Source organism: Bufo bufo, chromosome 1 (assembly GCF_905171765.1).
Source record: "Bufo bufo chromosome 1, aBufBuf1.1, whole genome shotgun sequence".
NCBI lineage: Eukaryota > Metazoa > Chordata > Amphibia > Anura > Bufonidae > Bufo > Bufo bufo.
Genome location: NC_053389.1, coordinates 765855281 through 765999459, shown reverse-complemented (window position 1 = coordinate 765999459; position 144179 = coordinate 765855281). Strand labels below are relative to the sequence as shown.

Here is a 144179-nt window from a genome sequence, read left to right as displayed (position 1 = left end):
CTTTGTTAGGTAGTTTAGCGTCGGTTAGCGCCAAGCCCACCGCACCGCAGTCACTGATTCGCTGATTAGCGTATCGCTAATCATCATTGGTACTTTTATAGTATCTGTAAGTGATCAAAACTGATCACAGTCAGATCTATAATTGTATTAGTGTCACCTTAGTTCGCCCTCCACCCAAAATGCAGTGTTAGTCCGATCAGGCCTGATCGGTCGCCCACACGTGCGTTCACCCACACCCGCCCCGCCGCAGTGACAAAAATATATATATTTTTTTATCACTGCACAATCACTACACAAGCGCTGCGGCGATAAAAAAAAAATCAGTTTTGATATTTTTTATCAATCGCACCGGCCTCCGGTACTTCGTTAGCCTCCCATTTGTAAGACAGGCTTGCTTTTTTTCTTGGGTAGTCTCAGGGAATACCCCTAAATTTAGTTGACCAAATGGCAAATAAGGGATATTCTTCTGAAGAGGCCTACAGGATTCTGACCCAGTCGGATGAGGAATGGGAACCCTCATCTGACGAATCCAGCGGGTCAGAATACAAACCTGTAGAAAGCAGTGGCAGTCTGACCCAAAGTTCGGACGATGAGGTTGAGGTCCCAGATACCACCAGGCGTACCCGGCCCCGTGTTGCTAGACCACAGGTTGCACAGGATCCGCTTCAAGGGCAGCAGAGTGGGGCTGGCGCTGTCGGATTACGTGGTGAAGCATACACCAGCAGCGCAGCCCATCCTGGACCTAGTACCAGCACTGCCGTAGAACATGGTGAAGTGGCGAGCACCAGAAGGGCAGTTGAAGCTGGTACGGTGTCACGTGCAGTAGTTTCCCCGTCGCAGCCACCGCACAGACAGGCCCGTAGAGCCCCTAGAGTCCCTGAGGTGCTGGCAAACCCTGATTGGCAGCCCCCAACTTCAGCCGCACCTGTAGTTCCCCCTTTCACCGCCCAGTCTGGAGTTCGGGTTGAGACAGCTCAGATCGGATCGGTACTGGAGTTTTTTGAGCTGTTCTTGACTGCGGAGCTTTTGGACTTAGTCGTGGCAGAAACAAATCTGTATGCCACTCAATTTATAGCCACCAACCCGGGAAGCTTTTATGCCCAGCCTTTCCAGTGGAAACCCGTCCAAGTTTCTGAATTTAAAATTTTTCTGGGCCTTCTCCTCAACATGGGCCTGACAAAAAAGCATGAATTGCGGTCATATTGGTCCACGAACCCAATTCATCACATGCCCATGTTCTCTGCTGCCATGTCCAGGACACGATTTGAAACCATTCTGCGTTTCCTGCACTTTAGCGACAACAGCACCTCTCGTCCCAGAGGCCACCCAGCTTTTGACCGGCTCCACAAAATTCGGCCCCTCATAGACCACTTTAACACCAAATTTGCAGATTTGTATACCCCTGAGCAAAACATCTGCATAGACGAGTCCCTGATACATTTTACCGGGCGCCAAAGCTTCAAACAATACATCCCAAGCAAGCGCGCCCGGTATGGGGTCAAATTGTGGAAGCTCTGTGAAAGGGCCACAGGCTATACGCACAAATTTCGAGTCTGAGGGTAAAGATCAGACCCTGGAGCTGGTCTACCTGGGGAGCAGTGGGAAGACAGTCTGGGACTTGGTGTCACCCTTATTTGGCAAGGGGTACCATCTTTATGTGGACAATTTTTACACAAGTGTGCCCCTCTTCAGGCATTTGTTCCTAGAACAGATTGGCTGCTGTGGCACCGTGCGACCTAGTCGCCGGGGCTTCCGCCAACGGTTCGCTACCACCCGTCTTGCAAGGGGGGAGAGGGCTGCCTTGTGTAACGAAGAACTGCTCGCGGTGAAATGGAGAGACAAGCGTGACGTTTAAATGCTCTCCTCCATTCACGCAGACACGACAATCGAAATTGAACGAGCAACCAGTGTCATTAAAAAGCCCCTCTCAGTCCACGACTATAATTTGCTCATGGGATGGGTGGACTTCAATGACCAGATTTTGGCTCCTTATTTACTTTCCCGCAGGACCAGACGCTGGTATAAGAAGGTGTCTGTAATTAATATTTAATTCAATTGGCTGTATATAATAGTTTTGTTCTCTACAGTAAGGCTGGGAGAACAAGATCCTTCCTCAAATTTCAGGAAGAGATCATCGAGAACCTCCTGTATCCAGGAGGTTCCGTGGCCCCAACCACCAGTGTAGTGAGCCGTCTACACGAGCGACATTTCCCCAATGTCGTTGCTGGTACCTCAAACCAAGCGCCACCCCGAAAAAAATGTCGTGTCTGTAGCAGGAGTGGAATAAGGTGTGACACCCGCTATTTCTGTTCTGACTGCCCTGACCACCCTGCCCTATGCTTAGGGGAGTGTTTCCGGAAGTACCACACACAGGTACTCTTAGTATAGGGATTGCGTGACACAGGACAGACACACAGTGCGCTTAGGGCCCTTTCACTCACAGCTGCTGCAAACCTCTCCTTTCACCTGGGACAAAGCGCATAATGTACTTCGCCACATCTCTGGGCGATTTGCGCTTTGCACATTGTCCCATGGGGAAGGTTTGTCTTATAAAAGGTAAAAAAATAAAATAAAAAATCACAGGTATGCAAAAAAGTTAATGTTCCAAAAGTTAAATTTTTTTTTTAAAAGATAATGTTCTGTTCAAATGTTATAAAAAGTTAATGTTAATAAATTTATTGCGTTGCGGCCTGTTTTTTTTTTTTTACCTTCTAGGTGGACCAACCGATGAACGAGCTGCAGCACTGATGTGCATTCTGACAGAAGCAGACCACGCCGTTGCTATGGGGCCCGCGGCACAGGGGAGCCCGGAGCGCATGGAAGGCCCCGCCCCCTACTCTGCATAAGATAGTGACTGACAGTTTATTCATAGGAGGCGTCCCGTGGACCACCCACTTGTTTTTTTTTCTCCCTCCGGCTCCTACCCTGGGCCCCCCCTTGGTTGACGACACGCCACCCCTCCCTGTCTGACCTCCGGGCTGCGGGCTCCCTCCCTCCTCCAGGCTGAGCCTGCGCTCATCTGCATTTCACACTGGCCAATCAGCTTTTAGCAGCGCAAAGATCCTGCTGCTGATTGGCCAGTGTATAGCTGGCACAGCAGGAACAGCGCAGGCTCAAGCACGGAGTGCCCGCCATCTGACTGCCGCCCTCAAGAAAAATCATCAGTGTGCCAGTGAGTGCAGCCCCCCACCCCGGCCCATAATGAAGGAAGGACCGCTCCGGTCAGTGAACATAGAACCCAGGGGCTAGAATAAACAGACGTGTGTGCCACATACAGTAAGAGGTCTGACAATAAAAAGTTCATATATGTGTACCAGGATGGGTATTCTTGATGGGGGGAAGGCATTGGGATTTTTTTTTTGGGGGGGGGGGGAGGGCCTGTGGGCTCATAGAGGACAATGTGCTTTCCTCCTACTCACTGTACTCCTGAGTCCTCTATGAGCCTACAGGGCCCCCCAGCACATCAGCAGCAGTGAAAGTGGCTATATATAATGCCCCCCAAAATGCCCGGGGCCGGGCACCTTACTTATCTCATTCCCCAGCACCCGCATTGCTCCTGATGCCCGCAGTGTCGCCACTGCCTCCCGTCACGCAGATGAAAACATCCAGCGACATGGTGGGGCAGTCAATAGCAGGCCACGATGGGAACGAGCCTCCCTAGCATCGTGGGTGACTCTAGGGAGGCTCATTTCCGACGCGGCCTGCTATTGTCTGCACCCCCCCCCCATTGGGCATAAGTATTATCTGTATGCGGTGCCTGGGCATTTTGGGGGGCATAATAGGGGTTAGATAGCCCCCTTTAACCCTTAGGATACCGGAATTGGCAAATAGGGGTGTGGCAGGGGAGGAGCCAGGGCAGGAGGTGGGATGGGCTAGGGGTGGGTAGTCGGCAGGGTTAGGGGCCCAATTCAGATTCTTGCTATGGGGCCCAATAATTTTTATGTACGCCCCTGCTTATGAGCTGAGGGGTGGTGTTCATATGCTTTGGCAAACACTTTGTATAAAAAATAAAAATCCCGGCAATGATTTATTCATCCACATCGATTGATGTGAATGGAGAAATCGGGTTTGCCAGGGCATACGGGCTGAGTGGGTTTGGATGTTGGGCGGAACTCCTATGTCCTGGCAGACGCCTTTCCCCTTTTTTTTGGCAGAGATTTTTTCATCCACATTGATCGATGCGAATGAAGAAATCTGTGCCGTTCATTTTTTCTTTCAGCCCAGAGGCTCATATGGCCATACATGTAATGATTGTGGAGACCCTCAAATGCCAGGGCAGTACAAACACCCCACAAATGACCCCATTTTGGAAAGAAGACACCCCAAGGTATTCGCTGAGGGGCATATTGAGTCCATGAAAGATTGAACTTTTTGTCCCAAGTTAGCGGAAAGGGAGACTTTGTGAGAAAAAACAAAAAAAAAATCAATTTCCGCAAACTTGTGCCAAAAAAAAAAAATCTTCTATGAACTCACCATGCCCCTCATGGAATACCTTGGGGTGTCTTCTTTTCAAAATGGGGTCACATGTGGGGTATTTATACTGCCCTGGCATTTTAGGGACCCTAAAGCCTGAGAAGAAGTCTGGAATCCAAAAGTCTAAAAATGCCCTCCTAAAAGGAATTTGGGCCCCTTTGCGCACCTAGGCTGCAAAAAAGTGTCACACATGTGGTATCGCCGTATTCAGGAGAAGTTGGGCAATGTGTTTTGGGGTGTCTTTTTACATATACCCATGCTGGGTGAGAGAAATATCTCTCTAAAATGACAACTTTGTATAAAAAATGGGAAAAGTTGACTTTTAGAGAGATATTTCTCTCATCCAGCTTGGGTATATGTAAAAATACACCCCAAAACACATTGCCCTACTTCTTCTGAGTACGGCGATACCACATGTGTGACACTTTTTTGCAGCCTAGGTGCCCAAAGGGGCCCAAATTCTAAAGAGCACCTTTAGAATTTCACAGGGCATTTTTTAGATATTTATATTCCAGACTACTTCTCACGCTTTAGGTCCCCTAAAATGCCAGGGCAGTATAAATACCCCACAAGTGACCCCATTTTGGAAAGAAGACACCCCAAGGTATTTCGTGAGGGGCATGGCGAGTTCATGTAAAATTTTATTTTTTGTCACAAGTTAGTGGAATATGAGACTTTGTAACAAAAAAAAAAAGAAAAAGAAAAAATGTTTCCCGCTAACTTGTGCCAATTTTTTTTTTTATAGGAACTCACTATGCCCCTCACGGAATACTTTGGGGTGTCTTCTTTCCAAAATGGTGTCACTTGTGGGGCATTTATACTGCCCTGGCATTTTAGTGGACCTAAAGCGTGAGAAGTAATTTGGAATCCAAATGCGTAAAAAATGCCCTGTGAAATTCTAAAGGTGCGCTTTAGAATTTGGGCCCCTTTGCGCACCTAGGCTGCAAAAAAGTGTCACACATGTGGTATCGCCGTACTCAGGAGAAGTAGGGTAATGTGTTTTTGGGTGTCTTTTTACATATACCCATGCTGGGTGAGAGAAATATCTCTCTAAAATGACAACTTTGTATAAAAAAAATGGGAAAAGATGACTTTTAGAGAGATATTTCTCTCACCCAGCATGGGTATATGTAAAAAGACACCCCAAAACACATTGCCCAACTTCTCCTGAGTACGGCGATACCACATGTGTGACACTTTTTTGCAGTCTAGGTGCCCAAAGGGGCCCAAATTCTAAAGAGCACCTTTAGGATTTCACAGGGCATTTTTTAGGCATTTGGATTCCAGACTACTTCTCACGCTTTAGGTCCCCTAAAATGCCAGGGCAGTATAAATACCCCACAAGTGACCACATTTTGAAAAGAAGAAACCCCAAGGTATTTCGTGATGGGCATAGTGAGTTCATGGAAGTTTTTATTTTTTGTCACAAGTTAGTGGAATATGAGACTTTGTAAGAAAAAAATAGAAATTAAAAATAAAAATCATATTCCGCTAACTTGTGCCAAAAAAAAATATTCTAGGAACTCGCCATGCCCCTCACAGAATACCTTGGGGTGTCTTCTTTCCAAAATGGTGTCACTTGTGGGGTATTTATACTGCCCTGGCATTTTAGGGGACCTAAAGCGTGAGAAGTGATTTGGAATCCAAATGTGTAAAAAATGCTCTGTGAAATCCTAAAGGTGCTCTTTAGAATTTGGGCCCCTTTGCGCACCTAGGCTGCAAAAAAGTGTCACACATGTGGTATCTCCGTACTCAGGAGAAGTTGGGCAATGTGTTTTGGGGTGTCTTTTTACATATACCCATGCTGGGTGAGAGAAATATCTCTCTAAAATGACAACTTTGTATAAAAAAAATGGGAAAAGTTGACTTTTAGAGAGATATTTCTCTCACCCAGTATGGGTATATGTAAAAATACACCCCAAAACACATTGCCCTACTTCTTCTGAGTACGGCGATACCACATGTGTGACACTTTTTTGCAGCCTAGGTGCCCACAGGGGCCCAAATTCTAAAGAGCACCTTTAGGATTTCACAGGGCATTTGTTAGGCATTTGGATTCCAGACTTCTTCTCACGCTTTAGGTCCCCTAAAATGCCAGGGCAGTATAAATACTCCACAAGTGACCCTATTTTGGAAAGAAGACACCCCAAGGTATTTCGTGATGGGCATAGTGAGTTCATGGAAGTTTTTAATTTTTGTCCCAAGTTAGTGGAATTTGAGACTTTGTAAGAAAAAAAATATATAAATCATCATTTTCCGCTAACTTGTGACAAAAAATTAAAACTTCTATGAACTCACTATGCCCATCGGCGAATACCTTAGGGTGTCTACTTTCCGAAATGGGGTCATTTGTGGGGTGTTTCTACTGTCTGGGCATTGTAGAACCTCAGGAAACATGACAGGTGCTCAGAAAGTCAGAGCTGCTTCAAAATGAGGAAATTCACATTTTTGTACCATAGTTTGTAAACGCTATAACTTTTGTGCAAACCAATAAATATACACTTATTGCATTTTTTTTTAATCAAAGACATGTAGAACAATAAATTTTGAGAAAAATTTATATAGAAATGTAGTTTTATTTGAAAAATTTTACAACTGAAAGTGAAAAATGTTATTTTTTTGCAAACAATTTGGTAAATTTCGATTAATAACAAAAAAAAGTAAAAATGTCAGCAGCAATGAAATACCACCAAATGAAAGCTCTATTAGTGAGAAGAAAAGGAGGTAAAATTAATTTGGGTGGTAAGTTGTATGACCGAGCAATAAACGGTGAAAGTAGTGTAGTGCAGAAGTGTAAAAAGTGGTCTGGTCCTTAAGGGGGTTTAAGCTAAGGGAGCTGAGGTGGTTAAGGTGAGTTAAATTATATATATATATTTTTTTAACCCCTCCAGCGCTATTTTACTAAGCATTCTGTATTCAGAATGCTATTATTTTCCCTTATAACCATGTTATAAGGGAAAATTATAATGATCGGGTCCCCATCCCGATCGTCTCCTAGCAACCGTGCGTGAAAATCGCACCGCATCCGCACTTGCTTGCGATTTTAACGCAGCCCCATTCACTTCTATGGGGCCTGCGTTGCGTGTAAAACGCACAATATAGAGCATGCTGCGATTTTCACGCAACGCACAAGTGATGCATGAAAATCACTGCTCATGTGCACAGCCCCATAGAAATGAATGGGTCCGGATTCAGTGCGGGTGCAATGTGTTCACCTCACGCATTGCACCTGCGTGGAAAACTCGCCCGTGTGAAAGGGGCCTAAGAGTCCACTAGTCCCAAGAGACACCTCTCTGCTTCAGGGGCCATAGTTCTAGGCCTGTAAGGCCCCTTTCACACGGGCGAGTATTCCGCGCGGATGCGATGCGTGAGGTGAACACATTGCACCCGCACTGAATACCGACCCATTCATTTCTATGAGGCTGTTCACATGAGCGGTGATTTTCACGCATCACTTGTGCGTTGCGTGAAAATCGCAGCATGCTCTATATTCTGCGTTTTTCACGCAACGCAGGCTTCATAGAAGTGAATGGGGTTGCGTGAAAATCGCAAGCATCCGCAAGCAAGTGCGGATGTGGTGCGATTTTCACGCACGGTTGCTAGGAGACGATCGGGATGGAGACCCGATCATTATTATTTTCCCTTATAACATGGTTATAAGGGAAAATAATAGCATTCTGAATACAGAATGCAAAATAAAATAGCGCTGGAGGAGTTAAAAAAAATAATTTAACTCGCCTTAGTCCACTTGATCGCGTAGCCCGGCATCTCCTTCTGTCTCCTTTGTTGAACAGGACCTGTGGTGAGCATTCTTTACAGGTCAAGGACCTTTGATGACGTCACTCCGGTCATCACATGATCCATCACATTATCTTTTACCATGGTGATGGATCATGTGATGACCGGAGTGACGTCATCAAAGGTCCTTGACCTGTAATGGATGCTCACCACAGGTCCTGTTCAGCAAAGGAGACAGAAGGAGATGCCGGGCTACGCGATCAAATGGACTAAGGTGAGTTAAATAATTTTTTTTAACCCCTCCAGCGCTATTTTACTATGCATTCTGTATTCAGAATGCTATTATTTTCCCTTATAACCATGTTATAAGGGAAAATAATACAATCTACAGAACACCGATCCCAAGCCCGAACTTCTGTGAAGAAGTTCGGGTTTGGGTACCAAACATGCGCAATTTTTCTCACGCGAGTGCAAAACGCATTACAATGTTTTGCACTCACGCGGAAAAATCGCGGGTGTTCCCGCAACGTACCCGCACATTTTCCCGCAACGCCCGTGTGAAAGAGGCCTAAGTGCCTTATCTCAGGGTCTCCTCTCCTCTTGCAGCCTGTCACATTTGCCCGGGGTATTATCCTCCAACTGCTCTAGTGCTCAAAGGGGCTGATGCATGGACCAAGGCATTGACTCCTCTTCAGACCCAGCTGCAGTTTTTATCGTGGTTTTCTGAAATTGTGGCAAAATTTTGCGGTTGTGCTGCAATTGAAGAAAACTGTGGCAAAAAATAAAAAACCGCACCATGGCTTGCTCTTCAGTAACTGCTCTGCCACAGTGACCTACCTCCATCCCAAGCTTTCCATGCTCCGCGTGCCTGTCTTGTTGCTATCTTGGGTAAATTGTCTCAGGGTTAGCATATAGTCGCCATGTGATAACGCTGTGTTTGTCATCTCTCTTGCCTCCTAGGAGGAATTGCCTTCCTTTACTGCATTTGACACCCCCTCAATGCGTCCTTGCAAAAAATGTCTTGACCAGGACAAGGAATAGAGACCAGCGGGGACCTGTGTAAGGTCATAATGAGAGGACAGGTGATGGGAATTATTTTAATTTTTTAAGCAATCTTTTCCCCCCTATGTTTTTCTGTGCGATTGTTACCAGTTTTGTGCTTCCCTTTAGAGAGGTGATTTAAAGGGGTATTCCTATCACAGACAATGGGGGCATATCGCTAGGATATGCTACCATTGTCTGATAGGTGCGGGTACCACCTCTGTGACCCGAGAACGGAAAGGGGAGAGTGGTGGCTGGAGGACCCCGGGTTTCCCAGGGCCCAGTCACCTCCGATCGTTCGCCTCATACAAGTGAATGGGGGCGCACTGCGCTTGCAAGGCCACCGCTCCTATTAATTTCTATGGGGCCGACGGAAATAGCAGGGCCAGCGCTCTATCCCGCACCTATCAGACAATATCCTAGCGATATGCCCCCATTGTCTGTGATGGGAATACCCCTTTAAAGGACTTGTCTAGCATTTTGATATTGATGATCTATTCTGAGCATATGTCATAAATATGTTATCGGTTGGGTCTGGCTCTGGACACCCCTGTCAATGAGCTGTTTGGAGAGGCTCCAGTGAGAGCTGTGGTCTCTTCCTAGGCCAGTGATGTCACATGACCTATGTGCAGCTCAGTCGCATTCAAGTAAATAGGCCTGGGCTGCAATACCAATCACGGCCACTCTCCAATGTACGGCGCTGTGCTTGGCAAGCTGTGAGGAGGCCGCAGCACTCACCAGAGTACCATGGCCTCTTTATACAGATGATTGATGGCAGTACCGAGAGTCAGACCCCCACCGATCATATATTGATTCGAGTAATTAGACACAAAAAAATCCTTGATGAAAATTATTTCCATCGAAGATTCGTTTGTGTCATGTGACCACGGAGCGGGAGTGAAGCGCTTGCTATTACTTACTGCTCCGTGGTCACCCGCCGGCCGGTACCGCGCTGCACTGGATCCTGACACATCGTCAGGTCATATTGCACGTAAGCGCCCACCATGACCCGACGCTGTATGACTTCAGTGAAGCGCGCAGAGAAGATGATGAAGGAGCTGTGGAGTGGCGCCCCTACAGGAAAGGTAAGTACTGTCGCTGGGGACATGGTTAGGAGGGGGAGATGGTGGCACTTGAGGGCAGTTGGTGGCACTTGGGGGTAACTGGTGGCACTGGGGGGCAAGCTGGTGGAACTGGGGGGAAAGCTAATGGCACTGGGGGGCAGTTGGTTGCACTGGGGGGGCAAGCTGGTGGTACTGGGGGTAGTTGGTGGCACTGGTGGGCAAGCTGGTGGTACTGGGGGGGAAGCTGGTGGCACTGGGGGGACAAGCTGATGGCACTGGGGGGCAAGCTGATGGCACTGGGGGGGCAGCTGATGTCTCTGAAGGGGCACCTAATGGCATTAGGGGGGGCGGCTGATGGCACTAGGGGGACGGATCTGATGGCACAGGAGAGGGGAGCTGATGGCACGGGGGGGCAAGCTGGTGGCACTGGGGGGGGGCAAGCTGATGGTACTGGGGGGAGCCTGATGTCTCTAGGGGACAGCTGGCACTGGGGTGGCAGCTGGTGAGCAGCTGATGGCACTGAGGGAGCACCTAATGGCACTAGGGGGCAGCTGATGGCACTAGGGGAACAGAGCTGATGGCACAGGGGAGGGGAGCTGATGGCACTGGAGGGAACTGATGGCACTGGGGGATAGTGGAGCTGATGGCACAGGGGAGGGAGCTGATGGCACTTGGGGATAGTGGAGCTGATGGCACTGGAGGGAACTGAAGCACTTGGGCTGATCGCACAGGGGGGAACAAAGGGTGTTGGGGACTGATGGTAGGGGTTTTTCAAAAAGGAAAACAGTCTATTAATTCATTTTTTCTTATTAGATTACTTGATTAATCGTAAAAAATAATCAATAGAATACTCGATTACTGAAATAATCGTTTACTGCAGCCCTAGTTAGGAGGAGGTGTAACTAGTCTTTTACTCCACAAAAGTGGCATCAAAATGTCTCAAATTATGGAGCACACAATATTTGCTTTCTGACATTTTCCTAAAGTGGTGACATAAGGGGTAGTGTTAGCTCCCTGGATTTACTATAATTTACTCCAGAAAATGGCATTAGTTATAGCTCTAGTCTCTGCCAACCCCTGGCGTAGATTCCAGTTTCTGGCACATGCAAATTAGGTGCATCTTAGAAGAGATCAAGACGGGCGTAGGAATCGCCAGTGCTGATAAATCTCCTCTTTAGAGCTCATGCACGCGGCTCGGCACCCAATCCACGTTTTTTGCGGACAAGCATAGGACATTTCTGCAAATGAAAAAAAACATGGCAACAAGCATTCGGCCGGGATCCGTGCTTTGTGGACCGCAAAAATGTATACGGTCATTTGCAGGAGCCCTTAGAGTTTATGGTGGAGATTTATCAAACTGGTGTAAAGTAGAACTGGCTTAGTTGCCCATAGCAACCAATCAGATTCCACCTTTCATTTTCACAGCTCCTTTGGAAAATGAAAGGTGAAATCTGATTGGTTGCTATGGGCAACTAAGCCAGTTCTACTTTACACCAGTTTGATAAATCTCCCCCAATATTGTCATATCCATACACCATAAATCTGACCTATTTTTAATTTTTTTTGTTACCTCAGTCAGGGATTTTTGGTCGCCATTTTTGTACCTGTGCCAGATTCACATACGACTGCGTTCCACATTTGTAGGCACCATTTTTTATTAACCCAAAATTGGCAGCAAACCACAACTTTTTAGTACACGGGACTGGAACTACTTTAGTTTTCCCAAGGCCTCTTGCACACGAATGTATTTTTTTTCCGTTTTTGCGGTTTCCGTTTGCGGTCCGTATGCGGAACCATTCATTTTAATGGTTCCGCAAAAAAAAGGGAATGTACTTCGTGTGCATTCCGTATATCCGTTCCGCTAAGAGGTAGAACTTGTCCTATTATTGTCCGCAAATAACGTTCCGTCGCTCCATTCAAGTCAAGTCAAAATACAGAATGCATACGGAACACATCCTTATGTCATCCGTTTTTTGTGGATCCATGCCAACTTTGCCAATGTGTATAATGTTAAAACACATTACTGTACATGACATTAAAAATGTCATGTTTCTCTTTGCGATCCGCAAACAACGGATCGCATACGGAAACCATACAGAGATTTTTTGCAGAACTACGGAACGGAAACAAATAAAGGGACAACGGATCCGTTAAAAACGGACTGCAAAATACTGAAAAAGCCATACGGTCGTGTGCAAGAGGCCTAAAGAAATTGTTTTCTTGAGAGAAAATGCTCCATGTGCTCCGAGGAATCAGACGCTCCCGGGGGAGGTTTTGTCTTTTCCATGAAACTGGAATACGAGCCAGAGAACCAGCGATCATATATCTGGGAACCTCTTACAGGAAGAACTGTGGTGTAGGAGCTGTAGGTCAGGGGGCGTCCCGGAGATTTCATACAGCTTTAATCCAAGAAGAATAAAGATATTCTGGAGGGTCTCCAACAAAAACATAAGTCATCCCTAGCGGTAAATCAGAAAATTGCGCCTTGTGTTTTAGTTATATTTGGCATTATTCCCCCCCCCCCTTTCCCGTCAGCCTTCGGCTACATTCACACAACTGTATCCGTTTTGTCGTTTGCAAACCGCGGATCCGCAAAATATGGATGCGTTCCGTGTGCGTTCCTGCACTTTTCACAGCCCCACTGTAAAAATTCCTGTTCGTGTTCGCAAAATCGGACATGTTCTATAATTTGTGGTTGCAGACAGCACATTGACGACATCGGTGTGCTGTCCACATTTTTTGTGGCCCCATAGAAATAAACGGGATGCGGATTGGACGCAAACCAAAATACAGTTGTGTGAATATCGCCTAAGAATGGGAGACTTGGGACCTCTGGTCTAGTGGTTGATAGGGTCTGAGCAGTAGGGCCACCTGCAATTGAACACATCATCTCTAAACATGGACTAGAAACCCCCTTTAATGTACAGTCGTGGCCAAAAGTTTTGAGAATTACATAAATATTGGAAATTGGAAAAGTTGCTGCTTAAGTTTTTATAATAGCAATTTGCATATACTGCAGAATGTTATGAAGAGTGATCAGATGAATTGCATAGTCCTTCTTTGCCATGAAAATTAACTTAATCCCAAAAAAAACCTTTCCACTGCATTTCATTGCTGTCATTAAAGGACCTGCTGAGATCATTTCAGTAATCGTCTTGTTAACTCAGGTGAGAATGTTGACGAGCACAAGGCTGGAGATCATTATGTCAGGCTGATTGGGTTAAAATGGCAGACTTGACATGTTAAAAGGAGGGTGATGCTTGAAATCATTGTTCTTCCATTGTTAACCATGGTGACCTGCAAAGAAACGCGTGCAGCCATCATTGTGTTGCATAAAAATGGCTTCACAGGCAAGGATATTGTGGCTACTAAGATTGCACCTCAATCAACAATTTATAGGATCATCAAGAACTTCAAGGAAAGAGGTTCAATTCTTGTTAAGAAGGCTTCAGGGCGTCCAAGAAAGTCCAGCAAGCGCCAGGATAGTCTCCTAAAGAGGATTCAGCTGTGGGATCGGAGTGCCACCAGTGCAGAGCTTGCTCAGGAATGGCAGCAGGCAGGTGTGAGCGCATCTGCACGCACAGTGAGGCGAAGACTTTTGGAAGATGGCCTGGTGTCAAGAAGGCCAGCAAAGAAGCCACTTCTCTCCAAAAAAAACATCAGGGACAGATTGATCTTCTGCAGAAAGTATGGTGAATGGACTGCTGAGGACTGGGGCAAAGTCATATTCTCCGATGAAGCCTCTTTCCGATTGTTTGGGGCATCTGGAAAAAGGCTTGTCCGGAGAAGAAAAGGTGAGCGCTACCATCAGTCCTGTGTCATGCCAACAGTAAAGCATCCTGAGACCATTCATGTGTGGGGTTGCTTCTCATCCAAGGGAGTGGGCTCACTCACAATTTTGCCCAAAAACACAGCCATGAATAAAGAATGGTACCAAAACACCCTCCAACAGCAACTTATTCCAACAATCCAACAACAGTTTGGTGAAGAACAATGCATTTTCCAGCACGATGGAGCACCGTGCCATAAGGCAAAAGTGATAACTAAGTGGCTCGGGGACCAAAACGTTGACATTTTGGGTCCATGGCCTGGAAACTCCCCAGATCTTAATCCCATTGAGACCTTGTGGTCAATCCTCAAGAGGCGGGTGGACAAACAAAAACCCACTAATTCTGACAAACTCCAAGAAGTGATTATGAAAGAATGGGTTGCTATCAGTCAGGAATTGGCCCATAAGTTGATTGAGAGCATGCCCAGTCAAATTGCAGAGGTCCTGAAAAAGAAGGGCCAACACTGCAAATACTGACTCTTTGCATAAATGTCATGTAATTGTCGATAAAAGCCTTTGAAACGTATGAAGTGCGTGTAATTATATTTCACTACATCACAGAAACAACTGAAACAAAGATCTAACAGCAGTTTAGCAGCAAACTTTGTGAAAACTAATATTTGTGTCATTCTCAAAACTTTTGGCCACGACTGTACATTACACTTCTTTGAATGGAATTCAAAACAAAAATCAAGCAGCATTTTTCATGGTAGACACTAATTGCATTTTAAAGGGTGTCTGTCAGCAGTTTTGACCCTTCAAGTATTAGGGACAGTTCACAAAGAATTTTTTTTGGTGCTGATTTTGGAGCGTTTCTGCCTCAAAATCAGCTCCAAATCTGCTGTAAATATCTGCTTGGATTCAGCGCTGATTTTGTACACATGTATTTAGAAAATCAGCCGTGTGAACTGACCGAATCTATCATTCCCCCCCCCCCCCCCCCCAAGTAGTGATAAATACATTTTTAATATATATTTTTACAGAAAAATGCCTCTTTCTCTACATATCAGACATCTCTCCTCCTGCCTTTTGCACTAATTAAGGCTACTTTCACACTAGCGGTTTTTTTTCCGTCCTAGGGGCTCTATACTGGAAAAGAACTGATCAGTTTTAGGCCTAGTTCATGCGAACGTTTTTTTTGCGAGTGTACGGGCCGTTTTTTTGTGGTCCGTATACGGAACCATTCATTTCAATGGTTCCGCGTTAAAAACGCAATGTACTCCGTATGCATTCCGTTTCCGTATTTCCGTTCCGTTGACAGATAGAACATGTCCTATTATTGCCCGCAAATCACGTTCCGTGGCTCCATTCAAGTCAATGGGTCCACAAAAAAAAACGGAACACATACGGAAATGCATCCGTATGTCTTCCGTATCTGTTCCGTTTTTGCGGAACCATCTATTGAAAATGTTATGCCCAGCCCAATTTTTTAAATGTAATTACTGTATACTGTATATGCCATACGGAAAAACGGAACGGAAAAACAGAACGGAACTCAAAACTGGAACAACGGATCCGTGAAAAACGGACCGCAAAAAACTATAAAAGCCATACGTTCGTGTGAACTAGGCCTTATCCCCATGCATTCTGAATGGAGAGCAATCCATTCAGGATGCATCAGTTCAGTCTTTTTCACTGTTCAGGACGGAGATAAGGCAGATGACACCGGAAAGACGGATTCGGCATTTCAATGCATTTTTCTGACCGATCAGGCATTTTTAAGACTGATCAGTCTTACAAATGCCATCAGTTGGCATATATTTTCCGGTGACAGAACTGCTCTCCGGATCACTCTGCCGCAAGTGTGAAAGTACTCTAAGCCTCATTCACACGTCCGTGCTCAAATCAGTGAGCATGTGGTCAGTGATGCATCTGTGAAGGATCCGTGTTTGGTCCGTGTGTCGGTTTTTTTGCTGTCCGTGTTGCATCCGTGTTTCTCTGACACTGCACAGCTGAAAAATCATTTTCAAAGAATCTCTTTTTAATGATCCGTGAAACACTGCATGCAATAGGGACGGCATCCGTGGTTTTCACGGACCCATAGACTATAAATAATGGGTGTGATGGATTCGTGAACACGGACATAATAGAGCATGCACCTGTGCTAAAAAAACGGACCCACGGACCGTGCTAAAACACTGATGTGTGAATACACACATTAAGGCCTCCTGCACACGAACGTATTTGTTCAGTGCATTGGTTGTCCACAATGCACAGGCGACCTCCGTGCGGCCACCGGGACGGATCCAGACCCATTCAACCTGAATGGGTCGGTATCCGTCCGTTCCGCAAAAAGATAGAGCAAGTCCTATCTTTTTGCGGGATGGAAGTACGTAACGGAACCCCACAGAAGCACTCCGTAGTGCTTCTGTAGTGTTCCGTTCCGCCTCTCCGGACCCATTCAAGTCACTGGATCCACATCCGTGATGTGCAATGCACACGGAATGGCGCCCATGTATTGCGGATCCGCAATATGTAACAGGACACCTACGTTCGTGTGCAGGAGGCCTAAAATGAATAGGGACATGTGCTGTCCGTGGAGAACACGGACAGCACATGTCCGTGAAACACTGACGTGTGAATGAGGCTTTACTCACTCAGTTCACTAATGAAATCCTTACACAGGGAAACGAGTTACAGCTGTTGCCCATATGAGTCTATGGAGAGGGAAGGAGGAGGAAGCAGCTGCAGAGACAGAGGGAGAGGCACACACACACAGAGACACTGCTGCCAAGTCTAATCATTCTTTGTATTTCATCCTCTCTCACACAAGCTTGTCCCTTGTGGGAATCACGCTCCATTTCGGCCAGATATAGTGTTATTCCTCATGTACACTCACGAGCCTATTCTGAAATTTTAGGTACACTTTAAAGGAATCTGTCAGAGGTTTTAGGCCTACCAAGTGATAGGGTACTTAAAAACTTAACATATATATATGTGTGAATATATACAGGTGAAACTCGAAAACGTAGAATATTGTGCAAAAGTCCATTTATTTCAGTAATGCAGATTAAAAGGAATTGCAATAATGCAGCTTAAAATTTGAATTTTGTGAAAAGGTTCGTTATTCTAGGCTCAAAGTGTCACCCTCTAGTCAGCTAATTAATCCATACCCCCTGAGCAAAGGGGACCTGAGATTGTGACTTTGGGATTTCATAAACTGTAAGCCGTAATCATCCAAATTATAACAAATAAAGGCTTGAAATATCTTGCTTTGCATGTAATGAGTCTATCTCGTATATTAGTTTCTTCTTTTAAGTTGCATTACTGAAATAAATGAACGTTGCACGATATTCTAATTTTTTGAGTTTCACCTGTACTTTTGGGCTGTTTATCTCAGTTTTATAGCAGAAAAAAAAATGCAGATTTGTTTACAAGTTTACAACTAAGGGGTATCTCTGTGTTTACCTCGTTACTAATTCTGTTTGGATAACATTTGAATCTGGGCTTGATTATCATCAAGCTTTGTCTGGTTAATTAGGAAGGAGTTGCTAATTGTTGAGCCTTTATGTATGCAGGCCTTACTCCATTTTGGTTTTCAGGTCTAGCTTTTGCTAGGTGCATTCCCTTCCAGATATTTAGTACTTTGTTCTGTGTTTCCTGGGATGTGTAGTTCCAAGGTCTTTCTGGCTGTGTTAGGGATTTGATTCTTGCTGTGATGCTGTACTGTCCAAGCAGATTTGCCGTCTTGAATTCTGATAGGGTGAATTTTGCTCCATTTCAGTTCTTGTCATTCATCTGCTATCTTACTGTATGCCATCCTCTCCATTGCTGGATCATCTCCTTCTTCTGTAACCCTCAGCATCCATTTCCTGTCATCCAACTGGTGAGTTTGTTATAGTTTCTTGTTTTCTACTGGTACTGATACATGCTTCATATGTTTTTGGGACTGTCCAGTTGTTAGGCAGTGCATCCCTACTGTAAGTCCTTGGGGTATCTGAGTACTAAGATCCACCATTAAGACTTGAGAAAGGTGACTGCTATAGGTGAAGTCCAGCTCTGTGGTCTTGGGCACAACCTGCATCGTTACAACCATATGGATTATCCCAAACCCTGTCTAGCTTTCCCCCCTTTGCTCTGATTGACAGCCCCAGCCTTTCCCCATGTCATTGGTACCAAACATAAATCTTGCACATGCACAGTACCCTTTTTGTTGTGGGCAATGGCCTCATAGATGTAGTCTGCATGTCCTGGACCAAGAACGAATGGCGCATGTGTGCATACCAGTCTGTAAAAAAGGATAGGACTGTTAGGCCTCCTGCAATACGGCAATGGGACACCTACGGTCGTGTGCAGGAGGTCTTAATCAGGGCAAAGTCGAAGGAGCTGGGCAGGGTTTACAAACAAGACCTGGAGCACTTGCTGGGACTGGGGTTTCCCTCAGGTCTCTTGCCAATCTATTTGCATATCAGATAAAATGTATTTCTCTCTGCAATAAAACAATGATAAAGGTATGTGTTCCCTTGTTTCTAAGAGCCCGGCCAAGTACTAGGAGTCATTTGGTAGGCAGAAATCTTCTGACAGACTCCTTTAAAGAGCTGTTGTCAGCATAATCACCCCTCTTAAACAATGCATATTTCTTAGTAGGGTTGACCATAGTATCTAATTTACCTTTGTAGGTTGCAACTTTGTGGAGATATCAGGATTTTTATCTTTATGAAAATCAGGCAGTCGGAGCACCAAGGGATAGGCTGTAGGGCTTCAAGCACCGCTACCTAGTGTTTCGTACACTTGATTGATAGACCTAATAGCCCTATCTATTGGAGCCTGCGCTGCAACTCACTAATTATCATTGGTCCAGAGTAGTGTTGAGCGAACATTAATTTTAAATTCGACGTCCAAAGTTCGAGTTATCGAAGAATCCCGTAATAGATTCCGCTACCACGGACCATAACGGAATTTGGAATCCATAACGGGATTCTTCGATAATCTGAACCCGAAATTTGGATGATGAACTTAAAACACAAGTTCGCTCAATGCTATCGGAATCGTGCATTCCCCTAGGACTGTTCTGTGGCTTATACACTGCCTGTCCAAAACAAAAAAGTCGCCACCAAAAAATAAATAAAAAGGTCACACACTAATATTTCGTTGGACGGCCTTTAGCTTTGATTACGGCACATATTGTCGGTGGGTAATAATTCAATTATGAATTATTAATCATGGTCATAAAAATAATTAATCATAAAAAAATTAAATTTATAAAATTTGTCATAAATTCTTAAAATCATGACTTGGTGAATTGTAGACAACCTAATTGATACAATTCACATCTGAGTCCGACTATTTCCTCAGATAAATAAGTTCTTTTTGACGTGAGATGATGTTAATGATAAAATGTAGTTCTGCATTATACAATAATACACAGGTATTATAAAAATATGCAGATTTATTGGTTACAAGATTATAAACATATATAAGTAAATAAACACAATGATACATGCAAATGAATATATATAGCGTTAATATAAAGCATTACAAGCTTAACAATACATGTGAGTGGAAATAACTTGTCACATTATACACAAGCTATTATAAGGTTAGGATATCAAAATATGAACATAAGTTATATGTATTACTTCTGTTCAGAGAAAACCTCATGATATCAGGATGGGCATGTCTAATCCTAGACATCATTATAGAATGCTAAATACATTCCACCCCCCCCCCCCCCCCCCCCCCCCCCAACCAACTACACATCACATGACTTCAAGATGGGCAAATCCATTCAAGGATATAACTTAGAAGAGATAACTGTATCCTTCCGCCCCATCCTGGACTATTTTCACACATATAACTTTGGTAAGACTATTAAGACAAATAACAGGAATCTAGGATTTTGCAAGCCCATATCTTAAATGGGAAGGACTTGAAATAAGTCCTTCCTGTGGGAATCCATCACTTAGCTTGGCGAAGAATGTTCTATCAATAAATATATATATATATATAAGCAATTATTTAATGCTTTGCTAGATTATGAGTCTAGATTCTTCTGCAGGTAGAATGAAGCCTCACAATATCCTAAGACTACATCTCAATATGGAGATGATCAATTACTTTAATTATTTATTTATTCGCCAATCTAGATGGTATAATTTCACCCACACTATCAAATTAGTCTTAGGCCTCATGCACACGACCGTATTTTTTTGCGGTCCGCAAAACGGGGTTCCGTTTTTCCGTGATCCGTGACCGTTTTTTCGTCCGTGGGTCTTCCTTGATTTTTGGAGGATCCACGGACATGAAAAAAAAGTCGTTTTGATGTCCGCCTGGCCGCGCGGAGCCAAACGGATCCGTCCTGAATTACAATGCAAGTCAATAGGGACGGATCCGTTTGACGTTGACACAATATGGTGCAATTGCAAACGGATCCGTCCTCCATTGACTTTCAATGTAAAGTCAGGAGTTAATATACCATCGGATCAGAGTTTTCTCCAATCCGATGGTATATTTTAACTTGAAGCGTCCCCATCACCATGGGAACGCCTCTATGTTAGAATATACTGTCGGATTTGAGTTACATCGTGAAACTCAAATCCGACAGTATATTCTAACACAGAGGCGTTCCCATGGTGATGGGGACGCTTCAGGTTAGAATATACTAAAAGAACTGTGTACATGACTGCCCCCTGCTGCCTGGCAGGTGCTGCCAGGCAGCAGGGGGCAGCCCCCCCACCTGTAGTTAACACATTGGTGGCCAGTGTGGCCGCCCCCCCCCCCTCCCCTGTAGTTAACTCATTGGTGGCCAGTGGGCCCCCCCTCCCTCCCCTGTAGTTAACTTGTTGGTGGCCAGTGGGCCCTCCCTCCCCTGTAGTTACCTCGTTGGTGGCCAGTGGGCCTTCTCCTCTCCCTCCCCCTCCTAATTAAAATCTCCCCCCTATCATTGGTGGCAGCGGAGTGTACCAATCGGAGTCCCAGTTTAATCGCTGGGGCTCCGATCGGTAACCATGGCAACCAGGACGCTACTGCAGTCCCGGTTGCCATGGTTACTTAGCAATTTGTAGAACCATTATACTTACCTGTGAGCTGCGATGTCTGCGTCCGGTCGGGAGCTCCTCCTACTGGTAAGTGACAGGTCATGTCACTTACCAGTAGGAGGAGCTCCCGGCCGGACGCAGAGATCGCAGCTCGCAGGTAAGTATAATGGTTCTGCAAATTGCTAAGTAACCATGGCAACCAGGACTGCAGTAGCGTCCTGGTTGCCATGGTTACCGATCGGAGCCCCAGCGATTAAACTGGTACTCCGATCGGTACACTCCGCTGCCACCAATGATAGGGGGGAGATTTTAATTAGGAGGGGGAGGGAGGGGAGAAGGCCCACTGGCCACCAACGAGTTAACTACAGGGGAGGGAGGGGGGGCCCACTGGCCACCAACGAGTTAACTACAGGGGAGGGAGGGGGGCCGGTTGCACTGGCCACCAATGAGTTAACTACAGGGGAGGGGGGGGGGCCCACTGGCCACCAATGAGTTAACTACAGGGGAGGGGGGGGCGGCCACACTGGCCACCAATGCGTTAACTACAGGGGGGGGGCTGCCCCCTGCTGCCTGGCAGCAGGGGGCAGTCATGTACACAGATCTGTTAGTATATTCTAACCTGAAGCGTCCCCATCACCATGGGAGCGCCTCTGTGTTAAAATATACTGTCGGTTCTGCGTTTTCACGAAGTGAAAACTCAGCTATGAAAAAGCTTTTATGCAGACGGATCCGTCTGCATGAAAGTAACCTACGGCCACGGATCGCGGATGCCAATCTTGTGTGCATCCGTGTTCTTTCACGGACCCATTGACTTGAAAGGACAGGTCATATTTTTTTAACGGACAGGATACACGGATCACGGTCTCGGCTGCAAAACGGTGCATTTTCCGATTTTTCCACGGACCCATTGAAAGTCAATGGGTCCGCAAAAAAAAACGGAAAACGGCACAACGGCCACGGATGCACACAACGGTCGTGTGCATGAGGCCTTAATAAAATGAAATATCATTTTCTGTGTCTCTTACCAAGTCCTAGTAGGAATCTCACTTCTGCTCCTAGGAAAGCTGTTTGGTCCATCATAGCACATCTCATTATGGCTTTCATCTTGATAGACCCCTCTACTTCTCTTCTCCTCTCTCTTTCTTTTCTCCTTTCTTTCCTTCTTTTCTTTCTACCTCCTGTGTATCGCTTATGATCCCAAACTTATCAGTTAGACACACCTTCCTAGTTTGGAACTTTCCAATCATTGTCGGATGGGCGTGACCATTGATAAAAAATGTGACATCATAACCTTACCCAGAATGCACTTTTGCTACTGTTGTAATGTCACCTACTGATACCTAGGTGGCACTGCTGTATAAGCTATTTGCATCATAGTATAAAGGGTTAACTTATGTAAGTCTGAATATACATTTTGACCTTAGAAGCTTTAATTCAAAGCTATAGGGATTAATTCTGACACTTGTAGTAATTAGAGACAGACATCTAGGCGTCTCTCTGAACGTTTCTCACACTTAATTTATGGATGGTAAATGGCTTTGTTTTCTCCCAGAGATATCAGTACCTCCTCTGTCATACCAAAGATGTGATTAACGGTTACAAAACACACATCTTCACAGACATTCTTCTAATGAGAAATATATACAATATACTGGATACATGTTGTCTTCGTAACATATAACAATATAATATAAACAAATATATATATATCCTATTGATTGTCTTATGCTAAGGACTAAGGCTCATTAAATGAATACACACATATTATATATTTTGCTTCATTAATAAATGCCTAATTGTATAGGTAATTATCACCAGCTGCATAGAGCTCATCTTTATCTCCCGTCATAAATTTAAAAGTAGACAAGGAGGCATCTTCTCAGACTGGTACATTCATGAGAAAAATAACACTAAAGCTTTGTGTGACCTTAATTTGGCCTACTCAAGACATACAAAATTGCAACTATAGTCGAGCATGGCTCTTAAAGGCAATGAAGATCCATCTTGACAATAATTAATTGGATATCAATGTATTTACCTATGAAAAGGCACAACAACATTCGCTGTGGCATTGTTTTGATAAGCTTCTGCAATGTCACAAGATTTATTTCCATCCAGTGTTGCATTAATTTTTCACCAAGATCTTGCATTGATGATGGCAGAGTCTGACTGCTGCACAAAGCCTTCTCCAGAACATCCCAAAGATTCTCAATGGGGTTAAGGTCTGGACTCTGTGGTGGCCAATACATGTGTGAAAATGATGTCTCATGCTCCCTGAACCACTCTTTCACAATTTGAGCCCGATGAATCCTGGCATTGTCATCTTGGAATATGCCCGTGCCACCAGGGAAGAACAAATCCATTGATGGAATAACCTGGTCATTCAGTATGTTCAGGTAGTCGCTGACCTCATTCTTGGAGCACATACTGTTGCTGAACCTAGACCTGACCAACTGCAGCAACCCCAGATCATAGCACTGCCCCCACAGGCTTGTACAGGAGGCACTAGGCATGATGGGTGCATCACTTCATCTGCCTCTCTTCTTACCCTGATGCGCCCATCACTCTGGAACAGGGTAAATCTGGACTCATCAGACCACATCACCTTCTTCCATTGCTCCAGAGTCCAATCTTTATGCTCCCTAGCAAATTGAAGCCTTTTTTTCTGGTTTGCCTCACTGATTAGTGGCTTTCTTACGGATACACAGCTGTTCAGTCCCAATCCCTTGAGTTCCCTTCGCATTGTGTGTGTGTAAATGCTCTTACTTTCACTATTAAACATAGCCCTGAGTTCTACTGTTGTTTTTCTTCGATTTGACCAAACGTTTAAGTGATCGCTGATCACGATTATTCTGGATTTTTTTCCCGCCACATTTCTTCCTCGAATACAATGGGTCCCCACTATCCTTCCAGTTTTTAATAATACGTTGGACAGTTCTTAACCCAATTTTAATAGTTTCAACAATCTTCTTAGATGTTTTCTCTGCTTGATGCATGCCAATGATTTGACCCTTCTCAGACAGACTAACATCTTTTCCACGACCACGAGATGTGTCTTTCGACCTGGTTGTTCAAGAAATGAGAAGCAACTCATTGCACCAGTTGGGGTTAAATAACTTGTTGCCAGCTGAAAGATAATCGCCCATGCAGTAATTATCCAGTAGGAGGCTCAGAACTATTTGCTTAGTTAAATCCAGGTGGCGACTTTCTTTTTGGACAGGCAGTGTGTATATGCAGTCATTGGTGGCAGTGTGGAGTGAGCACTGTGCGGAGGAGAAGACGATACTTACCATTCCATCCTGCCGGCAGCCCTCCTCTGCTGTGTCTGAAGCTGCCGGCTCCTCCACTTCCGGGTGGAGGGACACACTGGTGGCTTCAGACAGTGGAGGAGCACAGCGGCCGGAAAGATGGTAAAGCTAAGTATTCTCTCTTCCCTTCACAGCGCTCTAGTAAAACACAACAACTATACAAAGTTGGTACAGTCCTGATCAAAAGTTTAAGACCACTTGAAAAATGGCAAAAAATCATATTTACATTGTTGGATCTTAACAAGGTTCCAAGTAGAGCTTCAACATGCAACAAGAAGAAACGAGAGTGAGACAAAACATTTTTTGAGCAATTAATTGAAAATAACGATTAAACTGAAACAGGCTGTTTTTCAGCTGATCCAAAGTTTAGGACCACATGCCTTTAAAAGGCCAAATCTGTGCAAAGATGTGGATTCATTGTGATTCTCTGTCAGGTAGTCACACGTTGTGGTGGCAAAGGCAAAAAAACTCTCCCTTTTTGAACGTGGTCGGGTTGTTAAACTGCATAAGCAGGTTCTCTCACAGCGCGCCATCGCTGCTGAGGTGGGACGCAGTAAGACAGTCATTTGGAATTTCTTAAATGATCCTGAGGGTTATGGAACAAAAAAGTCAAGGGGAAGACCCAAAAAAATTTCATCAGCACTGAGCCGGAGGATCCAATTGGCTGTCCGTCAAGACACTGGACGATCCTCGACCCAAATTAAGGCCCTTACTGGTGCTGACTGCAGCCCCATAACCATCAGACGGCATCTGAGACTGATGGGCTTCAAAAACAAAAAACGTCTTCAAAGACCTCGTCTCCTTGAACGCCACAGAACTGCTCGTTTGGACTTTGCAAGAGAGCACCAAACATGGGACATTCAAAGGTGGAAGAAAGTTTTATTCTCTGATGAGAAAAAATGTAAACTTGATGGTCCTGATGGTTTCCAACGTTACTGGCATGACAAGCAGATCCCACCTAAGATGTTTTCTACGCACCACAGTGGAGGGGGCGCCATAATGATCTGGGGTTCTTTTTCCTTCAGTGGAACAATGGAGCTTCAGGAAGTTCAGGGGCGTCAAACGGTCGCTGGCTATGTCCAGATGTTGCAGAGAGCATTCCTCATGACTGAGAGCCCTCGTCTTTGTGGTAACGACTGGGTTTTTCAACAGGACAATACTACAGTACACTATGCCCGCAGGACAAGGGACTTTTTCCAGGAGAATAAAATCACTCTTTTGGCCCATCCTGCGTGTTCCCCTGATCTAAATCCAATTGAGAACCTTTGGGGATGGATGGCAAGGGAAGTTTACAAAAATGGACAACAGTTCCAGACAGTAGATGGCCTTCGTACGGCCGCCTTCACCACTTGGAGAAATGTTCCCACTCACCTCATGGAAATGCTTGCATCAAGCATGCCGAAACAAATTTTTGAAGTGATAAACAATAACGGCGGAGCTACTCATTGCTGAGTTCATGATTGGAAGTTGGATTTCTGTTTTGGGGGGGTTCGTTTTTTTTGGAGGTGTGGTCCTAAACTTTTGATCAGCTGAAAAACAGCCTGTTTCAGTTTATTCGTTTTTTTCATTAAATTGAATGCTCAAAAAATGTTTTGTCTCACTCTCATTTCTTCTTGTTGCATGTTGAAGCTCTACTTGTAACCTTGTTAAGATCCAGCCATGCTAAGTATGACTTTTTTGCCATTTTTCAAGTGGTCTTAAACTTTTGATCAGGACTGTAATAGCATTCTGAATACAGAATGCATAGTACAATAGGGCTGGAGGGGTTAAAAAAAACCTCACCTTAATCCACTTGAGCAATAGGACCTTTGATGACGTCACTGCGCTCATCACATGGTCCATCACATGATCTTTGACCGTGGGATGGACCATGTGATGAGCGTAGTGACGTCATCAAAGGCCCTTTTCCTGTGCACAGCAAAGAAGAAGACAGAAGAGAAGCCAGGCTGCGCGATCAAGTGGATTAAGGTGAGTTATAATATTATTATTATTTTTTTTTTTTTTTACCCCTCCAGCCCTATTGTACTATGCATTCTGTATTAAGAATGCTATTATTTTCCCTTATAACCATGTTATAGGGAAAAATAATAATGATCGGGTCTCCATCCCGATCTTCTAGCAATCGTGCGTGAAAAATCGCACCGCATCCGCACTTGCTTGCGATTTTCACGCAGCCCCATTCACTTCTATGGGGCCTGCGTTGCGTGAAAAACGCAGAATATAGAACATGCTGCGATATTCACACAACGCACAAGTGATGCGTGAAAATCACCGTTTGTGTGCACAGACCCATAGAAATGAATGGGTCCGGATTCAGTGCGGGTGCAGCACCCGCGCAGAATACTCGCTCGTGTGAAATGGGCCTTAGGGTTCTTTCGCACACACCTTTTTATGCGCCATTTTTCTTTTGCATTTCCGGTGCTTTTTTTTTTTTGGCTGCCATTTTTTTTACAATTTTTTTTTTTTAAGGCAATGAACACTATCTTAGGGCTCTTTCACACCTGCGTTCTTTTCTTCCGGCATAGAGTTCCGTCGTCGGGCCTCTATGCCGGAAGAATCCTGATCAGTTTTATCCTAATGCATTCTGAATGGAGAGAAATCCGTTCAGGATGCCTTCAGTTCAGGACCGGAACGTTTTTTGGCCGGAGAAAATACCGCAGCATGTTGCGCTTTTTGCTCCGGCCAAAAATCCGGAACACTTGCCACAAGGCCGGATCCGGAATTAATGCCCATTGAGAGGCATTGATCCGGATCCGGCCTTAAGCTAAACGTCGTTTCGGCGCATTGCCGGATCCGACATTTAGCTTTTTCTGAATGGTTACCATGGCTGCCAAGACGCTAAAGTCCTGTTTGCCATGGTAAAGTGTAGTGGGGAGCGGGGGAGCAGTATACTTACCGTCCGTGCGGCTCCCCGGGCGCTCCAGAGTGACGCCAGGGCGCCCCACGCTCATGGATGACGTGATCGCATGGACACGTCATCCATGTGCATGGGGCGCTCTGACGTCATTCTGGAGCGCCCCGGGAGCCGCACGGACTGTAAGTATACTGCTCCCCCGCTCCCCACTACTACTATGGCAACCAGGACTTTAATAGCGTCCTGGGTGCCATAGTAACACTGAACGCGTTTTGAAGACGGATCCGTCTTCAAATGCTTTCAGTTCACTTGCGTTTTTCCGGATCCGGCGTGTAATTCCGGCAAATGGAGTACACGCCGGATCCGGACAACGCAAGTGTGAAAGAGCCCTAAGTCCAGATATTGTAGCCATTTTTAGGTCTTTTTTGCATGCCCTGCTTTAACCCCTTGAGTCACAGTGACGTACATTTTCGGTGGAAAGAACTGTTTTAAATATGGCTCAAGAGTGCAGATGGCACCATAGCCGGCGGGTCTCCGCTGTTCCAAACAGCAGAGACCTGGGGCAAATGTCTGCGACCTGCAAAACTGCCATTCACAGGCATATAACCCTTTAGATGCTAAACATGACCGTGGCATCTAAATGCTGAATAACCAGAAGCGCGCGCTTCTGGGTTAGAACCGGCTCCCCTATGCAGCGATTGGGGGGAGTCGATATAAGATAAACCGCAGTTCCTATGGAGGCCTGCAGGTGGCAGGCCTCCATAGGATAACCGCAAATGGAGCTTTAGGGCTCATGTACAAAAAACGGATCCGCAAAAACGATCATGAACATCGTCATATTCCAAAATGCCTGAACTATAAAAATATTCATCCCATAAGGCGAATGGTATAACGGAAAAAAAAAAAAATCGCCATTTTTTCATCACTTCACTTACCCCAAAGACGCCCCCTGGCTGTCTCCTCCTCCCTGTACCGATGCTATTGATTGGCATAAAGGGCGCCAAAAAAGGCCGGTGGGGGCGGCACAGCACCGCCATGGAGCAGCGGATCAGGAAACAAAATTGCGATATGACATCTCTTAAACATGCCCTACAGTGCCAGGTATTGAAAGGTGAAAGGTCATCTTTAAGTGAACATCTGGAATTGCCGTTTTTAGCTTAAAAAAACAAAACACACACACCAAAAGCTGTGCCTACAGAAAAAAAAACTACCAAAAATGCAACAGTGCCAATTGCCATGTGTGAACCTCAGGAAAACTGTCTTGTTGCCCATAGCAACCAATCACAGCACGCCTTTAATCCGTTACCCTGCCCTTAAAAGAATGAAAGCTGGGATGGGACTGGTTGCTACTGGAAACAAAGACGGGCCTTCTTTCGGACAATGGTCACACATCCCCCTGGTGTGCGGACTGCTCCCAGGAAGGAGGCGGAGACGACAGCGTCAATCCCTCCGGAAAGCCCGCGCATGCGCCGTAGCGGAGCTTGGTAGATGAGGCGGGTCCAGCACGACGTGGGTGTATGCGTGTGACGTCACGGAGCGTAGCGGCGGCGCTGTGTGAGGAAGGAGCAGTGGGAGTGCGCTCTCGGTGCGTCTCCATTAATCCCTGTCGGTGATCGCTCCGTTGTCCCGTTTTTGTGGTTGTCCGTGTTAACGACCTGGTCCTTGGCACTGTCGCTACGTCTCGCCGCCTCCCGGAGAGGCCCTGAAGGTGAGCGCAGGGCCGAAAGCCTGAGCTAGTCGCGGTTGCGGGATACGCCGGGGCCCGCATTGCATAATCAGGGCAGTTTGGTGGCTTGGGAGGAGGTGACGCCGGGCCGGCCGGTTCTCGCTGGTGTGGAGCCTGCGGGCAGTGCGGTCCTGGCGTAATGCTGGGGAAATCCCGTGGATACGTAGTTTGCGTAGCGGCCGGAGCGGTGTGCTGGCCCCCTGTGCCCGGGCGCCGTGACTCACCCTGGGCTCAGGCGGGCGCCGCTGGCTGCACACGAGCCGCCTGTTGGCGGGAGCTGTGCTGTTTACCACACTGCGGGCTGGAGTGCCTTCTAGGCGTGAGGCGGGGGGCCGGCTCTGAGGGATGGGCGGGTTACGAGGTTTCCGTCCGTCTGCGCAGGAAGGAGCTCGGAGACCCGTTACGCTTGTGGCGTAAGATCCCCCGGACGTTACGTAATGTGCGTACATAGGAGGTGGTGCTGGCAGCCCGGCCGGTCTGTGGTGGATTGTGCATTCTCATAATGGGGCCTTTTGGGGTGGAAATGTGTTTAGTTATTTTTTGCTGTTGCCCCTGGCGCCCCCTCCACCTCATCACTGTATCCGCTGTTACTTCTCTCTATTAAATGTGGCTGAAATAAAATTGGTGAAATTCTCCTCCTAGTATTCCTTATTTACTTTCATTTTGGGCACTGCCTGGGGAAGCCTCTGCCCTGTTCCTCAGTTGTGACTCCTGGCCGAATGGCTGACCCCGCTGTCTGAAGGGAAGGTTCCTCATCTCATCATTTTCTGAGCTTTTACCTGATGCGTGGGGGTCCGACACCTGGGAGCCCCCCCTTCCCCACCGATTAGCTGTTTGAGAAGGCACTCGCAGTAGTGCAGCTGTTCCTTTAGATTTCCCTACCCTCGTCACTTCCGGCCGCACCGGACATGACGTGGGGAGGTGTGCTGCGCCGCGCAGGCGCACAACGACGGGGTAGGGAAATGTCACAGCAGACTTAGCTGGACACCAGCCGACACTGCGCATTCGATGGGAGCCTCATCGGCGGTTAGGGTAGGGAAAAAGCACAGAATTTTTCCCTAACTGCTGATGAGGCTCCCAGCGCAGTCGGTCGGTGTCCAGCTGAGAACTTCCCCCCGATCACTGCGCCTGCACACTGGCCTGTAATTTTTCCCTAACCGCTGCTGAGGCTCCCGGAGCATGCGCAGTGTCGGCCGGTTTCCAGCTGTCTGCTGTGAAATTCCCCTACCCCGTCGTTGTGCGCCTGCGTGGCGCAGCACACCTCATCATGTCCGGTGTGGCCAGAAGTGACGAGCGTAGGGAAAACTAACGGAACACCGCCGCCTTCTCTAGACCAAGTGACGTCACGTTCGTTGGTCACGTGACCTAGGAGCAGCTCAGCCCCTTAGAAGGGAATGGGGCTGAGCGCAATACCAAGCGCGGCCACTGTACGATGGATGGCGCTGTGCTTGGCGAGGACTGCCGTGCCTTATCAAACAACCGACCGGCCTCTGATAAGATACTAAGGACTAGTGTTGAGCGAATCGAAGTCCACTAAGTGGACTTCGATCCGTATTTCAGGATAAATTAGATTTGCCGTGAAGCCGGATGTCCTCGTGCTTCGTGGTAGCGAATCGATTTAACCTGAAATTGTCTAAAAAAATAAATCGCACTTACCTGATCCATTTGCTCGTTAAGGGACAGCCGCTGTCCTCTTGCTTGAGGATCTCACACGTAATCCTGTGTGTGGTAACGTATGATGTCGCCACGGGCCGCGTGAGGTTTCTCGCCAGATCTTTAAGCAAGATAGCGGCGGTTGGCCCTTGGCGAGCAAATGGATCAGGTAAGTATGATTATTTTTTTATTATTATTATTATTATTATTATTTTTTTACATGGTTATTACTGTCAGATGCCGCCCTCATGTATGAACGCGGCATCTGAGGGGCACAATCACAGCTCCCTGTCATTGCACCTGCTATTTACAAAGAAATTCACTTCATCAAATCGATTTTTTTATTTTATTTTTCCAATTAACTCCTCTTTACTGATGACTAGGGATGAGCGAATGAAACATCCGAAGTCGATTTGCATAAAACTTTGTTCTAATACTGTACGGAGCTCCCGCTCCATACAGTATTGGGCTACTTTCACACTCGCGTCCGGTGCGGATCTGTCATGGATGGATCCGTTCAGATAATACAAACGGATCCGTTCTGAACGGATGCATTATCTGTAACATAGCCAAGACGGATCCGTCTTGAACACCACTGAAAGTCAATGGAGGACGGATCCGTTTTCTATTGTGCCAGATTGTGTCATAGAAAACGAATCCGTCCCGATTGACTTACATTGTGTTTGACTCAGTTTCGTCAGGCGGACACCAAAACGCTGCAAGCAGCCTCCAGAGCGGAATGGTGAAGGAACGGAGGCAAACTGATGCATTCTGATCGGATCCTTTTCCATTCAGAATACATTAGGGCAAAACTGATCCGTTTTGAACCACTTGTGAGAGCCCTGAACGGATCTCAGAAATGGAAAGCCAAAACGCCAGTGTGAAAGTAGCCTTATTTATGAAGTTAATACACAGTCTCGCGAGACTTCGCAAAGCAATAACTTCGGCTCATCAGAGCCAATACATTCTAATACTGTACGGAGCTCCTGCTCTGTACAGTATTGGAACTAAGTTTTATGCGAATTGACTTCAGATGTTTCATCTGAAGTTGATTCGCTCATCCCTACTGATGACCTATCCAGAGGATAGGACCTCAGTATCAAAATCTCGGAAAACGTTGGAAATATATGATCAAAGGTAGTGTCCCCAGCGGCGTCCCCATCCCCTTTGCATAGCTGTAATTCACCTGATGAAAACGCTTTTACTTTTGTGTCTATGAGGTGTCACCCCCGAGTTACGATGCTTTTTCCAAATATGCAAATTAGTTGTTTGGCGCAACGAAGTCGTCACTATTGCTCTTGTTGCACCGAAGCTTCCTTCTTTTCTGAGGCTAGCCACAGAAAGGGTACAAGAAGAGCATTGGTGGCGCCCTCGTTGCACCGAAGGCCAAATTTGCATATTTAGAAAAAGTGCCATAACTCAGAAACGGAGCCTCGGATCAACAAAAGGAAAACAGGTGAGTTACAGCTAGGTGTCTGTGCGGGATAAGGAGGACTCTGGTGACGGACTACATTAATATGTAAAGCAGTCACCGGCTGATAAAAAGAAAAAGCTCAGATCAGTATAAATTTATATTCCCCTTTCCTTGTAGTAATGGGGGAGTGGGAAGGTGAGTATTAAGCCTCATGCACACGTCCGTGGAACACCGGCCTGGATTTCTTCTGAGTGCAGGAGGGCACGGCGTCATTGGTTGCTATGATCTATACCAGTGTGTTACTGCACTGCAGCGGGAAGCGCACGGCGTCGTAGCAACCAATGACGCCGTGCGCTCTTGCACTTAGAAGAAATCCAGGCCGGTATCACACGGTCCGTGTTCCACGGACGTGTGCATGAGGCTTTACTTTATTATACTGCCGATCGTAGGCCGGACTTCCCATCTAGTCAGTGTACGGCTAGTTTCGCATCTCTGGCAGCCTGCTGGAGTTCTCCGGTCCTGGCACTGCCGGTTGCAAACAGAATGCCCACCGGCCACAGTAACTGTAATGGGATCCAGCGGAGATCCAGCTGCAAACCGGCAAATCTGCCGGCAATCGGCTGCACACTGCAGTTTGTGTCCAGCCAGAACTGGCGGCTGGATCACAGCGCCAGAGATGTGAAAAGTACATCAATGGGGACAAAACTGAACTGAAGGGAACGGAGTGCGCCAGAATGCCTTTCGTTTCATTCCCGTGGCAGACGCTGCAAACAACGTTTTTGTGTGCATCATGGGATTTTGTGGCAACTGGTCAGACGGATCCGGCATGACACACATTGTAAGTCAATGGTGCCAGATCCGTTTTTTCGGACACAAAAAAACGGGTTTGGCGCCCATTGACTTACAGTGGTTTTAGTGCAGAATCCGTCTTGCTCATTTTAGAGCTAATACAACCGGATCCGTTCTTAATGTATGCATACGGAATAACGGAAGCGTTTTTGCCGATCCATATTCAGCAAAACGCTAGCCATGATTTGTGTTTTCAGTCCACCGTTTTCAAGATATCTGCTTGCTTCCATCCAGTGACTAAAAAGCTATACAGGCCCTCAACAGCCAGACTGATAAGTGCTCACACACATGACCACATCCGTTCTGCCGTCCGCAAATCATGGATTTGCAAAACACGGATCCCGGCCGAGTGCATGCCTCCATATTTATTTATTTATTTTCACACTTTTCTCGAAATGTCCTAACCCTGTCCACAAAATGGACAAGAATAGAACACGTCCTCCTTTTCTTCTCAGTTTTTTGCGGGGCCACGGAACGGACATACGGATGTCAACAGGAGACATTTGGGGGTCATTTATCAAACTGGTGTAACGTAGAAGTGGATTAGTTGCCCATAGCAACCAATCAGATTCCACCTTTCATTTTTGACATCTCCTTTGGAAACTGAAAGGAGGAATCTGATTGGTTGCTGTGGTCAACTAAGCCAGTTCTACTTTACACCAGTTTTGATGAACTGAAAAATACTACAAAAAGTGTCAAAAAACGCAGGTGGCTAAAAAGATGCCGGGGACTTTAGCTGATACATTCTAGAGAAGTAATTTGTGCTGCTGATTAGTGTTGAGCGAACCTGTGTTCGGGTTATCGAAGAATCCCGTTATAGATTCCAAATTCCGTTATGATCCGGGGTAGCGGAATCCATAATGGGATTCTTTGATAACCCGAACTTTGGATGCAGAACTTAAAACACAAGTTCGGTTAACACTACTGCTGATGTCTATTCACTGGCTGTAAACAGAGATATTGGATGTCAGTTACAATGTTGCATAACTTCATCATCACCACATGAGGTGGGTGATATTAAATGTCTTGAGGAACACGGTAAAATCAGATATCTAGTATTATGGCTTCCTGGGGATTGTAGTCCGCTATTAGATGGTCTATAGATCCTGGAGGCGGGGCCTGCATAGCGAGGTCATGCAAAGTTAGGGGGTCATTTATTAAGACCGGCGGTTTAGACACTGGTCTTAATAAAGAAAAAAATAGGGGGTTGGGTCAGCACAACCTGTATGTGGTGCAGATCACTATGGCGAAATACATATACAAACGGAAAATGCAAATGTGATCGCACACTACATCCAGCACTCTGCCCTCCATGCTGGATGAGACATTGGTTTATATTTTGGCCAAAGCATAGTAAGCCACTCACCGCGTCAAGGTCGTCTCATGAGTGGTGGTGGATGTAGTGTGCGATCACATTTGCATTTTCTGGTCTTAATAAAGGCCTGCACTGACGGTGGAGCCGCCGGAGTTATGAAGAGGCGCCGGACTGTACATCAGTTCCGCGGATCCTCTGCCAGTTCTAAATGTAAGACCGCTTCCAATCTGTCTCACATTCAGACCCTTTTCTACGCCTAAAACAGGTGTAGAAAATGGTACATGAGACGGACCTACTGGGCCGCCCCTGCCACTTCCACTTTTATTTTTTGACCTGGCGTGAGTGGGGCGAAGACGCAGATTGCGGCACAAAGGAACTGCTCCTAATTTAGGTGTATTTCTGTTTAATAAGTGACCCCTTAGTCTGTATTTGTGTGTCCACCTTGGACTGGTCTGTGCGTGCCTTCAGTTTTCATCAGATATTCGTGCCACACCTAAAGGGGTCATATTGTCAGTCTGCAAGGTATAGCGCAGTCGGAGAAGCTTCCGTGGAACCTGAAGTGTTTTATTTCAAGCTTCTGCGTGTTCTCGGCTTCGGAGTCCAGTGGGCGGTCCGATCAGTGGTTGACAGTCATCTCTGTGGGTACTAGGAATGCTGGCGACCCCTGAGCAAAGCTTTAAATGGATAAATGACATGTTTTCCTGAATCTTTTCCTAAAAACCATACATCAGTCTGCTCTGCTCCTCCCGCTCTCTAACCCGCAGACTGCACTGCATTTTCCTGCTGCCCGGCAGGGGAAAGGTTTGGATCTTCTCTTCTGACCAGGACATCCCTTCTTGGGGCTGTGTACTGTGTGATTGTCTGCGATTTGCTGTCGTGCAGTTATTTTATGGTGTGAGTTGCATGTGACTTGGGATTTGTGCATTACTTACTCCGGCTTGTGGCGGTGCACGTGGAAGGGATGCCTTCCCAGTCTTTTGAAAGCAGATGATCCTGGCCCTATAGCTGACGAGCCAAAACGCATCCTATGTATCAACTAATAAAAGCACATTGAAGAAAGAGAGTGCCGGGATCAGAGTGCCTGGATCATCTGCTTTACTCGCATTGAAGTCCATGCTGGAAAACTTGTTTGCAGCCAATAATCTCGCAGGTTGTGTTTGCAACTGTGTTTTACTTATTTTTTCCGCAGTGTCACAAAGCAACCATAGTCACGACCAATACCTGAGATGTCACAATGCGGGGCACTAGAAGGGGTAGTTACTGACGCATCTAGTTGCATCACTGCTGCACTAATACAATGAAAGCCTAGGCTCTGTTGGTCTGAAAATGCAAAATGTAGAGGAAGGCTGGAGGTCTCGTGATGTAGAAGACCGCCCAGAGCAGCTTAGTGCCCTGCTGTAGGCTAATAGCTATAGGTTGTCTGGGCATGCTGGGAATTGTAGTTTTACAACAGCTGGAGAGCCGCAGGTTGGCAAGCCCTGCCCTATGGGGAGGCATCGTTTTGGTTGCGTCTGACTTGGTGGGATCCCTCTCTCACGGGTATCTTCCGTCAGCCTGGCAGATCCTGCTCCGCTGTTTGCTTTCAGTTTTGGTTTCCTCTCCCTGTAAGCTGGGGGTAGCGCTATTGCCAAGAAGCAGAGGTACTATAAAGTTATCCAGCACACAGTTCCAGGCTGCTGACTGCATCTCTACCCACATCCCAAGTGGCTTTAGCAATGGCCGCGGTGAGATCCACGCGTTGTCCCTGCGAGCGGCAGACCTCAGGTCTGTTATTTTCAAGCTCCAAGGTTTCAGCATAAGTACCTTTTTTTTTTTTTTTTTTACATTTTCATTTTGCGTGTTTTTGTGTATATTAAAGGATATTTTATGTATCCGTTCTGGTAGTTTATCTTAAAGGGGTTGTCGAGAATAAGTAATTTCTACCTAAGGTCGGCAGCTGCAAGATTCATACTTTCCTGCGCCGGTGTGACCAACTTCCGGTCCCCAGCTTGTTTTGTTGCGGCACAGCACAGACATGGTCAAATGCTCTGCTGCAGCCAACGACTGGCTACAGCGGTGACCTGTCCAGAAGCGGCAAGTTCCTGCTATAGCTAGTCATTGGCTCAGCGGAGCATGTGACCGTGCCCATGCTTGGCCGGAAGATGGAGGACCAGAGAGTTGTGGAGCAGGTAAGCTTTTGATTACAGGGGCAGGCTGCTGGCATTGGGTAAGACTACTTATTCATCTATAAATCCATATCAATTGCCTATCCTGGTGTGTGACCAGGGGGGAGTCTGACCCATGGTGCCCCCCACATCACCAGGATGTTATCTAGGTACAGCAGCTAGTCTCTATGAACTGTCTGGCCTCCAGTGATGTCATGAATATGATGCGACCACATCATGATGATGTCACTGGTGCCAGGTCCAGAATAAGTCCTGGTTCACGTGGTTGTAATCTCTGGCCAGGCCCCTTTTTGTAGAAATTTGTTGCCAAAAACTGGACTGGGCTCCTTCAGAGAGAAATAGAAACCTCTTCCCCAATTGAAGTTTTTCCTACATTGCTTGGGGTCCTTTCCCCTGTTTTTATTACATAGGTAGGCAGGACACTGACTAAATATACCGCTAGGTGAACCACGCCGTGGCTGGCACCGATGTGATGTGTAATCTGTAGTCAGGAAGACAACCTCCCGTGGTGTGCATTCTAATAGAGATGGTCTCCGATGGGACAGCCCCTTTAGTTTGGGAAAGACCTCCTTCTAACGGCATGTGGCCGTTCCACAAATTATAGAACGTCCTATTCTTGTCTGTTTTGCTGAAATGATAAGGCATTTCTATAACAAGGACCCAGGAAAGTGCAGGATGCCGTGCCCATGAGGCCTTAGGATGTGACCTAAGGTGGCCTATACATCTGGTGAATTCCTGATGAGAACTTTCAGATTCTCCAGACAAAACTTTTGGCATGTGAGAAGAAAGGTTTCCGGCACTGATACTTTTCAGTAGAAACCTCCTCTTTATTAATGTAAGGCCCCCTGCAGACGAGCGTGTCCGGATGCATTGCAGCAAACCCGCGCGAGTAGGTACGCGATTTCAGTCAGTTTTGACTGCGATTGCGTTCCGGTGTTCAGTTTTTATCGCGCGGGTGCAATGTGTTTTGCACGCTCGTGATAAAAAACTGAATGTGGTACCCAGACCCGAACTTCTTCACTGAAATTCATGTTTGGGTTCGGTGTTGTGTAGATATAATTATTTTCCCTTATAACATGGTTATAAGGGAAAATAATAGCATTCTTTAATACAGAATGCTTAGTACAAGGTCAATTGAGGGTTAAAAAAATTAATAAAATTAACTCGCCTCCTCCAATTGATCGCGTAGCTGCCAGTCTCCTGTTCTTTCTTCAGGACCTGTGGTGACGTCCCTAAGCTCATCACATGGTCCATCACCACGGTGATGGACCATGTGATGTGACGTCACCACAGGTCCTTTAGCTGGCAGCTCATGATTAAAGGGGTATTCTCATCTTGCAAATTCGTCCTCACCTGCAGTCACTCTGCTGTTCACTTCCTGGTTTTTCTGCAGCTAAGGCTTGGCGGGCTTAGGCAGCTAGAGTGAAGGCTGGCCACGCCTCCTTATGACATCACACTGAGAACTCAGTCCTTGCGTGCAAGTTCATGTGAAGACTATGAGTCATCAGTCTGGCAGCCTACAGTGTGTGTGAGTCCCCTCCCCCTGCTGGGGAATCAGAGAGCTGTGATAAGTGAGCTCAGTGTACAGGAACATGTGGCTGTTCTGCAGTTTTACACACAAAATCTCTGTCTGATCTCTTACAAACCCAAGTAGACTTCTAATCTGTGCTTTTGTCTCCCATAAAACACGACCATCCCCCACCCCTCAGCACTGATGCAGATTTGTTTCCATTATAGCTGTACTCCAGTTGTGTATAAACCTTACACTATGTATCTGTATAGATGCATATACAGCTCAGCTACATGTGGCTACTCTAGTCCCCTAACATCACTTTGGCTGAATGGCTTCCTATACAGCTCTGCTACATCTTTATTCTACTCCCCCACTAGCACTGTGTCTGAAAAGCTTCATATACAGCTCTGCTACATCTGTCTGTTTATCTCTCCAACCAGCACTGTGGCTGAACAGTCTCATATACAGCTCTGCTACATCTGTTTCTCTCTTCCATCAGCATTGATGCTGACCCACCACATACAGTCATGTGAAAAAATTAGGACACCCTTTGAAAGCATGTGGTTTTTTGTAACATTTTTAATAAATGGTTATTTCATCTCCGTTTCAACAATACAGAGAGATTAAAGTAATCCAACTAAACAAAGAAAACTGAAGAAAAGTCTTTTCAAGATCTTCTGTAAATGTCATTCTACAAAAATGCCTATTCTAACTGAGGAAAAAGATAGGACACCCTCACATGTATTCCCTCTTAAATTGGCTCAGATCTCACACCAGGTGCACATAATTAGTAGATCGTTACTCTGCATGTTGAATGAGGCTTGCCCTATTTAAACCTCAGACATTTAGTTTGGTGTGCTCCTGACTGTTGAAGTGAGAGTGAGCACCATGGTGAGAGCAAAAGAGCTGTCAGAGGACTTCAGAAAAAAGATTGTAGCAGCCTATGAGTCTGGGAAGGGATTTAAAAAGATCTCAAAAGATTTTGAAATCAGCCATTCCACTGTCCGGAAGATAGTCTACAAGTGGAGGGCTTTCAAAACAACTGCCAACATGCCCAGGACTGGTCGCCCCAGCAAGTTCACCCCAAGAGCAGACCGCAAGATGCTAAAAGAGGTCTCCAAAAACCCTAAAGTGTCATCTCGAGAACTACAGCAGGCTCTGGCTACTGTTGATGTAGAAGTACATGCCTCTACAATCAGAAAGAGACTGTACAAGTTTAACTTGCATGGGAGGTGTGCAAGGAGGAAACCTTTGCTTTCCAAGAGAAACATCGAGGCCAGACTGACATTTGCCAGAGATAAAGTTGACAAAGACCAGGACTTCTGGAATAATGTTCTTTGGACAGATGAGTCCAAAATTGAATTATTTGGACACAACAGCAGAGGACATGTTTGGCGTAAACCAAACACAGCATTCCAAGAAAAGAACCTCATACCAACTGTGAAGCATGGAGGTGGAAGTGTCATGGTTTGGGGCTGCTTTGCTGCAGCAGGACCTGGTCAGCTCACCATCATAGAATCCACGATGAATTCTACTGTGTATCAGAAGGTGCTTGAAGAACATGTGAGACCATCAGTTAGAAAATTAAAGCTGAAGTGGAACTGGACCATGCAACATGACAATGACCCAAAACATACTAGTAAATCAACCAAAGATTGGCTGAAAAAGAAGAAATGGAGAGTCCTGGAATGGCCAAGTCAAAGTCCAGATTTGAATCCCATTGAGATGCTGTGGGGTGACTTGAAAAGGGCTGTACGTGCAAGAAACCCCTCAAACATCTCACAGCTGAAAAAGTTCTGCATTGAGGAGTGGGGTAAAATTTCCTCAGACCGATGTCGAAGACTGGTAGATGGCTACAAGAACCGTCTCACTGCAGTTATTTCAGCCAAAGGAGGTAACACTCGCTATTAGGGGCAAGGGTGTCCTATCTTTTTCCTCAGTTAGAATAGGCATTTTTGTAGAATGACATTTACAGAAGATCTTGAAAAGACTTTTCTTCAGTTTTCTTTGTTTAGTCGGATTACTTTAATCTCTCTGTATTGTTGAAACGGAGATGAAATAACCATTTATTAAAAATGTTACAAAAAACCACATGCTTTCAAAGGGTGTCCTAATTTTTTCACATGACTGTATACATCTCTGTTACATCTGTCTATTTCCTTCACCATTAGTACTGTGGCTGAACAGCAGCTTATTCAGCTCTGCTACATCTGCTCCCTGTGTCCATCCATTTCATACAGTTGCCCCCTTTGTCCATCCATTTCATACAGTTGCCCCCTGTGTCCATCCATTTCATATAGTTGCCCCCTGTGTCCATCCATTTCATATAGTTGCCCCCTGTGTCCATCCATTTCATATAGTTGCCCCCTGTGTCCATCCATTTCATACAGTTCCCCCTTTTGTCCATCCATTCCATACAGTTGCCCCCTGTGTCCCTACATTCAATACAGTTGCCCCCTGTGTCCCTACATTCAATACAGTTGCCCCCTGTGTCCCTACATTCAATACAGTTGCCCCCTGTGTCCCTACATTCAATACAGTTGCCCCCTGTGTCCCTCTATTCCATACAGTTGCCCCCCTGTCCTTCCATTCCATACAGTTGCCCCCCTGTCTTTCCATTCCATACAGTTGCCCCCTGTGTCCTTCCATTCCATACGGTTGCCCCCTGTGTCCCTACGGTTGCCCCCTGTGTCCCTACATTCCATACGGTTGCCCCCTGTGTCCCTACATTCCATACGGTTGCCCCCTGTGTCCCTACATTCCATACGGTTGCCCCCTGTGTCCCTACATTCCTTACGGTTGCCCCCTGTGTCCCTACATTCCATACGGTTGCCCCCTGTGTCCCTACATTCCATACGGTTGCCCCCTGTGTCCCTACATTCCATACGGTTGCCCCCTGTGTCCCTACATTCCATACGGTTGCCCCCTGTGTCCCTACATTCCATACGGTTGCCCCCTGTGCCACTCCTATTCAAATTGTCTGCCCCTCTGTGTCATTGCATTATATAAATGTGTCCCCTTTGTTCAAAATAATAGTGTTTTCTGTCCCCTTTGAACTCAGAATGAACCCCTTTATTGGCACATATTCAATAATCGTTGGTGGATTTAGTGGGGCGAGTAGAAATTATACTTGCCTATTAGGAAATAGTATCTAATAGTAGAAATAGTAATAGATGGATATTCTGCGCATGCGCGGCCGCCTGAAAGAGATAAAGACGTGCACGCTCGCAAGTAAATGAACAGGCCTGCCGCAGGATCGCAGACGATGAAGTGCGCAGGCGCAGCCCATGGATGCGGCAGGCGAGATGTGGCCGTATCCATGGGCAGCACCAATAAGCAACACTGATACAAAAAAGAAATTTTAAATAGAAAGGTTGGTTATTTTTAATGACATGTATAGGAAAAAGTTTTCAGTGGGGGCAAAAGATTCTAATTAAGATTCATCAATAAGATGATAATACCCCTTTAAAGAAGTAAGAAGAGATCGGCAACTACCCGATCAAGAGGAGGAGGGGAGTTAATTTTTTTTTATTTTTTAACCCTCAATTGACCTTCTACTAAGCATTCTGTATTAAAGAATGCTATTATTTTTCCTTATAACCATGTTATAAGGGAAAATAATACAGTGAATAGACTGTCATCTTAGCAACCATGCGTGAAAATCGAACCGCATCCTTGCTTGCGATTTTCACGCAGCCCCATTCGCTTCTATGGGGCCTGCGTTGCTTGGAAAACGCACAATATAGAGCATGCTGCGATTTCCACGCAACGCACAAGTGATGCGTGAAAATCACCGCTCATGTGCACAGCCCTATAGAAATGAATGGGTCCGGATTCAGTGCGGGTGGAATGCGTTCACCTCGCGCATTGCACCCGCGCGGAAAACTCGCCCGTGTGAAAGGGGCCTAACATGAATCCGCGTACAGACAAATCTTTACAACATGCGGTAGTTGACGCGTTTCGGACCAGTGTCCTTAGTCGTAACCGACTTTTGGCAGTTTCTAGCAGTATGATCTCCGCGTAGAAAACCATGCTAGTCTTGGTATGCGCACGGTCCCGGCCACCACGGCGCCTTTTCCTTTGGTGTGCAGTCACGGCCACCGCTGCTGTATTGCAGGGTGGTCGTAACTCCTGGATATAATGTGATGTAGCCGGTTAAGGAGGCAATATGGGTAATGACAATACAGAAGTGGCGTGTAGTAACTCTCTCGCTACATGATAAATGCCATTTGCTGAAGTCAGATTGCTTCCGACACAGGCGAGATGAATGAATATTTTCTCCTAGTGCCCCACAGATCTTCTAGTAGAAGACATAGTCAACAGAGTGTAGTGCATATGAAGGGATATAAAGCTGTGCCTTTGTGGTCCTACCACAAGTGATGACCCTGTAGTCACGTGTCTGACCAGAGCCTCTCTGGTGGGAAAGTATATGGAGTACATAAGCCATGGTTGTGCCGGGCCGATCCTTCACCCCCTCCCTTCATACATACCTTTTGTGTAACACTGTGATTTAGAGGGGTTTTCTGTATTCGCTATGACCAGCAAATTATGTATTTGACGTCATTGCCATAAATGCGGCAGCCATGATTACTGGTGGCCAGTGGTTCCCTGATGGGCGCTGGGTAACGGTTATTTTGCTCCCCTCACAGTCAGGGCGGTTTATGCCATGGATTCCTCAGTGCTGAGAGTATATCCAGCAGGCGTGGTAAAATCTTATATAATACTTATGTATAGTGTGGTCTCTATTACCACCGTGTAAGGCTCTTGTGCTGCGCCTCCCTGGGCTGTGGTTTTTATCACCTTCGGGGTCATTCTTTGCACACTGGTTTAAAGGATAACTGTCATATTTTATTTTATTTGCTAGTTTATTAGAGCTAGGCCTGTTTACCTAAGTTAGTCTGTCAATAATTGTCAAAAGATGTGTAATTACCTTAGAATAACAGCTTTCATTAATGTCTCCTGTCCCTTTCCACTGCTCCCTTAAAAGACCGTTGCTATGGCTCGTCTGTCTCTAGGAAGACAGAGGGGCGGTCCTTCACACTGCATGCCTGCATTAGGCTTCAGAGTGAGGAGGCGTGTCTCTCAGTAATCCAATCTGATTGGCTGGCAGGGAGCTGCTGGCTACAGCAAGTGTGTATGGGAAGTGAGGGAAAGCAGTTTTGGCCTCAGAACTGGCAGAGGAGCCATCTTGAGAAGATCCTCATATTGTGGGATTCAAGACAGCCGTAACTAAGGGGAAAACTCAAGGAAAACAGTGGTATGTGAAGAAACTAAAGATTGCTTTATGCATAATGCTGCTGCAGCAGTAACATACGCTAAAATTGTTGTTGTTTTTTAAATGAAAACATGACAGTTACCCTTTTAAAGGCTGTGTACACCTTCTGGGGCAATAATTTTTTTTATGATTGCATTTTACTCATTTTGGGCTAAAAATAATTTTTGCAATTGGATTTTATTTAAAAAAAAAAAAATATTGAGCTGTTATGTCACAAAGGGTTAAACGGGTTGTCCGGGTTCAGAGCTGAACCTGGACGTACCCAGAATTTCACCCAGGCAGCCCCCCTGATGTTGGCATCGGAGCATTTTTCATGCTCTGATGCACTCCCTGCCCTTTTTTTACAATAACACACTGCTGGGTGGAGGCTTTACAGGCTAGGGCAGTGCTAAAGCCCACCCATCAGTGCCGGTGACGTCACCGTGCTAGCTGCTGGGCAGACCTATGGAGAGCCCAGTACGTCACCTGATCTCCTGAAAATGCCTTTGCCCTGCGCGATTCAGTTGTGCTGCCTGGGAGAAAATATCGGTATGTCCGGGTTTAACCCCTTTAACTGTTTTTGTAGTTGTGTAAATGGTACTTTCACTTTGTGCTGTCATCTAATAACCCTTATCTGTAAATTACTAAGAGATAATAAACACTTATTTAAGCACCATTCTTATCAGTAAGATAAGGATTGAGCTATAATGAATGTTTATGATGTCTGAAAGCAGAGATAAGGAGCCCGTCTGCTCCCTGCTTGATGGAAAATTCAGCTCCTGCTAGTAGAGAATCTCAGCTCTGTACAGAGAAAAGGGCTCCATATTTTTTAAATAATAATTTTGACCTCAGAATGAGTACAATGCATGAATAAAAAAAAACTGTCCCCAAAGGTTACATAGCCTTTAAAATGTATTGTTATGTATTAGGTAAATGCAGGTCACATGGTAGGAAGTCTATGCACTAAAGAGTTAAATTGGTATTTCGGTATACAAAACATGACTCCTATTGAAAGTGAGGTTGTCAGGATACCAAAATTTGGATTTGTTTTCGATACCATAAAGTTTAGCGCTGCTCGATACCCCGCGAAAAAATAAAACTTTAAAAAAGCCGTGTGCATTCCGCATTTTATGGTTTGTCCGGCCCATAATCTAACAGTCCTATCCTATTTTTTTGGGGGGACAAGTTGAATAAAAAAAAAATGGTGAATCGCGCGTATTATTTTTTTTTTCTGTTACAATGTTCACTGCATAGGAGATATTTTTTAAATATTTTAACAGTTTGGACTTTTCGGACGTGGCGCTATGTAATATGTTTTTATATATATATTTTTTAAACTTTTTATTTAAAGAGGACCTTTCATGCGATTTTATTAAGGGAGATATATACCTGTACTTGCGGGGGTACCCCCCACTGATGCTGCCCCCTTGCTTGATTAAAAAAAAATATATGCCTCCTACGCCCTGCTGGATTTCTCCCGCTCAGTATGTTAATACTGAGCATCGGAACAGGGAGGAGGAGATGCCAGGGTTTCGCAATGGGCGTCTCCTTCTCCCTGGCTGTAGTGCTGTCCAATTGCAGCGCAGAGCGTCAGTCGGGGAGTTTTTTTTTCTCCCGCTCTGCGCTGCAATTGGACAGCACTACAGCCAGGGAGAAGGAGACGCCCATTGCGAAACCCTGGCATCTCCTCCTCCCTGTTCCGATGCTCAGTATTAGCATACTGAGCGGGAGAAATCCAGCGGGGCGTAGGAGGCATATGTTTTTTAAAAATCAATGTCCTCAACGGGGCGTACCTGGTGAATTTACGTTGCAGGTACAGGGGCCCCACACCATGGAATACACTATGCATGAAGCATCCAATCTTGAACATCACCCGTTGTTGGACGGGGTGCCAGTGCAAGGCACTAAGAGAGGGAGTGATATGCTCTCGACGGGCAGCACCCGTTAGTAGCCTTGCTGCGGCATTCTGCAAAAGTTGAAGTCAAGAGATGATGAGGGTTATCATTTGCTGTGATTTTCAGGAGGCCATAGGCTTGATGCTGTAGAAGTTCACATGCTGGGTTTTTTGGGGAAGTAACAAACCACAGAAAACCATTGAAAGGCCTTGCATCCTGTTTAATAGCGCTCTTCTATCTGTGCCGGTGTTGTCGGCCTGAGAGGTTTCATCTCTTCACGTTTTTGTGATTTTAATGGTTTTATCTTCTGTGTTTGTATATGTTTATCATGGGAAAAATGATTTGCATTGTGGTGTGCTCACTGCTTTTTTCTATGCCTCTTGGCTTTTTTGGATTGTAGAAGCTCCCACTAGGCGCGATGCTCTGCTGGATCTGGTAATCTCTAATGATGCAGAGCTTGTTGGAAATGTTACTGTTCGAGAAACACTGGATAATAGTGACCACAATATAATTATATTCCCCGTAAACTATAAGAAGCAAACTCTGTCAGGCAGAGCAAAGACATTGAATTTTAAAAAGGCTAATTTCCCTGGGTTGAGGGCAGCATTTCAGGGCATAGACTGGGAGCAGCTACTGTCACATAATAATACTGGGAGAGCTTTAAAGGGTTTCTATCACTTCATATGACATAATTAGCTGGCAGACACTAGCGATCTGCTAGTGTCTGCTCTGGCCAACCATCCTACTATAATCACTTGTGGGGCAGCGGTTTTGCTAAAAAACTAACTTTTATAAATATGCTAATGAGCCTCTAGGTGCTATGTGGGCGTCATTAGCACCTAGAGGCTCCGTCTACCTTCATACACAGCGGCCGCCCAGCACGTCCCTCCAGCCCGCCCATGTCCTCCTCCGTGTGACGCAGCGGCCGAATTCTCGCGCATGCGCCGTGCGCGGCTGTATTCGGCGCATTAGAGATGTCTGAGCTCGGAGCGGTCAGACATTCAATGCGCATGCGCCGAATACAGCCGCGCATGCGCATTGAATGTCTGACCGCTCCGAGCTCAGACATCTCTAATGCGCCGAATACAGCCGCGCACGGCGCATGCGCGAGAATTCGGCCGCTGCGTCACACGGAGGAGGACATGGGCGGGCTGGAGGGACGTGCTGGGCGGCCGCTGTGTATGAAGGTAGACGGAGCCTCTAGGTGCTAATGACGCCCACATAGCACCTAGAGGCTCATTAGCATATTTATAAAAGTTAGTTTTTTAGCAAAACCGCTGCCCCACAAGTGATTATAGTAGGATGGTTGGCCAGAGCAGACACTAGCAGATCGCTAGTGTCTGCCAGCTAATTATGTCATATGAAGTGATAGAAACCCTTTAAGTCCACATTGAGTAATTGCACTGCAAAATGTAATCCTGTAGGTAACAAGTATAAATGGCTAAAACTAAACCCCACGTGGCTTACAGCTACTGTAAAATTGGGCAATAAATGACAAAGGGCCTTTTAAAAAATACAAATCTCAGGGGCCAGCTGTAGCTTTTGAAATAAAAATCCCCCAAAATTCTTTAAATATATAAATACAAAAAAAAAACAAGGTCATGGCAGGTAGGTCCCCTAACTAAGGCTGAGTTCACATCTGCGTTGTGAACTCTGGCAGTCTGTTCCGGCGGAGGAACACGCTGCCGGAGTTCACCCTATGTGCCACTGGATCCCATTCACTGCTGTGGGATCCGGCTGCTTTCCGGCATATATGCCAAACATAAAATGCTGCATGTAGCATTTTTTTGATGTCCAGCTGAAAGCCGGCATGTACGACGGATACAGTGACCGGATTACAGTGTCGGAGTTCACACAATGCAGATTTAATGGTAAGGGGGGGGGGGGGGGGGGGGGGGTAGTCACTGAAGATAAGAAGGCAGAGTTACTAAATGGGTTTTTAGCTCTGTAAATAAAAAAGAGAGAGAGGAACCGATATCTGTGGTGCCAGGGCTGTTGGTATGGGAAAAGGAAGTCCTGCACCTGTGGGAATCTCATGGAAGATAAAAACCAATTTATTAGCATGCAAACGAGATTCCCCATAGTCAATGCATTTTGGACTGGAGCTCAGTCCTTAAGCCTCATGCACACGGCCATGTCCACTTTGGCGGTCCACAAATAGTGGATCAGCAAACCACAGATACTGGCAATGTGCATCCCTCATTCTCCTTCTGCAGGTCCCACACTAGGTTTTAAATGCCTATTCCTGTCCATAAAACAGACAAGAATAGGGCATACGGGAGTGGACTGCACGCTGCATTTTTATTTTTTGCATCCGATCCATAAAAAATATGGTTATGTGAATGGGGCCTTTAAAAAGAGATCTCACTCAGTCTTGTGCAATCATCACATGACCAGAGTAAGATACAATGATTCATTAGAAGGAAACTATCCTGATAAGACACTTAGCATGACTCATACATACAAGGAGAAATATCGAAACCATAAATCAGTCATCTAAAAAAATAAAATGCAGGAAATCCCCAGGAGAGCAGGCACCTTATTGTTCTGTTTCTTTGCGGGTCCATGGAGCGGACATACGGATGCGGACAGCACACTGTTACCGTGTCGGCATTTACCAGACACTAGAGAGAACACAATGGTGACTGTTCTAGTTTTCGATTTCAGGGGATTAAAAGACTGCATCACCCCCTAAGGGGAGGCGATCGGAATATACATAGTGGATATTATTTTTGCTCCTAACACGTGAGCCGAAAGGACTCAACAAATATCAAGATTTAAAGGGGTTCTGCACTTTGTTTAAACTGATGATCTATCCTCTGGATAGATCATCAGCATCTGATTGGTGGGGGTCCGAAACACGGGACCCCTGCTGATCATCTGTTTGAGAAGGCAGCGGCGCTCCAGGCTCTGTTTTTGGACCCTTTTTGAATATTGGCACCACATTTGCCATGCGCCAATCCTGTGGGACATTCCCTGTCAGTATAGAGTCTGCAAATATCAGAAATAAGGGTCTGGCTATGACATTACTTCCTATATTTCTCATACATTGTGATTAGAAGACAGGCGTGGACGGTGTTTGCAGCCTGTAGCCACGTGTGTTACATCAGTGTCTACCTGAGTGTCATCGGGTGTACAGCTGATCAGATGAGACTGCAGTGTCATACATTGGGCGCTGATCATTACAGGGATAATGCTGGGTGGGGGGCTGCTCCCTGGGACCCCCACCAATCTTGGGAATAAAGGGTCTGCAATGCTGGTGTAGAGCTGGCCACCCAGCTGCCTGGGGAACTCCACCAGCACTGCAACCCCCTCATAAAGTGGTGGAACATCCTAGCAATTTGGGTACCTTGAGAAAAATTGCACAGAAGGAAAAAAATGTATATAGCCACAGGATGTCCACATTAAATGACCTAACACTGCTCCATGACAGGCAGCCCCCTAAGCATTTTACCGTCTGTCCCTGTACCAGCCATTGGCTTGGTCTTAGCGCTGCTATAGTGTCCTGCAGAAGACCTGTTTGGTCACCTGCCCCTCCCCCGTAGATCATGTACGCCTGTATTCTCACCACCTGGATGGTTTACGTTGTCTGACCTGTGTTGTGTACGGTTTTTCTCATGGCCCTGTTGAGTGAAATGTGTGAGCCTGCCCCATTGCATCTACTAGGAAAGTGCTATCGTTTTCATTGAGGACGCGAGCATACGCGGATCTGCAAAAAAAATACCAGCCCCATAGACATTAATGATCAGTGGATGGACTTGAGGTTAGCAGACTGAGGGGGAAGCTGCTGTTAGGTGCCATGTAAGAGTCCGTCCAGTGATGGGCCCACTAGCGCCCGTGCTCTTTTTGTACCGCCCTGCAGTCCGTTCATACATGTCGCCATCCGATGATTGTTGGAATGTGCAGATCTTGTAAGGGCGCCCCTTATCAACACACGACTGCCTGGCATGGTCTCTGGTCCTTCCTGCTGTTTGGGCTGGTACGAGGGCAGCATGGTCTGACAGATCAGTTTAAAAGGGAATTTGTCACCTGTTTTATGCCCCAGTCCGAGCGCGCCATGAACTGGTGACGGAGCGTCTGATCAAAACACTGCACCGCTTACTTAAAGCATTGGCACGGGGGCGCACATGTTCGTGTATGAGCCCGAATTGTATTGCAGTCCACAAAAAAAAAAAAATCCTAAACAGTGTTGGGGGGAGGGGGCCGGGTTGGAGAAATTCCAGCGTTCGAGTGGAAAAAATATAAAAAAATGTTTTTTATTGTAGATCCATTAAAAACATGACAGTCCAGCTGACGCGTTTCGAACCTGTGCGCGCTCCAGCAGTGCACATGGGTTTGAAACGCAGCAGTGGTTTTATGGGTGGCCTGTCATATGTTTTTACTGGATGTACAATAAGTGTTTTTTCATATTTTTTCCATTTGATAAAATAAAGCGGTATGAGAGGTCTCTGTTGTGACTCAGGCGGCCTGCAGAACTTAGAGGCAGGCCGGGTGCGCTCTTGGCGTAGCTGTTGTGTATACGGCGCCCGGACTTGCATTCGATTGCATCACCACGCTCCCACTGCGCATGACGTCACTTCCGCAACTTAGGCGAACGCGTTGGTGAATCGACTCCCTTACGCCGCCTTCCCCGGCCTCAGTGCGGGGACGGGCCTGGCGTTTGATCCGCCGCGCAGTTTCCGTAGCGTAAAAAAAAAAAAAAAGCCCTAGCTACGCCACTGGCGCCGAGCTGAGCGGAGGAGATGTTACGTCTCCCCGTCGTGAATGGCTCACTTACGGCTGCCGCTGTATAAGTCGCCGGCGACGCTGCGCAGTTTCCGTAACGCCGGTTCTCCTTGGCGGGCCCTGTGTCGGACGGGTGGGAAGCGGCCGCTGGTGACGCGCTCCGGGTGTACGTGTAAGCGTTTTATCTGGGCGGTTCCCCCACCGCTGTGTGTGTACGGGCCACTTCATGGGGGTTGTGTGAGGAGAGAAATCCCGGGGAGGAGGAGCCCGGGGCCTGGAGAGCAGCCCCGAGCCGGCGCCATTTTCTGGGAGAGGAGGCCCGGGGGGGTGGGCTTATGTGTGGGGACTGATTATTTGTAGAAATGGCTTGTAATGAGCCATGTAATGTATAGTATAGGGGTGGGGGCGGCGTGTGCCCCTGTGTGTGGTCCGGGCAGTGAGAGGAGGGGCGGTGTGTACCGGAGACCATGCTGGATGCGTCTGTACGGTCATGTGACCCTCCCCTATAGATGGCTGTGTACACTGAGCTCTGGATGTGTATGTACGGTCATGTGACCCTCCCCTATAGATGGCTGTATACACTGAGCCCTGGATGTGTATGTACGGTCATGTGACACTCCCCTATAGATGGCTGTATACACTGAGCCCTGGATGTGTATATATACTGTCATGTGACCCTCCCCTATAGATGGCTGTATACACTGAGCCCTGGATGTATATATACTGTGATGTGACCCTCCCCTATAGATGGCTGTGTACACTGAGCTCTGGATGTGTATATACTGTGATGTGACCCTCCCCTATAGATGGCTGTATACACTGAGCTCTGGATGTGTATGTACGGTCATGTGACCCTCCCCTATAGATGGCTGTATACACTGAGCTCTGGATGTGTATGTACGGTCATGTGACCCTCCCCTATAGATGGCTGTATACACTGAGCCCTGGATGTATATATACGGTCATGTGACCCTCCCCTATAGATGGCTGTATACACTGAGCTCTGGATGTGTATGTACGGTCATGTGACCCTCCCCTATAGATGGCTGTATACACTGAGCTCTGGATGTGTATGTACGGTCATGTGACCCTCCCCTATAGATGGCTGTATACACTGAGCCCTGGATGTATATATACTGTGATGTGACCCTCCCCTATAGATGGCTGTATACACTGAGCTCTGGATGTGTATGTACGGTCATGTAACCCTCCCCTATAGATGGCTGTATACACTGAGCCCTGGATGTATATATACTGTGATGTGACACTCCCCTATAGATGGCTGTATACACTGAGCTCTGGATGTGTATGTACGGTCATGTAACCCTCCCCTATAGATGGCTGTATACACTGAGCCCTGGATGTATATATACTGTCATGTGACCCTCCCCTATAGATGGCTGTATACACTGAGCCCTGGATGTGTATGTACGGTCATGTGACACTCCCCTATAGATGGCTGTATACACTGAGCTCTGGATGTGTATGTACGGTCATGTGACCCTCCCCTATAGATGGCTGTATACACTGAGCTCTGGATGTGTATGTACGGTCATGTAACCCTCCCCTATAGATGGCTGTATACACTGAGCCCTGGATGTATATATACTGTCATGTGACCCTCCCCTATAGATGGCTGTATACACTGAGCTCTGGATGTGTATGTACGGTCATGTAACCCTCCCCTATAGATGGCTGTATACACTGAGCTCTGGATGTGTATGTACGGTCATGTGACCCTCCCCTATAGATGGCTGTATACACTGAGCTCTGGATGTGTATATATACGGTCATGTGACCCTCCCCTATAGATGGCTGTATACACTGAGCTCTGGATGTGTATATATACGGTCATGTGACCCTCCCCTATAGATGGCTGTATACACTGAGCCCTGGATGTGTATATACGGTCATGTGACCCTCCCCTATAGATGGCTGTATACACTGAGCCCTGGATGTGTATATATACTGTGATGTGACCCTCCCCTATAGATGGCTGTATACACTGAGCTCTGGATGTATATATACTGTGATGTGACCCTCCCCTATAGATGGCTGTATACACTGAGCCCTGGATGTATATATACGGTCATGTGACCCTCCCCTATAGATGGCTGTATACACTGAGCTCTGGATGTATATATACGGTCATGTGACCCTCCCCTATAGATGGCTGTATACACTGAGCTCTGGATGTGTATATACGGTCATGTGACCCTCCCCTATAGATGGCTGTATACACTGAGCCCTGGATGTATATATACTGTGATGTGACCCTCCCCTATAGATGGCTGTATACACTGAGCCCTGGATGTGTATATACTGTCATGTGACCCTCCCCTATAGATGGCTGTATACACTGAGCCCTGGATGTGTATATACTGTCATGTGACCCTCCCCTATAGATGGCTGTATACACTGAGCCCTGGATGTATATATACTGTCATGTGACCCTCCCCTATAGATGGCTGTATACACTGAGCCCTGGATGTATATATACGGTCATGTGACCCTCCCCTATAGATGGCTGTATACACTGAGCCCTGGATGTATATATACGGTCATGTGACCCTCCCCTATAGATGGCTGTATACACTGAGCCCTGGATGTATATATACGGTCATGTGACCCTCCCCTATAGATGGCTGTATACACTGAGCCCTGGATGTATATATACGGTCATGTGACCCTCCCCTATAGATGGCTGTATACACTGAGCCCTGGATGTATATATACTGTGATGTGACCCTCCCCTATAGATGGCTGTATACACTGAGCCCTGGATGTATATATACTGTGATGTGACACTCCCCTATAGATGGCTGTATACACTGAGCCCTGGATGTATATATACTGTGATGTGACCCTCCCCTATAGATGGCTGTATACACTGAGCCCTGGATGTATATATACGGTCATGTGACCCTCCCCTATAGATGGCTGTATACACTGAGCCCTGGATGTATATATACTGTCATGTGACCCTCCCCTATAGATGGCTGTATACACTGAGCCCTGGATGTATATATATGGTCATGTGACCCTCCCCTATAGATGGCTGTATACACTGAGCCCTGGATGTATATATACTGTCATGTGACCCTCCCCTATAGATGGCTGTATACACTGAGCCCTGGATGTATATATACGGTCATGTGACCCTCCCCTATAGATGGCTGTATACACTGAGCCCTGGATGTATATATACGGTCATGTGACCCTCCCCTATAGATGGCTGTATACACTGAGCCCTGGATGTATATATACTGTGATGTGACCCTCCCCTATAGATGGCTGTATACACTGAGCCCTGGATGTATATATACTGTGATGTGACCCTCCCCTATAGATGGCTGTATACACTGAGCCCTGGATGTATATATACTGTCATGTGACCCTCCCCTATAGATGGCTGTATACACTGAGCCCTGGATGTATATATACGGTCATGTGACCCTCCCCTATAGATGGCTGTATACACTGAGCCCTGGATGTATATATACTGTCATGTGACCCTCCCCTATAGATGGCTGTATACACTGAGCCCTGGATGTGATCTATACGTGCAGCACAGGTGACCCTTCTACCAGGGACACACCGTCAGCATATATGGTGAGGAGCCGTCCATCCTCAGTATATCCGAAATGCTGCAAGCTTCCCCCCTCCACTGTCTTGTATCGGGTCAGGGTACTGAGAAAGGACAGGCATCCCCGGACTTGTGATGTCACTGTGCACGTGTCTCCGCCCTGTACCAAAACACATGCATCCCTTCTGCACGACGGCCGCTGAAATCGTCAGCATCGATCCTCAATAATCTGCTTCCTTACGGGATGAAAATGAAAGCCGCTTAACGTACGTCCAAGTTGTGGTCCACATCTTCAGCGTCTCCCCCGCAAGGCTGTGGCCGCCAGGGATTGCAGTAGTCCAGGGGTCAGCAACTTTCGGTTCTGCAGCTGTTGTAAAACTACAATTCCCAGCATGCTCCATTCGATTCTATGGGAGTTCTGAGAAGAGCGGAGCTAGTATACATGTTGGGAGTTGTAGTTTCACACCAGCTTGCAGTAGTCAGCGACTGTTACATTAGGCAAGAGTCAGGAATCCTTGAGGTAAACAGACAGCAGCTCCTCATGTCCTCAGGTGTCCCTGAGGTGAGGCCATGAGGGTGTAGCTGAATGAAGCATATGGGTTCACTACCAGCTGGATCCGAAGCAGATTTATTTTCCGTTTGTGGAAATTGTCATATTTTTGACTTTTGTCTCATTTTATGCATTTTTCCTTCCCCCCAGGTCGCCTGGCCCTGCATGCGATGGGAGCTTTATCATGTCAAGCGAGACTGGGCTAGGTACACGTCTGAGGGCCTCATCTGGAATGGGCGACGGAGTAGAAGGGGTCCCAATGTCAGGGGCCCCACAGGCTGCACCTCCACAACCCCAGGCACAGGGTCCCGTGTTAATCAACCCTCCTCCTCCTGATACTACCAGGTCAACCCAGTCAAAGCGCCAGACCAACCAGTTGCAGTACTTATCAAAAACCGTGCTGAAGACACTATGGAAGCACCAGTTTGCTTGGCCTTTTCAGCAGCCTGTGGATGTTATCAAACTAAACCTGCCTGTGAGTACATATATATATATATATTACATGTGACAGACCCCGAGGTCATTTTGCACACGTTCTATAAAGATCTGCTTGTCAGATGCTTAGTTATTGGGATTTCCAAACCACCAGGTGCCAGATAAATAAAATATTAGTGTAAGGAGATGTGGCATAACTGTCTGATAGATACAAATCCCACTATTGCGACTCGCACCTATGTGGAGAACGTATAGCCGGTGGCTAGCTCATCCAGGCAGCGGATGGAGAAGTGTCCACACAAGAGCCTCCTCTGTTATCTGCCGCCTCACCGGGCAAGACGCAGGGGTTTTATGGCATCAGGCCGTAGGTTTAAAGTGGAAAGTTACAACTTTGGAAGTGTCGTGATGCTCTATTAAAGCGTCTGTCCCATTACAACAACTTATCTGCTGCCCACAGGATAGGGTATAAGTGGGCACCTGTCTTCCCCGGTTTGAACGGAGAGGTGGACACGCGAGCTGCTCCATACAACTTTATGGCGCTGCTAGAGCATACTGCTTGTACTCGGCTGTCTCTGGCAGGCCCATAGCTGAATGGAGTGGTGGACACACATGTATCTGCTGACCCATAGGGGACACCCCTGCTGTCCAACCACTGCAGCCCCCACTGATCAGACCCTTATCCACTATCCTGTGGATGGGATAAGTTGAAATGAAAGTGGTTACATTCCCTCATTCATTTTCAGACACACTGATTTGCAGTTTATAACCTGTTCCTAGTATCAAACTTCCGAACTGTGGTCCTGTCCCTCCCAGTAATTCATTCTGCATACTGCCTTGTGTGTGCTTTCCACCCTATCTACAGCTTGTGTGCTCTGCCCTGGATGCTTTCCCACCTCTCCACACACATCTGCCATGTGTAACCACCTCCTCCCTGCTGATGTTTCCAACATAGAGAAGGATGTGAGAGAGCAAAGAGCCGTCAGAAACAGCTGCAGCGCTCTAATGCTTTTAGATTCGGCACCAGCTGGGTGACAGATTTACAGAAGCAAAAGAATGAAAAAATATATGTACATCTTCAGGAGCAATTGTTTTATAGTTGCATTTTACTTATTTTGGGCTAAAAATAATTTTTTCAATTGGTCTTTGTTAAAAATCTTGAGCTGTTCCGTCAAAGGGTTAACTGTTTTTCTAGCTGTGTGAATCCTACTTTTACTTTCACTTTTAAACATTATCTCTAAATTACTAAGCGGTCATAAACACTTATTTATAGAGGACCTTTCATGGTTTTTATTTATTCTAGATAAATCCCTTTACTTGCGGGTACCTCCCCCCCCCCCCCCCCCTGTTGATGCTGCCACCCTGCCTTTTTTTTTTTTTTTAAAGAGGACCTTTCACCTGGAAAAACATTGTGAACTAAGTATGCTGACATGGAGAGCGGCACCCGGGGATCTCACTGCACTTACTATTATCCCTGGGCGCCGCTCCATTCTCCCGTTATGCCCTCCGGTATCTTCTCTCACTAAGTTATAGTAGGCGGGTCTTCCCTTGTCCTGTGGGCGTCTCCTTCTCCTGGGCTGCAGCGCTGGCCAATCGCAGCGCACAGCTCACAGCCTGGGAGTTTTTTTTCTCCCAGGCTGTGAGCTGTGCGCTGCAATTGGCCAGCGCTACAGCCTAGGAGAAGGAGACGCCCACAGGACAAGGGAAGACCCGCCTACTATAACTTAGTGAGAGAAGATACCGGAGGGCATAACGGGAGAACGGAGCGGCGCCCAGGGATAATAGTAAGTGCAATGAGATCCCCGGCTCCGCTCTATATGGCAGCATACTTAGTTCACAATGTTTTTCCAGGTCCTCTTTAAATATCGCTTCTACGCCCCACTGTGCCCTCCTGCAGTTTTCCCGCTCAGTATATTAATGCTGAGCGTCGGAACAGTGGGGAGGAGACGTCAGGGTTTCTCAATGGGCGTCTCCTTCTCCCTGGCTGTAGCGTGGTCCAATCACAGTGGAGAGCGTCAGAGCCAGGGGAAAAAAGAAAAAAAACTCACCTTCTCCCTCGCTGTGACGCTCTCTGCTGTGATTGGACCGCGCTACAGCCAGGGAGAAGGAGACGCCCATTGAGAAACCCTGACGTCTCCTCCTCCCTGTACCGATGCTCAGTATTAATATACTGAGCGGAAAAACTGCAGGGGGGCACAGCAGGGCGCAGAAGCGATATTTAAAAAAAACAGGCAGGGCGGCAGCATCAGCCCCGCAGGTAAAGGGATTTATCTAGAATAAATAAAAACCATGAAAGGTCCTCTTTAAGCTACATTCTTATCAGTAAGATCAGAACTGAGCTATAATGAGTGTTTATAATGTCAGAGAGCAGAGATAAGGAGCAGTCTCAGATCCTGCCAAAAGAGAATCTCAGCTCTGTACAGGGAAAATGGCTTGATATTTTTTATAAAGACCAATTAAAAAATGATGCAATAATTAATTTAAAAAAATGACAGCACCATGTTCTAGAGCGAGAGAAGCTGAGCAGATTGTGATAGAGATATATATATATATATATATATATATATATATATATATATATATTAGAAAAGATGGGCAGCACTCCAAAAAGTAAAAATACAAAAATCTTTATTTACCCCAGTGGGAAGTGCGACGTTTCGGCTCTAGACAGGAGCCTGCCTCAAGCCTAGGCTTGAGGCAGGCTCCTGTCTAGAGCCGAAACGTCGCACTTCCCACTGGGGTAAATAAAGATTTTTGTATTTTTACTTTTTGGAGTGCTGCCCATCTTTTCTATTTTGTATTTGTGGATTGGCTTTAATCCGTATTGGGCTGTTGCACCCACCAGCTTGCATCAGGGCCGGTGCTGCCACTGTTTTTTCTTTTTATATATATATATTTTTTTTATTCCTGTGAATACATTGGTACATGAGGAAGGTGTTAAAGGGAACCTGTCATCAACTTTATTTTGACCTCACTGAGGGCAGCATAAAGTAGTGACAGAAATGCTGATGTCAGCGGTGTGTCACTCATGAGCTAATAGTAAGTGGTTGCTGAGAACCAGCATCATAATCATTGCAGCCCAGGCCTGGAAAGAGTCAAATCTACCTGAGAAGAGTCCTGGTTATCCATAATCTCCTGCTCTCTCACCCACCTGCTGATGATTGGCAGTTCTCTCCTAGAGAGAAAGGGAGAAAACTAGGTAGAAGACGGTCAGTCATCAGCAGGTGGGCAGGAGAGCAGGAATTCATGGATAACCAGGACTCTTCTCAGGTGGCCGGGACTCTTTTCCAGGCCCAGTCTGCAATGATTGTGATGTTGGTTCTCAGCAACCACTTACTTATAAATGACAGACCCCTGAAATCAACTCACCTGTCTCTACTTTATGCTGCTGTTAGTATGGACAACAAAAAGGTGATGACAGGTTCCCTTTAACAGTGACTAAGGCTACTTTCACACCTGCATTCGGTGCGGCTCCGTCTTGTATCTGCACAGACGGATCCGCACTGATTATCAGCAAGCAAACGCTTGTATCTGTTCAGAACGGATCCGTTTGCATTATTCTTTAAAAAAAAAGTCTGTCAAAACGGATCCATCCTGACTTACAATAAATGTCAATGGGGGATGGATCCGTTTTCAATTGCACCATATTGTGTCAGTGAAAACGGATTCGTCTCCATTAGGGTTGAGCGGTATACCGGTGGCAACGATATACCGCGGTATTAAATAACAGCGATATGGCGATATTGCTGTTTTCTAAAAACCGCAGTATTTTGTGACGTCATAGGAGCGGTCATGTGCGCTGACCGCTTCTAAATCTGCATCCGCCCGCCCCTGCACCTTGCATAGCGCTGAGAAGTACAACACATTACTTCCCTTCCCGACACTCGCTCCTGGCTCCTTCTTGCTCCGCCTCCCATATGCAAGTCTCCAGACTCCACCCACCATCTGACATCACCGTCCGTGACCCACCTGTATTGTATGTGGCGAACTCTGTGTGAGTAGGGTGTCTCTGGAGAGACTTTTCCCGTGGCTGACTCGCTCGTGTGCTCTCATGACAAAATTACAAACGTATTACTTCCCGCAGCGGGCCGCCCCCGGCTCTCCCTCCTCCTTGCTCCCATATTCAAATCTCCGCCCAGCGACATCTGATGTCAGAATCGGAGCACACAAGCGAGGCAGCCGCCGGAAAAGTCTCTCCAGACTCCCTCTGCACAAGAGTTCGCCACTTCGCCCGACTCCTGGCCTGTGAGGAGTGTCCAGGTAGAGGAACAGGAGTGAGTGAGAGACCCTAAAAAGCATAGATTAGTGTCATAAATAAAGGTGGTATGTCAGATATTATAACTCCTTATGGCCCCCGCCCCCTACAGTATAACGTCTCCTTGTTGCCCCCGCCCCCTACAGTATAACGTCTCCTTGTTGCCCCCGCCCCCTACAGTATAACGTCTCCTTGTTGCCCCCGCTCCCTACAGTATAACGTCTCCTTGTTGCCCCCGCCCCCTACAGTATAACGTCTCCTTGTTGCCCCCGCCCCCTACAGTATAACGTCTCCTTGTTGCCCCCGCCCCCTACAGTATAACGTCTCCTTGTTGCCCCCGCTCCCTACAGTATAACGTCTCCTTGTTGCCCCCGCCCCCTACAGTATAACGTCTCCTTGTTGCCCCCGCCCCCTACAGTATAACGTCTCCTTGTTGCCCCCGCCCCCTACAGTATAACGTCTCCTTGTTGCCCCCGCCCCCTACAGTATAACGTCTCCTTGTTGCCCCCGCCCCCTACAGTATAACGTCTCCTTGTTGCCCCCGCCCCCTACAGTATAACGTCTCCTTGTTGCCCCCGCCCCCTACAGTATAACGTCTCCTTGTGGCTGCCCCCACACAGTATAACTCCGTTTTGGGCCGCTTGTGAGAGCCCTGAAACAGATCTCACAAGCGGACCCAGAAATGCCAGTGTGAAAGTAGCCTATCTCTGTATGCACACTTATACACACACTGCTATCAGTCACTGATAATTCCTTCCTCCTGTACTGATAGGAATTCACAGAAAGCAGAGATATAAATGTATAAATTACAGGTTTTACTGAATCTTTTCCCACTATACATCAATCTGCTCAGCTCCTCCTGCTCTATAACATGGTGCTGTCAGAATGCCTTGCATTTTTGGGCGACAGGCCTTCTTTAAATAAGAAAGCTGTCAAATGTGTAATAAAAAAATCCATGCAATGGTGTCCATGGCTTTTAAAGGGGCTCCTTCATTACCAAAAGGTATCCCCGATTTCATAGGATAGAGAGTAAGGGGCACATTTATTAAGACTGGTGTTATAGACACCGGTCTTAATAACCCCTCACCGGAGTTATATAGAGGTGCCGGCCTCTTCATAACTTCGGCAGATCCATCGCCGCCTCTAAAGCTACCTTGCTGTCTTACATTTACACAATTTTCTACACCTAAACCAGGCGTAGAAAGTGGTAAATGAGACTGGCCTGCTGACCCGTCCCCTTGCCCGCCCACTTTTGTAGACCTGGCGTGAGTGTGGAGAATTAGTAGATTGCAGCAGAAGGGACCTTTGCATCGCGATCTGCGCCAGAAGAACGCCTTAATAAACTACCCCTTAAGTGTCTAATAGGCAGGAAGGACAGACTTCTGGGCCAACAACAGAGCATGCTTCTGCTGCTGGAGATCGCAGGTGGCTTGTATTAAGGTTCCCGTTCTTGTGAACGGTGGGGGCCTCAGCAGTCGAAATCCCACTGATCACACACATGCCTCACCAATGGAATGGGACATTCCCTTTAACTTGGATTTTGTTGACAGAGACTAGTTTTTCTCTTAAGCCATATATCATGAACTGCATTCAGGTAAAGGGGCTATTGCAGTGATGGCTAACCTCCGGAACTCCAGGTGAAACTACAACTCCCAGCATGCTCCATCAATTTCTGTGGCGTTCTGAGAACATCAAAGCAAGTCGCAGTTTCACCACAGCTGGAGCCGGACGTTAGCCATCACAAGGCTATTGCGTGAAAAGTAAATATCCCCTGTCCACAGCATAAGTTACCTTGAGTCTCCTCTCTGTATGACACATTGGTGCACGTTGGTCTAGTGATCTATGCACAAGTTCTATGGGACTGACGGAGCGCTGTGTAAAAGTAAATGGAGTGGTAGACAGACATGCGCAGTACAGTTAAAGGGTTTTTTCTTCATCTGAGACAATGGCAGCATATCGCTAGGATATGCTCCCATTGTCTGATTGTTGTGGGTCCCCTATCTCCTAAACAAAGCACCTAAAGTGGTTGTGTGTGCACTGCGCATGCGCAGCTGCCCTCCATTCATTTCTATAGGGCAGCCGAAAATAGCCGAGCACTGGCACAGCTATTTCTGTTGGGCCCGTAGAAGTGGCTAGTCATGTGTGGTGTGCTCCCATTCACTTCTATGGGGAGAGGGATTGGTGGTGGCCGGACCAGAGTCCTCCAGCCACTACTTTGGCCCGCTCCATTCTCAATATAAGTGCAGGTCCCACCGCTGGCGGTATCTGACAATGGGGGTATATCCTTTTGATATGCCCCAATTGTCTCAGATGAGATACCCTTTAAGGCCCTATTACACCTGAAGATAATCGTTCAGATTAGGCTGGGTTCACATCATTTTCCCCCATTTGTTTAACCCCTTCCCGACCAGTGCCGTAATAGTACGGCGCAGCGGGACGTGACTTGCCACCCAAGCGCCGTACTATTACGGCCCGCTGATCGGGCGGGTGCAGGAGCTGCGCAAGCCCGATCAGCTGCAGAGGGTAGGCTGTTTCCTCTAGCCGAACCCCTGCTGTATGCGCCGTCATCGGTGAAAACACTGATGCCGGCGCATTAACCCCTTCTATGCCACGGTCAGCGCTGACCGCAACCTAGAAGGGGTTTGCTGCGGGTGAGGGAGCCCATCGGGTCCCCGCGCTGCTGTGGCGGAGACCCAATGGGTGACTAGGCAGCCCGATGCCGTGCAGAGGCTGCCCAATGCCTTGCACGGCATCTGGACCTGCTTTCTACGGGTGCCGAGGAGATTCAGGCTCGTCTCCTAGGCAACCTGTTAGTGTATTTCTCTGTGTAATACACTAACAGGCAATGCATTACAATACAGATGTATTGTAAGGCATTGCAGAGGGGATCAGACCCCCAAAAGTCAGAAATAAAATAAAAAGTTTCAAGTTTCAAGTTTTCCCCTGATTTTATAATTAAAAAAAATTGAAAAAAGAAAAAACACACATTAGGTATCGCCGCGTCCGTAACAACCGGCTCTATAAATATATCACATGATCCACCCTGTCCGATAAACACCATAAAAAAAAGAAAGAAAACTACTACTACTGCTACACCAAGCGATCAAAAAGGCGTATGCCCCCCCCCCCCCCCAAAATGGTACTAATCAAACAGTCACCTCATACCGCAAAAAAAAAAGAGACCCTACCTAAGACAATCTGTCAAAAATTATAAAAGCTATGGCTCTCCGACTATGGAGACACTAAAACATCATTTTTTGGTTTCAAAAATGCTATTATTGTGTAAAACTTAAATAAGAAAAAGTATACATATTAGGTATTGCCACGTCCGTAACGATCTGCTCTATAAAAATATCACATGATCTAACCCCTCAGGTGAACGCTGGAAAAATAAATAAATAAAAACTGTGCCAAAATTACAAATTTTTTGGTCGCCTTGCCCCATAAACTGTAATAATGAATGATCAAAAATATCATATGTACCCAAAAATAGTACCAATAAAAACGTCAACTCTTCCTGCAAAAAATGAGCCCCTGCACAAGATCGGCAGAAAAATAAAAAAAATAAGGCGTTCAGAAAATGGAGACACAAAACATTATTTTTATTTTTTCAAAAATGCTTTATTATGTAAAACTGAAACAAACAAAAAAAGTAGACCTATTTGATATCATTGCGTCCGTAACAACCTGCTGTATAAAAATGGCACACGATCTAACCTAGGGGTGGGCGATATAGGCGATATAAATTTGTGCCACGATATGGATTTTGTGCATATCGCCGGAGCACGATATGACCACGGAGCGGTAGTGAATGATCGCGCTCTCGGCGCGCACCATGTTCTCCTGAGCCGGCACAGTGGAGAAGGGGGGAGTCCCTCCCTCCCCACTGTGCGCGGCTGCCGCTGGTCACTAATAATAACAGAGTAGGAGGAGGAGGGGAGGGACTGTGGCCACTGCGCCACCAATGAATGCCTGAATACCAACGTAGAGTTAATGTGCCTGCCATATCCCGGCCCCTATGACTGCACGCTGCGATCCGCCACAATTAACCCCTCACTTGAGGGGTTAATCGCGCGGATCACAGCGTCCTGTTAGAGGTCGGGTGCCGGGAATGTTCTTCAGTCTCTGCATTGGTGGCAGTGGGCAGTTCCGATCGGAGTCCCAGCAGTGTAATGCTGGGGCTCTGATCGGTTACCATGGCAGCCAGGACGCTATTGAAGACCTGGCTGCCATGGTATGTTAGTGAGCAGCATTATACTCACGTGCGCCGTGGCCGCCGGTCGCTCCTTCTGTCTGCGGCGCATTGCTAATGCTTATAGCATTAGCAATGCGCCGCACAGACCTATGAAAAGAAGGAGCGCCCGGCGGCCACGGCGCACGTGAGTATAATGCTGCTCACTAACATACCATGGCAGCCAGGACTTCAGTAGCGTCCTGGCTGCCATGGTAACCGATCGGAGCCCCAGCATTACACTGCTGGGACTCTGATCGGAACTGCCCACTGCCACCAATGATGGGGGCAGGAGGGGGACCCTGTGGCCACTGCCACCAATGATTAATACTGGGGAGGGAGGGGGGGGTGGGTTTGAGTTACCAGAGGGGGCTGATAAGAGGGAGAGGCTGGGGGGCTGATCAGAGGCTGGGGGGCACATGAGAGGCTGGGTGCCATGGTCAGCTCCCTGCTGTTGTGTGCACAAAGAACAGGGCAGCAGGGAGAGTGTAAAGTCCTATTCACCCTAATAGAGCTCTATTAGGGTGAATATGACAAGGGTTCTAGCCCTTAAGGAGGCTAATAGTTATTAAATAAAAAGTTTAAACACCACCCCCCAAATATAGAAAACAATATATCGCGATATATATCGCATATCGCACATGCTTAAAATTATATTGCAATATAGATTTTAGGCCATATCGCCCACCCCTAATCTAACCTGTCAGATGAATGTTGTAAAAAATAAAAACAGTGCCAAAACAGCAATTTTTTGGTTACCCTGCCTTACAAAAAAATTTAATATAGAGCAATTAAAAATCAATGTACCCCAAAATAGTTCCAATAAAACTGGAAACTTATCCCCTAGTTTCTAAAATGGGGTCACTTTTAAGGAGTTTCTACTGTAGGGTGCATCAGGGGGGCTTCAATTGGGACATGGTGTCTAAAAACCAGGTCAGCAAAATCTGTCTTCCAAAAAGCATACGGCGCTCCTTTTCTGCGCCCTGCCATGTGCCCTTACATCAGTTTACGACCACATGAGGGGTGTTTCTGTAAACCTCAGAATCAGGGTAATAAATGTTGAGTTTTGTTTGGCTGTTAACCCTCGATGTGTTAAAGAAAAAAATTGATTAAAATGGAAAATCTGCCAAAAAAGTGAAATTTTTAAATTTCATCTCTATTTTCCTTTAATTCTTGTGGAACACCTAAAGGGTTAACAAAGTTTGTAAAATCAGTTTTGAGTAACTTGAGGGATGTAGTTTTTACAATGGGGTCATTTATGGGGGGTTTCCACTATGTAAGTCCCACAAAGTGACCTCAGACTTGAACTGGTCCTTAAAAAGTGGGTTTTGGAAGTTTTCTTAAAAATGTTAAGAATTGCTAAAAAAAAAAAAAAAAAAATGACATTTCCAAAATGATGCCAATATAACGTAGACATATGGGGAATGTTAAAGGATAACTGTCACACTTAGACCCTAGTTTCAATTTTCATATATGTAGTTACTAATAACATGATATTCCAGAATCAGTTACTATTAGACTGACTTACCCCATATTTAATAAGATTCAGCCCTTAGCAACCAGTCTGCATAAAACTGCAATTTCACTATTCAGTTAAGATGGCCGCCACTGCCCTCACCCTGAGGCTAATCCCGCCTGCCCTCACTAGCCAGTAACAATAGCCCCCCAAAAGTGTCAGTAACCAGAGCCCTCTCCCTAAAGGGTTAATCTCCTGCAGCACAGAGGGGTCCTCTTACCACATGTTGCTTTCATTTATACACTGAGCAGACGGCAGATCTCCCTTCCCTGGTCTGCGCTGATTCAACTCTGCATTCTCCAGCTCTGCTGAGTGAGGGAGCGTCTGCCAAGCGCAGGGACAGGGAGAAGTGCACACAGCACAGGCACTGTTATCAGCTACTGGGGAGGACCTGGCTTTAATCGTTTACTTACAGTCCCTGGCTGTCAGTAATGTGACCTCTCCGTCCTTCCACATATAGAGGGACCATGCCTAGCAACCCTATTTTAAGCAGAGGTAAAAGTAGGCAGTACAGGGAACAAAACTGTGGAATTAAGGGGTAATTGAATACACAGTGAAAAGTTGAAATAGGGCCACCAAGGAGATATTAATCACCACAATCCAATACTCCAAAAAAAATAAAAAATACGACAGTTATACTTTATGAGGTATCACTTTCTGTTTTAAATGCAGAGAAATTAAAACTTTGAAAATTGCAAATTTAGCAAAAACCTCTGATTGGCTTGGATAAGTAAAAGTGTTCCAAAGTTATTACCACATAAAGTGACATGTTGGATTTGCAAAAAAACGGCCTGGGCAGGAAGGTGAAAACTGGCCCGGGGTAGAAAGGGTTAAATTCATACAAAAACGTGTACGTTAAATGGATGCCTCAGACTGATGCCATAGTGGCATCCGTTCACTATAGAGTTTCATTATAAAAATTTTAAAAAATATATATATTACTGTATTTTTTGCTTTATAAGACACACTCTCTCCCCCCCCCCTTCCCCAAAAGTGGGGGAAAAAATAGCAGTGCGTCTTATGGGGCGAATGCTGCAATTTACAATGATACACGGCCGCTGCGATGCCGCAGAGTGCGGTCGGTGGGTGTATCAACTGAGAGGGAGGAGGGGCTGGGGGCCGGGATCTGGATTAGGAGTGACAGCGTGGACTGGTGCAGTCTCTGTATTGTAATGCACCGGCCCCGCTCACATCTTATCTAACTTGTAGGCATTGTTAAGATATACTAATGTGTAATCCAGCTGTATTACTTAGAGCTAAGTTCCGTAGCAGAGGGAGGAGGCAGGCCAGGCGGCGCATCACTCACTACGTCATGCACCTGCGCCGCCCACCTCTGAATAAAGCAGGCGGCAACGGCGCGTGATGTAGTGAGTGATGCGTCGCCCACCTGTCCTCCCGGCCTGCCTCCTCCCTCCTCTCTGCTACGGAATTTAGCTGTAAGTAATACAGCTGGATTACACATGGTTGTTATATCTTAACAATGCAGGTTAGATAAGATTATACAACAGTGAGCGGGGCCGGTGCATTAGAATACAGGGACTGCACCGGTCCCCGCTGTCATTCCTAATCCAGATGTCGGCCCCCAGCCCCTGTAGTCATTCACACTGCAGGGACACTGTTATGGGTGGTATCTGTGGATGGCACATAGCATAAGATGCTATATATGTGTCATCCGCAGATTGCCCGCATAGCAGTGTCATCCGCAGATTGCCCGCATAGCAGTGTCATCCGCAGGTAATCAGTCTTAGCTTGCTCAAAAATCCTTGTTTGTTGGCATCAGGTCATGCCGTGTAATCAAGATCTGCTGCCGGCAAACAGTAATTAAGTAGGGTGGCGAGCGGTGACCTTAGCGATCACTGCTCCCCCATACTAAGGAGGAGATCGTTGCATTTAATAGCAGTGGTCTCCTTCACTATCGAGCATATGATTGCAGAGAAGGAACACTTTCTCCTGCTCATTTTCATTTTTATCCATCTACGGAAATCTGCCAAGAAGTGACACATTATTTAATCATTGTCTGTCTCTGGTCGCCGGTCAGGGTCCATAAAGATTTTCCTTTTTATTCTCTTGACCCTCCGTATTTTTTGTATTTATCTTTTTTAATTCACAGGATTATTACAAAATTATCAAGATCCCAATGGACATGGGCACCATTAAGAGACGTCTGGAGAACTATTATTACAGCAATGCCCAGGAATGTATCCAGGATTTTAACACCATGTTTACAAACTGCTACATCTATAACAAGGTAAGTCTCAGCCTGCGTGTGCTGGGTATTTTATTGCACCTCACTGTGGAGATTGTGTTGGTTCATGTAGTTGTGGGGTCCTAAAGTGCAGCAATGGACTCCATCTGAGGGGCTGGCAGGTGTTTGCATATTTTCAGGGTAGCGGTGGCACATGTGCACGGTCACGGTTCTAGTAAATACTGATTCCCCAAAAAATGGCAATTCTGGAGCATCTTTTCTTAGAACGTGGACATATCCGGAGTGGTGACAAGGGCCACTCCCCTTTAAAATGTTTGACAGCATAGTGACATTTCGGAAGTTTGGTCCCGTCTGGGTGCCGGTGCTGAGACCCCTATCCATTGTTAAAGCGGCAGAAACACTCACCAGAGCGCAGTACATGTCCGGCTTTTGTCGTCTCTTCTGTGATAGCAGAGAGCGCAATGTAGAGATTTATAGACATATCTCAGGTTCTTGCACCACATTCTCAGGTGAGCACTTGTGCCCCTTTGTTTTAGCAGTCAGTGGGGTCTCGGCATCCAGACACAGTTTTGTCACTATACCATATCAGAAGTGTTCTAAACCTTTCGTTACTGTTTAATGTGTGAGAAGCATTGGTTCTGACACAAAAGCACGAAGCAGTGGGTCATTGGAAATAATATTTTACTGGGGAAGACTGACCGTGAAATTTACAGGGTCTCATCTCTTATCTGGCCTTACGTGTGTCCGATGCAAAGCATGAAGGGGGACATCAGTCGGGCTTCCTTGATCTGCCTTTTTTTTTTTTTTTCTTCTTTTTTTTTTTTTTACTAGATGATAATCGGTGTCCAGTAGAGTCCTGTGGTCATTTCGGGACCCTTTAGCATAGGATGTCATTTGTTGGTGGTGTGTGCTGAAGATTACAGCTCAGGTCTGATGGAGGTCCGGTCGTGTAGCTGTCAGTGTGGGTCACAGTTTAACAAGAATTTGTGGAAAATGTAGTGCAGCCTTTTATCTCCATACTAATTGCTATTAGCGAGTGCACAGCAAGCGCGGTAAAGGACTTGTAATTACCCACCATCTAATTTTCATGTGTCATAAACTCACTTAGACCTGTTTCAAACAAAGAGATCAGTACATTTTTAGAGATTGGATGGAAACTGGATGTTCCCCCAGGTTGCTCAGATCCCCCCCCCCCCCCCCCCCCCCCACCTTAAATGTGATAATATATTAAAAGAACTCACAACCTAGACGCCTGCTGTGTTCAGCTCTGTAGCTCCAGGCCTCTTCCCAGGCTGCAGCGGTTATATAGCCACTGCAGCTAGTCCCTGGCCTCAGAAGTGAGAACCAGTGCTGCAGGACTGGAAATTTCAGGGGGGACGTGTTATAGTAACGTAGTACATAAGGCCGAAAAAAGACATTTGTTCATCCAGTTCGGCCTGTTCCACAGGAAGGCAAAAAAAAAACCCTGTGAGGTAGAAGCCAATTTTCCCCACTTTAGGGGAATAAAAAATTCCTTCCCGACTCCAAACAGAATAACTCCCTGGATCAACGACCCCTCTCTAGTAGCTATAGCCTGTAATATTATTACACTCTAGAAACACATCCAGGCCCCTCTTGAATTCCTTTATTGTACTCACCATCACCACCTCCTCAGGCAGAGAGTTCCATAGTCTCACTGCTCTTACCGTAAAGAATCCTCTTCTATGTTTGTGTACAAACCTTCTTTCCTCCAGACGCAGAGGATGTCCCCTCGTCACAGTCACAGTCCTGGGGATAAATAGATGATGGGATAGATCTCTGTACTGACCCCTGATATATTTATTCATAGTAATTAGATCTCCCCTCAGTCGTCTTTTTTCTAACGTGAATAACCCTAATTTTGATAATCTTTCAGGGTACTGTAGTTGCCCCATTCCAGTTATTACTTTAGTTGCCCTCCTCTGGACCCTCTACAGCTCTGCTATGTCTGCCTTGTTCACTGGAGCCCAGAACTGTACACAGTACTCCATGTGTGGTCTGACCAGTGATCTGTAAAGTAGTAGGAATATGTTCTCATCACGGGCATCTATGCCCCTTCTGATGCAACCCATTATCTTATTGGCCTTGGCAGCAGCTGCCTGACACTGGTTTTTGCAGCTTAGTTTGCTGTTCATTAAAATTCCTAGATCCTTTTCCATGTCAGTGTTAGGGTCCATTCACACGTCCGTATTTTTCTACATCCCGATTTTCGGTCCGTTTTTTGCGGATCCGTTGTTCCTGAAAATGTTTCCGTATGTCATCCGTTTTTGGCGGATCCGCAAAAAACGGAAACATGTGAAAACTCAAATCCGACAGTATATTCTAACACAGAGGCGTTCCCATGGTGATGGGGACGCTTCTAGTTAGAATATACTGAGAACGGTGTCCATGACTGCCCCCTGCACAATTATTGTGCGAATCATAGCCCCCTGTGAGAGATCAGGTGCTGCCAAGCAGGAGGGGGCAGACCCCCCTCCCTCCCTCCCCAGTATTAAATGTGCCCAGTGCGGCCTCACCTCTCCCTCCCCCCCCCCCCCCCCCCATCATCGGTGGCCAGTGCGGATTCCCAGTATTAATAAATGTGCCCAGTGCGGTCTCACCTCTCCAATGCAATAGCGTCTTGGCTGCCATGGTAACCGATCGGAGCCCCAGCGATTTAAACTGGGACTCCGATCGGTACTCTCCGCTGCCACCAATGATGGGGGGGGGGGGGGGGAGACCGCACTGGGCACATTTATTAATACTGGGAATACGCACTGGCCACCGATGATGGGGGGGGGGGGGGGGGGGGGGGGGGGGAGAGGTGAGGCCGCACTGGGCACATTTAATACTGGGGAGGGAGGGGGGTCTGCCCCCTGCTGCCTGGCAGCCCCTGATCTCTTATAGGGGGCTATGATTTGCACAATTAACCCCTCAGGCGCAGCACCTGAGGGGTTAATTGTGCAGATCACAGCCCCCTGTAAGAGATCGGGTGCTGCCAGGCAGCAGGGGGCAGTCATGTACACCGTTCTCAGTATATTCTAACTAGAAGCGTCCCCGTCACCATGGGAACGCCTCTGTGTTAGAATATACTGTCGGATCTGAGTTTTTCACGAAGTGAAAAATCATATCTGTAGAAAACTTACTGGGAATCCGCACTGCCGCACTGGCCACCAATGAATATAGAGGGAGGGGGGCACATTTAATACTGGGGAGGAAGCCTAATTTCCAGGAACGGAATCCGCATAAAACGGATGACATACGTAATGACATACGAATGTCTTCCGTTTTTTGCGGATCCATTGACTTTGTATTGGTCCAGGATCCGATTTTTCAGGACAACAATAGGACATGTTTTATATTTAAACGGACATGCGGAACGGAACAACGGACGGAAACGGACAGCACACATTGTGCTGTCCGATTTTTTCCAGGACCCATTGAAAATGAATGGGTCCAGATCTGTTCCTGAAAAAACGGAACAGATCAGGAAAGAAAAAACGGACGTGTGAATGGACCCTTAACGAGTGTGTTAACATTTAGTATGTACGGGTGACTTGCATTATTCCTTCCCATGTGCATAACCTTACATTTATCAGTGTTAAACCTCATCTGCCACTTATCTGCCCAAGCCTCCAATCTATCCAGATCCCTCTGTAGTAGTATACTGTCCTCTTCAGTGTTAATTACTTTACACAGTTTACTGTCATCTGCGAAAATTGATAATGTTATGTTTTCTTTTATTTTGTCACGCTTGAGGCCACTGGATGGTTTTCTTATAAATTAGACAACACCTTTATTTCTTACAGCTGTTTCTCCGTGCAGAAAAATATAAAAGAAATCATCTGTTTGGTGCAAAATGTTTAGGTTTTGCAGTGATTATAACTTTTAAGTCCCATTAATAATCTCCTTTCCGTACAGCCTGGTGATGATATAGTTTTGATGGCTGAAGCCCTGGAGAAACTCTTCTTGCAGAAGATTTCTGAAATGCCCCAGGAAGAGTCTGAGTTACCAGTTGTCCAGAGCAAAGGACGCGGCCGTGGACGGAGGGAACCAGGTGAGAAAGTGTGAGCTTTAAAGGCTGTGGACACCTTTGCATAAATTGTAATTGGTTTTAATTAAATGGTCTCAACAAGTATGTGTTCTGCAGCTTGAAATCTGTCAGAATAGCTGTGTGATGTTTTGGGGTGGATTCACACGTCTGGGCTCTGACATCTGAATCCGTCCTGACCTCGCTAACATCTTTAACGTAATCCTAATGAGTGACAGATATTTATACGAGTTGTGAGGACATGCAGATCTTTAATTGTCTTGCTTGCCTTCAAGATACGGCAGTCACCCCAATGAGAACCAGGGTCCCGTCAATAAACCAGGGAGACAAATCCATCTCTAAAACTCCAGTCACATGTGAGTAGACCTGGCCTGGAGGAATTTTCCCTCCTCGTTTTAGTCATTTAGCTTCTGTGTTCTTTGTATGCAAATTATTTGACTAGTAAACTCCTGGTTTATATTTTTAGCTGATTGTTCACAATAAGTAATTGTTACTGTGACTATTAATACGGCTCAGGCATTAGGAGCACTTTAAAATATACTTTTTGCTTAAACGTTTTTTGCACCTCCCTAACCACTTGTTCTTTCCTCAGCTGTCTCTAAGCCTGCAACCCCTACCACTCCTGTGACCCAGGCACCTACCCCTCCGCAGACCCGTACCCCACCTGCCCGCACCCCAACCATCACGCAAGCGCCCCTTACGTTTTCACCTACAGTCACTCAGGACATGGTGGTGCCCACAACAATACCTGCTGCTCCACAACCCGTGCAGAGTCTTACACCCATCATCCCAACTGCAACTCAGCCCGTAAAGGTGAGAAGAATGGTGAGTTCATTTAGGCCGAGTATGAAGATGAATTATTTCTAGTCCAGCGTTCACTAGACCGCAGTGCAGGGTAAAGCCATTCATTATTAATCTTTGGTTAGTATGTTTAGCCAGCTAGAGTTTCACATAGTAGATGTCTTTTGTATCAAGTTCATTCTGCCACTGACAGTTTATTTGTCTTCCACTATAGAAAGGGGTTAAAAGGAAAGCTGATACTACGACTCCCACCACCCATGATCCTCTCCATGAATCTTCGCCACTTCCTAGTGACTCTAAGCCACCTAAGCCTGCACCGCGGCGGGAGATCAGTCGCCAGGCACGGCCAGCAAAGAAGACTGAGGTGCCTGACTCCCAGCTTCCTGCACCACCTGTCTTACACACTGCTGCAGTTCCAGCATCCATCCCAGTAAATAGCAGTACCAAGGTCTCTGAGCAACTAAGCTATTGTGCTGGACTTGTCCGGGAAATGTTTGCCAAGAAGCACACTGCCTATGCCTGGCCATTTTATAAACCAGTGGATGTGGAGGCTCTCGGACTGCATGACTACTGCGAAATTATCAAGCATCCTATGGATCTGAGTTCTATCAAGGTGCGGGAAGAGCCTGTGTACAACACCGACCATCACTGTATATTTGTAGTAATTTGTGCTTGTACCTAAGAATCTAATATCTTTGCACTGTCCTAAGCTTATGGCTGTGTAACAATAGGTGCACACGAGAAGTCACATTTTAGTTATGTAGCTAGTAAATTAGGCTACTTTCACATTTGCGGGATTGGTTCCGACTGGCTGTTCTGGGAGAGAACAGTCTGCTGGAATTCTCCGGATCCAGCACTGACGGATTCAAATGAAATGCCCTCCGGCCCCATTAAATATTATTGAGTCCGTCAGAGATCCAGCTGTATTTCGGCAAGAATGCTGAGAATCTGCCAGACACAAACTGCTGCAAACCGTGGTATGTGTCCGGCCAATTCCCAGATGTGAAAGTAGCCTTACTGGCATAACACAATGTATTTCAGATATAATGCACAGACCCGATAAGTAACCACACTGCTTTGTGCCATATTTATAATCATGCAAACTATTTATCTGGTTGTTCCCAGGTGAAAATGGATAATATGGAGTATCGGGAAGCCCAGGAATTTGCATCTGATGTGCGGCTTATGTTTTCTAACTGTTATAAGTATAACCCGCCAGACCATGAAGTGGTAGCCATGGCCCGAAAACTGCAGGTAAATTAGGCTTGGTAATCAGCAAGCAGAAACTAATTGTACAGCAATGTGTAACCAGTCTTGTATGCATGGTGGAGTGCATGAACAGAGCTCCTTAGTGACAGATGTGTTAAGGAAATGGGGAGGTTGTTAAATACTCTTTAAAGCCGAATACACACGTCTGTGTTTCACGGCCGTGAGCGGTCCGTGGTAACACTGCCAGGAGCGCTCCTGCTCTCAGCCGGAGTCCAGGCCGTGTTACCACGGACCGCTCACGGCCGTGAAACACGGACGTGTGCATTCGGCTTAAGAGAATGGAGAACATTTTAATTTGTATTTTAATCCTTTGTCAGCATGCATCGTCTCCAGAGCTAAACGGGCGCCAAAGCTGCCATGTGCCTGCTTTTTCACACAGCAGACACCCACGGCTAATGCCTGCAGATGTTTAACCCTTCAGATGCCATAGTCAGTTGTGACCACGTCATCTGAGGAGGCTGCGCTCTCTGGGCCAGAATGGCTTCTCCTTGTTGAGATGGGGGAAGCCATTTTATTGGTTGTGTTAGGCCAGAGCCTGTGCAAGGCAACCAGACCTCTATCACAGGTATATTCTTTTGGAGGCCTGCAAATGACAGTGCTCAATAGGAATCTAGTGAATTTCCCATTCATTACTGTATAAAAGCACAGTAGTGTACAGGGCTGTGGAGTCGGTAGATAAATGTTCCGACTCCTCAGTTTTATGTACTTCCGACTCCGACTCCTCTGTATTAATATGCGAATTTATTTTATACATTCCTTGAGGGAAAGAAACGCAACCTACCACAGGACTACTGGCTGGGAACCAACAGTCTACTGTATTGCACAGTTTAAGCAAAAGACAAACACAATGAAAACAAAGTTTTATAAAAAAAAATTTTATTAATCAATCAAGTGGCTGGATAGTAGCAGCAGGCATAAACATCAGGAACAGGATCTTTACAGGAATTTATCTGCTGCTGAAGATAGGGCAGTGGGAGGATCCAGGAAGGGGCATTTATTCTAAAACATGATTTTCCTAGGAGAATCCCATAGTCATGTTTAAAGTTTAAGCTAACAATCGGAGTTTACAAGTTTTTATAGCCTTAGCTAAATGACAGCAGTTTTTCCAATGGTTTTCAGCTTCAGTCTTGAACTATTGGCCCTCCATTCCCTTCACTTATACAAGTGTCTCACTCTCTAGTCCTGCAAAAAACATATTTATTTAATCCCTTATCAGTGAGAGGCTAGGTTACACATGGACGCTGCGTTCCCTGTAAAAGCAGAACACAACACTATGGAAAGTATAAGTATTGCAGCTCCTAATTGTGCGTTGCGTCCCATATAGTGAAGCACATGAAAAGCATGCTTCTTCACGGTCACTTAACGTGTTCGTTTTGCGGTTACGTGAGGCACTGCATGCATTGGTCTTTATTCTTACAGTAGAGAAGTCATTAATTATAACTTTTTGTGAATTGGGACATTTAAACTTGCTTTTTTTTTTTTATTCCAATCTAAATTTAGTAGGAGTCGGTGCATTGTTCTCCGACTCCAGGTACCCAAAATTTCCCCCGACTCCTCGACTCCGACTCCGACTCCACAGCCCTGGTAGTGTATAGGAAAAACAATCTGATTGCCTGGTCAGGTCCCTTAGGAGGGCTTAAAAAAAAAAAAAAGTTACGTTTTTATAAATAAAAAGAAATCTGATTTAAAATAATTACCCCATGTTTAAAATAAGCAATAAAAAATAAAGATCATTTGCAAGATAAATTTGTCCCCTCAAAAATTTGTCCTCACACAGCTCCGTAGCTGGGAATATAAAAAAAGTTATGGTGTCAGAATATAGCAATGCAAAGAAAAAAGTGTTTCCCCAAATTTTTTTCCCTGGCATTAAACACAAGAAAAACTATACAAATGTGGTATTGTTGTAATCCTACTGACCCAGAGAATAGAGGGAACAGCTCAGTTTTACTGCATAGGGAATGCCTTAAAAATGAAATCCATAAAACTATGGTGCAATTAAGTTTTTCTCCATTTCCACTAGGGATCGACCGATTATCGGTTTGGCTGATATTATCGGCCGATATTGAGGATTTTGAACGTTATCGGTATCGGCATCTATTTTGCCGATATACCGATAACGTATTGGGAACACAGAACGCGCTGCTCTCAGCGCTCTCTGTGTTCCCTCCGCAGCACAGGGGAGAAGGAAGCAGTGTCTCCTCCCCCTGTGCTGCTGCTGCCGCTGCCGCCAATGAGAGGAGAGAACATAAGAGGAGGGGAGGGGCTGTGGCCACTGCGCCACCAATGAAGATAAGCCTTTCATTCATTCATATACAGTAGGCGGGAGCTGGCTGCAGAATCACATAGCCGGCTCCCGACCTCTATGAACGGTAGCTGCGGTCCGCGGTAGTTAACTCCTCAGGTGCCGCGGATCGCAGCTACCACTCATAGAGGTCGGGAGCCGGCTATGTGATTCTGCAGCCAGCTCCCGCCTCCTGTATATGAATGAGAGACTTATCTTCATTGGTGGCGCAGTGCACCCCCCCCCCCCCCCCCCAAGCCCCCCAGTATTAATCATTGGTGGTGCAGTGCGCCCCCCACCCCCACCCCAGTATTAAAAACATTGGTGGCGCAGTGCGCCCCCCCCCAGTATTAATCATTGGTGGCAGTGGCCACAGGATCCCCTCTCCCCTGCTCCTCCGATCGGAGCCCCAGCAGTGTAATCCTGGGGCTCCGATCGGTTACCATGGCAGCCAGGACGCTATTGAAGCCCTGGCTGCCATGATAAGCTCCATGCTGCTGTGTGCACAAAGCACAGAGCAGCAGGGACAGTGTGAGCTCCTATTCACCCTGATAGAGATCTATCAGGGGGAATAGGACAAGGGTTCTAGTCCCTAAGGGGGCTAAAAGTTAGTAAAAAAAAAAAAAAAAAAAAACACAAAAATATTAAGTATAAATGAAAAAGATAAAAAAAAAAAAAAAAAATACACATTAACAATAAACATTAATTTTCAGCAGATTTGTGTAGGAATTTTTTTTTTTTTCTCAAAAATGAAAATTCCCAGAATATCGGTATAAATTATCGGCTATCGGCCTGAAAGTTCACAAATTATCGGTATCGGCCCTAAAAAATCAATATCGGTCGATCCCTAATTTCCACCCCATTTGGAGTCGTCCCCCCCCAGATTTCCACTGCATCGCATGCAATATTAAGTTATGGCTCTTATGGTTCTGGAAAGGCTGGGAGTAAAAAAAAAAATATATTAATAAATAAATAAAAAATAGGTTTAAGGGCTCTTTCACACTTGCGTTGTCTGGATCCGGCGTGTACTCCACTTGCCGGAATTACACTCCGAATCCGGAAAAACGCAAGTGTACTGAAAGCATTTGAAGACGGATCCGTCTTCAAAATGCTTTCAGTGTTACTATGGCACCCAGGACGCTATTAAAGTCCTGGTTGCCATAGTAGGAGCGGGGGAGCGGTATACTTACAGTCCGTGCGGCTCCCGGGGCGCTCCAGAGTGACGTCAGAGCGCCCCATGCGCATGGATGACGTGATCCATGTGATCACATGATCCATGCGCTTGGGGCGCCCTGACGTCACTCTGGAGCGCCCGGGGAGCCGCACGGACGGTAAGTATACTGCTCCCCCGCTCCCCGCTACACTTTACCATGGCTGCCAGGACTTTAGCGTCCCGGCAGCCATGGTAACCACTCTGAAAAAGCTAAATGTCGGCTCCGGCAATGCGCCGAAACGACGTTTAGCTTAAGGCCGGATCCGGATCAATGCCTTTCAATGGGCATTAATTCCAGGTCCGGCCTTGCGGCAAGTGTTCCGGATTTTTGGCCGGAGCAAAAAGCGCAGCATGCTGCGGTATTTTCTCCGCCCAAAAAACGTTCCGTTCCGGAACTGAAGACATCCTGATGCATCCTGAACGGATTTCTCTCCATTCAGAATGCATGGGGATAATCCTGATCAGGATTCTTCCGGCATAGAGCCCCGACGACGGAACTCTATGCCGGAAGACAAGAACGCAGGTGTGAAAGAGCCCTAAGATGGAAAATTGCTATGTCCTTAAAGGGTTAAGCTGTTGACTCATGAACTATAATTAAAAATGGTGGCAGTAGGACTTGGCGTGCTGTTATTTACTGAAGTTTTTTTGTTTCTTTTTCTTGACAGGATGTATTTGAAATGAGATTTGCGAAAATGCCAGATGAACCTGAAGAAACGCCTGTACCTGCACCCTCACAAAGTCCAGGTCCTCCTGCACCCTCCATCAAAGGTCCTTCCCATATTTCTAGCGACAGCAGCAGTGACAGCTCTTCTGATAGTGAAAGTAGCTCTGATAGTGAAGAGGAGCGAGCGCAGAGGTTGGCGGAGCTTCAGGAGCAGGTGAGCACAGAAATGAGTCTTTGTAAATAGGACGTGGCCGGTAAGGCTACTTTCACACTTGTGGCAGAGTGATCCGGCAAAATGTATGCCAACTGATGGCATTTGTAAGACTGATCAGGATCCTGATCAGTCAGAAAAATGCATTGAAATGCCGGATCCGTCTTTCCGGTGTCATCCGGAAAAACGGATCCGGCATTTATTTTTTTCACCTTTTTTCAGACCGGAAGGGCGGATCCGGTGTTTAAAATGCCGGATCCGGCATTCAGGCAAGTCTTCAGTTTTTTTGGCTGGAGATAAAACCGTAGCATGGTGTGGTTTTATCTTTTGCCTGATCAGTCAAAATGACTGAACTGAAGACATCCTGATGCATCCTGAATGGATTGCTCTCCATTCAGAATGTATGGGGATAAAACTGATCAGTTCTTTTGCGGTATAGAGCCCCTAGGATGGAACTCTATGCCGGAAAAGAAAAAACGCAAGTGTGAAAGTACCCTTAGACAGTTGTGAGAGAGATGCAACTGGAAAGTGGAGCAGTTACTCCTGGCAGCCAGTCTACCAGATGTCATTTTTATTTTTCCCCCCCAAGTTGAAAGCTGTTCATGAGCAGTTAGCGGCCCTCTCTCAGCCACAGCCAAACAAACCAAAGAAAAAGGAGCGTGAGAAGCGGAAAGAAAAGCACAAAAGGAAGGAAGAGGTTGAGGAGCCGCGTAAGAACCGAACCCGGGAACCTCCAGCTAAAAAACCCAAGAAAAGTGTTCAAGGGCCGGTGGGAACACCAAGGTACGTTAGTTACACTGGTATAGCTTGCCCTAGATTCATGGCGAATGGTCGGTCATTAAAGTTAACTTGGGACATAATTCTGACCCGTAGAAATGTATTCTAGATTTGTTTCACATGTAGGTGATGGCGTTCAAGCGCCTCTGTTACCTTCTCTGTCAGACTGGAACTGATGACATGCCGTTCTTACTCAAGTGACCACTGCTGTCAATCTGTGGCCTCCTCAGTCGTGTGCGGGAACAGCATGATGTCATTGCATAAACTCAAAGGTCACATGCCATTCTTGCACAAGTGACCACTGAGACCTGTGATTGACAGAGCATGCATGTGTGGCAGGAATAGCTGTCGACCAGCAAGAAAATTATATGGCCAGCTTAAAGGGAATCTCTAACCAGCGACCTTCCTATATCCACATAGCTGTGGGTTAAAATATTGTTTTTCTTTCATTGATCCGAGGCTCCGTTGCAGATAATACTTTTCCTTAAATTAGCAAATTGGGCCTTTAGTGCAATGAGGGCATCACCATTGCTCTTGTTGCACCCAAGTTTCCCTCCTTTCTGTGGCCAGCCCCTCCCGCCACAGAAAGCCAAGCTTGTGTGCAAGAAGAGTAATAGTGACACCCCCATTGCACCAAAGACCTATACTGCACATTAAGAAAACGTATTATGATGCAGGAATGGAGCCTCAGATCCACGAAAGAAAAAAAACATGTTTTAATCAGGTGAATTAGAGTTGTGTCTGTTTTAAGAAACTGTTCTCATATTTTCTGGGTAATGCTTTTCTTTTCCTTTTCCTATACTTCTCCTTTCCCCTGCATACCTGTATTTTCTTTTTCACTTTTTTACTTGAAACTTTGCTTGCTTTGTGTTTTTGGCTAATGTTTTGCCTATTCCTTTTATCTTAGCATAAAAAAAGAAGCTCCCCTACCAGTGTCACGCCCACCTCGTCCTGCACCCCCACCCGCCCCCTGCGAGTCTTCAGAAGAGGAAACGCAAAGGTGTCGACCTATGTCTTATGAGGAAAAGCGCCAGCTGAGCCTGGACATTAATAAACTTCCAGGGGAGAAGCTAGGCCGTGTTGTACACATTATTCAGTCCCGGGAACCATCCCTTAAAAACTCAAACCCAGATGAGATTGAAATAGACTTTGAGACCCTTAAACCGTCCACTCTGCGAGAGCTGGAAAGATATGTCACCTCTTGCCTGAGAAAGAAGCGAAAGCCTCAAGGTGAGGGCTCAGCAGCAGTCGAGCATCCTGTGAAAATGTTTGCATCTTTACATTTCTTAGACACACCTCTCTTTCCTATTTCCCATAACTATTTTATTTTGTCTCCTTGGCTTGGATCCCAAATGATTTTGCTTTAGCAAAGATATCTGCTTTCTTCTCAGCTTCTTCATTGCTTCTTTAACACATATTACAACTGAGAAATTTGTAAAGGCGTCCTCCATATGTGACCCAGGACATCAGCCACAGTGGACGATGCTGTGTACTTCCTGCAATTGAGCTACTCTGAAACAGCTGATTGGTGGTAGCCAGACCCCCTCCCAGCTGATCTGATATTGATGGCCTGTCTTGAGGATAGGCCATCAATAGCAAAATCCTGGAATAACCCCTTTAAGTGGAACAGATCAGCTGGAGATTAACCCCTGTGTTCTGTGCAGGGATTCTACGAAACAATCCGTTTCAAGAGCACGCAGAAAATCCTGCAGACTGATAAGTGTGGTTCAGTTTTTAGAATTCTTTTATGGATTTACTGTTTCTTAAAAATATGCTTTTGCTCAGGATCTTGCTTTTTGATCTCTTCCATTGCCATTTGTTACTTAGAGGTTAGTCTACTTTCACACTCGCGTATGGTGCGGATCCGTCATGGATCTGCACAGACTGATCCGTTCAGATAATACAACCCTCTGCATCCGTTCAGAACGGGTCCGTTTGTGTTATCTTTAATATAGCCAAGACGGATCCGTCTTGAACACCATTGAAAGTCAATGGGGGACGGATCCGTTTTCTATTGTGCCAGATTGTGTCATAGAAAACGGATCCGTCCCCATTGACGTACATTGTGTGTCAGAACGGATCCATTTGGCTCAGTTTCGTCAGACTGACACCAAAGCGCTGCAAGCAGCGTTTTGGTGTCTGCCTCCAAAGCGGGATGGAGACAGAACGGAGGCATACTGATGCATTCTGAGCGGATCCTTTTCCATTCAGAATGCATTAGGGCAAAACTGATCCGTTTTGAACCGCTTGTGGGAGCCCTGAACGGATCTCGCAAACGGAAAGCCAAAACGCCAGTGTGAAAGTAGCCTTAACAGGAAAAAGCTTTCACAATCAATGGTTTGGGATGTTCTAACTTGCCACCACCAGTTTGTGAATGTTATTCATTTATATCGCGACCACATATTCATTCCCCAGCGCTGTGCGGAGATTGTCATCGCTCACACCCATTCCTGTCCTGAGCTCACAATCTAAATAACATCCACTACTGAGTTAATATTGGTCTGCATTTTCATTTCTCTTAAAGGAGTAGTTTTCCTGAAGCCGCTGTTGTCTTTCACAGATAAAATTGAGGCTCCCACATCTGGTTCCGGTAAAGGGAAAGGCTTCTCATCTTCTGAATCTGAAAGCTCTAGTGAGTCCAGCACTTCAGATAGTGAAGAATCTGACCCAGGTTAGAAGAAACTGTGCGCTGTCTGTATGTACAGGGCTCGCAGAACTCCTACAACTTCAGGTGGTAATGAAACAAACATGACAATTTCTTTTGTCTTTACAGAAATGGCTCCAAAACTGAAGAAAAAGAGTCACTCAGGGAGAGAGTCCAGAAAGGTAACCTTCACTATAGAGAAGGCTAAACCTGTCGGCCTGTGGTCACTAGTCTTCCCTTTAAAGATCTTCAGGGAATATTTCCTGCTAAATTAAGAACATGGAAACCATTGATGATCAGCTTAGGCTCTGATCACACCTGCGTTGTCACTTCCATTTATAATAACCGCTGCAAGGCTGCACTGGATTCAAACAGCTCCCAATAGACAGCAGCTTATAATGGTCTCTATGGTGGTTCTTTTGAGACAGAAGGAAGGACTAGCTGAGGCAACAGTTTACTTCAGATTTTTCTGATGTGGTCATGTTTAGTGAAATTTGCTGAATGCCATTTTATTAATGGCATACGTGATTTGACCTCCTTGAAGGGTGAATTCACACAGCATGCTGTTGCATTCTTCTGAATGGGATTTGTAGAAATCCATGCACCTGCATTGTGGTGCTTGGTATGGATTTTCATTTGCAGAAATTTCGTCAACTAATGTGCAACCTGTCAGTTCACCCTTTTGTGTATAGGGACAGCTTGACGGTCTGTATTTATCATTTGAGGGGGCAGAGAAGCTGTTTGTAGTGAATTTTGTGTTTACTAATTCTGGTCCACCCCTGTTTTTTACAGAATCATCATCAGTCCCACCCTCCTCAACCGTCTCTTGCCCCACCTTCCAATGCCATGAAGCCACCCTCCCCTACTCCACCACCTTCATATGTTCCTCCTCCAAGCTTGGACTCATCCCATCCAGCGCTTCATCATCCTCTCCATCCTGCTAGTGTTTTCGAAGCTGTTTCCGCTCACTATGGGCAGGCAGGTCTACAAATCCCTACACCTGATCTTCCAGCACATCTAACAGGTGGTCAGCCGGAACGTGTATCTCCACCTCATCTCAACCAACATGCCCTCGTTAGTCCTCCAGGTAAATGGCATTTCGTTTTACCTTCTAAGGGTACGTTCACATCTACGGCAGCGCATCCAGCAGAGCTGCCTGCTGGATACTACAGTTCACCACTGGATCCCCTTTGACTAAAATCGAGTCTGGAGGTAATCCGGCTGCTTTCTCGTATAAATGCCAGCTTTTGGCCAGACGGGAAAAAAATGCAGTATTGGGCATGCTGCAGGTGTGAACGTACCCCAAGGTGACTATAACTGCCCAGTGTTGGTGTGTTTTAAACAGGACCTATGACCTCCCTTACATGTCTTAGTAATACCTGCATTCTCAATTAAATAATTCTGGAGTAAATTTTATTTTAGAACTGCATTGTGCCGTGCCTCTGTTATTCCTCCTAAATATTTATGTATAAATAAATTGACAGAAGTCGCCATTTCCTTTTGCTAAATGGGTGTGTCCCTACTGAGTCAGCACTGATTGGACAACCCCTAGTTTTCAGTTTAGTCGTAAACTTCTAGGACAGTGATGGTGAACCTTTTGGAGACCGAGTGCCCAATCTGCAACCCAAAGCCCACTTATTTATTGTCAAGTGCCAGGCCAGCAATTTAACCTGAATACCAATATGGTATATCTTCCATGTACGTTATCATTTAGCTATAACAGCCTGCCTACATTCAATTGCACTGCCTGTGCCATTCATAGTACGCTGGTGAAGGGCAGGAAAAATCTAAGGTATATTAGTACGCCATATACTCTTTCCAGGGTGCGGGTGCCCACAGAGAGGGCTCCGAGTGCCGTCTCTGGCACCTGTGCCATAGGATCGCTAACACTGTACTAGGAGGTGTAACTGCAGAACAGGACTGCCCTATGAACAGAGGGCCCAGAATTATTTCATGAATATACAGTGCTGTGAAACAAGTATTTGCTTCTCGCCCAATCTCTTCTATTTTTTGCTAATGTGTCACATATACATGTTTCAAATCGCCAAACTAATCAATATAAGATAGGGAACCCAAGTAAACACAAACTGCTGTTTTAATTGTATTGAACATAAAGATTTATTCAAGCCTTGTATCGCTTGTTATTGCCCCCCTAAACCGAATAACTGGATTTGTGCGTTTACAATGAATTGAGTCTTGAGCTACTTTCACATTTGCGGTAGCAGGGTCTGACAGGCTGTTCCTGCGGGGGAACAGCCTGCCGGATCCGTGCTAACGCTAGTTCACCGTGCCGCCGGAAGTCCGCTCCGGCCCCATTCACTATAATGGGGTAGGCCGGAGGTCTGGCTACAGCACGACAAACAAGCCAAGAGTTCTTTTGTGACCTTCTGGATGAGTCATTGATGTGATCTTTAGGTAGGCCAGATACTCCTAGGAAGGTCAACCCCCATTCTAAGTTACTCCATTGTGGGTGGTCCCTGTGGTTCTATAGCATTCCAGAGCCTCAGAAATGGCTGTAACCCTTTCCAGACTGGTATCCGGCTTCTGTATTTGAATCTCTTAATATAGCATTATAAGAGAAGTAGTTTGAGTGTGACAAATATGCAAAAATAGAACTAATGTTTCTAGATAAGAATATAACCAACTTAGTCTAAACATATTGCCTTGTGATGACATGTTTAGTAACTCATATTTTTTTTAATTTATTTACAGCTCTGCACAACGCCATGCCCCAGCAACCCTCTCGCCCCTCAAATCGTGCAGCTGCTCTCCCCCCAAAACCTGTCCGAAGACCATCATCTTCGCCGCCTCCCCCACAACCGCATCACCAACCAGCCTCTCATTCCCACCACCACCACCATCCACAGCCCCCTCATATCCTTTTAGAAGATGATAGTCCACCGTCTCCTGTAAGTGGTCTCCCTCCTTCCCCTATTCAGCTTGGCCCTGCACAGATGACTCTTTACCTGCAGCAATTACAGAAATCACAGCAACCTCCCACTCAATCTCCCCTCCAGCCTCTGCTCCCTTCTGTCAAAGTGCAAAGTCAAGCGCCACTGAGTGCTCCTCCCCAGTCAGTGCGCCACTTGCCGAACCTGCCTTACCCGTCTCCATCCTCTTCCTCTGTAAGCACTGCCCCCCAACCACCTCCTGTATCCCATGTGCACCAGTTACAGACTCCCCCTGCAGGCTCTCAGCAGCAGCCACCAGGGCAGGCACCACCCTCATCCCAGCAACACCCAACTCTGCAAAGCCCTTTGGCTCCTCCACACCAACAGCTTGTGCAACACCAGCAGGCCAAGCAGCAGCAAGTGATCCAACACCATCACCCATCACCACGGCAGCAGAAACCAGAGCCGTACCCAGGAGGTGAGAAGGGCAGCAGTGTGCCTGGCATTTGGACAACGTTGGGAATGGTTGAGTTAGATGATGGGACAAGAGTGAAGCAGGCAATTTGTTCCAGTTGTGAATTACCTATTCTTTTCTATGTCTAGGTCACATGAGAGAGGCCCCTTCACCTCTTCTCCTCCATTCACCTCAGGTGGCTCCATTTGCAGGCATGGCACATCCACCTTCACCGCAGGCTGTACTGCCTAAGAAGCAGGTAAACCCCTGGATTGCCCTTCTGTTCTTATGTATTTGTGTACCTCATTCTCCACAGTTGAGTTTTAACCAAAGCTCATTTTATGCCGTTTCTAATCCAATTGTGTATTCCTGCAGGAAATGAGAGGATCGTCAGTGTTGCAGCCTCAGCCGCTTGTGGTAAAAGAACAAAAGCGCCATTCACCCTCTCTGAGGCCTGAAGGCTTCTCTCCTGCCATGAGAAGTGAATCCCACAAACTTCCAGAGTCCCTCAAAGGTTCCAGCCATGAGCAGCCACGTGAGTTGTACATTTTAGTTTCATCCGGCAGCAGCCACATAAACACATGCTTTTCAGATCGTCTCCATTCCTAAATGTTCTCCAGCCTTTACTACACATTTACAGACTCCTATTGTCTTTTTACTAAAAGGACAAAAAGACCTTGAGAAAGCAGAAGGGAAACTTGATAAAATCTGTTTGGTAGAATAGGCTTCTCCTCTTGTAAATCTCCCAGTCAGCAACTTGACATTAACTGCAGGATTCAAGGTTCATTTTGTTCCCAAGCCTCCAGTTGTAGAAGTAGGGGAATGCAAAATTGTGATCATGACCATGTAAGATTAGTTGATGCTCACTCTTTATGTTGTATTAGCAGCATGTTTGCATGATACAAAGTTTTTTTTTTTTCACATTCAGGGCCAGAGATGAAACCCATTGATGGTAGCCGCCCTGTTCGACCTCCAGATCAGAACATCACCCCTCAAGTGGTACCTGAGAAAGAGAAGCAAAAGCAGGAACCTAAGACACCAGTGGCCCCCAAAAAGGTAATAATAAAACTTAATATTCGATTAACTTTCACAAAGTGACCAAACTACATATTTCTCACCAGCATGACCCATATGCCACAAAAAGTTTCCGCATTTTTCCAAATAGAATGATACCTGAGGTAGGGACAAGTATCTATTGTGCAGTATGCTGTCTCAAATTTATCCCCCCAACCCCCCATACAAAGTTCCCCAGTACCACCTTCCCTCCCATAGTGAGTTAAAACAAAAGCACAATACCGGCCTGTGGCTTGAGTTGCTGACTTCTCCACGCAGGTGAACACGATTGGTGCGGGAGCGCTCACATCACCACTTGCAACCCGGCACAAGCTGCTGTTATATCATTCCTCAACGGCCTACATTGGTCTACTGTCCCATAGGCCTCAGACATGGTGCCATTTAACTTTTATTTCATCTTCTGAATAAAATTAGCAGTACAGTAGTTGTTCACCCATAACCCTACGCAGGTTATGGTTAACTACTACTATACTGCAATTTTTTTTTAGAAGATGAAATAAAAATTGGATGGTTTTTAACCCCTTAAGAACCCTGGGATTTTCCATTTTTGCATTTTCGTTTTTCATTCCCCGCCTTCCCATAGTCCTAACTTTTTATTTTTCCATTCACATAGCCTTATGAGGGCTTATTTTTTGCGGGACAAGTTGTACTTTCTAATGGCACCATTTATGGTTGCATACCATGTAGTAGGGAGCGGGGGGGGAAATGGGGGAAAAAATGCTATTCTGATAAAGGTTTTTATAAAAAAAAAAAATTGACACTGTACACTGAGTTAAAATTTACCTGTTAACTTCCTTCTCCAGGTCAGTACGGTTAGAACGATACCACACTTGTATAATTTTCTTGCGTTTTAATACTGAAAAAAATTAAAACCTTTTCAGGAAAAAAAATGTTTATAACCATATTGTAACCCCTATAACTTTTTTGTAGTTATGTGTACAGGGTTTTCAGTGATACCAATTTGAAGTGTGTGGGACTTTTTGATCACTTTTTATAAAAAATTATTGGGTAGTTGAAGTGACAAAAATTTGCCGTATGCCATTAATATTGTTATATTTTTATAGTATGGGTATTTTTGCACCCAGCGATGCCCATGATGTTTATTTTTTTATTTTAAGGAAATGGGGGTGATTTGAACTTTTATTTTATAAAATTTTTTATATTTGCAAAAACGTTATTTTTACTTTTAGTTATTTTTTAAGTCACCTTGGGTGACAATAACTGGCAATCATTAGATTGCCTATTGTGTTTATTGATGTCTATATAGACATCATTGAACACTTCATTTGCACTATACCAATACAAGGCTGCCACCTAGCGGCCTGTATTGGTATAGTCATCTAATAGGCACCGAAGCCTGCTTGAGGCCTCAGCCTATTAGATCAATATAACAGGTTGCCCGATCTCAGCCGTGGAACGCTGTTACCGGAGCTGAAGTGTGCGACTTCCGCTTCCGGACTGTGCAGATGCCGTGGTCACATTTGACCACGGCACCTGAAAGGGAAAATGTATGCGATCAGCCTTATGGCTGATCGCATACATGTGCCGCGGGTCTCTGCTATTTTAAATAGCTGGTAGCAGCCGCATCCTCCGATCCTAATGACGCCCCCTCCGCATTGTGATTGACAGGGCCAGGGAACGGAATCGTTCTCTGCTGGCCCTGCCTGTTAGCATTCAAAATCTGGCGCCTGCGCCGCGGCCGTACGTATCTTCAATCTGCGCAGGCGCACTGAGAGGCGGCCACTCACTCGGCCGCTCCATCCTCAATGCGCCTGGTGTAGATGTGACGTCATCGGCGCAGGCGCATTGAGGATGGAGCGGCCGCCTCTCAGTGCGCCTGCGCAGATTGAAGATAGGTGCGGCGCAGGCGCCAGATTTTGAATGCTAACAGGCAGGGCCAGCAGAGAACGATTCCGTTCCCTGGCCCTGTCAATCACAATGCGGAGGGGGCGTCATTAGGATAGGAGGATGCGGCTGCTACCAGCAAGTAGCCGCCCTACTTGCTGGTAGCAAGGTAATTTACATATTATAAAAATAGCGTTTTATCAAATTCTACTGAACGAAAATTATTATTTTACTTATGTATGCAGAGATAGCAGTGTAGGGATTATTAGTAAACAAAAAAAAAAACGCTTTAGTGGGCTGACAGAAGCCTTTTAATGGTGTGTGAGAGTAAACGGCGGAGCAGGGAGCTATTGACTTCTGTGTCAGCGGACTGCCCATCATAGCAGCGCGCCAAAACTGCAATCATCAGATTCTCAGTAGTACGGGCCTGTCCCCTATACTTGCTGAGCAAGCGTAGGAGGATACAGCCTGTGAGCTACGATTTGGGGATCACTGCTCTAGGAAACCTTTGGTCTTGATGCCAGCAGCAGAATAACCTGTCAGTAGTCTGTATTTATTTTACGTACATATATAGGACCACTATATTCCGCAGCTTTTTACCGATATTAGCATCACGCTGTCCACAATGGGGCTCACAATCTAAGGTCCCTATCAGTATGTCTTTGGAGTATTTCTGATTTCATAAAGAGGGACTTTATTCAGACACCCCAGAAAAATACACAAGTGTATATGTGTGCATAAAGTAAATGCCGCTTTACTTTTGCTATTAATACAGTTTGCTTGTCACTTTTCTCTGCAGGATCTGAAAATTAAAAGTATGGGCTCCTGGGCCAGTCTGGTGCAAAAGCCTCCAGTCACCCCGACTTCAGCCGGGAAGTCATCCAGTGATAGCTTTGAGCTCTTCAGACGTGCAGCCCGGGAAAAGGAAGAGCGGGAGAAGGCACTGAAACTGCAGGCCGAACAAGCTGAGAGAATGCGGCGAGAGCAGGAGAGGATGAGGTGAGAGTTGTGTGTCGATCTATATCTCGATACGTGTGTAGAAGCCAAATCATCTACAGTAGGTTATAAAAATAAAAATAAATACTTAGAATTGCTGACCAGGTTGCCATAAAATGAAGAAAAATTCTTAACCCTGCTGACAATCCCCACTATTTGTAACATACTAGACTACAGATTGTCACAGTTTAGGGTCCATTCACACGTCTGCAATTTCGTTCCGCATTTTGCGGAACGGAATTGCGGACCCATTCATTTCTATGGGGCAGCACGATGTGCTGCCCGCATCCGGAATTGCGGATTCGCACTTCCGGGTCCGCAATTCCGATCCCGAAAAATATAGAACATGTCCTATTCTTGTCCGCAATTGCGGAAAAGATTAGGCATTTTCTATTAAAATAATAAAAGTTTTAAATCTCTGCTCCCTTTACCACATATACGCACCCAATTGTTCTTGTTGCATGCGTTTGATGTGGCTGATGGCTGAATAAGTAATTGTATGGTTAGCCAAAATCATTTGGGCATAAGACAGGTCATTTTGTTGCTGGCATTAGATGTACTTTGCTGCTTTAGTGCGAACCAGGTAGTACCTGTTTCATAGAGCTGGTTTTAAGTTGCTTAATCTATGGATTTTATCCACTTAAGATCTCGGGAAGAAGATGACGCTCAGGAGCAAGCACGTAAAGTGCACGAAGAGGCTCGTAGGAGACAAGAGCAGCAGCAGCAGCAACAGCATGTGCAAAATACTCTTCCTGCAGCTCCCCCGTCTACACAAAGCTCTCAACCAATAATGGATCAGAGAGAGATGGAAAGGAGGAGAGAACAGGAGAGAAGACGGCGACAGGCGGTAAGCACCAAACATCAACTGCCCAGCGTGTTGCTTTCCTGCCCCGCGTGTCTTAAATATAGACTTTTAGTTTTTAATTTTGTGCTAATGCGTGTCCTTTCCTCCTTACAGATGGCCCCCTCTATAGACATGAATTTTCAGAGTGACCTGATGGAGATATTTGAACAGAACTTGTTCTCTTGAGACTTCAGTCTTCGCACCGTCACCACCTCCACCACTTTACTCCACTCAACCCTGTCCCATGATTTCCACTTTTATTTTTTTGGGGGTTTTCTTTTTCTTTTTCTCTTATTAAATATCACTGAGGGGCAGAGGGGACACCACCGTTCAAGAGACGCTGACATTTATGCCCCTCATGTATTTTTATCTCAGCCTTCGTACACAGAAACATGGAGTCTCCAGAAGTGTTGATATGAAAGCGACATACAGCCTCAGTATGGATTATCGTGCAGTAAACACCCCCCCTCCCCCCTCTTTGTGGGCAGAGCAATTTGGAAGAGCACAGACTCTGGTGGTGGCAGTGGTGTCCCTCTATCACCCACTTTCTGTGAGCAGTGGGGAAGGAGCACTCTGCATTGGATGAGGTTCATACGCAAGAGACAGGCGTTTGGGTACAGTGCAAAGTGTGCTTGTTTGTGTCAGGGCTAAGAGGGCTGCAGAACATTGCTAATTGTGTGCGCGCAACAAATCGCTACGGCAAATAGAGACGACTGGTGTATATAATCCAAATGCCCTTGCAGCTCTTGGGGGGGCCCATTTAGCCTTGTTTTATACAGGATTGCATCAACTCACCTTTCCGCTGCCATTACACCTCGAGTTCAGTTGTTGGGTCCTGGGCAGAGATGCATCGCAATATGTGTGTGTCACTAGTGCATAACATGTATGTTACATGGTATAGAACGTGGACGTGCCTGGCAAACATTTTACAGTGAACGAAATGCGGCAGAGAAATGCAAGATGGCAATTTCGGCATTGGTTGAATTCTTCTTTTAAAGGGTCACGCAATGTTCTGAACGGACGTCCGCAGTTTTCTATATATGTGTGATGCCTGCATCCTGTCCCGTGCCCGACGTCACTCATCGAGTACATGTTGGCTGCATTTCATAGACAGTGATGACTGCTCTACAATAGCCCATCTTTTTGTACACACATTTCTATGTGCCTGCAATGATTGTACTTTTTTTTCTTTTCATTTTTTTTTTTTTTATTATATTGTATACATCTTATTTTCATGTTGTGTATGTGCGTGTTTGTCCCTGTACACCCAAATTGCTCTTGAAACTCAGGTATTAATCCCCTTTCTCTAAAGGCGTAGAAACTGCTCAGCATAAATCCAGTAGAAAGTAAGCAAGCCTAGTCTGCTAGTCCCATTCTGCACATGGTTGCATTGTATATTGCTTTACATGTATACATGCGGGTGGGCTGTATACAGACACACACATGTAGTTGCATGGTTTATACGTATTCTGACTTTGTTATAAACGCCATCCTATGTATTTTTAATATTGCTCTGCTGGGCTGACCATTTACTTTGCATGGCTGCCTTCATCCCCTGTAGTCTACATTTTCTTGCCCAGCAGGTCGTTTCCCACCACTGCTGCGCATCCCATACTAAGGGTAATGCTCTGCGAGTCCATCCCCCCCGATCGTCGTGCCTCGTTCTTGTATTCTCACAAGGATATCGCACTTCAATAGTGGGTGTTTAAACCTGCAAGCATTGTGGGTAGAAATGAATGCGTGTGCTGGGGGGGGGGGACCCATGAGGCACACGAGCAGCTGCGTATACACTGTAGCGTCAATATTCTCCCCAACATCCCCCCCCCCCCCCCCCCATGCAAAACGCTCATATGACCATGTTATGCTGTGAAATCTCTCGGAGTTCAGCTCTCTGCTGCTGCAGGTTAAACCTGGTGCAACGATCTGCTCGCACACAATACAATAGTCTGCAAAAATCCCTATGCCCTTAGTCTGTAGGCACTGCAGTAATGCAGAGTAGCTGTACCAGCCCTAAGTTTAGTGCGGGCCCTGTGAGTGAGTGACTGTGTGTATGTGCGTGCGTATTCGTGTGTGCATGACGGGGATTGGGGGGGGGGGGGGGGATCTTTAATTGTTTTGATCACCCTGTTAATTTGATACAAACTCACCTTCCCCTCAAACTTTCCTTCCCATATCCTGTCTCTGTAATTTTACTCTGTTTATTTTTTGTTCTTTTTTATTTTTATTTTATATATAAATATATATAATTTGAACTGTTCAAAAAGGAAAAAAAAAACTAAAATCCTTTATGTGCCATAAGCTCTGTTTCCTTTTATTCTCCGCATCTTCTTCCCCCCCCCCCCCCCCCCAGCCGTTCTTATTGTCTCCCCTTTTTTTAGGTAGTGGCCCCCATTCATTCTCCTGAGCAAACAGGCACGGAAGTCTGTGTTGTAACTGATTTCATGCAATAAAGTCTTTTTTTATTATATTTTCATTTCATTTTACTTTTGCTGCATATAGAAGAAAAAACTAATTATTTATGTTGGTTTCACCCCATTTGCCTCTGTTGACCACCCTGAACCCCCTCCCCCACCCTTCCTGTTTTTTTTATATTATAAAGACGATCCTGCAGAAGGGTGCTCTTTTCATCTGTGGGGCGCGGTGGTAGTGCTCTGCAGAAGCGGTGGAGGGTGTGGGGACTGACACATTGGCAATATTGGGGAGCCATGTAAGATTGTGAGGGTGATACTTGTTCAGTATTTGCAAAGTGATGACGGGGCTTCGTGATGCTCTGCAGGGGCGTTTTTTTTTTCTTTGGATGGGTCGACACTGGAAGGCGGTGTATAGTAATAATGTATTCTACAAGTGAAGCAGAACAATATACCTGTATTCATGCATAATACTCCATATGTTAGGGAAAGATGCCTGTTTCTCTCTGGTATTACTAAGTGATGGGCACACTACTACTACTCCCACTGGGCATTTGTGCATGATGCTCTGTAGATTCCTTATCTTCCCTCCCTCACATGCCAATAATACATCTATTAAACAGTGTTCTGTCAAGTTTCCAAACTTTATCTGGATCCTTTTTTTCCCGATTGCCTTACTTGCCCTTGTGGTTATACTATACCAGTCACGTGTTCCATATGATGGACCCCCTTTTTTTTTTTTGCCACCTTGCCTCCAGTAACATACGTAGCTTATATCTGATACTAAAATACGATTAATAAAAAAAAAAAGAAAGAAATATTAGTGTTTTTTTTACCTTGTTTTATCCATAAAATAATGTCCAATTCTAATTTAGTTTTTAGTTTTTTTTTAAGCATAATTTCAGCACACTACCTTGACGTCAACCTCTGGCCATAAAGTCTTATAGCATGTAAATATTGGGGGGGAGAGGAGGAATCATGCCTGTACAAAAATCTCCTGTGTCTATGGCCACATTTTTTATTTTTTCCCCTGTAAGGGTGGGTTCACAATAGCGTTATGGAGTCCGTTATGGCTTTCCTTTATAACAGGGTTATAACTGAATCCATAAGACGGAAGGGCGGATCCGTTTTGCTGCCCATAGACTTGCATTATGACGGAATGCAAAACGGACGCCTTTAAAAGGCATTCCGTTTGCTCTCCGTCCTAATAGAAGTCTATGGGAATCAAAACTGATCCGTCTAATTCCCGTTATGCAAGACAGAAAACAAAGTCCAGTCGACAGGACTTTGTTTTCCGTCTTGCATAACGCGACCCAGAGGGATCCGTTATGTTTTCCCATAGACTTCTATTAGGACGGAGAGCAAAACTGAATGCCTATTAAAGGCTTCCGTTTTGCATTCCATCCTATGGAAAGCCTTAACGGACTCCATAACGCTAGTGTGAACCCACCCTAAACTAAGTAAAAAGTTATCAAAGATCTATTTTTATGATGAAAAATGCAAAGAAATCAAAATGCTAAAAAAAATGAAACAAAATCTTGCAAACTAGTGTGTAATATTAGTTCAGTATTGTAATGCTACTTAGCAGTATGAAGGAGCTCTACAGTACTTTGGGCTACATCCAGAAATGGCGCCACTCTTCTATATAGGTACGTCAGCTCTGCCCCATTCCAGTGGTTAGGTTAGAAGTGCAGTAACCGATCGAGGAGGGGGGGGGGGGGGGGGTGAAGGGGCTGTTTCTTGAAGGTAGCCATGTTCTTATTTCATTCAGCCCTTTTCAGGGGTGTAAAAGAGCGACCTTATTGGACTGTGGTTATAGGGATGTCTGGATACGTATAGTAGACAAATTCTTCAGTTTTAATATTTGCGTTTGTTTTATTTGTTTTTTTGCAGGTTGACGACTGTATTACTATAATTCAAGCAGCCAGAGACGTTAGTGTTTCTCATGATATAATAGTTTGACTTGTTTGTACTGTATTTTAATTGGCTAAATTTAAAGTATTTTTAATTGAACACTTGACATAAATTTCAAGTGTTTCCGAAATATACTTTCATGGAAACCGTTTTAAACGTTAGGATTTTTTTTATTCTACCCATTTTTTTTTTTTCAATTTGAGGGGTTACATCATGATTGATGTAAAAAAAAATCAAAAAAAAATCCGGCATCATAGAGTACATAATGACAATCTCTAAGAAAGCTAGGACCAGCCCTGTACCTCACATGGACCCAGAGATATCTCCCCATTCATTGCTCCGCTAGATTTATTCCACATTTGCAGCTCAGGGGGGGTGTGTCCTTTCTTCTGCAGCTCTCATCTGTAAGGCCCCTTTCAGATGAGCGAGTTCCACATTCCGGACTCACAGCTCCCAGCACTGACGGGGTCACATAGCATTATATTGATTTAAGATGCTATGTAACCCTTACAGTTCTGGAATTTATTGGATTATGCTGACAGCATTATGTCAGTGTCATCTAATACATTCCAGAATTGTAAGGGTTACATAGCATCATAAATCAATATAATGCTGGGAGTTCAGGCCGGGTGCCTCGCTGCGAGTCCGCAGTGAGACGCAGGGTGCAGATTTGTGTTAAGAAAAATCTGCATGAGATCCTGCTGTATTTATCGTGGTTTTCTGTGCGTTTTTATGTGATTTTTTTGTTGCAGATTATTATTATTTTTTTATTTATTTTATGTAAACATCCCCATTGACGTCTTATGAAGAAAACTCCTCTACAGAAGATGCAGAATCGTATGAACAATTGACCTGGTCAATTTCAGCAAAGTGTACATGAGATTTATCTAATCACTTTGTTGGGCCTGTATTACGCAGCGGTTTTTCGGCACAAAATCAGTGTGTGCACCCTAACTGCCACAGCTTCTAACAGAAGATATGGCTGGTGGCAGCTGAAGATGTAACCTGAGCACGTGGTGCGACCACCTCAGGTGGACGGAGCATTAAGGAAGCGAGCAAACAGTAGGTGGCGCTATACAGATAGATTTTTATTGAATAGCGCACTGACTAAATTGTGAATTACATGCAATTACAAAAGTATTTGGATCCAGGTGCTGGATTGAAAAATGTAGAATATTCTTTGGTAAAAATGAGTAGCTCGCTGCTTCTGGTCTGTATTTACCGATCCCTCTTGACACAGGAAATGTTTGCCCCAGCACTGGGCCGAGGCGGGTCACCAATGTGGCCTGTGATTGGCCGAATGGTCGCATTTCATGTGTTGAGGGACCAGTAAGTAGATACTGTTAGGTACTTAGTGAATATTATTATTTATTTTTTTAAAGAAAAATGTAACAACCCTTTAATCATTTCTGCAAAACTTTCCTCTCCATGCCCCCCCCCCCCTCTCTCAAAAAAATAAAATAAAATTTTCATAGAGAGAAAAGCCCTGTCCACCTTCAATAATGGACAATTCAGCTTTTCCGACATGTAATGTTTACCATGACAATCGTCCTTTCAACATATTTCGCATCAGATGTGACCTCTCTACGGCATTAGACAGATTGGGCTTAGGTGGGTGTTTTTTGTATTTTTATATTTTGATGTTTTTTTTTACATTAGAAGAATGGACAGTGTTAAGCCTCCTTTGTGTGTTAATCTGGGTCCATTACATCACTGGCGATCTAATGATTTTCTAACTTGTATTATGCCGTTTTTAAGTAAGTCAATCATGCACCACTTCTATGACTAGAAGGGAAATTAGTTTTATTTTTTTATGTTTTTGCCACATGACTGAGTGCTTAGAGGCTTCTAGAGGCGTGCACATTGCCTTTTGTTGGCCTCGCACCACTATCCATAGCCTAAATACCTTTTTTGTTTTTGTATTTTTTTCCTTTGACCAGAGAGACCCTGCAGAGCATCACAAATTCATTTAAACACAAAATACCAAATTTATATCAAACTACACATGTATCACGGCTTGTATTACCTTGTTCTTATAATTAAAGACTGTCTGTGAATTTAAGAAATAAATAGAATTTTTACTCTACAGTTGTGCAGATTTGCTTGTGATAAACTTTTAATATATATATTTCTTTACTTTAAAAGGTAATATTGAGACAATTATGCGTCATCCAGGTGTGTGTGTGTGTGTGTGTGTGTGTGTATATATATATATATATATAATTTCTTTTGCTGTAGTACGCTTGGGACATTTTATTTGAAAGTAAGACCTACCACCTCCTCAGTTTGTACAATGGCTTCACCTTCCAGGAACGTATCCACTTCAGCTTATATCTCCTCAAATCCACCCGAGGTCTCTAACACACATGTGTGAATCACTGACGTGTGCTGTCTGGGTTCTCCATGAACAGCACACTTACCCATTGATTTTTTTTTATTTATTTATTTTTGAATGTGTTTATTTAGACCTCTTTAGTTTTCTGCTCACCATGGAGACCTGCTCTACTTTGGTCCGTGATGCATGCTAAACTTGGCCATTAAAGGCCTAGTCTCTGAAAAAAATCCACTGACAACATGAACGGCATGCGTCTTCTGTCAGTGATTTTCACAGACCACAAGTTTTTAAAGCATCGCCTACCAATTATTATTATTTTTTTAATTATCTCTATTAATATACCAAAACCAGTCACAATAAACAGAAGAATTGAATAAACACGCCACATATTCAATATATTTTCCCCTTATGCCAATTCCCCCAAACCACCCCCCCCACCCCAAACCTGTGATGCGTCCACCCTCCCCCTCTGCCCCCCCCCCCCCCCAGAAAAAAAAAAGGGGGCAGAGACAGGGTGGGAGGGGAGAGAAAAGAAGAATAGAAAAAAGAGAAACAGGGAAGAAAAAAAAGGGAATTTCTTTAAAAAGTTTTATAAATTATTACAACCAATCAAGTCTTCCAACCGCCCCATATCCTATTCCACTTCTCAACCCGATCTCTCTGCCTGTACAAAATTTGCTCGTAGTTTTTTATCTTGTTAACTACATTTATCCATGTATTAAATTCTGGAGTGTGCCGAGCAAACCAGTTCCGACTAACCAAAATTCTAGCTAGCAGCAATATCCTGCCTAGGAAAATCTTTTGGTACTTTTATGGCTGCTTATTGTGGAAAACTCATTAAGCAAGAACACTTGTGGTTCAAAAGGTATTCGTATTTTAAGTTTATAGATAAGAAAGTTGTTAATACTATTCCAGTATTTTGTAAGTTCTGGGCAGGTCCAGATCATTTGAAGGTTGTCCGCACCTGAGGTGTCACATCTAGGGCTCTTAGATGTATCTCTTAGCCCGCATTTATTTGTAACATATAATCTATGACAGATATTAAAATGTACTAAAACATGGTTGAAGTTCTGGGATAGTGATCCTAAATTCGCAAAGATATTCCCCCATCCTTCTAATTGTATATTCGGACCATGTTCTAGTAGTAGCCCACACTCTCGAAAGTAGTTTTATAGTCTCCCTATAACCCTGCTCTTGGCTACTCAGTAACCCAGATTCTAAAAGTGTAAATATATTATTATGTACATAACTCCCTACTAAGCTCCCTAGAAGTGCACTATTTTCTGATTCATAACACATCAGCAACTGAGCAGCAATAAAATACCCTTTATGATAGGGGAGATTTAGACCCCCCCCCCCCCCCCCCCCACTCCAATGGTTTATATAGATGTTCCAATTTTATCCGAACTCGTTTTCTTCCCCACACTAAATCATTAATTATTCTTTCCATGAGTTTAAAGTATTTATCTTCTATCCAGGTAGGTGTATTCCTAAGCGCATAAAGAAATTGTGGTAATATCACCATTTTGACCAGTGAAACTCGATCAGTTCTGGATAGGGGAAGTCTCAACCCAGGTCCCCATTTTTGCTCTAGTTTTCGTTATTAAGGGGATCAAATTAAGTTGGACAAAATTTTCAACCCTGGGTGATATAGTCAAGCCCAAGTATTGGAAAGTATCAACGATGTCTAACTGAGTCACAAGAGCCTCCTTCTGAGGTAACGGGTCTATTGGCATCAAACTGGTCTTGGACCAGTTTATAAGAAGACCAGACACCTCACCTAATGCCTTTAACCATTTGTATAGTTCTAGAGAGAGTTGTTTCCGTATGGTCTATAAAAAAATTAACATCGTCCGCATATAACGAAATACGGTCTTGCCCTTCTAGTGTTCCAAATCCTTTAACCTGATCATCCTGCCTAATGGCCAGAGCTAGGGGCTCAATGTAGATATCAAATAACAATGGGGACAATGGGCAGCCCTGCCGCGTGCCTCTATTTAAATCAAAACTAGTGGTCAAGACCCCATTAAGGCTAAATTTTGCCGTAGGAGGTTTATACAATAATTTGAGGATATTTATGAATCTTTCCACAAAGCCCATCCTTGTCAGAAACCTCCAGAGGAAGCGCCCCTGCACCCTGTCAAAGGCCTTGGAGGCATCCAGTGACAGGATGGAGCAGGTAGTCCCCCCAGGGGCCTGTATATTGGCAAAGAGCCGATGCAAATTATGATGTGTATCCTTATTTTGAATAAAGCCATTCTGATCTGGATGGACAATGGAGGAGATAACCCTAGAGAGCCTTGTGGCCAAAATCCTTGCAAGGAGCTTTACATCTGCATTAAAGAGGACCTTTCACTAGTTTAAAAACGAACTATATCAGTGGGCAGAGCGGCGCCCAGGGGTCCCCCTGCACTTATTGGTATGTCTGGGCGCCGCTCCGTTCGCCCTATATAGGCTCCGGTGTGTGCAGCTCCCTTTGTTGTACGGGGCGGAGTTTTTGTATTAGGGTTGTCCCTTGCTGCAGCGCTGGCCAATCGTAGCGCACAGCTCATAGCCTGGGAGTCCCCTTTTCTTTCTTTTTTTTCCCTCTTTATTTTGTTCCTTTTGTATTTGTGTTATCTTTTATATTTGTATTCACCTCCTTGTTCTCTCTTAACAATAAACCATATAAAAAATTGATTAAGTATGGTCTAGTACACTTTCAATTAGGGGTGCACCGAAATGAAAATTCTGGTCCGAAACCGAAAATTCAGGATGCCCTTGACCGAAAACCGAAACCGAAACTGCCTTTTTGCCCAAATACTTTTAAAATACTTTTTTTTAAATGATTTTATTAATAATTCTTTTTCATGAATGAAATTCATCTGTGGGTGGCGCTGTTATGGAGGGGGGGATATGTGCACTGTTATGGGCATAACCGTGCACAGATCCCTTTCCCCATAACAGTGCACAGATCCCTTTCCCCATAACAGTGCACAGATCTCCCCTCCCCATAGCAGTGCCATAGACCGATCCCCCTACCCATAACAGCCCCGGCCCTGCTGCTCACAGCAGACTAATCACTCACTGCATCTTTATTTTACCTTACAATCGTGACGCTCCAGTAACAACTCTGCATGCAGAGAGGAGGGCGGCGTAACGTCACTTACTCACGTGACGCACCTGCTCCGCCCACTTTATGAATGAAGGAGGCGGAGCAGGCGCGTCACGTGAATAAGTGACGTTACGCCGCCCTCCGCTCTGCCTGCAGAGTTGTTACTGGAGCGTCACGATTGTAAGGTAAAATAAAGATGTAGTGACTTAAAGTAAACCGCCCGCCCAGCGCGGGTGACAAATCCCAAACCCCATATTTTCTGCCGATATGTACCAATATCGGCCGAAATGGATTAGGCCCATTTTCGGCCGCCGGAATTTCGGTGCACCCCTACTTTCAATCTTTTCAGTTGATATTGTTAGTATAGGAGGGAAAATGACATAAGGGAGCCAGAGGGAACAAACAAGAACACGGAGGGAGGAACAAACAGGAACAGTCTCACTAGCTTTTTCCACTCCTTGATCGTCCGAGTATCCTGGAAGACCCCACCTGGACGTCCAACGGAAGACCCCTCGATCCCAGGAATCACTGGAGGAAGGGCAGAGCAGAAGGATGTAGAGGCCGCCAGAGCATATCCTAATATGCAGGACAGGCGGAGGAGCTGACCCTGCTCCCAAAGGCAACACAGTCAACCCCCGCCACCGGAGTCATGGAACACAGAGAAGGAGGGCACCACCATCGGCAGGGACTGGAGAGTCAGAAAACGCCCGCAATCCAAAAATCCAGGATCCCAGGCGCAACAGGAGCCAGCCGACTATGCTTCACCCCGCCAACCAGGAGGCAATTGGAGCCGGAGCGGCAGAAGCGAACAAGGGGGGAGCAAGGACACGATCCAGCCGTCCCTCAGTCCGGATGGTCCCAGCGAGGTGAGTCCCAGAGATGAGGTGGGGGGAGACAGGAGAATCAGGTGAGCAGGAAGCAGAAACACCGCTAGGGAGCAAGCGGAGTCAGGGGCTAGGAGAACAAAACACTCCCCAGGTCCATTGAGGCAGAAAGACGCCAACAGCAGCGGGATAGCGAGGCAGCCGGGCCGCGGGGAGAGAGGAGAGCGTAACATACTGCATCTATGTCATCACGACGACTCTACCATTTTTTTTTATTTCATCCACCATGACGGCTACACATGAGATCAACCCCTTGACCTCTGTAGGGGCAGGAACACAAAGTTTAAAAGCCCTCACCCATCAGTGTTTCCTGTCCCTATGGGGCATCACACAGAGAGGCCTCCCTAAGGGGAGGTGAAGAGTTTTTTTTTATTAAGCAATGGGGGTTGTCTCCCTTCCTTCCCCTCTTCCCTCCTGCAGAAAATACAGGAGTTGATTCTCGTCCCTGAGAACGGGGGCCTGTTTTCACTCTTTACCGCATGGTCTAACTTCCCTTGAGTAAGGAAGCAGACTAGAGAAAGAGAGCGGGATGCTGAACGCCGATTAGGAGGTGTGAGCCACAGTCAGCGCTTAGTTCCTGGCATTGCCGGAGCGATGGGGCGCGCGCTTGTGACGTCAGGTGCCGCTTTTGGAGTGGAAGAGCAGGCAATTTGGTCCATTACTGTCTCTATTTCCTGCTCCTGGAAGAATCTACAACATGTCATCTCCTGAAGCCACATGGAAAGTGCAGACCCACCTTCGGCTGCTCCTGCTGTGAGTTCCCCTGAGGAAAAAATCTGCATTTTCTTCATGCTTTTCTGATGAAAAATTCTGATACCTGGTTGTTGCTCTTCTTTTTATAGTAAGTGAAACAATGTAAAGTTAAATCCAAATATGCAAGATGCGCAACTTGTATATAAAATAAAATCCTGAAAATTATTTTAAAAAACTTTGCATATTTTGCATTAGTGAGCTTTAAAAAAGAAGAGCAACCATCTATCCTTATGGAGCTTGAATCTATAGGCGTCCTAAGCATCCTAGAAGGGAGACTCCTGGATACTAATTTACAGAACCTAATAATCCAAGGATGACAAGCTAATCTGTAGTCAAACAAAACACTAAGGGCCGCCACTTGTACTTTTAACGTACTTAATGCTAAACCCTTCTCTACACCTCTCTGGAGAAAATCTAGAACTTTAGTGAGCTGGAGCTGACAGGAAGCAGAGGGAGAAACACCCAAGAGCTTAAAAAACGCCCACTAAGTTCTAGCATAAATTTTGGTGGTTACCGGCTTTCTACTTAGCAACATGGTAGAAACAACAGGCGCCACTCAAAAGCCAAGCCGTCAAATGGAGTCCCTTCACTGGGGGATGAACAATTGGGCCTTGCATAAGAAGATCCGGGATCTCCGGCAGGACTCAAGGATTGGCTAAAGACATGATCCTTAAATCGGGCAATACCATAATCCCTGGAGTAAGGTTTCCCCCACATGCGCCCATCCAAGCAGGCTGGTGTCCGTGCTTATCACAAGGGGGTTTACAATTCTCAAAGGAACGCCCTGGGTTACATTGTCCAGAGAAAGCCTTATCCTTAAACTGCCTGCCCCTTTGAAAGGAAAAATTCTGTCTAGAAAAGGAAGGAGGAAAGGAAGATGGAAAACCCTTTTTTCTATCTCCCACTTTCTGTCGTCTAAAGTTTTGAGCCATTGAAATCCCAAAGGGTAATACCTGGAAATGAAAATGTCTCAATCTCCCCTGAAATCTCAGTGCTTTGCGTTTTAGCTGCCGCTTTTTTAGGTTTATCCACAGGTGCAGAGGTAACTGGGTCTCTTGCAGTTTCACCAGAGCTCTCCATGCAGGGATACCTCTTGCGGCCCTGGATCAGGAAGAACCTTGCAAAGTTCCTAAGGTAGGCTTGAACTGGGCTGAAGAAATTTCTGAATCAAGCATGGGATGCTAGGATCACATCATTTAGCCCCTTATATAGCGGGCACTTTTGAGCTGGTCACTACCGCTACGCTGTTTGAAAAAGAACGCTCCTTCAAGCTCCGCCCCCTTTTACTTGCCTGTCAGCTGGGGAGGCCAGATGCCGAACGCCACGAGGTGAAGCAGGGATCGCTCTACCGCATCTCCTTGCCTGCTGCGCCTCCGGTGAATACCACCGCGTCCTCTTCTTGCGTCCCCGCTCGCCATCCAGCCTTGTATTTAAACACATTTTCTGCCCACTGGCGCTTTCCATCGCATCTTGCTGCCCCCGCCATCAGATGCAGTGTGCCGTCTTCAAGGTGTGCGTAGCGGGGTACTCACCCGGCACACGCCTGCCCAGCCAGCCCTAAATCCAGGCAGAAACTACTCCCCATGTAGCTTCACAAAACAAAAAACCTGCAGGTTGTCCTTCCAGGACAGGAAACCACTGAATTGAGGGAGAGGCTTCTTTTAATGTATACCTGTGGGTTTCCTGTCCTGGGAGGCGGATCCTCTCTCCTGGTGCTGTCATAGGACGTAGGGATAAAATATTTTCGGACAGTACCACGACTGTCGCCCATTTAAAACATCAAGGGGGGCACAAGATCTCTAAGCTTGAAACTACTAGCGGAAAAAAATATATTTTTGTGCAGAGGCAGATTACCTGAGCAGAAGAACATTAGACCTGGGGGAATGATCATTAAACCAGAAGATTTCCGAAAAATGGGGCTTGCTGCTAATAGACCTGTTTGCCTCAAAGACAAATGCAAAAGTAAGGTGCTTCTGTTCTTTAAATCCCAGGGAAAAGCTGGGGTCAGTAGACGCCTTTTCAGTAAAATGGATCTGGGACATAGCATACGCTTTTCCTCCGTGGACTCTAATCTTTTGAGTCCTGCAGAAAATACTAACGGTCCCAGTAACTGTGATATAATTAGCTCCCTACTGTTCTCCATCCTAGAGGAAATAGCTCTGGAGGAACCTTTTGAAAATACCATTGCAAAGGGACATTCTGTCACAAGGCCCGATTTTTCATCAGAATCCTAGTCTTTTCAAGCTGTCAGCCTGCATCCTGTGAGAGCAAGGTCTTGAGGAGCAGGGGCTCTCGGACAAAGTTATTGATACATTGAAGGCTAGTAGGAAAAAGGTTACCTCAGCTATCTACCTTAATGTCTGGAAAAGGTACTGTAGTTGGTTGGGGGAAGTTTCCCTGGATATGTCATCCCCATATATCCAGAAAATCTTTGATATCCTTCAGAGGGGGTTAGATTTTGGCTTTAGACCAAGTACACTAAAAGTGCAGATCTCCGCCCTAGGGGCATTCTATGATATGAATCTAGCCGATCATAGATGGATAAGAAGATTCATAAGAGCCGCATCCAGGCTTGAGACCATCCTTAACTCCTAAAGTTCCTCAATGTGATTTAAACTTGGTTGTAAGAGGATTAATGAAGTCTCCATTTACCCCTATATCGGACATTTCAATTAAACACCTCATTTAAAACATCGTTCCAAATAGCTATAACATCAGCTAGATGCCTGGAGGAAATTCAGGCCCTCTCCTGCAGAGAACCCTATCTTTCAATATTTCCTGACAGGATAGTGCTAAGATTAGATCCGGGTTTCCTTCCAAAGGTGGTCTCGGACTTTCATAGGGAACAGGAAATTATCTTACCTTCATTTTGTACGGACCCACAAAACCAGACAAAAGAACTGTTCCATCTCCTAGATGTATGGGTGACCATTATCCAGTACCTTGCAGCCACTAAGGAATTTAGGAAGGATGACAATCTTCTGATTCAGATTGCAGGTCACAATAAAAGGAAAGAAGGTTTCCAGAGCTTCTATAGGTCGCTGGATAAAAACCATGATATCCTGCTGTTACTCCCTAATGGGTCTTACAAATCTTTCTAACGTTAGAGCCCATTCCACCAGAGCAAGGGCCTCCTATTGGGCAGAAAAAGCTGGTGTATCTCTTGACAAGATATGTAGGGCAGCTACTTGGTCAAGTATAAATACGTTCATAAAGCATTATCGTCTAAATATCTCTGCTTCTACAGATCTGACCTATGGCCAGAAAGTTCTGCAAGCAGTAGCCCCCTCTACCGTTTAATCTGTTAGTTCTCATGTGTAGCCATCATGATGGATGAAATGGAAAACCTTAATTGGACTTACCGTTAATTCTGTTTCCTTGAATCCACCATGACGGCTCGTATATTCCCTCCCTAAATTGTTCCAATATGGAGTATGAAGTAATATTCACAAAAAAAAATAAAAAATTTCATGCACCAACTTGGGTAATTTGTAAACACTGATGTGTGGGGGCTTTTAAACTCTGTGTGTTCCTGCCCCTACAGAAGTCAAGGGGTCAATCTCATGTGTAGCCGTCAAGGTGGATTCAAGGAAACAGAATTACTGGTAAGTCTAATTACGTTTTTTTAGCCTGGACATCATCTAGGTTGAACGACTGACTATTTTGTCATGGACATGTGAAAGAGGCCTCCTCTCCCCCCATACACATCCATGTTTAGGCTGAATGTGCATGGGCTCTGAATAGGGAGGAAGCTACTGCCTCTAGCGTTAGCTTATGACGTGTTGAAATTTGACAGCCCTGTCTCCTATCGATCTTTCCATCTGATGTTGGGACACCCCCCCCCCCCCCCCCTCCCTCCACACACACACATTAGATGGTTAGCCGGTCTCTGAAATCTCTGTGGTTTTTCCTAGATTATTCTAATGTGCCCTAAATAGATTGTCTCACTTCTATCATGTAGAGAAAGTTAATACACTGCTCAAAAAAATAAAGGGAACACTTAAACAACACAATGTAACTCCAAGTCAATCACACTTCTGTGAAATCAAACTGTCCACTTAGGAAGCAACACTGAGTGACGATCAATTTCACATGCTGTTGTGTAAATGGGATAGACAACAGGTGGAAATTATAGGCAATTAACAAGACACCCCCAATAAAGGAGTGGTTCTGCAGGTGGTCACCACAGATCACTTCTCAGTTCCTATGCTTCCTGGCTGATGTTTTGGTCACTTTTGAATGCTGGCGGTGCTTTAACTCTAGTGGTAGCATGAGACGGAGTCTACAACCCACACAAGTGGCTCAGGTAGTGCAGCTTATCCAGGATGGCACATCAATGCGAGCTGTGGCAAGAAGGTTTCCTGTGTCTGTCAGCATAGTGTCCAGAGCATGGAGACGCTACCAGGAGACAGGCCAGTACATCAGGAGACGTGGAGGAGTCCGTAGGAGGGCAACAACCCAGCAGCAGGACCGCTACCTCCGCCTTTGTGCAAGGAGGAACAGGAGGAGGACTGCCAGAGCCCTGCAAAATGACCTCCAGCAGGCTACAAATGTGCATGTGTCTGCTCAAACGGTCAGAAACAGACTCCATGAGGGTGATATGAGGGCCCGACGTCCACAGGTGGGGGTTGTGCTTACAGCCCAACACTGGTGCAGGACATTTGGCATTTGCCAAAGAACACCAAGATTGGCAAATTCGCCACTGGCGCCCTGTGCTCTTCACAGATGAAAGCAGGTTCACACTGAGCACATGTGACAGACGTGACAGAGTCTTGAGACGTCGTGGAGAACGTTCTGCTGCCTGCAACATCCTCCAGCATGACCGGTTTGGCATTGGGTCAGTAATGGTGTGGGGTGGCATTTCTTTGGAGGGCCGCACAGCCCTCCATGTGCTCGCCAGAGGTAGCCTAACTGGCATTAGGTACCGAGATGAGATCCTCAGACCCCTTGTTAGACCATATGCTGGTGCGGTTGGCCCTTGGTTCCTCCTAATGCAAGACAATGCTAGACCTCATGTGGCTGGAGTGTGTCAGCAGTTCCTGCAAGACGAAGGCATTGATGCTATGGACTGGCCCGCCCGTTCCCCAGACCTGAATCCAATTGAGCACATCTGGGACATCATGTCTCGCTCTATCCACCAACATCACGTTGCACCACAGACTGTCCAGGAGTTGGCAGACCTCCATGGGTTGAAAAATTTGATTTCCATTTTTTAATTTTTGTGTGATTTTGTTGTCAGCACATTCAACTATGTAAAGAACAAAGTATTTCAGAAAAATATTTAATTAATTCAGATCTAGGATGTGTTATTTTTGTGTTCCCTTTATTTTTTTGAGCAGTGTACAAGGCACTTACTAATGTATTGTGATTGTCTATATTGCATCCTTTGCTGGCTTCATTCAATTTTCCATCACATTATACACTGCTCGTTTCCATGGTTATGACCACCCTGCAATCAATCAGCAGTTGCTGTGCTTGCAGTCTATAGGAAAAAGCGCTGGACTCTGGTGGGAGCGCACATAGGCTGATGCTTTTTCCTATAGTGTGCAAACATGACCACCACTGATGGATTGCATGGTGGTTGTAACTAGGGATGAGCGAATCTACTTCGGATGAAACATCTGAAGTCGATTTGCATAAAAATGTTTCAATAATGTACGGAGCGAGCGCTTCGTACAGTATTAAAATGTATTAGCTCCGATGAGCCGAAGTTATGTAAGACTTGGAACCGAACCCGAGTTCGGGAAGTGTTTTTTTACAGTATAAATCAATTTCTAAAGTTATTATGCAAAGTCTCACGAGACTTCGCGAAGTAATAATTTCTGCTCATTGGAGCCAATACATTCTAAGGGTACTTTCACACTAGCGGTTTTCTTTTCCGGCACTGAGTTCCGTCAAAGGGGCTCAATGCCGGAAAATAACTGATCAGGTATATCCCCATGCATTCTGATTGGAGAGCAATCTGTTCAGGATGTCTAACGTTTTTAGTCATTTTGACTGATCAGGCAAAAGATAAAACCACAGCATGCTATGGTTTTTTCTCCGGCCAAAAAAACTAAAGACTTGCCTGAATGTATTAGTGTCGGATCCAGCATTCAAAATACCGGAATGCTGGATCGGTCCCATGCGCAGACTGAAAAAAAGGTGAAAAAAAATAAATGCCGGATCAGTTTTGCCGGATGACACCGGAAAGACGGATCCGGCATTTCAATGCATTTTTCTGACTGACCAGGCATTTTTAAGACTAATCAGTTGGCATACGTTTTGCCAGTTCCGGTGACGGAACTGCTTGCCGGATCACTCTGCCTCAAGTGTGAAAGTAGCCTAATACTATACGGAGCACTCACTCCGTACAGTATTGAAACAAAGTTTTATGCGAATTGACTTAGTATGTTTCATCCGAAGTCGATTTGCTCATCCCTAGTCGTAACCATGGAACTAATATGATGGAAAAACTAATCTGGCCAGCAAAGGAGACAATATGGACAATCACAATACATTAGTAAGTGCCAAAAGTTATTTGCTAAAGTGAGACCACCCCTGTAAAAGTTAATTAATGATTGTAAGGTCCTATAAGCAGATCTCTGAGGCTGGGAGCTCTTGCAGAGTTCTTGATGCAGCATGTGAATCCCAAAGGAATGGGAAAGGAACTTTACTTCTTCCTGCTGGGTCCCTTTTTTTATTATTGATTCAAAAAGTTGCACCTAAAGCCACTGCGATAAATTCTTGCGGGCTTCCAGATCTAAGAAAAGGAGGAAAGTTTAAGCAAATCACAGCTATTCAAAATGAGATGAATCTGAATGCTATTGACTGCTACTCCCCCACTTTTCTTTTGAGCTAAACCTGGAGTTACAAGGGCAGAGGAGCAGCAGATTATCAGAAAGGAAGCGTTCCTTTCCGATGGTCGGCTGCTCGTTCAGTAAAGGTGAAGCGATGCATTTACATGCAGCGATCCCCTCCACAGTATGAGAACGAGGGATCGCTATTGCCATTGCTCGTCCTCATACAACTGCTTTATTTCTGGGCAGTAGATCGCTCTTTAGATAGCACGATCTGCTGCCCAGGAACGACAATTTAGGTGTCTGCACTAACTACTGTTTCACCCACTCCTTCATCGGGTGATCTGCTTCACCTTTACACGCCCCTGCACCAAGAAACCGCTATTACTAACAGCTTAGATTTTCCAATAGGTGAAAATTCCTCTTTTTATTCCCCTGAATAGAATTTTTACCTATTGGAGAGTAAGAAGTTACAGGGGCGGGATTTGGTATCCAGTACTTGAATACTGAACCGCCTCTGTACTTTTATTCCCCATGTCTGTCTGCATATAACAATGTGATGGTACATGGGGTTCTCCTATTTTACTGAATCCATCGATATATCCATATGTCTCCATTTTTATTCTCCCTCTGATCAGTTAAATGCAGTATACTCCATTGGCAATTTGCCTATTGAATTAATCATCGGATTTTGTAGTGCGCGCACTGCTGTGCTGTCATTGAGACTAGAGATCAAAGCTATGGGCTGCAGTGTGCCGGTGGGGCTGTCATGTGGTGTGATGCGTTCACGTGTCTGTCAGCTGACAGCCATGTGTGCGTTCCACTCCGTCACGGCTTCCTGCGCCCCACTGCCATTGAATTTATCTTTAAGCATGCGCAGTCGGGTTCTCCTGATGCCGATTGCAACGTAGGAAAGTCCATGCTGGTTAATAATCTCCATTGTCCTGAACTTTGTTTTTAATCAGGTGTGCACATGAATTTTTAAATGTATATCAATCATGACACTTTATGGATGTATGTGACATGTGGATATAATTGTTATATGGATATCAATAGGGATTATGTATCACGATATGGTATTAATGGGAAGTAACACATACAGTCAGGTCCATAAATATTGGGACATCGACACAATTCTAACATTTTTGGCTCTATACACCACCACAATGGATTTGAAATGAACAAGTTTTGCTTTAACCACCTCCGGACCGCTGTACGCACAGACAAGTCCTGGAGGTGGTTGATTCATTCCGAGTGGACGCGCCGGCGCGTCCTCTCGCGATGGCCGAGATTTCCTGTGAACGCGCGCACACAGGCGCGCGCGCTCACAGGAACGGAAGGTAAGAGAGTGGATCTCCAGCCTGCCAGCGGCGATTGTTCGCTGGCAGGCTGGAGATGTGATTTTTTTTAACCCCTAACAGGTATATTAGACGCTGTTTTGATAACAGCGTCTAATATACCTGCTACCTGGTCCTCTGGTGGTCCCCTTTGTTTGGATCAACCACCAGAGGACACAGGTAGCTCAGTAATATGTTGCACCAAGCACCACACTACACTACACCCCCCCCCCTGTCACTTATTAACCCCTTATTCACCCTTGATCACCCCTGATCACCCCATATAGACTCCCTGATCACCCCCCTGTCATTGATTACCCCCCTGTCATTGATCACCCCCCTGTAAAGCTCCATTTAGACGTCCGCATGATTTTTACGGATCCACTGATAGATGGATCGGATCCGCAAAACGCACACGGACGTCTGAATGGAGCCTTACAGGGGCGTGATCAATGACTGTGGTGATCACCCCATATAGACTCCCTGATCACCCCCCTGTCATTGATTACCCCCCTGTCATTGATCACACCCCTGTAAAGCTCCATTCAGACGTCCGCATGATTTTTACGGATCCACTGATAGATGGATCGGATCCGCAAAACGCACACGGACGTCTGAATGGAGCCTTACAGGGGCGTGATCAATGACTGTGGTGATCACCCCATATAGACTCCCTGATCACCCCCCTGTCATTGATCACACCCCTGTAAAGCTCCATTCAGATGTCCGCATGATTTTTACGGATCCACTGATAGATGGATCGGATCCGCAAAACGCATACGGACGTCTGAATAAAGCCTTACAGGGGCGTGATCAATGACTGTGGTGATCACCCCATATAGACTCCCTGATCACCCCCCTGTCATTGATCACACCCCTGTAAAGCTCCATTCAGATGTCCGCATGATTTTTACGGATCCACTGATAGATGGATCGGATCCGCAAAACGCACACGGACGTCTGAATGGAGCCTTACAGGGGCGTGATCAATGACTGTGGTGATCACCCCATATAGACTCCCTGATCACCCCCTGTCATTGATCACCCCCCCTGTCAGGCTGCATTCAGATGTCCGTATGATTTTTACGGATCCACGGATACATGGATCGGATCCGCAAAACACATACGGACATCTGAATGGAGCCTTATAGGGGGGTGATCAATGACAGGGGGGTGATCACCCCATATAGACTCCCTGATCACCCCCCTGTCATTGATCACCCCCCTGTCATTGATCACCCCCCTGTCATTGATCACCCCCCTGTAAGGCTCCATTCAGACATTTTTTTGGCCCAAGTTAGCGGAAATTTTTTTTTTTTTCTTACAAAGTCTCATATTCCACTAACTTGTGTCAAAAAATAAAATCTCACATGAACTCACCATACCCCTCACGGAATCCAAATGCGTAAAATTTTTTAGACATTTATATTCCAGACTTCTTCTCACGCTTTAGGGCCCCTAGAATGCCAGGGCAGTATAAATACCCCACATGTGACCCCATTTCGGAAAGAAGACACCCCCAGGTATTCCGTGAGGGGCATATTGAGTCCATGAAAGATTGAAATTTTTGTCCCAAGTTAGCGGAAAGTGAGACTTTGTGAGAAAAAAATAAATAAAATCAATTTCCGCTAACTTGTGCCAAAAAAAAAAATTTCTATGAACTCGCCATGCCCCTCATTGAATACCTTGGGGTGTCTTCTTTCCAAAATGGGGTCACATGTGGGGTATTTATACTGCCCTGGCATTCTAGGGGCCCTAAAGCGTGAGAAGAAGTCTGGGATCCAAATGTCTAAAAATGCCCTCATAAAAGGAATATGGGCCCCTTTGCGCATCTAGGCTGCAAAAAAGTGTCACACATCTGGTATCTCCGTACTCAGGAGAAGTTGGGGAATGTGTTTTGGGGTGTCATTTTACATATACCCATGCTGGGTGAGAGAAATATCTTGGCAAAAGACAACTTTTCCCATTTTTTTATACAAAGTTGGCATTTGACCAAGATATTTATCTCACCCAGCATGGGTATATGTAAAATGACACCCCAAAACACTTTCCCCAACTTCTCCTGAATACGGAGATACCACATGTGTGGCACTTTTTTGCAGCCTAGGTGGGCAAAGGGGCCCACATTCCAAAGAGCACCTTTCGGATTTCACAGGTCATTTACCTACTTACAACACATTAGGGCCCCTGGAAAATGCCAGGGCAGTATAACTACCCCACAAGTGACCCCATTTTGTAAAGAAGACACCCCAAGGTACTCCGTGAGGGGCATGGCAAGTTCCTAGAATTTTTTATTTTTTGTCACAAGTTAGTGGAAAATGATGATTTTTTTTAATTTATTTTTTTCCTTACAAAGTCTCATATTCCACTAACTTGTGACAAAAAATAAAAACTTCCATGAACTCACTATGCCCATCAGCGAATACCTTGGGGTGTCTTCTTTCCAAAATGGGGTCACTTGTGGGGTAGTTATACTGCCCTGGCATTCTAGGGGCCCAAATGTGTGGTAAGGAGTTTGAAATCAAATTCTGTAAAAAATGACCAGTGAAATCCGAAAGGTGCTCTTTGGAATATGGGCCCCTTTGCCCACCTAGGCTGCAAAAAAGTGTCACACATGTGGTATCTCCGTATTCAGGAGAAGTTGGGGAATGTGTTTTGGGGTGTCATTTTACATATACCCATGCTGGGTGAGAGAAATATCTTGGCAAAAGACAACTTTTCCAATTTTTTTATACAAAGTTGGCATTTGACCAAGATATTTATCTCACCCAGCATGGGTATATGTAAAATGACACCCCAAAACACATTCCCCAACTTCTCCTGAATACGGAGATACCACATGTGTGGCACTTTTTTGCAGCGTAGGTGGGCAAAGGGGCCCATATTCCAAAGAGCACCTTTCGGATTTCACTGGTCATTTTTTACAGAATTTGATTTCAAACTCCTTACCACACATTTGGGCCCCTAGAATGCCAGGGCAGTATAACTACCCCACAAGTGACCCCATTTTGGAAAGAAGACACCCCAAGGTATTCGCTGATGGGCATAGTGAGTTCATGGAAGTTTTTATTTTTTGTCACAAGTTAGTGGAATATGAGTCTTTGTAAGAAAAAAAAAATAAAAAATCATCATTTTCCGCTAACTTGTGACAAAAAATAAAAAGTTCTATGAACTCACTATGCCCATCAGCGAATACCTTAGGGTGTCTACTTTCCGAAATGGGGTCATTTGTGGGGTGTTTGTACTGTCTGGGCATTGTAGAACCTCAGGAAACATGACAGGTGCTCAGAAAGTCAGAGCTGCTTCAAAAAGCGGAAATTCACATTTTTGTACCATAGTTTGTAAACGCTATAACTTTTACCCAAACCATTTTTTTTTACCCAAACATTTTTTTTTATCAAAGACATGTAGAACAATAAATTTAGAGCAAAATTTATATATGGATCTCGTTTTTTTTGCAAAATTTTACAACTGAAAGTGAAAAATGTGATTTTTTTGCAAAAAAATCTTTAAATTTCGATTAATAACAAAAAAAGTAAAAATGTCAGCAGCAATGAAATACCACCAAATGAAAGCTCTATTAGTGAGAAGAAAAGGAGGTAAAATTCATTTGGGTGGTAAGTTGCATGACCGAGCAATAAACGGTGAAAGTAGTGTAGGTCAGAAGTGTAAAAAGTGGCCTGGTCTTTCAGGGTGTTTAAGCACTGGGGGCTGAGGTGGTTAACTGCAGACTGTCAGCTTTAATTTGAGGGTATTTACATCCAAATCAGGTGAACGGTATAGGAATTACAACAGTTTGCATATGTGCCTCCCACTTGTTAAGGGACCAAAAGTAATGTGGCAATTGGCTTCTCAGCTGTTCCATGGCCAGGTGTGTGTTATTCCCTCATTATCCCAATTACAATGAGCAGATAAAAGGTCCAGAGTTTATTTCCAGTGTGCTATTTGCATTTGGAATCTGTTGCTGTCAACTCTCAAGATGAGATCCAAAGAGCTGCCACTATCAGTGAAGCAAGCCATCATTAGGCTGAAAAAACAAAACAAACCCATCAGAGAGATAGCAAAAACATTAGGCGTGGCCAAAACAACTTTTTGGAACATACTTAAAAAGAATGAACGCACTGGTGAGCTCAGCAACACCAAAAGACCCGGAAGACCACGGAAAACAACTGTGGGGGATGACTGAAGAATTCTTTACCCTGGTGAAGAAAACACCCTTCACAACAGTTGGCCAGATCAAGAACACTCTCCAGGAGGTAGGTGTATGTGTGTCAAAGTCAACAATCAAGAGAAGACTTCACCAGAGTGGATACAGAGGGTTCACCACAAGATGTAAACCATTGGTGAGACTCAAAAACAGGAAAGCCAGATTAGAGTTTGCCAAACGACCTCTAAAAAAAGCCTTCACCGTTCTGGAACAACATCCTATAGACAGATGAGACCAAGATATACTTGTACCAGAGTAATGGAAAGAGAAGAGTGTGGAGAAGGAAAGGAACTGCTCATGATCCTAAGCATACCACCTCATCAGTGAAGCATGGTGGTGGTAGTGTCATGGCGTGGGTGCGTTTGGCCGCCAATGGAACTGGTTCTCTTGTATTTATTGATGATGTGACTGCTGACAAAAGCAGCAGGATGAATTCTGAAGTGTTTCGGGCAATATTATCTGCTCATATTCAGCCAAATGCTTCAGAACGGATTGGACGGCGCTTCACAGTGCAGATGGACAATGACCCAAAGCATACTGCAAAAGCAACCAAAGAGTTTTTTAAGGGAAAGAAGTGGAATGTTATGCAATGACCAAGTCAATCACCTGAGCTGAATCCGATTGAGCATGCATTTCACTTGCTGAAGACAAAACTGAAGGGAAAATGCCCCAAGAACAAGCAGGAACTGAAGACAGTTGCAGTAGAGGCCTGGCAGAGCATCACCAGGGATGAAATCCAGCGTCTGGTGATGTCTATGCGTTCCAGACTTCAGGCTGTAATTGACTGCAAAGGATTTGCAACCAAGTCCTAAAAAGTGAAAGTTTGATTTATGATTATTATTATGTCCCATTACTTTTGGTCCCTTAACAAGTAGGAGGCACATATGGAAACTATTGTAATTCCTACACCGTTCACCTGATTGGATGTAAATACCCTCAAACTAAGGCCTCATGCACACGACCATTTTTTTTAAAAGGTCCGCAAAAACGGGGTCCGTAGGTCCGTGATCCGTGTCCGTTTTTTCTTCCGTGGGTCTTCCTTGATTTTTGGAGGATCCACGGACATGAAGAAAAAGTCGTTTTGGTGTCCGCCTGGCCGCGCGGAGCCAAACGGATCCGTCCTGATTTACAATGCAAGTCAATGGGGACGGATCCGTTTGACGTTGACACAATATGGTGCAATTGCAAACGGATCCGTCCCCCATTGACTTTCAATGTAAAGTCAGGAGTCCCTATTATACCATCGGATCGGAGTTTTCTCCAATCCGATGGTATATTTTAACTTGAAGCGTCCCCATCACCAGGGGAACGCCTCTATGTTAGAATATACCATCGGATTTGAGTTAGATCGTGAAAACTCATATCCGACAGTATATTCTAACACAGAGGTGATCCCATAGTGATGGGGACGCTTCAAGTTAGAATATACTACGAACTGTGTTCATGACTGCCCCCTACTGCCTGGCAGCACCTGATCTCTTACAGGGGGCTGTGAGCCGCACAATTAACCCCTCAGGAGCCGCACCTCAAGGGTTAATTGTGCGTATCATAGCCCCCTGTAAGAGATCAGGTGCTGCCAGGCAGGAGGGGGCACACCCTCCTCCCTCCCCAGTTTTAAATTCATTGGTGGCCAGTAGGCCCCCCCTCCCTCCCCTTTATTACTGTACATTCATTGGTGGCCAGTGGGCCCCCCCTCCCTCCCCTGTATTACTGTACATTCATTGGTGACCAGTGGGCCCCCCTCCCTCCCCTGTATTACTGTACATTCATTTGAGGCCAGTGGGCCCCCCTCCCTCCCCCTCCTAATTAAAATCTCTCCCCCCCCCCCCCATCATTGGTGGCAGCGGAGAGTTCCGAACGGAGTCCCAGTTTAATCGCTGGGGCTCCGATCGATAACCATGGCAACCAGGACGCTACTGCAGTCCTGGTTGCCATGGTTACTTAGCAATTTTAGAAGCATTATACTTACCTGCGATGTCTGTGACCGGCCGGGCGCTCCTCCTACTGGTAAGTGAAAGGTCTGTGCGGCGCATTGCTTATAGCACAGACCTGTCACTTACCAGTAGGAGGAGCGCCCAGCCGGTCACAGACATCGCAGGTAAGTATAATGCTTCTAAAAATTGCTAAGTAACCATGGCAACCAGGACTGCAGTAGCGTCCTGGTTGCCATGGTTACCGATCGGAGCCCCAGTGATTAAACTGGGACTCCGATCGGAACTCTCTGCTGCCACCAATGATAGGGGGGAGGGGATTTTAATTAGGAGGGGGAGGGAGGGGGGGCCGCACTGGCCACCAATGAATGTACAGTAATACAGGGGAGGGAGGTGGGGACCACTGGCCACCAATGAATGTACAGTAATACAGGGGAGGGAGGGGGGGCCCACTGGCCACCAATGAATGTACAGTAACACAGGGGAGGGAGGGGGGGCTCACTGGCCACCAATGAATGCACAGTAATACAGGGGAGGGAGGGGGGGGGCCGCACTGGCCACCAATGAATGTAATACAGGGGAGGGAGGGGGGGCACACTGGCCACCAATGAATTTAAAACTGGGGAGGAAGGGGGGTGTGCCCCCTCCTGCCTGGCAGCACCTGATCTCTTACAGGGGGCTATGATACGCACAATTAACCCCTCAGGTGCGGCAGTGAAAACTCCGCTCTGAAAAAGCTTTTATGCAGACGGATCTGCGATCCGTCTGTGTGAAAGTAGCCTACGGCCATGGATCACGGACGCGGATGCCAATCTTGTGTGCATCCGTGTTCTTTCACGGACCCATTGACTTGAATGGGTCCGTGAACCGTTGTACGTCAAAAAAATAGGACAGGTCATATTTTTTTGACGGACAGGAAACACGGATCACGGCCGCGGATGAACAACGGTGCATTTTCCGAATTTTCAACGGACCCATTGAAAGTCAATGGGTCTGCAGAAAATCACGGAAAACGGAACAACGGCCACGGATGTACACAACGGTCGTGTGCATGAGGCCTAAAGCTGACAGTCTGCAGTTAAAGCACATCTTGTTCGTTTAATTTCAAATCCATTGTGGTGGTGTATAGAGCCAAAAATGTTAGAATTGTGTCGATGTCCCAATAGTTATGGACCTGACTGTGTATATTAATGTTTAAATTACGTTTTTTTATGACTTTTTTTGCTAATTGCATATTATCAATTATTTGTTTCACCTATATATATGAACCCAGCACCATTTGTATGTATCACTGCTTGAGAAAAGTCCCAATGAGAGAACTGAAACTTCGCATTAGTGATTAAAGAACACTTTTTTTAAACTACAACCTGTGGGAGTGCCGTGGAATTTTTACTTTTATGTAATTTTTGGATATAGGATTGTCTCCATAGCCGCTGGCACACCATTTACTTTTTTTTTTTTTGCTGTGCCGCTTTAATTTCTGTCTGCATATAACAATGTGATGGTATATGGGGTTCTCCTATTTTACTGAATCCATCGATATATCCATATGTCTCCATTTTTATTCTCCCTCTGATCAGTTAAATGCAGTATACTCCATTGGCAATTTGCCTATTGAATTAATCATCGGATTTTGTAGTGCGCGCACGGCTGTGCTGTCATTGAGACTAGAGATCAAAGCTATGGGCTGCAGTGTGCCGGTGGGGCTGTCATGTGGTGTGATGCGTTCACGTGTCTGTCAGCTGACAGCCATGTGTGCGTTCCACTCCGTCACGGCTTCCTGCGCTCCACTGCCATTGAATTTATCTTTGAGCATGCGCAGTCGGGTTCTCCTGATGCCGATTGCATTGTAGGAAAGTCCATGCTGGTAAATAATCTGCATTGTCCTGAACTTTGTTTTTAATCAGGTGTGCACATGAATTTTTAAATATATATCAATCAGGCTGATAGCTGTAGGCTTTCCGAACATGCTGGGAGTTGTAGTTTTGCAACAGCGGGAGGGCCGCAGGTTGAGCATCCCTGATCTAAAAATTTATCTGTCTGTCTATCATATATCTATCACATATTTATTTATCTATATCTATCTATTGTGCCTTTTTAGAATTGTAAACAGTTATATCTACTTATTCTAGTTATGATGAATAGTTTATAGTCACTATTTTATATGGACTTCTGGGAATGAGACTTCGTTCAGAGGAAGTTGTGTTTTTGTAACCAATAGTCAATCGTCATTTAGACAGAAGATATATGCCACATGTGGTAGTAGAGGCTTCATTGTATTTCTTATCTGAACATAAATTCCACAAAGTGAGAAGTGTCAAGATGTTCCTCCGAGTCTATATTATAGTTGGTTCATGTATCAAAGTTTGTCCCTCAGCTCTGAGATAAGGCTTCCAGATGTCAGGTATGTGTAGTGTTGAAGATGTCAGGCATGTATGAGTTAACCACCTCAGCCCCCAGTGCTTAAACACCCTTAATGACCAGGCCACTTTTTACACTTCTGACCTACACTACTTTCACCGTTTATTGCTCGGTCATGCAACTTACCACCCAAATGAATTTTACCTCCTTTTCTTCTCACTAATAGAGCTTTCATTTGGTGATATTTCATTGCTGCTGATATTTTTACTTTTTTTGTTATTAATCGAAATTTAACGATTTTTTTGCAAAGAAATGACATTTTTCACTTTCAGTTGTAAAATTTTGCAAAAAAAACGAGATCCATATATAAATTTTGCTCTAAATTTATTGTTCTACATGTCTTTGATAAAAAAAAAATGTTTGGGTAAAAAAAAAATGGTTTGGGTAAAAGTTATAGCGTTTACAAACTATGGTACAAAAATGTGAATTTCCGCTTTTTGAAGCAGCTCTGACTTTCTGAGCACCTGTCATGTTTCCTGAGGTTCTACAATGCCCAGACAGTACAAACACCCCACAAATGACCCCATTTCGGAAAGTAGACACCCTAAGGTATTCGCTGATGGGCATAGTGAGTTCATAGAACTTTTTATTTTTTGTCACAAGTTAGCGGAAAATGATGATTTTTTTCTTTTTTTTTCTTACAAAGTCTCATATTCCACTAACTTGTGACAAAAAATAAAAAGTTCTATGAACTCACTATGCCCATCACGAAATACCTTGGGGTCTCTTCTTTCCAAAATGGGGTCACTTGTGGGGTAGTTATACTGCCCTGGCATTCTAGGGGCCCAAATGTGTGGTAAGGAGTTTGAAATCAAATTCTGTAAAAAATGACCAGTGAAATCCGAAAGGTGCTCTTTGGAATATGGGCCCCTTTGCCCACCTAGGCTGCAAAAAAGTGTCACACATCTGGTATCTCTGTATTCAGGAGAAGTTGAGGAATGTGTTTTGGGGTGTCTTTTTACATATACCCATGCTGGGTGAGATAAATATCTTGGTCAAATGCCAACTTTGTATAAAAAAAATGGGAAAAGTTGTCTTTTGCCAAGATATTTCTCTCACCCAGCATGGGTATATGTAAAATGACACCCCACAACACATTACCCAACTTCTCCTGAGTACGGAGATACCAGATGTGTGACACTTTTTTGCAGCCTAGGTGGGCAAAGGGGCCCATATTCCAAAGAGCACCTTTCGGATTTCACTGGTCATTTTTTACAGAATTTGATTTCAAACTCCTTACCACACATTTGGGCCCCTAGAATGCCAGGGCAGTATAACTACCCCACAAGTGACCCCATTTTGGAAAGAAGAGACCCCAAGGTATTCGCTGATGGGCATAGTGAGTTCATGGAAGTTTTTATTTTTTGTCACAAGTTAGTGGAATATGAGACTTTGTATGAAAAAAAAAAAAAAAAAAAAAATCATCATTTTCCACTAACTTGTGACAAAAAAAAAAAAATTCTAGGAACTCGCCATGCCCCTCACGGAATACCTTGGGGTGTCTTCTTTCCAAAATGGGGTCACTTGTGGGGTAGTTATACTGCCCTGGCATTTTCCAGGGGCCCTAATGTGTGGTAAGTAGGTAAATGACCTGTGAAATCCGAAAGGTGCTCTTTGGAATGTGGGCCCCTTTGCCCACCTAGGCTGCAAAAATGTGTCACACATGTGGTATCGCCGTATTCAGGAGAAGTTGGGGAATGTGTTTTGTGGTGTCATTTTACATATACCCATGCTGGGTGAGAGAAATATCTTGGCAAAAGACAACTTTTCCCATTTTTTTATACAAAGTTGGCATTTGACCAAGATATTTATCTCCCCCAGCATGGGTATATGTAAAATGACACCCCAAAACACATTCCCCAACTTCTTCTGAATACGGAGATACCACATGTGTGACACTTTTTTGCAGCCTAGGTGGGCAAAGGTGCCCAAATTCCTTTAGGAGGGCATTTTTAGACATTTGGATACCAGACTTCTTCTCACGCTTTGGGGCCCCTAAAATGCCAGGGCAGTATAAATACCCCACATGTGACCCCATTTTGGAAAGAAGACACCCCAAGGTATTCAATGAGGGGCATGGCGAGTTCATAGAAAAAAACATTTTTTGGCACAAGTTAGCGGAAATTGATTTTTTGATTTTTTTTCTCACAAAGTCTCCCTTTCCGCTAACTTGGGACAAAAATTTCAATCTTTCATGGACTCAATATGCCCCTCAGCGAATACCTTGGGGTGTCTTCTTTCCAAAATGGTGTTATTTGTGGGGTGTTTGTACTGCCCTGGCATTTGAGGGTCTCCGCAATCATTACATGTATGCCCAGCATTAGGAGTTTCTGCTATTCTCCTTATATTGAGCATACGGGTAATGAGATTTTTTTTTCCGTTCAGCCTCTGGGCTGAAAGAAAAAATGAACGGCACAGATTTCTTCATTCGCATCGATCAATGTGGATGAAAAAATCTCTGCCAAAAAAAGGAAAAGGAGGGGAAAGGCGTCTGCCAGGACATAGGAGCTCCGCCCAACATCCATACCCACTTAGCTCGTATGCCCTGGCAAACCAGATTTCTCCATTCACATCAATCGATGTGGATGAATAAATCATTGCCGGGATTTTTTTTTTTATATATACAAAGTGTTTGCCAAAGTATATGAACACCGCCACCTCCTCAGCTCATATGCCTCGGCAAACGTATCTTTTACTGCAGAGGAGAAATCTCGTCTTGCAGCGCCGCATACACCGACTTGCGTGTAATCTGACAGCAGCGCAATGCTTCTGTCCGAATGCACATCAGTGCTGCAGCTAGTCGATCGGTTGGTCCACCTGGAAGGTAAAAAAAAAAAAAGAAAAAACCAGGCCGCAACACAATAATTTTATTAACTTTGGAAGAGAACATATAAACTTTAACTTTTTGAACTGAACATTAACCTTTTTGCTTACTGGTGTTTTTTTTTTTTTTACCTTTATAGAACAAACCTCTCCTTCCCCATGGGTCAATGTGCAAAGCGCAAATCGCCCAAAGATGTGGCGAAGTACGTTATGCACTTTGTCCCATGTGAAAGGAGACGTTTGCAGCAGCTGTGAGTAAATGGGCCCTAATAGCCCTGTGTGCCTGTCCTGGTGAGATGTGATCCCTATGCTAGGTGTACCTGTGTGTGGTACTTCCGGAAACACTCTCCTAAGCATAGGGCAGGGTGGTCAGGGCAGTCAGGACAGAAATAGCGGGTGTCACGCCTTATTCCACTCCTGCTACAGACACGACATCTTTTTCGGGGTGACGGTTGGATTGAGGTACCAGCAACGACATTGGGGAAATGTCGCTCGTGTAGACGGCTAACTACACTGGTGGATGGGGCCACGGAACCTTCTGGATACAGGAGGTTCTCGATGATCTCTTCCTGGAATTTGAGGAAGGATCGTGTTCTCCCAGCCTTACTGTAGAGAACAAAACTATTATACAGCGCCAATTGACTCAAATATACAGACACCTTCTTATACCAGCGTCTGGTTCTGCGGGAAACTAAATACGGAGACAACATCTGGTCATTGAAGTCCACCCCTCCCATGAGCAAATTATAGTCGTGGACTGAGAGGGGCTTTTCAATGACACGGGTTGCTCGCTCAATTTGGATTGTCGTGTCTGCGTGAATGGAGGAGAGCATGTAAACGTCACGCTTGTCTCTCCATTTCACCGCGAGCAGTTCTTCATTACACAAGGCAGCCCTCTCCCCCCTTGCAAGACGGGTGGTAACGAGCCGTTGGGGGAAGCCCCGGTGACTAGGTCGCACGGTGCCACAGGCACAAATCCGTTCTAGAAACAAATGCCTAAAGAGGGCCACACTTGTGTAGAAATTGTCCACATAAAGATGGTACCCCTTGCCGAATAAGGGTGACACCAAGTCCCAGACTGTCTTCCCACTGCTCCCCAGGTAGTCAGGGCAACCGACCGGCTCCAGGGTCTGATCTTTTCCCTCATAGACACGAAATTTGTGGGTATAGCCTGTGGCCCTTTCACAGAGCTTATACAATTTGACCCCATACCGGGCACGCTTGCTTGGGATGTATTGTTTGAAGGCAAGGCGCCCGGTAAAATGTATTAGGGACTCGTCTATGCAGATGTTTTGCTCGGGGGTATACAAATCTGCAAATTTCTGGTTGAAATGGTCTATGAGGGGCCGAATTTTGTGGAGCCGGTCAAAAGCTGGGTGGCCTCTGGGACGGGAGGTGGTGTTGTCGCTAAAATGCAGAAAACGCAGGATGGTCTCAAATCGTGTCCTGGACATAGCAGCAGAGAACATGGGCATGTGATGAATTGGGTTCGTGGACCAATATCACCGCAATTCATGCTTTTTAGTTAGACCCATGTTGAGGAGAAGGCCCAGAAAAATTTTAATTTCGGAAACTTGGACTGGTTTCCACCGGAAAGGCTGGGCATAAAAGCTTCCCGGGTTTGCGGTTATAAATTGTGTGGCATACCGGTTTGTCTCTGCCACGACTAAGTCCAAGAGCTCCGCAGTCAAGAACAGCTCAAAAAATCCCAGGGCCGAACTGATTTGAGCCGTCTCAACCCGAACTCCAGACTGGGCGGTGAAAGGGGGAACTACAGGTGCGGCTGAAGTTGGTGACTGCCAATCAGGGTTTGCCAGCACCTCAGGGACTCTAGGGGCTCTATGGGCCTGTCTGTGCGGTGGCTGCGACGGGGTAACTACTGCACGTGCCACCGTACCAGTTTCAACTGCCCTTCTGGTGCTCGCTACTTCACCATGTTGTACGGCAGTGCTGGTACTAGGTCCAGGAAGGGCTGCGCTGCTGGTGTATGCCTCACCACGTGATCCGGCAGCGACAGCCCCACTCTGCTGCTCTTGAAGCGGATCCTGCGTAACCTGTGGTCTAGCGACACGGGGCCGGGTACGCCTGGTGCTATCAGGGACCTCAGCCTCCTCGTCCGAACTTTGGGTCAGAGAGCCACTGCTTTCCACAGGTTCATATTCTGACCCGCTAGATTCGTCAGATGAGGGTTCCCACTCCTCATCCGACTGGGTCAGAATCCTGTAGGCCTCTTCAGAAGAATACCCCCTGTTTGACATTTTGGACTACTAAATTTAGGGGTATTCCCTGAGACTACCCAAGAAAAAAAGCAAGCCTGTCTTACAAAGGGGAGGCTAGCGAAGTACCGGAGGCCGCTGCGGTTGATAAAAAATATCAAAACTGATTTTTTTATCGCCGCAGTGCGTGTAAAGTGAATGTGCAGTGATCAAAAAATAATAATTTTTTGTCACTGCGGTGGGGCGGGCATGGGTGAACGCACGTGTGGGCGACCGATCAGGCCTGATCGGGCAAACACTGCGTTTTGGGTGGAGGGTGAGCTAAGGTGACACTAATACAATTATAGATCTGACCGTGATCAGTTTTGATCACTTACAGATACTATAAAAGTACAAATGCTGATTAGCGATACGCTAATCAGCGAATAAAAGTGACTGCGGTGCGGTGGGCTGGGCGCTAACTGACGCTAACTACCTAACCAAGGGGCCTAAACTATCCCTAAAACCTAACAGTCAATACCAGTGAAAAAAAAAAAGTGACAGTTTACACTGATCACTTTTTTTCCTTTCACTAGTGATTGACAGGGGCGATCAAAGGGGTGATCAAAGGGTTAATTGGGGTGCAGGGGGGTGATCTGGGGCTAAGGTGTAGTGTTTGGTGTATTCACAGTTCAGTCTGCTCCTCTGCTGGATCCAACCGACGAAAAGGACCAGCAGAGGAGCAGACAAGCCATATAACAGATCATATTTACTAATATGATCTGTTATATGGCTTGTGATTGGATTTTTTGAAAATCGCCAGCCTGCCAGCCAATGATCGTTGCTGGCAGGCTGGTGACGAAATTGTTCTTTAACTTTTGCCGGCCCGCGATGCGCATGCGCGGGCCGGCAATGCCCGAAATCTCGCGTCTCGCGAGATGACGCACGGATGCGTCCAGGAGGAATGAATCAACCACCTTCCGGACGCATCCGTGCGTTAGGCGTTCGGGAGGTGGTTAACCCTTAATGGTGTGATGCTTATAGCTTATACAACAGTGCCACCTAGGTATGAGTAGGTAACACTACACCAGTAGCAAAAGTGTATTTTGGGTAGTGTTATGACATCACATTCCTTATCAATGTAGACGCCTATCTGACAATGATTGGGAAGTTGCAAACTAGAAAGGTGTGTTCATCTGATAAGTTTTTGGTTAAGAAATCACATACCAAAATGAGAAGGGAGGAGAGAAAAAAGAAAGAAGAGGAACAAAGAAAGAGAGCCGGGAGAAGGATCTGGATTATCAGAAAAACTCTTGAGAGCTGACTTCCCCTAGACTTTGCCTATCACCTACCTTCTCGGGTAATGTATGATTTTTATGCGTGTAGTATTGATAAATTAGTTGGCTTGATATATAGCCACATCCCCGCTTATTGCGGTGGTATAGTGTTAAGGTGCTACATCAATATTGGTGCAGCTCACTTACGATGCATTTAACTGAATAAAAGATCTAATATTGATACCACAAGAGAACTTTTCTGTTGGGAATCTTTATATTCCCTAGTTATATATCATGCCGATAAAATTATAAGCTTTATTGCAATACTACCAATACAATCTGAGATTGGTCATAGTTTTAGCAGAGCAAGGGCTCGTATCTGTCATTTTCTTGATTGAATTTCTGTGCATAATCAATTGATTGGTAGATCTCTCATAAATTGAAAGCAGTATTGCATAATATTCTTGTGTTGGTTGAATAGTTTTTTCTTGACACCATCTAGTGGCGAATTTTGGGTACTGCATATCACTGTGTATCATTAAAATTTACATTGATTAATTTTTGACTGTATTTTAAATTATTGTATAATAAATCATTTATATTTTTGCATAGACGCTTGTACCCTGTTCTTACTGATTGCACAAAATAATTAGGTTCTCGATCGAACTCTTTTTGAGGTGGTTATATGTCCACCTCGCGGATCAATATTGTTTGATTAATTTTTCTTTTTAACCATTAGGTTTTTTTTCCATATATAAAGCATTTGCTTTATATTCCTGACACTATCTGTCTATCTTTCACGTTTCTATCTATCACATATCTATTTATCTATTAGATAAATAGATATAGATCTATCACATATCTATTTATCTAGCCATCTATTTATCCATATATCTATTTATCTATATATACGTATATCTATTTATCAAGCTTCTAATATCTATCTAACAATTTATCTTTCTATCTAACAATCTTTCTATATATCTACCTATCTATATATGTTTCTATCTAACTGTCTATCTTTCCACTTTCTTTCTATCTATCCATCCATCTAACAATTTATCTATCAAGCTATCTATTATCTAGCAGGTTTCTTTGAAGTACTCAGCTTTCCCGAAGCTATTAAATCCCATCAAGCTAATAAAAGCCTATGAAGCTATTAATTAAAACGTATGAGCCGCACAAACCTCTTAGAATATTTAAAAGATCTATCTTCTAATAAGCCAGCTGGTGATTATTTTGTACAAACACCTGCCAAATTTAGTCCACAATGTATAGTCAGCCTAATGCACAAGCAGCAGCAATTTTTACAGCGTCTTTTCTTATTCCAAATTTTTGTATTTCTCTGAATAAGGTTCAACGCCTCCATAAGAACCGATAGCTTTTGTCGTGTCGTACTGTTTTTCTCAATATTTTGGATATGTAAAACAAATAAAAACATTATCAAGCACTACATACAATTACATTTGTACATACATTCAAAGTAAAAGTTACAACGTTAACCAAACTTTCTGTAACAAAGATATGTAAAATGGCTATCATCCTGCAATTCCTCTATGTGTTTTAAAGGGTTGAAGGACCTGTAAGGATACTCTGGACTGCTGCCTTGCGGGACCTTCGATGACATCGCAATGGGTGGGTGTAGTGGGCTGGGGTTATGGGCGGGGAAAGGGGCTCATCAAAGGTCCTAGATAAAATAGATAGATGCTGGATAGATAGATGGATAAATTGATAGATATGTGATAGCTAGATTGTTAGATAGATAGATAAAATATTTATCGAACGATAGACATCAGGGACCTGCGATGACATCAGTTTTTGGGCAGGGGGTGGGAGGTGTGGGCAGGGAAAGGGGCTCATCAAAGGTCCTAGATAAAAGGGAACTTCGGTGACATCGTCGAAGGTCATTTAGCTTTAGTAAAGCTACACGGATCATATACCTATTGCCAATATTTATAATAGCTTAATAAGATGTTAATATCAGCCTAATATCATTTTATTTTTAAACATATTAAACTTAATTGAATTACTGACGCTTTATCGGATTTAAAATAATAAAATGGGATTTGAATGGGCAATATTTTAGGCGGGGTTATGGGTGGGAAAGGGGCGTGGCCACCTGTCACTTTGAGTTTGAAGAGTTATCCCGAGGCTATACTACTGTTATGCCATAATTGATGTAAATTTTTTTATAAAAATCTGTTGTATTTTACATGGTGATAACAAAGGTACAACCAGCCCTGTACCTCACTCACATGGATCCAGAGATATCCCCATTCATTGGTTCAATTGCTCTGCTAGATTTATTTAAAGCTGACCGCTCAGGGCATGTCCTTTTTGCAGCAGCTCTCTCCCTGTCACAGAAGATTTGGCTAATGACAGTTTTCAACTGAGCATGTGCGACCCCCTCGGTGAATAAAAATAAATATGGAAAAAACAGCAGGTGGCGCTATACAGATACATTTTATAGAATAACTTGGTGGCTACACAAAATGTTTAATTACATGCAATTATAAAAGTATTATTAAGATTATTTTTCTTCGGACAACCCCTTTAAGGGTTCTACCCAGGCCATTTTTTGCAAATCTGACATGTCACTTTATGTAATAGCTTTGGAACACTTTTTTATTTATCCAAGCCATTCTGAGATTGTTTTCTCGTGACACATTGTACTTCATCATAAATTTAAGTCAATATAAATTTTCATTTATGAAAAAATCCCAAATTTTACAAAAAAAATTGAAAAATTCACAATTTTCAAATTTTCTATTTCTCTGCTTTTAAAACAGAAAGTGATACTTCATAAAATATTTATTACTTAACATTCCCCATATGTCTACTTTATGTAGGCATCATTTTGTAAATGTCTTTTTTTTTTTAGGACGTTACAGGGCTTAGAATTTTAGAAGCGATTCTTAAACTTTTTAAGAAAATTTCCAAAACCCACTTTTTAGCCTCTTCAGGACACATGACGTACCGGTACGTCATGATATCCTGGTACTTAAGGACACATGACGTACCGGTACGTCATGTGTTGTTCCGATCACTGCCGCCCGGCCGGCTGTGATCGGAACAAGGTGCCTGCTCAAATCATTGAGCAGGCACCTCGGCTAAATGCACGGGGGGTCCCGTGACCCCCCCCATGTCGGCGATCGCAACAAACCGCAGGTCAATTCAGACCTGCGGTTTGCTGCGCTTTCAGCAGTTTCTGATCCCCGCAGTCCCTGACCGCGGGGATCAGAAACTTTATATGCCTAAAATATAGTTTTTTTTCAACCCCCCTGCACCCCTGAATGATTTTATGGTGGCGGGAGGTGCAGGGCGGTGCGGGAGGCGGGTGGTGCGGCAGGCGGGATCGCGATCCCCTTGAATAAAAGTTGGTGGCCAGTGGGTATACCAGGGTGTCAGCACATTGCTGACACCCTGGTATAAACGGCTGACATCTGTGATGCGATGTCAGCCGTTTAACCCTTTCCATACCGCGGTCCGTACGGACCGTGGTATGGAAAAGCAGAGGTTAACAGTTGGGAGCTCCCTCCCTCTCCCATCGGGAGGCTGCTGTGCCTTTGCAGCCCCCAGACAGGATGGGGTGACAGAGGGAGGGAGCCCCCCTCCTTACCCTTCCCCGTCTGCGCAGTTGTGGCCACAACTGAGCAGACGGGGAAGGTTCCTATGGCAACAGGATGCCTTCTCAGGCATCCTGCTGTCCATGGTGCTGAACAGATCTGTGCTAAAGGCATAGATCTGTTCAGACAAAGTGTAAGTAACATACAGTACAAAACACTATATAGTGTACTGTACTGTATTATACAGACATCAGACCCACTGGATCTTCAAGAACCAAGTGGGTCTGGGTCAAAAAAAAAAGTGAAAAAAAAGTAAAAATTAAAAAACACATTTATCACTGATTTAAAAATGAAAAAAATAAAATTCCCTACACATGTTTGGTATCGCCGCGTCCTTAACGACCTGATCTATAAAACGGTCATGTTACTTTACCCGAACGGTGAACGCCATAAAAAAAAAACAAAAAAAAAACTATGATGAAATTGAAATTTTGACCACCTTACTTCCCAAAAAAGGTAATAAAAGTGATCAAAAAAGTCGCATGTACGCCAAAATTGTAACAATCAAACTGTCATCTCATCCCGCAAAAATCATACCCTACCCAAGATAATCGCCCAAAAACTGAAAAAACTATGGCTCTTAGACTATGGAAACACTAAAACATGATTTTTTTTTTGTTTCAAAAATGAAATCATTGTGTAAAACTTACATAAATAAAATAAAAGTATACATATTAGGTATCGCCACGTCCGTATCGACCGGCTCTATAAAAATATCACATGACCTAACCCCTCAGGTGACCACCGTAAAAAAATAAAAATAAAAACGGTGTAAAAAAAGCAATTTTTTGTCATCTTATGTCACAAAAAGTGTAATAGCAAGCGATCAAAAAGTCATATGCACCCCAAAATAGTGCCAATCAAACCGTCATCTCATCCTGCAAAAAATGAGACCCTACTTAAGATAATTGCCCAAAAACTGAAAAAACTATAGCTCTTAGACTATGGAGACACTAAAACTTTTTTTTGTTTTAAAAATGAAATCATTGTGTAAAACTTACATAAATAAAAAAAATTGTATACATATTAGGTATCGCCGCGTCCGTGACAACCTGCTCTATAAACTACAGAATCAGGGCCATAAATAATGAGTTTTGTTTCGCTGTTAACCCTTGCTTTCTAACTGGAAAAAAAACAAAAAAGTGAAATTTTGAAATTGTATCTCTATTTTCCATTAAAGCTTGTGCAACACCTAAAGGGTTAACAAAGTTTGTAAAATCAGTTTTAAATACCTTAAGGGGTGTAATTTCTTAGATGCGGTCACTTTTATGGAGTTTCTACTCTAGGGGTGCATCAGGGGGGCTTCAAATGGGACATGGTGTCAAAAAAACCAGTCCAGCAAAACCTGCCTTCCAAAACCTTTCACTCTACGCCCCGATGTGTGGCCGTACAGTAGTTTACGGCCACATATGGGGTGTTTCTGTAAATGGCAGAGTCAGGGCAATAAAGATACAGACTTGTTTGGCTGTTAACCCTTGCTTTGTTAGTGGAAAAAATGGGTTAAAATGGAAAATTTGGCAAAAAAATTAAGTTCTCAAATTTCATCCCCATTTGCCAATAACTCTTGTGCAACACCTAAAGGGTTAACGAAGTTTGTAAAATCAGTTTTGAATACCTTGAGGGGTGTAGTTTATAGAATGGGGTCATTTTTGGGTGGTTTCTATTATGTAAGCCTCGCAAAGTGACTTCAGAGCTGTAGTGGTCCCTAAAAATGGGGTTTTTGCAAATTTCTGAAAAATTTCAAGATTTGCTTCTAAACTTCTAAGCCTTGTTAACATCCCCAAAAAATAAAATATAATTCCCAAAATAATTCAAACATGAAGTAGACATATGGGGAATGTAAAGTCATCACAATTTTTGGGGGTATTACTATGTATTACAGAAGTAGAGAAACTGAAACTTTGAAATTTGCAAATTTTTCCAAATTTTTGTTAAATTAGGTCTTTTTTTATGGAAAAAAAAAATTTTTTTTTACTTCATTTTACCAGTGTCATGAAGTACAATATGTGACGAAAAAACAATCTCAGAATGGCCTGGATAAGTCAAAGCGTTATCACCACTTAAAGTGACACTGGTCAGATTTGCAAAAAATGGCCTGGTCCTTAAGGTGAAATAATGCTGTGTCCTTAAGGCGTTAAGGACCAGTTCAGGTCTGAAGTCACTTTGTGGGGTTTACATAGTGGAACCCCCATAAATGACCCCATTTTAGAAACTACACCCCTCAAGTTACTCAAAACTGATTTTACAAACTTTAACCCTTTAGGTGTTCATCAAGATTTAAAGGAAAATGGAGATGAAATTTCTAAAATTCACTTTTTTGGCAGATTTTCCATTTTAATAAATTTTTTCTTTAACACAAAACTCAATATTTATTACCCTGATTCTGCAGTTTACATAAACACCCCACATATGGTCGTAAACTGATGTAAGGGCACACGGCAGGGCGCAGAAGAAAAGGAGTGCCATATGGTTTTTGGAATGCAGATTTTGCTGGACTGGTTTTTAGATGCCATGTCCCATTTGAAGCCCCCCTTACAGGGGTGATTGGATCGTGGATGGACACCTGGTATAGTGGTTGGACACCTGGTATAGTGGTAGTAAAACCGTAATGAAATGGGTATATTCACCTGTTCCTACGTGTTTCACCAAATGAACATACCTATAGGTTAGTCACAATAAACTCCATGAATCGTCAGGGGACAAGGGGTGACACTATTGGAGCTGCCCTCAACTGCAGAGTATAAATAATGTGTTGCTAAGCAGGAGGGGGCAGACTGGCTCAGGCCACTTGGTAGTATGTTAATCAAGGAAAGAAACAGGTCAGCACTTCACCTTGTATTGCACGCTGCACGGGAGAGGAGCAGCCTCCAATGTGATATAGATAAAGAATCCCAGCTGCTGTGTCTTTGTGAATAAGCTTCTTTTTATTTTTCCATGAAAGCAAAAAGTCCTACAACCAGGACGCGTTTCGGCATGCAAGCCTTTCTCAACAGGTACATCCAAAAAGAAAATCAAGACATATATAGGATCTAGTACCGCCCATTAGGGACTTCTCCACCCACTTTCTGTGGGTGGTATTCAATCAATAATCAGTCTACTAATGAAACAAAGTAACATATGGCAGAGATAGTTTTCTACCTTATTGAAGAATCTAAATGTTCTTTTCATCATAAGGCTGAGGTCTAAAAAGAATACATAAGAAGTATATTAAACATTTATATTGACATGTTTATATATTTGAAAAACCTTACAAGTGTGCGACCTCATAGTCCCTGTTTAGGCCCCTTGGGTGCAGTGTGTCTAGGGTATGTATCCAAAAGGCCTCTCTTCTGAGGAGAAGCCTTTTGACATTACCCCCTCTTCTAGGTCTCTTTTCCTGCTCCAATATTTGAAACCGCAACTGTGCAATGGTATGTTGAAATTTTTCAAAATGATGTGGGACCGGTAACATTTTTTTGTCCTAATGTCAGATTTATGCTTAGTAATCCGATCCCTCACTGCCTGCATCGTCTCTCCCACATATAACAGGCCACAAGGGCATTTAAGAAGATATATTACATTTGCTGAGTCGCAAGTAAAAAATCCTTTTACTCCAAAGCTTTTACCTGTATGTGGATGGTGGAATGAGGGGCCTTTAATTACATGGGAGCACTGTAGACAATGCAGGCAGAGGGATGTACCCATACGTGGCGTGGATATCCGCTGTTGTTTCAATATAGCCTTAGTTCTGCCCAAATCAGCATGTACTATTTTATCATGATAATTGGGATTCCTTTTATTGCAGATGAGGGGGGAATGTTTAAATTCCTCAACCTGCGGATATTATTTATTCAACAAATGCCTGTGTTTCCTGACCGTATTATCAATACCCACATTAAATGGGTGGAATTTGTGGATTAATGCAATTCTGGACATCTTGCCATCATCTTTTAAGCCCCTTTTACCTTGTATCCCTTCTCTAGCTTCTTTCAGAATAGTCAGTGGATAACCACGTTACTGAAATCTTTCTGTCATTTCTGTTATTCTTATATTTTGTGTAACTGGATCTGAGACTATTCGTTTAACCCTTTGATATTGGGATCTGGGAATCGCTTTCTTTAGAGATACAGGGTGGGCGCTTTTAAAATGGAGTATGCTATTTCTATCAGTGTCCTTGCGATGAATATCTGTAGTTAAGTGACCACCAGGGTCCTTAATTACCCTGGTGTCCAGGAAACTCACCATATTGGTGTCACAGGTAACAGTAAATTGTAAACCATCGACTGCAGTGTTTAGATAATTCATGAAACCAGATAGGGTCTCACGGGGCCCCGCCCATATGCTAAAAATATCGTCGACAAACCTTTTCCAAATGATAACATTATTGCAGAATAACTCATTATTGTATACATTATTCTCTTCAAAGGTCGACATGAATATATTTGCATAGGGCGGGGCCACGTTCGACCCCATCGCGGTGCCACGCCTCTGAAGGTAAAATGTATCCATGAATAAGAAATAATTTTCATAAAGGACAAGATGTAGTAACTCAAGAAAAAATTCTTGTTCTAATGTTGTATAATTGGTACCACTTAGCATAGTTGAAACAGCTTGTATACCTTCCTGATGACCAATGGAGGTATACAAGCTTACAACATCAATGGTCACCAGGAGGCTCTCAGGGGGAACTGGACCCAAATCAGCAATGATCTTAAGATAATGTGGTGTATCCCATAAGAAGGATTTTGTAGACTTTACCAAAGGAGTTAAAACTTTTTCAAGAACTACTGCTGGAGGGGACAAGATGGATCCCACTGAGGACACTATAGGGCGTCCCGGTGGGTCAGTTAAAGTTTTATGGACCTTTGGTAAAATATACAGGACCGGAGTCCTGGGTGTATGGTTCACCAAAAATTTACACAAATGTTGATCAATTACACCCAAGATTGAATAACGTTCAACTATCGCCATAATCTTAGGTTTTATTTCAAAGAGAGGATCTATATTTAATGGTTGGTATGTGGATTGATCTGACAGCTGTCGCATAACCTCCTGTATATACTTCACTTTGCTCGGTGAATAGCGCTGCCTATGAATCTTTACCGGTAAGATCTTTCCTTGTTATCTTACCCACATAAGGCACCGTCCTAGTCCTTGCATAGATTCACAGGACTCTGGCGTTAGTCTTCACCATTACGTGTGGCTATATTTGACTCTTGGGGTCCACACATCTTAGGTTTTGCATTTCTCGTCTTTTTAGGTGTCTAGTCAGACCCAACACCTCCATAACTAGAGTCTGACTGTGGGACCCCACCAAGCGTGACCTGTTTCACCACGGGATACACGCATCTAGGGTCCCGACTGTGTCTGTCTGTTTATGTTTGTAAGGGGTCATTCCTCCCTGTTTTTTGGACATTCTAATTTAGACCATTAAAAGTTATATTTTAATATGTTACTGCCCCTTTGATTTTCATATATTTAAGTTTTTTGAGCAGTATTTCGGTGAGAGGTGCGGCCGCACCATTCTCCCTTGGAGGGACAACTTTCCCTTTTTTGTATTTTTTAGCAGTTTTTATTTATTTTTACAGCGTTCACCTGAGGGGTTAGGACATGTGACTTTTTTTTTAGAGCAGATCGTTACGGAAGCAGTAATACCTAATATGCAGTTTTGAAGCAAAAAAAAATCATATTTTAGTGTCTCCATTGTCTGAGTCATAATTTTTTTATATTTTTTTTGTCCGATTGTCAATAGTAGCATATTTGAAAAAAAAAAGATGTTTTAGGGTACTTTCACACTTGCAGCAGAGGATTCCCGCAGGCAATTCCATCGTCGGAACTGCTTGCCGGATCCCGCAATCCGGACGCAAACGGATGCATTTGTGAGACGGATCCGGATGCGGATCCATCTCACAAATGCATTGCAATACCGGATCCGTCTTTCCGGTTGTCATCCGGGAAAAACGGATCCTATATTTTTTTTTTCTCATTTTTAAAGGTCTGCACATGAACCGGATCCGTTTTGCCGGAACACTTGGGGCCGGATCCGGCATTAATGCATTTCAATTTCCGGCAAGTGTTCAGGATTTCTGGCCGGAGAGAAAACTGCAGCATGCTGCAGTATTTTCTCTGGCCAAAAAACGTAAGAGGGACTGAACTGATGCATCCTGAACGGATTGCTCTCCATTCAGAATACATTAGGATAAAACTGATCAGTTTTTTTCCGATATTGAGCCCCTGTGACGGAACTCAATACCGTAAAAAAAAAATGTCTCCATGTTCTGAGAGCTATAGTTTTTATTTTTTTAGCGATTTTCTTATGTAGGGGCTCATTTTTTGTAGGATGAGGTGACAGTTTTATTGGTACCATTTTGTGGGACATTCGCCTTTTTGATCGCTTGGTGTTGCACTTTTTGTGATTTTCCTATAGTGTGCAAGCACGGCCACCACGGCTGGATTGCAGGGTGGTCGTAACCATGGAAACGAGCAGTGTATAATGTGATGGAAAAATGAATCCAGCCAGCAAAGGAAGCAATATGGACAATCACAATACATTAGTAAGTGCCTTTTTCTAGATGATAAATGTAATTTGCTGAAGTGAGGCTACTTTCACACTAGCGTTCGGGGCTCCGCTTGTGAGTTCCGTTTGAAGGGTCTCACAAGCGGCCCCGAACGGATCCGTCCAGCCCTAATGCATTCTGAATGGATGCGGATCCGCTCAGAATGCATCAGTCTGGCTCCGTTTGTCCTCCGCTCCGCTCAGCAGGCGGACACCTGAACGCAGCTTGCAGCGTTCAGGTGTCCGCCTGGCCGTGCGGAGGCAAACGGATCCGTCCAGACTTACAATGTAAGTCAATGGGGACGGATCCGTTTGAAGTTGACACAGTATGGCTTAATTTTCAAACGGATCCGTCTCCCATTGACTTTCAATGTAAAGTCAAAACGGATCCGTTTGCATTATCATGAACAAAAAAAAAAAAAAAAAAAAAATTTTTATTTTTTTTTGTTCATGGTAATGCAAACGGATCCGTTCTGAACGGATCTAAGCGTTTGCATTATAGGTGCGGATCCGTCTGGGCACATACCAGACGGATCCGACCTAAACGCAGGTGTGAAAGTAGCCTGAGAGGGCCCGTTTAAGGGATTAAAGAACTTGGGCCTAGAATTCTGTGTGTGACTGCTGCCACAAAACCAGCAGCTGGGCCTAGAATTCTGTGTGTGACTGCTGCCGCAATAAACCAGCAGCAGTTTGGACATGCAGAGAATGCCCATGCCGTAGCGGTCGCTGCATGCAGACAGCAAGTGATATTTTAAATATAGTGGATTTGAAGTTATGTATAATTTACCTTTTTCTTTTATAAAGCTATATTAAGGTATAAATCTGCAGAGAATTTGGAGCCTATTTAGGTTAAAAAGCACAATGGTTTTTTAGGTAGTAGTGGTCTGCAGCTGCAGGTAGATGCAGAAGAATCAATACCATTTGAGAATTTGGAAAGGACAGATTCTGTAGAGTATCATGGGTGGCTCAGTGGTTAGCACTAGTAGCTTGCTAGTGCTGAGGCCCTAAGTTCAAATCTGATGAAGGACACCATCAGCATAGAGTTTATAAATTCTCCCCTTCTTTGTGTGTGTTTTCTCTGGGTACTTGTCACGGCTGAGGATGGAGGAAATCCTCAGCCGTGCGGTGAAGGAAGATGTCCAGTCGCTACTCGCCAGGAACACAGAATCAGGGCGCAGGTCACCTCCTGTTGCGTCCCTAACGCTGACCCTGTCTCCTACCTGCATGGGCCGACCTTGATGGTAGGAGGACCCATGCGCAGGAACCTCGGATCCCTGACTTACCCTCCGACCGGTCCCTGGGCTAAGGAGCAGGGTAAGACAACCCACTCCTCCTAGGCACAGAGGAGCAGGAGTCTCACTGGCCAAGCAGGATGAAGAAGGGGGTACATAAACAGGACTATGGATAAGACAGGTGAACCAAACAGTTCCACACAAACCTGTCTCAGCCTTGCTGACTGGAACCTGTGCTAAGGAATAGGCTGTCCACACAGACAAAGGTAAACAGCACACACATGAAGACACACAGGGACCAGGACATCCATAGCTGCACAAAAACCAAAGACACAAGACATCAACAACACATCACGGTATTAGAACTTATGACCGGAAGGGTGGCCCTTACAAGAAGATGGAAATCACAGGAGGCTGCTACAGCAAAGCATGACTGAAGCAACCTACTGAGCCATGCCAAAGTGAGAGGCTATATAGGCCTAAGAGGCCACACCCAACGGTCAGACACACCCAGTGACATCACACACACTGGGAAGGGAGTTAACCCTTCCAGCACCACAGGAAAGGGAAAACACCAACTTAAAGGAACAGTGTCCAACACAACAAACACACTGTGGTTGTTGCCGCAGGCAACGACATGGGTGGCAACCGTGTCTTGGGAGTCAGCCCAAGGCCGGGACACTGCCACCACATGTACACACTACAACCAAACGTTGCCACGGGCAACCACAGTGAAGGGAAGATGTAAGTGCACACCACACATAAGACAGAGTGCACACAGACATACATATCACACAAAACCGCATGCATAACATAGCAAGCTGCCACGTACATACTGTTGCCAGCGGCAACCACAGGTGAGGCAAATACCACAGCCCTCACCTGTGATTGACAACCAAACTAAACCGCTGACAACCGCATGCGGTTCAGGAGTCACGGTCATAACCATGGCCGTGACAGTACTCCGGTTTCCTCCGAAATATTTTCTGAAAGGGAACTTAGATTGTGAGCTCTGTTGGAGACAGCAAATGATGATGATGCCTGTAAAGCGATGCGGAATAAGTCAGGGAAATAAAAAAATAAAATAAAAAAATGTTAAGGTCAAGAGGAGAGTTGATGGCTGACCAGATGAAAGAAGACCATGTGTTACAGAAGTTTTAGAGAAGAAAGGGATGCAAATGAGCTCTTAACAAGCTCTGCCTCTGATGCCACAAGATGTAAGGCAGCTATCCTATAAGTCAATGATTGACCCTTTAAACAGGCCTTGAGACATGACTTGGATAATAAATAAGCCAGCACCTCATCTGCAGACAGCTGTTTTGGGGTGATGGCCCCCCAGTGCAGAGCAGAGAGTACTGGCTTAACTGGGTGAGAGGCCTAACTCAGGATTTGGGGGGCACTCTCTCTCCCCTTGGGGAGAGAGCGCCTTAATCGGCGTGAGGAGGCTCATAGGCCATACATGTTCCTCTGTGCAAATCAGCTCTTAGTAAGCTGTGCCTCTAATGCCACCAGATGTAAGGCAGCTGTCCTATAAGTCAATGTTCGACACTTTAAACAGGCCTTGACACATAAAGGATATAATCCCCAAGGAGAGATAGTACCCACCCCAATTACAGGAGTTTAAAGATGAAGGCAAATTCAATGACTTTTCTGCAGTTAGCAGCAGAGTATTTTTTCAACCCTTTCTACCCCGGGCCAGTTTTCACCTTCCTGCCCAGGCCATTTTTTTCAAATCCGACATGTCACTTTATGTGGTAATAACTTTAGAACACTTTTACTTATCCAGGCCATGAGACTGTTTTCTCGTGACACAATGTACTTCACGACAGTGGTAAATTTGAGTCAATATATTTTTCCTTTATTTAAAAAAAAATCCCAAATTTACAAAAAAAATTGAAAAATTCACAATTTTCTAAATATGAATTTCTCTACTTTTAAGACAAATAGTAATGCCTCAGAAAATAGTTATGTCATATATTCCCATATGTCTGCTTTATGTTGGCATCATTTTTCATTTTATTTTTTTAGGATGTTACAAGGCTTAGAAGTTTAGAAGCCATTTTTCAAATTTTCAACAAAATTTCCAAAACCATTTTTTTTAAGCACCAATTCAGTTATAAAGTGATTTTGAGGGGGCTTACATAATGGAAAACACCCATAAATTACCCCCATTTTAGAAACTACACCACTCAAATTATTCAAAACTGATGTTACAAACTTTGTTAACCCTTTAGATGTTCCACAAGAATTAAAGGAAAATGGAGGCGACATTTCAAAATTTCATTTTTTATGCAGATTTTTTATGTTAATCAATTTTTTTATTGCAACACAGCAAGGGTCAACACTAAACCTCAATATGCATTACTCTGATTCTGCAGTTTACAGAAATACCCCATATGTGGTGGTAAACTGCTCTATGGGCATGTGGCAGTGGTCAGAAGGAAAGGAGCGCCATATGGATTTTGGAGGCAGATTTTGCTAGAATGGTTTTTGGGCGCCATTTTGTATTTGAGAGACCCTGACGTACCCCTACAGTGGAAACCCTCAAAAAGTGACCTCATTTTCGAAACTACACTCTTCAAAGAATATATTAAGGGGGTACTGAGCGCTTTGACTCCCTAAGCGGTTTACAGAATTTGAAAACACTTGGCTGTGAAAATAAAAAGTTTCATTTCTTCCAATAAAATGTTGCTGCAGCCCCAAATTTTTCATTTTCACAAGAGGTAACAGAAGAAAAAGCACCCCATAATTTGTTAACCATTTTGTCCTGAATACGGCAACACCCCCTGTGTGGTGGTAAACTGCTGTGGGGGCTCATGGCAGGACTCAGACTGGAAAGAGCGCTATATAGCTTTTGCAGCACAGATTTTGATGGATTGGTTTATGGGCGCCACTGTTTTTTTTTTTTTGAGTGATTGTCTAATGTGGGGGCTCATTTTTTGCGGGATGAGGTGACCTTTTCGTTGGTACCATTTTAGGGTACATAAGACTTTTTGATCACTTGGTATTACACTTTTTGTGAGGCAAGGTGAAGGTTTTGGGGATAGTTTAAAAAATATATATTTTTACAGTATTCACCTGAGGGGGCATATAATGTGATATTTTTATAGAGCAGGTTGTTACGGATGCGGCGATAGCGAATATGTCTATTTTTATTTTTGTGAAGTTTCACACAGTAAATGCATTTTTGAATAGAATGAAATCTTGTTTTTGTGTTGCCATTTTCTGACTGCCCTATTTTATTTTAATTTTTTATTGCGATTGTCTTAGGTAGGGTCTCATTTTTTGTGGGATGAGATGGCAGTTTGATTGGTACCATTTTGGGCTAAATACACCTTTTTGATCGCTTGGTATTACACTTTTTTTTGGCATCCACAGGGTGGATCATGTGATATTTTTATAGAGACGGTCGATACGGATGCAGCAATACCTAATATGTATGCTTTTCTTTTTTTTCCTATTTTTTCCTATTTTTTTTTATTACTTAATTATGGAAAAAGAACGCTTTTTTTTTTTACTTGAAACTTTTATTTTTTTTATTATGCAAAACTTAATTTTAACATTTTTTTTTTTTACTTTTTTTTTCCCCCACAACTTTTGGGGTCTGATCCCCTGTACAATGCATTACAATACTTCTGTATTGTAATGCATTGGCTGTAAGTGTATTACACACTGTAATACACTTACAGCCTTCCTGCCTATGAGATCCAGGGGGCTTAATCTCACAGGTTTACATGGAAGGCAGCCCCGATGCCATCGGGTCCCTTTCACAGCAGAGCGGCGACCCGATGGGGAAGGAGATGGAGCTCCCTCCACACACCCCGCACATGCCATGGTCAGCTCTGACCGCGGCATAGTGAGGGTTAATGCGCCGGCATCAGTGTTTTCACCGATGCCGGCGCATACATCAGGGGTCCGGCTAATGGGAACAGCCAGTCCCCTGCAACTGATCAGGCAGGTGCAGCTCCTGCACCCTCCCGATCAGCGCGGCGTAGTACTACAGCGCTGGTCGGGAAGTCACTTTCCGCAGCTCCGTACTATTACGGCGCTGGTCAGGAAGGGGTTAATAAAATATTGGTGTTGTAACAACACAAGTGCCTACTGATAGCCTTAGAGACTGGTCCACCGCCTCTAAAATAAAAATGTTATGTGTAACTTCTACCACATGCCTAAACCTGGCTTAGCATGAATTCATTTAGTATAGCCAATGTTCATGGTATACTGCTTTGTCACCACTAGAGGGCACTGTCTTCCAATCATAGCAACATTTTTTCTCTACTTCTTCACTGTAGACTTGCAGTGTTTGACAGGGACTATTTAGCATTCCTTTGGCCTCCTATAACAGTGGGGCTTATTCTGGAAAGCATTTTCAGCTCCCTCTCCTACTATACAGCTGGTTTATTTATTATTAGTAGTTTATTATATAGAGGTCACCTAATGTAGCATTTCTCAGTGTGAGTTGGATTCACTGGCTGCTCTAAAGTGTTACTCAGTTTCAGCCAGCCAGTTTATAAAAAATTTAAATGGGTTATCCAGGATTAGAAAGACAGCGTCTCATCTGTCCACCAGTCGTGTACGGTATTTTAGAGCAACCCCTTTCACTTCACTATAGCTAACCTGAAGAACCAGTTATAACTGTCAATCTGGGCGTAACCAGTTGTGGGGGAGTGGGTGTGTGTTCCTGCACTCTCACTGATAGAAGCTCATGCAAGTCCGATCTCACCTTCCTTATCAGCTTTATGAGCTCCCTAGAACACAACAAATATAGTGGGAAGTGATATCACAGCAAGGACAACCCCTGCTTCTGAGAGAAATGTCTCTAGTTGTGCAGCTGACACATAACATAATATGGCTGAGGAAGACATTAGGGAAGCCCACAAAAAAGCTGTTCTATCACAGTTATGATTCTACAATGAGGTACAGCCATTTTGCACACTTATTTTTAAAACTTAGGTACACTTTAATGATCAGTCTATAGCTTTTCCACAGCATCTTACTAGAATGCGCCTACTGGGTAACATTACCAATTACTGGTCTCAGTATTATTCATCATACAGAGAAGCAATAGCTAATACAATATAGGACAATAGCCAGTGTATCTACATAACTATTCATATAGCATCAACAACAGAAGGTTGCATTGCCGGAAAAAAAAATGAAAAATTGGCCTGTTCCTCCCAACGGGTTAATATAATTTACATTTACTATAATTACGACACCTTCTAGCCAATGGCTCCTACCTTTTAGCAGTTTTATATATTAATAATTTATTCACAAATTTCTAAATTTGTGTTCAGTTTTTATATTAAAATCCCTTCTACTTTCTCAAGTAAAAATACAACTGGATTTTCACAATCTTTCAGAATATTCCAGATCACATTATCATTCCAAAACCTTTATTCTTTTCTTTACCCTTTCCACAAATGCAACATGGAACTTTCCTCGCCACATCCTGTAACCACTTGCTTCTATGTAATGCTATAGTTCCACACTTGCATTAGGGTTCTCCAAGGTGAAGAGGTCACAAAGATTGACTTGGGAGATGCAACAATGGAAAAAAAGTAATCCAGTGTTGGCTGAGAACAGATCCTTGTGGATTTTAAGCCCTTGTCATTATAGCTGTTATTTTACTAGAGATAAATCAAAGAATACACCGGACACAGTTAAGAGTCCAATGTATTCGTTAGAACACTCCCTACCTCTCGGCAGTGGTTGACACAACAGCAGGTCAAACATTGTGAGGAGGGCAGGGGTGCTCCCCTTCATGAATACACTGGACTCCTAACTTTGTGTCTGACATATATTTTATTTACTGCTCCTATTAGCTGATGGCCTTGCGGTTCCCCCAGCGGTCGTTTCGCGGTGAACTTTGCTCGTTCGCTGTTCGCTGAATGGTCGAACATATGGCGATATTTGCGCCCGCCATATTCTTTTACATTGTGAAGAACTTTGACCCATGACACATCCATCAGGTGGTACAGGACAGCCAATTGAGACGTTTCAGCACATGGACATACCTTATAAATAAACCTGATCTGGCCGCCATTTTACATTCAGTCTTTTGCCAGTGTATGGAGAGGTTATATTAATTATCACATCCGCACTTGTTACCTTGTGTAGGATGTCTATTGTGGTACTTATGGTTCGCCTCGGGCATCCTCCACCGTAGGCATTTTGCTGGGGATTGCCATTAGCAACGGGCCACAAGTGCAGGATTTGCTCCCCTATATATATGCACAACTGCATGTGGGTTTGAGCACCTCCTGCGAATGCCAACCTGTCTTCTTAGTTTGTATATATAGAATCCTGGAGGTGTATAAACTCCAATTTAAATGTGCCTGTTTTCCATTTACAGGCCACATCTAGGTGCACCTGTAAAGCCTGGGACATATCAGCCAGTCTTGAGTGGGACTTGCAGACTCCTCCCTCCTCCCATTGCAAGCATGGTCACATGCTGGAGGTAACTAGGTGAGCTGTTTGTGAGTCGGCCTGATGCTCCTGTAATTTGCCCACTGGCTACTGGTATTGCCCAAACGGCTCAGGTAGGAGAGTGTTGGGTCCCGGGCTACTTGAGAAACCTTGGCGTGGTGCCCGGGCTTAGACATGCTCTACACCGTAGGACATGTTGACTAATCTCTCAATTTTAAAATCAGTTTGAGGGTTTAGTGAGACTGCAGAGTGCACCTATCTTTGTTATTTTGTTATATTAATTATCAAATCCGCACTTGTTACCTTGTGTAGGATGTCTATTGTGGTACTTGTGGTTCGCCGCGGGCATCCTCCACGTATGCATTTTGCTGGGGATTGCAATTAGCAACGGGCCACAAGTGTAGGATTTGCTCCCCTATATATATGCACAACTGCATGTGGGTTTGAGCACCTCCTGCGAATGCCAACCTGTCTTCTTAGTTTGTATTTGTATTGTGCAGCAGATGTGTGCCGTTCTGCTGCAATACTGCAGCTACACAGAGGGACAATTGCTATTGGAACAAATAATTTCTACTGGTGTGATATACCAGTTGCCCCCCCAAAAAACTGATTGAAGCAGGGGTATTATATACCAATAATATACTTTCTATATAGTGCATTTAGGTAGTACAGCATTTGTTTGCGGTTTTGCTGCGTTACCGCAGCTACACAGAGTGAAAAACACTATTGGAACCAATAATTTCTACTGGTGTGATTTACCATTTGCCCCCCCAAAAAAACTGATTGATCCGTTTTTTGTGGGTTATTGTTCTGACGGATCAGAGGAAGGGCAAATTAATCGGTGACGTCAACACAAACTTACTGCTGACTCCCTCTCCACTCTGTCAGGGGGGCTCTACTTGTATAAGCGTGTAATAGAACAGCTTCTCTAGACCTCTATGTGGAATCAGCTGACAAGGGTGTTAAAGGAGTGCACTTCTTCTTGACACTAACATCAACCTATAAGGCAGAGTTCATACTTGAGTTATTAGGCCAGTTTTGGCATATTTAAGTATACTTTCTTATAATTTTAATCAAGTTTTGGTTTAATAAAATCAATGTTAAAATATTTAATAAATTTAATAATAAAAATTAAATGTTGCGTAAGACAGGAGAGAATCGGCCAGTCTTCTGTTTATTCAATGACGTGGTGTTGCGATGGAGAAAGCATTCCAAAAAAAAAAAATTATCGAATCCTGTCTAGATTGATGCAAGTGCGGTATTGGCTGCTCATCCAGCAAGATACTTCTGGGGAACCTGCCTGGCATGCTTAGGCCTCTACTAGCGACAGACAATGAGCAGAAGACAAAGCTTCAAAATTGCTTGGAGCCTGGAAGAGTTGCGAATTTAATCACGATTCAAACCAACCAGGGCCCAGTCTCTTCGTCAGGGGTTCCCAGTCATCATGGAATGGAAAGGAGAGCATCCTTATTATATTTAATAAATTTAATAATAAAAATTACATTTTTCCTAACACAGGAGGAGGAGGACATCCTGTGGTGCACGGAGATGGAGATGATTTTCGGATTCCCACACAGACGTCTCAGAAATGAACCTCGGCTCCCAAAAGTAGCTCCTGGGAAGATCATGGAGTGTCATCTATTCGCCCCAATTTTTTTTTTGGAAGTGTGTCGAACCCGTGTGGGACCCCTACGCTGCAGATGATGCAAGTGCGGTATTGACTGCTAATCCATCAAGATACTTCTGGGGGGACCTGCATGCCATGCTTAGGCCTCTACTAGCGACAGACAATGAGAAGAAGACAAAGCTTGTTCTTTTCTGTACATTGAATGAATCATTTTTGGGGCCTGTACTCCACTGGCCTGCAGTAAAATTGATATCTAATGACCGTCTAATATACCTCCAGCCACATAATCACTTGATGTTTTCTGTCCGGTGAATGCCTGTTTGGGACCTGTACTCCCGTGGCCTAAAATAAAAAATTTCTAGGCTCCAGCAGGAAACATTTTTGAGAGTTTCAATTTAAGACGCATAAAAATGGCCCCTGATTAAATTACATATTTTTTGTGGGAATTTTTGCCATTGATCCCCCTCTGGCATGTCACTGTCCATGTTGTGGGATGGTTTGTGCACTTCTTGTAAGTATTTGGTGGCTACAAATATGAGCTGAAGGTTTTTCAGGTTCGCCTGCCATTAAAGTGAATGGGGCCCGCCGCGAACTTGCAGTTCCGTTCGCGAACCATCCCGGCCGACATTCGTCCATCACTAAACTGAAGTGTAAACTCGTCCTTAGAATGACTTGTATCAATTTTCTAGTGACAAAAAATAAGAGTCCCATGCAAAAGTGCCTAGCAAGAAAAAAAAATAAAATCAGATTTAGGTACAGTCGTGGCCAAAAGTTTTGAGAATGACACAAATATTAGTTTTCACAAAGTTTGCTGCTAAACTGCTTTTAGATCTTTGTTTCAGTTGTTTCTGTGATGTAGTGAAATATAATTACACGCACTTCATAGGTTTCAAAGGCTTTTATCGACAATTACATGACATTTATGCAAAGAGTCAGTATTTGCAGTGTTGGCCCTTCTTTTTCAGGACCTCTGCAATTCGACTGGGCATGCTCTCAATCAACTTCTGGGCCAATTCCTGACTGATAGCAACCCATTCTTTCATAATCACTTCTTGGAGTTTGTCAGAATTAGTGGGTTTTTGTTTGTCCACCCGCCTCTTGAGGATTGACCACAAGTTCTCAATGGGATTAAGATCTGGAGAGTTTCCAGGCCATGGACCCAAAATGTCAACATTTTGGTCCCCGAGCCACTTAGTTATCACTTTTGCCTTATGGCACGGTGCTCCATCGTGCTGGAAAATGCATTGTTCTTCACAAAACTATTGTTGGAAGAAGTTGCTGTTGGAGGGTGTTTTGGTACCATTCTTTATTCATGGCTGTGTTTTTGGGCAAAATTGTGAGTGAGCCCACTCCCTTGGATGAGAAGCAACCCCACACATGAATGGTCTCAGGATGCTTTACTGTTGGCATGACACAGGACTGATGGTAGCGCTCACCTTTTCTTCTCCGAACAAGCCTTTTTCCAGATGCCCCAAACAATCGGAAAGAGGCTTCACAGGAGAATATGACTTTGCCCCAGTCCTCAGCAGTCCATTCACCATACTTTCTGCAGAAGATCAATCTGTCCCTGATGTTTTTTTTGAAGAGAAGTGGCTTCTTTGCTGTCCTTCTTGACACCAGGCCAAATCCAAAAGTCTTCGCCTCACTGTGTGTGCAGATGCGCTCACACCTGCCTGCTGCCATTCCTGAGCAAGCTCTGCACTGGTGGCACTCCGATTCCGCAACTGAATCCTCTTTAGGAGACGATCCTGGCGCTTGCTGGACTTTCTTGGACGCCCTGAAGCCTTCTTA

The 144179-nt window shown here is 44.9% G+C and overlaps 1 protein-coding gene across 4 annotated transcripts; it reads left to right on the top strand.

Moving 5' to 3' along the window:
* Positions 1–28215: 28215 nt before the first annotated feature.
* BRD4 (bromodomain containing 4) lies at positions 28216–90845 on the top strand. Of its 4 annotated transcripts, none has more exons than XM_040414729.1 (21): positions 28216–28992; positions 54080–54404; positions 66474–66611; positions 70488–70623; positions 70893–70973; positions 71210–71430; positions 71633–72031; positions 72544–72672; positions 76847–77059; positions 77646–77839; positions 78741–79063; positions 80394–80504; positions 80607–80659; positions 81270–81564; positions 83190–83846; positions 83972–84081; positions 84198–84357; positions 84751–84878; positions 87541–87740; positions 88383–88584; positions 88696–90845. In XM_040414729.1, exons 2-21 carry the CDS (start codon positions 54114–54116, stop codon positions 88765–88767), a joined length of 4113 nt encoding a protein of 1370 aa, XP_040270663.1. In that variant the 5' UTR covers positions 28216–28992; positions 54080–54113; the 3' UTR covers positions 88768–90845. The 4 variants fall into 4 exon arrangements, with proteins under 4 accessions (XP_040270663.1, XP_040270660.1, XP_040270661.1 ...); XM_040414726.1 differs by having other exon boundaries at positions 71210–71442; XM_040414727.1 differs by lacking the exon at positions 28216–28992 and adding an exon at positions 49862–49965 and having other exon boundaries at positions 71210–71442.
* Positions 90846–144179: the final 53334 nt, after the last annotated feature.

Bases quoted from the DNA above. Each gene is read 5' to 3' on its own strand.
- BRD4 (XM_040414726.1), top strand. From the start codon at position 54,114: ATGTCAAGCGAGACTGGGCTAGGTACACGTCTGAGGGCCTCATCTGGA. The intron at 72,673-76,846 runs GTAAATTAGGCT...TTTTCTTGACAG, and splicing joins CCATGGCCCGAAAACTGCAG to GATGTATTTGAAATGAGATT. The intron at 84,358-84,750 runs GTGAGTTGTACA...TTTCACATTCAG, and splicing joins TTCCAGCCATGAGCAGCCAC to GGCCAGAGATGAAACCCATT.